The 144,179-nt window shown below is 44.4% G+C and overlaps 1 long non-coding RNA gene across 1 annotated transcript; it reads left to right on the forward strand.

Annotated features, from left to right (window-relative positions):
• The first annotated feature begins 3,281 nt into the window (after positions 1-3,281).
• On the forward strand, positions 3,282-94,140 carry LOC138680568 (uncharacterized). Its single transcript, XR_011321662.1, has 3 exons — positions 3,282-3,476; positions 5,527-5,610; positions 94,100-94,140. It is a non-coding gene; the product is annotated as an uncharacterized lncRNA (long non-coding RNA).
• The last annotated feature ends 50,039 nt before the right edge of the window (positions 94,141-144,179 follow it).

Raw genomic sequence — 144,179 nt, forward strand, 5'->3', positions numbered from 1 at the left:
ACATCCTCATTTTTTGTTAAAATCTAACCAAAATAACAACTGTTATATGTTACTGTAAAACAAGGTAGAAGATGTATATAAACTTGCTGGCAATTTACATCTCACTTTTTTGGGGGGGAGACTGCAGCAAAAAACAGGCCCTGTGTATTACACTAAACAATGTAAGTGGCACAACGTGGCTGGCAGATATACAACCAACAGAACTGACGTATAGAAACTTGTTGTCAATTTAAATCTCCCTTTTTTGAGGGGGAGACTGCAGCAAAAAACAGGCCCTCTGTCTTACACTACACAATGTAAGTGGCACAACGTGGCTGGCAGATATACGACCAACAGAACTGACGTATAGAAACTTGTTGTCAATTTAAATCTAACTTTTTTGGGGGGGAGACTGCAGCAAAAAACAGGCCCTGTGTATTACACTATACAATGTAAGTGGCAGAACGTGGCTGGCAGATATACGACCAACAGAACTGACATATAGAAACTTGTTGTCAAATTAAATCTAACTTTTTTTGGGGGGAGACTGCGGAAAAAACAGGCCCTGTGTATTACACTAAACAATGTAAGTGGTACAACGTAGCTGGCAGATATACGACAAACAGAACTGACGTATAGAAACTTGTTGGCAATTTAAATCTCACTTTTTTTGGGGGGGAGACTGCGGCAAAAAACAGGCCCTGTGTATTACACTACACAATGTAAGTGGCACAACGTGGCTGGCAGATATACGACCAACAGAACTGACATATAGAAACTTGTTGTCAATTTAAATCTCCCTTTTTTGAGGGGGAGACTGCAGCAAAAAACAGGCCCTCTGTCTTACACTACACAATGTAAGTGGCACAACGTGGCTGGCAGATATACGACCAACAGAACTGACGTATAGACAGGGCCGCCATCAGGGCATGACAGCCATCACTACAGTATGGGGCCCGGACCTGGTCAGAGGCAAAAAGGGGGGCCCGCACACGCTGGCAGGTCACTCCGCTCGGGCCCCTTTCTCTTTGTTTCTGTTCATCGGGCCCCTGGACATTTTGTTCTGTGTTCTGCCGAACGCCCGATGCATAACAACACTGTGGTGATTTAAAGATACACCTACAGTGTTGTTAATGCATCGGGCGGACGTAAATAGGCACTGTACCTTTAAGTTGACACTGGCCCGGGGACATCATGGTCCTGACGTCACTCTGCTCCTGCTCACACTTCCTCATGCTGAGCAGCAGAGCAGCGTGCCGTGTGCCAGGTGTCGGCGGCCTGACAAAGTAGGCTGAGGAGGAGGCGGGGGAGGCGGCGGGGGGCTGTCAGACTTACTGCAAGTTAGGAGACTGCACTGTGGCCAGTCTCTCGGAGTCTCGAGCAGATGAGGCTTCAGGTGGCTGGCTGATGAGGGAAGGCGAGTGGGGGCTGCATCCTACAGGGTTCAGTGGGAGGATAGTGGGGAGTGGGACTGCCAGTCCCCACTAGCCTCCCCCTGGGCCCTGCAGCCCCCACTAGCCGCTGCCTCCCCCTGGACCCTGCAGCCCCCCAGCCCCCACCAGCCTCCCCTGGGCCCTGCAGCCCCCACTATCCGTTGCCTCCCCTGGACCCTGCAGCTCCCCAGCCCCCACCAGCCTCCCCCTGGACCCTGCAGCCCCGACTAGCCGCTGCCTCCCCCTGGACCCTGCAGCCCCCCAGCCCCCACCAGCCTCCCCTGGGCCCTGCAGCCCCCACTATCCGTTGCCTCCCCCTGGACCCTGCAGCTCCCCAGCCCCCACCAGCCTCCCCCTGGACCCTGCAGCCCCGACTAGCCGCTGCCTCCCCCTGGACCCTGCAGCTCCCCAGCCCCCACCAGCCTCCCCTGGGCCCTGCAGCCCCCACTAGCCGCTGCCTCCCCCTGGACCCTGCAGCCCCCCAGCCCCCACCAGCCTCCCCCTGGGCCCTGCAGCCCCCACTAGCTGCTGCCTCCCCCTGGACCCTGCAGCTCCCCAGCCCCCACCAGCCTCCCCTGGGCCCTGCAGCCCCCACTAGCCGCTGCCTCCCCCTGGACCCTGCAGCCCCCCAGCCCCCACCAGCCTCCCCCTGGGCCCTGCAGCCCCCACTAGCTGCTGCCTCCCCCTGGACCCTGCAGCCCAGCAGCCCCCACCAGCCTCCCCTGGGCCCTGCAGCCCCCACTATCCGTTGCCTCCCCCTGGACCCTGCAGCTCCCCAGCCCCCACCAGCCTCCCCCTGGACCCTGCAGCCCCGACTAGCTGCTGCCTCCCCATGGACCCTGCAGCCCCGACTAGCCGCTGCCTCCCCCTGGACCCTGCAGCCCCCAGCCCTCACCAGCCTCCCCCTGGGCCCTGCAGCCCCCCAGTCCCCACCAGCCTCCCCCTGGGCCCTGCAGCCCCCACTAGCCGCTGCCTCCCCCTGGACCCTGCAGCCCCCCAGTCCCCACCAGCCTCCCCCTGGGCCCTGCAGCCCCCACTAGCCGCTGCCTCCCCCTGGACCCTGCAGCCCCCACCAGCCTCCCCCTGGACCCTGCAGCCCCCACCAGCCTCCCCCTGGGCCCTGCAGCCCCCACTAAATGCTGCCTCCCCCTGGACCCTGCAGTCCCCCAGCCCCCACCAGCCTCCCCCTGGGCTCTGCAGCCCCCACCAGCCTCCCCCCGGACCCTGCAGCCCCCCAGTCCCCACCAGCCTCCCCCTGGGCCCTGCAGCCCCCACTAGCCGCTGCCTCCCCCTGGACCCTGCAGCCCCCCAGTCCCCACTAGCCTCCCCCTGGGACCTGCAGCCCCCACTAGCCGCTGCTTCCCCCTGGATCCTCCAGCCCCCACTAGCCTCCCCCTGGGCCCTGCAGCCCCCACTAGCCGCTGCCTCCCCCTGGACCCTGCAGCCCCCCAGTCCCCACTAGCCTCCCCCCAGACCATGCAGCCTCCAGTCCCCACTAGTCCCCCCTCTGGGCCCTGCAGCCCCCAGTCCCACTAACCTCCCCCTGGACCCTGCAGCCCCCCAGTCCCCACCAGCCTCCCCCTGGGCCCTGCAGCCTCCACTAGCCGCTGCCTCCCTCTGGACCCTGCAGCCCCCCAGTCCCCACCAGCCTCCCCCTGGGCCCTACAGCCCCAAGTCCCCACTAGCCTCCCCCTTTGCCCTGCAGCCCTCTAACCTCCCCTGGGCCCTGTTGGATGTGGCAGCCAGTCATGGACTGGGGCCGCATCCAACAGGGCCCAGGGCGAGGCTAGTGGGAACTGGGGGCCACGTCCAACAGGGTGAGGGGAGGCTAGTAGGGTAAGGGTGCTAAGGGGAGTGTGCATTCAGCAGGTGGAGATTGCTAGGGGGAGTCTGCGTCCTGCAGGGGGAATCTGTTGTGGGGAGTCTGTGTCCCATTGGTGGAGGCTGCTAGGGTGAATCTGCATTCCGCAGGAGGAATCTGCTGCGGGGAGGCTGTGGAGACGGCGAGGACAACCAGGGCTAGTCGACGATGCGTTTCAAGAGGATGCCAACCTCTGCGAACAGGTAGCAAACAAGAATAGTTGACAATTGTAAATAGTTGTGGAATTAATGGTGCTATAAAAGTAAGTAAAATAAATAATAATTCTTATTTATATAGCGCCAACATACTCTACAGCACTTTACATTATATAGGGGACTTGTACGGACAATAAACATTACAGCATAACAATAAACACAAATCAAAACAGATACCGAGAGGAGTGAGGGCCCTGCTGCTCGCAAGCTGCAAACTATGAGGAAAAGGGGAGACACGAGAGGTGGATGATAACAATTGCTTTAGTTATTCGGACCAGCCATAGTGTACCAATGATCACGACCAGCGATACGACCTGGCCGTGATCGTTGGTAAGTCGTTGTGTGGTCGCTGGGGAGCTGTCACACAGACAGCTCTCCAGCGACCAACGATGCCGAAGTCCACGTCACCGCTCTGCTTTCCGGCCAGCGCTGACACAGTGCAGGGAAGCTGATGCCGGGGGACGCGACAGGAATGTAAGTATGTAGTGGTTTTTTTTCTACTTTTACAATGGTAACCAGGGTAAACATCGGGTTACTAAGCGCAGCCCTGCGCTTAGTAACCCGATGTTTACCCTGGTTACCAGTGAAGACATCGCTGAATCGGCGTCACACACGCCGACTCAGCGATGTCAGCGGGTGATCCAGCGACGAAATAAAGTCCTGATCATTCCCCAGCGACCAACGATCTCCCAGCAGGGGCCTGATCGTTGGTCGCTGTCACGCATAACGATTTCGTTAACAATATCGTTATGTGTGACGGTACCTTTAGGCTCAGGTGTTCATGTAAAGCTGCATGAACCAGTTAACAGCCTAAGTATGTAGCAGTACAGATACAGAGGGCTAATAACTGCATAAAGTGTATGAGAACATGATGCGAGGAACCTGATTATGGTTTAGGTTTTTTGAATGGGCCACACAGGGATAGTTAGGTTAATGCATTGAGGCGGTAGGCCAGTCTGAACAAATGAGTTTTTAGGGCACGCTTAAAACTGTGGGGATTGGGGATTAAAGGGCACCTGTCACCCCGAATTCTGTAATGCTGTAGATAAGCCCCCGATGTTACCTGAAAAAGGAGAAAAAGACGTTAGATTATACTCACCCAGGGGCAGTCCCGCTGCTGGTCAGGTCAGATGGGTGTCGCTGGTCCGCTGCGGCGCCTCCCATCTTCTTTCCATGACGTCCTCTTCTGATCTTCAGCCACGGCCCCGCGCAGGCGTACTTTGCTCTGCCCTGTTGAGGGTAGAGGATAGTACTGCAGTGCGCAGGCGCCGGAAAGGTCAGAGGCCCGGCGCCTGCGCACTGCAGTACTTTGTCTGTCCTCAACAGGGCAGAGCAAAGTACGCCTGCGCCGGAGCCGTGGCTGAAGATCAGAAGACGTCATGGAAAGAAGATGGGAAAATAACAAGTGACTGGCACAATCCGGACGTGTTGTGATGCAAAATAGGGGGTTTATTATACATACAGTAAACACAAACGTTTCGGTCGTAACTGGACCTTCATCAGTGTGCTAGATTACTAGTATGTTGGAGGAGCCCCACAAGTTAGAACTAAGATGCATCGGAAGACTGAAGCTATATAGAATTCAGGTTGTAGAAGCAGTACATAGACGCAGGGGAGTATGTCCCAGGTGGCGCTATCAGAGGAAAGCCTGAAGCTATATAGATCCCAGGTTGTAGAAGCAATTTGCTGATGCAGGGTAGTGTGTCACAGGTGACACTATCCACCCAGTAAATATGAAGCCACGCGGTGTCACCGCTGTTAAGGGCTAAGAGGGAAGTGCACGCTATCAGCCTGATGAATGGAGGGAGCACGCAGTGTCCACTGCAAGTGCAGGCCTGCTCCAAATGGGGTGATCTCCCCTTTACTGTTGACTACTTTTTATTTTTTATACGATCACTTTGAGTTAAGTTTTGAGGTGTATTTATGTTCTACAATTTATAGATTTTTAATAAATGCCAATAAAGATATTTTTTAGTTTTGCATAATTGGTGATTATATATGCAATAATATACACTGTTTCCATTTATTTGGTGGGCAGGCTGAGGCGGCAGCGGTGGGCAGGCTGAGGCGACCATTAGATTCTTCTTGACTGGGTAGTGCGCGCTGTGGCAACATCGGCTGTGTGAGTAAATAACAAGTCCATGTATTCGTTTGTCCACCATTTCAGTATGTGATTGTATGATACAATCATTCCTTTCCCCTCCCACTCCCCAACAGCAATGTATATATGTTACTGGATGAGCCTGAGCTTCTGCAAAACCTAATGCCCAATTACAACATCAGGCAGCAGCTCAGGATCATCCAGTAACTTATAACTTTTGGTTGAGGTTGGGAAGTGGGGTGGAGAATAATTGATGCAAGAGAGTATATATGATTGGGAAGCATCTTTATTATTATGGCAGCGTAATGTTTGAAAGGGGGAAATTGGTCTGTGCTCACACAGCAGTGCATGGATCGGGCGCCGATCTCCTGACCAGCGTCCTCATACATGCTGTGAGGCTGCTGAGTTCAGGTCAGGAGACCCGCGGCCCATCCCAAGTGCAGACTGATATTCACCAATGGTTCCTCTAGTCAGATTCCTCTTGTTAGATCAAGAGTCTACCTTGTCGTCGTGGCAGCTTAAAAAATCTTTTGGTCAAAACAAAAGCTGATGGCTATGTATATGATATGGTGTTAATGTGTGATTGATGAGGACGTGGTGCAGAAGTGGAGTTTTTCCAAGAGTGGGTGGTGGGACTGTGGAAGGTTCGATGGTTGGAGGCGGAGCTAGGGTGGAGGTGGAACTGGGGTGGAGCTTGGGTGGAGTTTGAGGGGGGGCCCCGAAATTTTGACAGTATGGGGCCCTGAAATCCCTAGTGGCAGCCCTGCGTATAGAAACTTGTTGTCAATTTAAATCTAACTTTTTTGGGGTGGAGACTGCAGCAAAAAACAGGCCCTGTGTATTACACTATACAATGTCAGTGGCAGAACGTGGCTGGCAGATATACGACCAACAGAACTGACATATAGAAACTTGTTGTCAAATTAAATCTAACTTTTTTTGGGGGGGAGACTGCAGCAAAAAACAGGCCCTGTGTATTACACTACACAATGTAAGTGGTACAACGTAGCTGGCAGATATAGGACAAACAGAACTGACGTATAGAAACTTGTCAATTTAAATCTCCCTTTTTGGGGGGGAGACTGCGGAAAAAAACAGGCCCTGTGTATTACACTACACAATGTAAGTGGCACAACGTGGCTGGCAGATATACGACCAACAGAACTGACGTATAGAAACTTGTTGGCAATTTAAATCTCACTTTTTTGGGGGGGGAGACTGCGGAAAAAACAGGCCCTGTGTATTACACTACACAATGTAAGTGGCAGAACGTGGCTGGCAGATAAACGACAAACAGAACTGACGTATAGAAACTTGTTGTCAATTTAAATCTTACTTTTTTGGGGTGGAGACTGCAGCAAAAAACAGGCCCTGTGTATTACACTACACAATGTAAGTGGCACAACGTGGCTGGCAGATATACGACCAACAGAACTGACATATAGAAGCTTGTTGTCAATTTAAATCTCACTTTTTTTGGGGGGGAGACTGCAGCAAAAAACAGGCCTTGTGTATTACACTACACAATGTAAGTGGCAGAACGTGGCTGGCAGATATATTAAAAAATACAAAGGCTGTAGTACAATTTCAATCTTCCTACAATGATCAAAGGACAAGTATGGCAGCAATAAAAAGGACTGCTGCACACAAAAGTGTGGACAAAGAAACAAGAGAACTGTGCAGAAAGGAGCAACAGGATTTTTGCTTTTATAAAAGCAGTTGGTTTGTACAGAGGCATACAAACAGCAATGCAGCTATCAGGGAGCCTTATAAGACAGCCTAATAAGCTACAGAGCTGATGCACAAAAAAACCCTCCACTGTCCCTGCAAACAAAAGGTGGTGTTGGAGAGTGGAAATCGCTACAGCACAAGCAGTTTCGGGGTTAATCTTCCCTCTATATCCCTTCTTCTGATGAAGCTGCAGCAACCTCTCCCTATGCTAAGATCGGCAGAAGTAAGATGGCGGTCGGCGTGCACGCCCCTTTATGGCCCCTGTGATGCCGCAGAAAGCAAGCCAATCACTGTAATGCCCTTCTCTAAGATGGTGGGGACTGAGACCTATGTCATCACGCTGCCCACACTCTGCATCCTCCTTCATTGGATGAGAAATGGCACTGAAAGCGTCATACGAAACGCGACTTTGGCGCGAAGATCACCGACTTCATGGCTGATCCCACACTAGGATCGGGTCGGGTTTCACTAAACCCGACTTTGCCAAAAGTCGGCGATTTTTTAAATTGTCCGATCCGTTTCGCTCAACCCTACTGACAACATATCCCTTCCCACTATGTGACCACCATCTACTCACCTTCTCATCCTTGTCCTCCTCACGCGCACCCCACGTCCAGCCAGTATCACGTCCTTGCAGAAACCTTGCACACCTAGACATTCCCAGGCTCTCAGACTGTCTTCTACCCCTGTCCTCCATATCTTCACTACACGATATGGACAGTGCCATCGCTTTCTATAATGCCACCCTCACATCAGCCATAGACTCGGTTGACCCTCTCATGCATGGCAAAGTGCGACACACCAATAGGCAAACCCTGGCATAACAGCTGCACCAAAATAACTGCAACAAGCATCCAGGGTCGGGGAGCATTATTGGAAAAAAACACTCCTGCCAGGTTACTTTACTGCTTTAAAGCAAGCTTGCCTTCAAAGTAGCCCTAACTTCAGCAAAACAGACATTTTTCATTAACATTGTCTCTTCATTATCATACAACCCAAAGCAAGTGTTCAGCACTTTTAACTCTCTCCTCCGCCCACCACTGCCACCTCCAACTCTTGTTTAGAATACTTTGCCACCTACTTCAAAAACAAGACCGATGAAACAAGGAAAAACTTTACTGTTCCACAACCCAAAACACTCCATGTACCAGACCTCTGCCCTTCCCTAATAACTTCCTTCTCCAACATTACTGAAGGATAGCTTACTCACCTACTTTTCAAATCACACCTCACCACCTGTTCACCTGACCCCATCCTTTCCCACCTGCTCCCCAAACTCACTGACATCAACATTACAGCCCTAACCCATATCTTGAACCTACTCATATATTCTGGTACTATACCTTCCCCTCTGCCTTCAAACATGACACCATCACAGCCATACTCTAAAAAGCTAACCTTGACCAAACTGCTATGCCATGCTATTGCCCCATATCACTGCTCCCAAACTCATTGAGCAGCATGTCCATGCTCAACTTTCCTGCCAAATTTCATCTAATTCTCTTTATGACAACCTCCAATCTGCCTTCCGCCCCCACTACTCCACCGAAACTGCTGTGACCAAAATTACAAAAAACTTACTCACAGCCAAATCTAACAGACAGTTCTCCATCCTCTTCCTTCTTGACCTATTCAGTCGATCACCGCCTACAGCTACATATTATTTCTTCACTTTGCATCAAATACCTTGCCCTGTCCTGTATTTCCTCATTCGTTTTTTCCACTCCCACACTACCTCCTCATCCTGCCCTCTCTCTGTAGGAGTCCCTCAAGGTTCTGTCCTAGGGCCCAACTTTTTTCCATGTATACCCTTTGCCTATGTCAACTGATAAAGTCCCTTGGCTTCCAGTACCACCTGTATGTGGATGACCCTCCGATCTACCTCTTTGGCCCAGATGTCCCCTCTCTGATGTCCATAATCACGGAGTGTCTATCAGTCACATCATCCTTCTTCACCTCTCGCATCCTAATATTTAATGTAGACAAAAGTGAACTCATCAGCTTTATCCCATCTTGCATATCCCCCCTACCTGATCTATCTATTACGGTAAACGGCCTCACGCTCTCTCACGCACCTGAAATATTGTGACTCATGGTAACTCTTGATTATAGATAGATAAAGCATACATCGATAACAGCAAGGCAGATGTTTATTAAGAAATATTTAGTTATTAACGTAAAAATAAAAGAAAAACGGCGTGGGCTCCCGCGCAATTTTCTGCATCAGAGGGGGAAAGCTGACGGCCGGGGGCCAATATTTGTAGCCTGCTATGAATATCAGCCTGCAGCTGTCTGCAAGGACTTTACTGGCTATTAAAATAGAGGGACCCCAAAAAAATGACGTGGGGTCCCCTTATATTTTATAGCCAGAAAGGCTACGCAGACAGCTGCAGGCAGATATTCATAGCCTAGAGAGGGGCCATGGATATAGGCACCCCGGCTGCAAATGCCAGCCCGCAGCCGCCCCAGAAATGGCGCATCTGTAAGATGCGCGAATTCCGACACTTAGCCCCTCTCTTCCGTCTACCGTGTAGCGGTGGGATATGGGGTAATAAGGGGTTTATGTCACCTTGCTATTGTAAGGTGACATTAACCCGGGTTAATAACGGAGAGGCGTCAATAAGACGCCTATCCATTATTAATCCAATAGTAATAAAGGGTTAATAAAACACACACACATTAGGAAAAATGTATTTTAATATTCTTCATTTAACCATACTTCAGCGCCTGCAAAAAAAAGTAAAATAATAAAACGTATACTACCTGTCCACCATAGTCCAATGAGTAGCGAGAGTCCCACGACGATCTCCCCTATAGATCAGTGACATTGGGTGATGTCACTGCTCTATAGGACCCTCAGTGACACACTGACAGGAGCCAATGGCTCCTGCCGTGCATCACTGAGAGGTTACTATAGTTCAGAGTGTCACTTTCTAGCAAAGCTGCCTGGGATTTTTCCAAAACAGCAGAGCTAGAAGTGAGACAAGGGACTATTTTCTCACAGGGGCGTAGGAATACATTGTGAGGTATACATTGGGTAAGCATACCTTCCATCATTGTAGTCCTGGAGCCCCTGGAGATCAGTCACATAAGCTAATGCTGCTGTTCTCCACAGGAGATCCTCGAGGGATACTCATTTACATTGGATTTCTGCGGACAGGGAGTATATAGGTTGTTTGTTATTTTAATATTTTTTACAGATGACACTTGCTTCGGGGATCAAAGTGACAAGTGATGGTGAGTATGTACTCTATGTTTAATGTACTGTATGTCTATATGTATATATTATGTTGTGAATTCTGTGGCTGAATTCACTTCTGTGGTCACAAGTGGTACTGCAGCTTCTGGGCTTCCTCCCTCAGGTGTTCTGGTGAGCTCGTTGGCTGCCTTGTTATTTAACTCCACCTGATTCTGTCTTCCTTGCTCCTTGTCAATGTTCCAGTGTTGGATCTGAGCTTCTGGATCTTTCCTGTGGCCTGCTGCTCTGCTTAGATAAGTGCTTCTTTGCTTTTGTTGCTATTTTTTCTGTCCAGCTTGTCTATTCGTTTTGCTGGAAGCTCTGAGACGCAAAGGGTGTACCGCCGTGCCGTTAGTTCGGCACGGTGGGTCTTTTTGCCCCCTTTGCGTGGTTTTTTGCTTTAGGGTTTTTTGTAGACTGCAAAGTTCTCTTTGCTATCCTCGCTCTATCTAGAATATCGGGCCTCACTTTGCTGAATCTATTTCATCCCTACGTTTTGTCTTTTCATCTTGCTAACAGTCATTATATGTGGGGGGCTGCCTTTTCCTTTGGGGAATTTCTCTGAGGCAAGTCAGGCTTGTATTTCTATCTTCAGGCTAGTCAGCTCCTCAGGCTGTGCCGAGTTGCATAGGTAGTGACAGGCGCAATCCACAGCTGCCTTTAGTTGTGTTCAGGTTAGGTTCAGGTATTGCGGTCTACAGAGTTTCCACGTCTCAGAGCTCGTTCTATTGTTATTGGGTTATTGTCAAATCACTGTATGTGCTCTGATTGCTGGCACACTGTGTTACTGGATTGCCATCATAACAGTACAAGGAGCCATACTAATGATTCTCAATAGAGGGAAAAAAGAAGTTCTGACATAATTTTTTTTTCTCAGCTCTGTGTTCAGTCTTTTTTTTCCCCTAGACATTTGGGTGCTTCAGGACACAGCTGTGAACATGGATATTCAGGCTCTGTGCTCTTCAATGGAAAATCTCGTTATAAATGTACAAAAGATTCAAGATACTATTGATCAGAAATCTATGCTAGAACCAAGAATTCCTATTCCTGATTTGTTTTTTGGTGATAGAACTAAGTTTCTGAGCTTCAAAAATAATTGTAAGCTATTTCTGGCCTTGAAACCTCATTCTTCTGGTAATTCAGTTCAACAGGTTTTGATTATTATTTCTCTTTTGCGCGGCAACCCTCAGGACTGGGCATTTTCTCTTGCGCCAGGAGACCCTGCATTGAGTAGTGTTGATGCGTTTTTCCTGGCGCTCGGATTACTGTACGATGAGCCTAATTCAGTGGATCAGGCTGAGAAAAATTTGCTGGCTTTGTGCCAGGGTCAGGATGATATAGAAGTATATTGTCAGAAATTTAGGAAGTGGTCAGTACTCACTCTGTGGAATGAATCTGCGCTGGCAGCTTTGTTCAGAAAGGGTCTCTCTGAGGCTCTTAAGGATGTCATGGTGGGTTTTCCTATGTCTCCTGGTTTGAATGAGTCTATGTCTTTGGCCATTCAGATCGGTCGTCGCTTGCGCGAGCGTAAATCTGTGCACCATCTGGCGGTATTGTCTGAGATTAAACCTGAGCCTATGCAGTGCGATAGGACTATGACCAGAGTTGAACGGCAAGAACACAGACGTCTGAATGGGCTGTGTTTCTACTGTGGTGATTCCACTCATGCTATTTCTGATTGTCCTAAGCGCACTAAGCGGTTCGATAGGTCTGCCGTCATTGGTACTGTGCAGTCCAAATTCCTTCTGTCCATTACCTTGATATGCTCTTTGTCATCGTATTCTGTAATGGCGTTTGTGGATTCAGGCGCTGCCCTGAATCTGATGGATTTGGATTATGCTAAACGTTGTGGGTTTTTCTTGGAGCCTTTGCGGTGTCCTATTCCGTTGAGAGGAATTGATGCTACGCCTTTGGCCAAGAATAAACATCAGTACTGGGCCCAGCTGACCATGTGCATGGCTCCTGCACATCAGGAAGTTATTCGCTTTCTGGTGCTACATAATCTGCATGATGTGGTCGTGTTGGGGTTGCCATGGCTACAAACCCATAATCCAGTATTGGATTGGAACTCTATGTCGGTATCCAGCTGGGGTTGTCAGGGGGTACATGGTGATGTTCCATTTTTGTCTATTTCGTCATCCACTCCTTCTGAGGTCCCAGAGTTCTTGTCTGATTATCAGGATGTATTTGAAGAGCCCAAGTCCGATGCCCTACCTCCGCATAGGGATTGTGATTGTGCTATCAATTTGATTCCTGGTAGTAAATTCCCTAAAGGTCGTTTATTTAATTTATCCGTGCCTGAACACGCCACTATGCGCAGTTATGTGAAGGAATCCCTGGAGAAGGGACATATTCACCCATCGTCATCACCACTGGGAGCAGGGTTCTTTTTTGTAGCCAAGAAGGATGGTTCGCTGAGACCGTGTATTGATTACCGCCTTCTTAATAAGATCACTGTTAAATTTCAGTATCCCTTGCCATTGTTATCTGACTTGTTTGCTCGGATTAAGGGGGCTAGTTGGTTCACTAAGATAGATCTTCGTGGTGCGTATAATCTGGTGAGAATCAGGCAAGGAGATGAATGGAAAACTGCATTTAATACGCCCGAGGGTCATTTTGAGTATCTAGTGATGCCGTTCGGACTTGCCAATGCTCCATCTGTGTTTCAGTCTTTTATGCATGACATCTTCCGTGAGTATCTGGATAAATTCCTGATTGTTTACTTGGATGACATTTTGATCTTCTCAGATGATTGGGAGTCTCATGTGAAGCAGGTCAGAATGGTTTTCCAGGTCCTGCGTGCTAATTCTTTGTTCGTGAAGGGATCAAAGTGTCTCTTCGGTGTGCAGAAAGTTTCATTTTTGGGGTTCATCTTTTCCCCTTCTACTATCGAGATGGATCCGGTTAAGGTCCAAGCCATCCAGGATTGGACTCAGCCGACATCTCTGAAAAGTCTACAAAAGTTCCTGGGCTTTGCTAATTTTTATCGTCGCTTCATCTGTAATTTTTCTAGCATTGCCAAACCATTGACCGATTTGACCAAGAAGGGTGCTGATTTGGTTAATTGGTCTTCTGCTGCCGTGGAAGCTTTTCAGGAGTTGAAGCGTCATTTTTGTTCTGCCCCTGTGTTGTGTCAACCAGATGTTTCTCTTCCGTTCCAGGTCGAGGTTGATGCTTCTGAGATTGGTGCAGGGGCGGTTTTGTCACAGAGAGGTTCTGGTTGCTCAGTGTTGAAACCATGTGCTTTCTTTTCCAGGAAGTTTTCTGCTGCTGAGCGTAATTATGATGTGGGCAACCGAGAGTTGCTGGCCATGAAGTGGGCATTCGAGGAGTGGCGTCATTGGCTTGAAGGAGCTAAGCATCGCGTGGTGGTATTGACTGATCATAAGAACCTTACTTATCTCGAGTCTGCCAAGCGCTTGAATCCTAGACAGGCCCGTTGGTCGTTATTTTTTGCTTGCTTCGATTTCGTGATTTCGTACCTTCCGGGCTCTAAAAATGTGAAGGTGGATGCTCTGTCTAGGAGTTTTGTGCCCGACTCTCCGGGTTTATCTGAGCTGGCGAGTATCTTCAAGGAAGGAGTCATTGTGTCTGCCATCTCCCCTGATTTGCGGCGAGTGTTGCAGAAATTTCAGGCGAATAAACCTGATCGTTGTCCGGCAGAGAAACTGTTCGTCCCTGATAGGTGGACTAGTAAAGTTATCTCTGAACTTCATTGTTCGGTGTTGGCTGGTCATCCTGGAATCTTTGGTACCAGAGAGTTAGTGGCTAGATCCTTCTGGTGGCCATCTCTGTCACGGGATGTGCGTGCTTTTGTGCAGTCCTGTGGGATTTGTGCTAGGGCTAAGCCCTGCTGTTCACGTGCCAGTGGGTTGCTTTTGCCCTTGCCGGTCCCGAAGAGGCCTTGGACACATATTTCGATGGATTTCATTTCTGACCTTCCCGTTTCTCAAAAGATGTCAGTCATTTGGGTGGTCTGTGATCGCTTTTCTAAAATGGTCCATCTGGTGCCCTTGGTTAAATTACCTTCCTCCTCTGATATGGTGCCTTTGTTCTTCCAGCATGTGGTTCGTTTGCATGGCATTCCTGAGAATATTGTTTCTGACAGAGGTTCCCAGTTTGTTTCAAGATTCTGGCGAGCCTTTTGTGGTAGGATGGGCATTGACCTATCTTTTTCCTCGGCTTTCCATCCTCAGACTAATGGCCAGACCGAACGAACCAATCAGACCTTGGAAACATATCTGAGATGTTTTGTTTCTGCAGACCAGGATGATTGGGTGTCCTTTTTGCCGTTGGCTGAGTTCGCCCTTAATAATCGGGCCAGCTCGGCTACCTTGGTCTCTCCATTTCTCTGCAATTCTGGGTTCCATCCTCGTTTCTCTTCAGGACAGGTTGAGTCTTCGGACTGTCCTGGTGTGGATTCTGTGGTGGACAGGTTGCAGCAGATCTGGACTCAGATAGTGGACAATTTGACCTTGTCCCAGGAGAAGGCTCAACTTTTCGCTAATCGCAGACGTCGTGTGGGTCCCCGACTTCGTGTTGGGGATCTGGTTTGGTTATCTTCTCGTCATATTCCTATGAAGGTTTCCTCTCCTAAATTTAAACCTCGTTTTATTGGTCCGTATAGGATTTCTGAGATTCTCAATCCTGTGTCCTTTCGTCTGACCCTCCCGGACTCCTTTTCCATACATAATGTATTCCATAGGTCGTTGTTGCGGAGATACGTGGCACCTATGGTTCCGTCTGTTGAGCCTCCTGCCCCGGTTTTGGTGGAGGGGGAATTGGAGTATATTGTGGAGAAAATTTTGGATTCTCGTATCTCTAGACGGAAACTCCAGTATCTGGTTAAATGGAAGGGTTATGCTCAGGAAGATAATTCCTGGGTTTTTGCCTCTGATGTCCATGCTCCAGATCTTGTTCGTGCCTTTCATGTGGCTCATCCTGGTCGGCCTGGGGGCTCTGGTGAGGGTTCGGTGACCCCTCCTCAAGGGGGGTACTGTTGTGAATTCTGTGGCTGAATTCACTCCTGTGGTCACAAGTAGAGTTGAGCGACCTTGACCTTTTTAGAGTCGAGCCGGGTTTCGTGAAACCCGACTATCTCAAAAGTCGGGTCGAGTGAAATCGGCCGATTATGACGTAAAGTCGGGATCGACCGAAACACGAAACCCAATGCAAGTCAATGGGGCAGCATAGTCGGCAGTGAGTGGGGGCCAGGAAAACACCTAGAGTGCCCATTTTAATGTCAAAACCATCCATTCTTCTTAATGAAGCTTGTCAAGCGTAATTTACCTTATAATAATTGGAAGGCATTTGAAATTGGGGGTCATTTGGCTAAAGTTGTGGTGGGTAGGGCTGGTTCAAGTAATTAGTGGGCCCAGGAAATCTGGACCACGTCACGGCAGTGGAGCAGGGAGAGGTAAGTATTTCAACTTTGCAAGTGCTGTGAACCTGAGCAAGCAGGGGGGGCCCACTCGTTGGCATTGGCACTGGCACAGGGCCCCTCAAAGTACAGCGGTGTGTTTGCACGGCGGGGGCGCCTCCCACCGGCAGCAACACTTTTGCGTACCATGAGAGGCCCTGTGCCAGTGACGTCGCCAACTAGTATTCCTCCCCCCACCTGATGAAGGAACCTGCACTTTCATCTGCACCTTCCTGTTTGTCCCCGTGTAAGGTGGTATGGTATGCGGGAAGGGGGACCTGACTTTCAGCAGGGTCACAATCTTGCAGTGTAGCGTGCACGGGAAATGTTGCGTTATGGGTCAATGTACCAGCAGACTCATCTATCACTGGCTGGGCAATGGGCAGGATGAGGAGGAAGCACAGATATAGGCCCAAAGAATAAAGTGGGCTAAATGCAGTTCAAAATTGGTAACACAGGACTAATCAGGGGGCATTGCAGTGGAGGACAACTGGAATGAGAGGCTGACACAGAGAGTGGGCCCAAATCAGTAAGTAGTCGAAATGCAGTTCAAAATTGGCAACAGTAGTAAACAGGCGGCACAGCTTTGTTCAGTGGAGGAGAACAGCAAGGAGTGGCAGACACCGATAGTAGGCTCCAACCCAACTAGTAGGCCAAATGCAGTCTAACATTAACAACTACTTAACGAGCGCCTGAAAACGGAATTTCAGGACAGGAAACCAGGAGAACAGCAAGGAGCGGCAGACACCGATAGTAGGCCCCAAACCAACTAGTACGCCAAATGCAGTTGTTCCGTTTAACCACAATTTAATAAGAGCCTGAAGATAGAAGTTCAGGAAAGGCAACCTGGAGAACACCTTGGAGTGGAACACACCATCTCTCTACACCCCATACCCAATTTGTAGGCCTAATGCAGCGTAGTTTCAAACAACTACTAAACGAGAGCATGATGATCGAAGCATTGGCGAGGAAACCTGGGGAACACCTTGGAGTGGAACACACCATCTCTCTACAGTGGAACACACCATCTCTCTACACCCCATACCCAATTTGTAGGCCTAATGCAGCGTAGTTTCCAACAACTACTAAACGAGAGCCGGAAGATCGAAGCTCAGGAAAGGCAACCTGGAGAACACCTTGGAGTGGAACACACCATCTCTCTACACCCCATACCCAATTTGTAGGCCCAATGCAGCGTAGTTTCCAACAACTACTAAACGAGAGCCGGAAGATCGAAGCAATGGAGAGGAAACCTGGGGAACACCTTGGAGTGTAACACACCATCTCTCTACACCCCATACCCAATTTGTAGGCCTAATGCAGCGTAGTTTCCAACAACTACTAAACGAGAGCCGGAAGATCGAAGCAATGGAGAGGAAACCTGGGGAACACCTTGGAGTGTAACACACCATCTCTCTACACCCCATACCCAATTTGTAGGCCTAATGCAGCGTAGTTTCCAACAACTACTAAACGAGAGACGGAAGATCGAAGCAATGGAGAGGAAACCTGGGGAACACCTTGGAGTGTAACACACCATCTCTCTACACCCCATACCCAATTTGTAGGCCTAATGCAGCGTAGTTTCCAACAACTACTAAACGAGAGCATGAAGATCGAAGCAATGGAGAGGAAACCTGGGGAACACCTTGGAGTGGAACACACCATCTCTCTACACCCCATACCCAATTTGTAGGTCTAATGCAGCGTAGTTTCCAACAACTACTAAACGAGAGCATGATGATCGAAGCATTGGCGAGGAAACCTGGGGAACACCTTGGAGTGGAACACACCATCTCTCTACAGTGGAACACACCATCTCTCTACACCCCATACCCAATTTGTAGGCCTAATGCAGCGTAGTTTCCAACAACTACTAAACAAGAGCCGGAAGATCGAAGCTCAGGAAAGGCAACCTGGGGAACACCTTGGAGTGGAACACACCATCTCTCTACACCCCATACCCAATTTGTAGGCCTAATGCAGCGTAGTTTCCAACAACTACTAAACGAGAGCCGGAAGATCGAAGCAATGGAGAGGAAACCTGGGGAACACCTTGGAGTGTAACACACCATCTCTCTACACCCCATACCCAATTTGTAGGCCTAATGCAGCGTAGTTTCCAACAACTACTAAACGAGAGCCGGAAGATCGAAGCAATGGAGAGGAAACCTGGGGAACACCTTGGAGTGTAACACACCATCTCTCTACACCCCATACCCAATTTGTAGGCCTAATGCAGCGTAGTTTCCAACAACTACTAAACGAGAGCCGGAAGATCGAAGCAATGGAGAGGAAACCTGGGGAACACCTTGGAGTGTAACACACCATCTCTCTACACCCCATACCCAATTTGTAGGCCTAATGCAGCGTAGTTTCCAACAACTACTAAACGAGAGCCGGAAGATCGAAGCAATGGAGAGGAAACCTGGGGAACACCTTGGAGTGTAACACACCATCTCTCTACACCCCATACCCAATTTGTAGGCCTAATGCAGCGTAGTTTCCAACAACTACTAAACGAGAGCATGAAGATCGAAGCAATGGAGAGGAAACCTGGGGAACACCTTGGAGTGGAACACACCATCTCTCTACACCCCATACCCAATTTGTAGGCCTAATGCAGCGTAGTTTCCAACAACTACTAAACGAGAGCATGATGATCGAAGCATTGGCGAGGAAACCTGGGGAACACCTTGGAGTGGAACACACCATCTCTCTACAGTGGAACACACCATCTCTCTACACCCCATACCCAATTTGTAGGCCTAATGCAGCGTAGTTTCCAACAACTACTAAACGAGAGCCGGAAGATCGAAGCTCAGGAAAGGCAACCTGGGGAACACCTTGGAGTGGAACACACCATCTCTCTACACCCCATACCCAATTTGTAGGCCCAATGCAGCGTAGTTTCCAACAACTACTAAACGAGAGCCGGAAGATCGAAGCTCAGGAAAGGCAACCTGGGGAACACCTTGGAGTGTAACAAACCCTCTCTCTACACCACGGAAGGGCTGATTCTTAGGAAGGAAGGCTGTCGGAAAGAAGCAGGGCGCGTCCGAGGGTGATTATATTCTTATTAGGTATATACTCACCCTCGGACGCGCCCTGCTTCTTTATTTGTAATGAATGTTTATTTGCAATGTGGTTTTGACTTACTCTATTTTTTTGGTAAATAATGATTTTATTATTTTCATTGTTTTGCATCTTCTTGGCAATAATATAAAGAAGACGTGACAGGACAACACTCGGTGGATGCCATATCTGTGTTTAAAATTGAAAAAACATTTCAGTTAACTACTTGCAGGAGAAAGTTATTGTAGCTGGTGGCCATTTTTAGTTCTGTACCAGATTTTTGTTGTATGTGTTTGTTTTTAATGTTAAAATGTCTGCATTTGATATCTCTCCAGTATTTTCTTTTTTATAAGCAAAATACTTATTTTTATATTTTCTGATGTTGGTTCCAGGGGTACACGGGCAGCAGTGGTGTGGTCAGTGGAGGCCTAGTGGAAGGAGTGACCGCAGACAGGCATCGAAGGCCTAAAATAATAACACATGGCTGTAGGCAATTTTAAATTGGTTCCAGGGGTACACGGGCAGCAGTGGTGTGGTCAGTGGAGGCCTAGTGGAAGGAGTGACCGCAGACAGGCATCGAAGGCCTAAAATAATAACACATGGCTGTAGGCAATTTTAAATTGGTTCCAGGGGTACACGGGCAGCAGTGGTGTGGTCAGTGGAGGCCTAGTGGAAGGAGTGACCGCAGACAGGCATCGAAGGCCTAAAATAATAACACATGGCTGTAGGCAATTTTAAATTGGTTCCAGGGGTACACGGGCAGCAGTGGTGTGGTCAGTGGAGGCCTAGTGGAAGGAGTGACCGCAGACAGGCATCGAAGGCCTAAAATAATAACACATGGCTGTAGGCAATTTTAAATTGGTTCCAGGGGTACACGGGCAGCAGTGGTGTGGTCAGTGGAGGCCTAGTGGAAGGAGTGACCGCAGACAGGCATCGAAGGCCTAAAATAATAACACATGGCTGTAGGCAATTTTAAATTGGTTCCAGGGGTACACGGGCAGCAGTGGTGTGGTCAGTGGAGGCCTAGTGGAAGGAGTGACCGCAGACAGGCATCGAAGGCCTAAAATAATAACACATGGCTGTAACATAGTAACATAGTAACATAGTTAGTAAGGCCGAAAAAAGACATTTGTCCATCCAGTTCAGCCTATATTCCATCATAATAAATACCCAGATCTACGTCCTTCTACAGAACCTAATAATTGTATGATACAATATTGTTCTGCTCCAGGAAGACATCCAGGCCTCTCTTGAACCCCTCGACTGAGTTCGCCATCACCACCTCCTCAGGCAAGCAATTCCAGATTCTCACTGCCCTAACAGTAAAGAATCCTCTTCTATGTTGGTGGAAAAACCTTCTCTCCTCCAGACGCAAAGAATGCCCCCTTGTGCCCGTCACCTTCCTTGGTATAAACAGATCCTCAGCGAGATATTTGTATTGTCCCCTTATATACTTATACATGGTTATTAGATCGCCCCTCAGTCGTCTTTTTTCTAGACTAAATAATCCTAATTTCGCTAATCTATCTGGGTATTGTAGTTCTCCCATCCCCTTTATTAATTTTGTTGCCCTCCTTTGTACTCTCTCTAGTTCCATTATATCCTTCCTGAGCACCGGTGCCCAAAACTGGACACAGTACTCCATGTGCGGTCTAACTAGGGATTTGTACAGAGGCAGTATAATGCTCTCATCATGTGTATCCAGACCTCTTTTAATGCACCCCATGATCCTGTTTGCCTTGGCAGCTGCTGCCTGGCACTGGCTGCTCCAGGTAAGTTTATCATTAACTAGGATCCCCAAATCCTTCTCCCTGTCAGATTTACCCAGTGGTTTCCCGTTCAGTGTGTAATGGTGATATTGATTCCCTCTTCCCATGTGTATAACCTTACATTTATCATTGTTAAACCTCATCTGCCACCTTTCAGCCCAAGTTTCCAACTTATCCAGATCCATCTGTAGCAGAATACTATCTTCTCTTGTATTAACTGCTTTACATAGTTTTGTATCATCTGCAAATATCGATATTTTACTGTGTAAACCTTCTACCAGATCATTAATGAATATGTTGAAGAGAACAGGTCCCAATACTGACCCCTGCGGTACCCCACTGGTCACAGCGACCCAGTTAGAGACTATACCATTTATAACCACCCTCTGCTTTCTATCACTAAGCCAGTTACTAACCCATTTACACACATTTTCCCCCAGACCAAGCATTCTCATTTTGTGTACCAACCTCTTGTGCGGCACGGTATCAAACGCTTTGGAAAAATCGAGATATACCACGTCCAATGACTCACCGTGGTCCAGCCTATAGCTTACCTCTTCAAAAAAACTGATTAGATTGGTTTGACAGGAGCGATTTCTCATAAACCCATGCTGATATGGAGTTAAACAGTTATTCTCATTGAGATAATCCAGAATAACATCCCTCAGAAACCCTTCAAATATTTTACTGTAGGCAATTTTAAATTGGTTCCAGGGGTACACGGGCAGCAGTGGTATGGTCAGTGGAGGCCTAGTGGAAGGAGTGACCACAGACAGGCATCGAAGGCCTAAAATAATAACACATGGCTGTAGGCAATTTTAAATTGGTTCCAGGGGTACACGGGCAGCAGTGCCCTGGTCAGTGTAATAGTAGTAGAAAGAATGGACCGCAGACAGGCATCGAAGGCCTAAAATAAAAAAATTGGGCTGGCTGTAGGCAATTTTAAATTGGTTCCAGGGGTACACGGGCAGCAGTGGTGTGGTCAGTGGAGGCCTAGAGGAAGGAGTGACCGCAGACAGGCATCGAAGGCCTAAAATAATAACACATGGCTTTGGCAATTTTAAATTGGTTCCAGGGGTACACGGGCAGCAGTGGTGTGGTCAGTGGAGGCCTAGTGGAAGGAGTGACCGCAGACAGGCATCAAAGGCCTAAAATAATAACACATGGCTGTAGGCAATTTTAAATTGGTTCCAGGGGTACACGGGCAGCAGTGGTGTGGTCAGTGGAGGCCTAGTGGAAGGAGTGACTGCAGACAGGCATCGAAGGCCTAAAATAATAACACATGGCTGTAGGCAATTTTAAATTGGTTCCAGGGGTACACGGGCAGCAGTGGTGTGGTCAGTGGAGGCCTAGTAGAAGGAGTCACCGCAGACAGGCATCGAGGGCCTAAAATAATAACACATGGCTGTAGGCAATTTTAAATTGGTTATAGGGGTACACGGGCAGCAGTGGTGTGGTCAGTGGAGGCCTAGTGGAAGGAGTCACCACAGACAGGCATCGAAGGCCTAAAATAATAACACATGGCTGTAGGCAATTTTAAATTGGTTACAGGGGTACACGGGCAGCAGTGGTGTGGTCAGTGGAGGCCTAGTGGAAGGAGTGACCACAGACAGGCATCGAAGGCCTAACATAACAAAAATGTCAATACAATGGTATTGTCAGTGGCAGGCATTGAAGGATGTCAGCGCATAGACTAAACATTGGTGGAGCTGTGAGATAATTTTGCAAGTGGTAGAGCACTGTTTGAGCTGGGGTGGGGGGAAACTGTTTTGTGGCCGGCGGTACAGGCCCAGGGCCCCTCATATTACAACGGTGTGTCTGACGTTGGGTGCGCACCACCACCGCCAGAGACACTTTATTGTACTAGGAGGGACCCAGTGGCAGTGCCGTCGACCAAAAGCGGGCTCACCCACCTCTTCAGACAAACTGCACTCTCACAGGTGCTGTCGCCAAGTGTCGATACCACGGCCCCGTGTGGGGAGTTTGGCCATTTAGTGAGGTGTAAACATGTCGTATGCTGGACAATCAGGTGCAGAAAATTACGAGATTGGAAAAGGCATTCAGAATAGTCCACAGGCAAGACCTTTTCATAGGAAAGCTAGGTGTCAGCCGGGCAAGGTGGGGCAAAAGATTTCGAAATCCAGTTGTGGTTCATTTTAATGAAGGTTAGATCATCTACATTTTGGGTAGCCAGACGAGTCCTTTTTTCTGTTAGTATTGAACCTGCAGCACTGAATACTCTTTCTGATAGGACACTAGCTGCCGGGCAAGCAAGCTCCTGCAATGCATATTCTGCCAATTCTGGCCAGGTGTCTAATTTTGATGCCCAGTAATCAAATGGGAATGACGGTTGAGGGAGAACATCGATAAGTGATGAAAAATAGTTTGTAACCATACTGGACAAATGTTGTCTCCTGTCACTTTGAATTGATGCTGCAGTACCTGTCCTGTCTGCGGTCATAGCAAAATCACTCCACAACCTGGTCAGAAAACCCCTCTGGCCAACGCCACTTCTGATTTCTGCCCCTCTAACTCCTCTGGTCTGCTGGCCCCTGCAGCTCGTGTGAGAACGATCACGGGCGCTGTGTGCAGGGAATGCCAGAAGCAAACGGTCAACAAGAGTTGATTGTTTGGTTGCTAATATTAGTTCCAAGTTCTCATGTGGCATTATATTTTGCAATTTGCCTTTATAGCGAGGATCAAGGAGGCAGGCCAACCAGTAATCGTCATCATTCATCATTTTAGTTATGCGTGTGTCCCTTTTGAGGATACGTAAGGCATAATCCGCCATGTGGGCCAAAGTTCCAGTTCTCAAATCTGCGGTTGTGCTTGGTTGAGGGGCAGTTTCAGGCAAATCCACGTCACTTGTGTCCCTCAAAAAACCAGAACCCGGCCTTGCCGCGCCACCAATTTCCAGTGGCCCCGGAAAAGCTTCCTCATTAAAAATATAATCATCCCCATCATCCTCCTCGTCCTCCTCCTCTTCGCCCGCTAACTCGTCCTGTACACTGCCCTGGCCAGACAATGGCTGACTGTCATCAAGGCTTTCCTCTTCCTCAGCTGCAGACGCCTGATCCTTTATGTGCGTCAAGCTTTGCATCAGCAGACGCATTAGGGGGATGCTCATGCTTATTATGGCGTTGTCTGACCAGCCGTGTGCATTCCTCAAAACACTGAAGGACTTGACACATGTCTTGAATCTTCGACCACTGCACACCTGACAACTCCATGTCTGCCATCCTACTGCCTGCCCGTGTATGTGTATCCTCCCACAAAAACATAACAGCCCGCCTCTGTTCACACAGTCTCTGAAGCATGTGCAGTGTTGAGTTCCACCTTGTTGCAACGTCTATGATTAGGCGATGCTGGGGAAGGTTCAAAGAACTCTGATAGGTCTGCATACGGCTGGAGTGTACGGGCGAACGGCGGATATGTGAGCAAAGTCCACGCACTTTGAGGAGCAGGTCGGATAACCCTGGATAACTTTTCAGGAAGCACTGCACCACCAGGTTTAAGGTGTGAGCCAGGCAAGGAATGTGTTTCAGTTGGGAAAGGGAGATGGCAGCCATGAAATTCCTTCCGTTATCACTCACTACCTTGCCTGGTATCTTGCCTCAAGATCTACAGTGCCCAGCCACGACTGCGTTTCTTTCTGCAAGAACTCGGACAGAACGTCCGCGGTGTGTCTGTTGTCGCCCAAACACTTCATAGCCAATACAGCCTGCTGACGTTTGCCAGTAGCTGCCCCATAATGGGAGACCTGGTGTGCAACAGTGGCAGCTGCGGATGGAGTGGTTGTGCGACTGCGGTCTGTGGACGAGCTCTCGCTTCTGCAGGAGGACGAAGAGGAGGAGGAGGGGGTGCGAACGGCTACTGCCAATTGTTTCCTAGACCGTGGGCTAGGCAGAACTGTCCCAAACTTGCTGTCCCCTGTGGACCCTGCATCCACCACATTTACCCAGTGTGCCGTGATGGACACGTAACGTCCCTGGCCATGCCTACTGGTCCATGCATCTGTTGTCAGGTGCACCTTTGTGCTCACAGATTGCCTGAGTGCATGGACGATGCGCTCTTTAACATGCTGGTGGAGGGCTGGGATGGCTTTTCTGGAAAAAAGTGTCGACTGGGTAGCTCGTAGCGTGGTACAGCGTAGTCCATCAGGGCTTTGAAAGCTTCGCTTTCAACTAACCAGTAGGGCATCATCTCTAACGAGATTAGTCTAGCTATGTGTGCGTTCAAACCCTGTGTACGCGGATGCGAGGCTAAGTACTTCCTTTTTCTAACCATAGTCTCATGTAGGGTGAGCTGGACTGGAGAGCTGGAGATCGTGGAACTAGCGGGGGTGCCGGTGGACATGGCAGACTGAGAGACGGTGGGAGATGGTATTGTTGCCACCGGTGCCCTAGATGCAGTGTTTCCTACTACGAAACTGGTGATTCCCTGACCCTGACTGCTTTGGCCTGGCAAAGAAACCTGCACAGATACTGCAGGTGGTGCGGAAAATGGTGGCCCTACACTGCCGGAAGGGATGTTGCGTTGCTGACTAGCTTCATTGGCCGAGGGTGCTACAACCTTAAGGGACGTTTGGTAGTTAGTCCAGGCTTGCAAATGCATGGTGGTTAAATGTCTATGCATGCAACTTGTATTGAGACTTTTCAGATTCTGTCCTCTGCTTAAGGTAGTTGAACATTTTTGACAGATGACTTTGCGCTGATCAATTGGATGTTGTTTAAAAAAATGCCAGACTGCACTCTTTCTAGCATCGGATACCTTTTCAGGCATTGCAGACTGAGTTTTAACCGGATGGCCACGCTGTCCTCCAACAGGTTTTGGCTTTGCCACGCGTTTTGGGCAAGATACGGGCCCGGCAGATGGAACCTGTTGCGATGTTGATGCCTGCTGCGGCCCCTCCTCCTCCGCTTCAGAACTGCTGCCGCCTGCACCCTGTTCCCCCAATGGCTGCCAATCGGGGTCAAGAACTGGGTCATCTATTACCTCTTCTTGTAGCTCGTGTGCAACTTCGTCTGTGTCACCGTGTCGGTCGGTGGTATAGCGTTCGTGATGGGGCAACATAGTCTCATCAGGGTCTGATTCTTGATCAGCACCCTGCGAGGGCAATGTTGTGGTCTGAGTCAAAGGACCAGCATAGTAGTCTGGCTGTGGCTGTGCATCAGTGCACTCCATGTCAGATTCAACTTGTAATGGGCTTGGACTGTTAACTGCTTCACTTTCTAAGCCAGGGACGGTATGTGTAAAGAGCTCCATGGAGTAACCCGTTGTGTCGCCTGCTGCATTCTTCTCTGTTGTTGTTTTTGCTGAAGAGGACAAGGAAGCGACTTGTCCCTGACCGTGAACATCCACTAACGACGCGCTGCTTTGACATTTACCAGTTTCACGAGAGGAGGCAAAAAAGCTAGAGGCTGAGTCAGCAAGATAAGCCAAAACTTGCTCTTGCTGCTCCGGCTTTAAAAGCGGTTTTCCTACTCCCAGAAAAGGGAGCGTTCGAGGCCTTGTGTAGCCAGACGACGAACCTGGCTCCACAGCTCCAGACTTAGGTGCAATATTTTTTTTCCCACGACCAGCTGATGCTCCACCACTACCACTACCCTCATTACCAGCTGACAATGAACGCCCCCGGCCACGACCTCTTCCACGATACTTCCTCATTGTTTTAAAAACGTAAACAAACTAACGGTATTTGTTGCTGTCACACAAATTACACGGTGAGCTATAACTTCAGTATGATTTAGCTACCCCTTTACAGGTGAGTGAGACCACAACGAAAATCAGGCACAATGTTACACACTCTGTTGTTGGTGGCAACAAATGAGAGAGATGCCACACACGCAGGACTGTCACTGAAGCACAAATGTAAATATTAATCTCCCACTGATTTGATTTTTTTTTTTTTTTTAAGGGAGACTTTAGGAAAAAAAAATAATAGAATAAAATGATTTTTTCAGGAAGAATTTAGAAACTAAATAAAATAAAATGATTTTTTCAGGGAGAATTTAGAAAACAAATAAAACAAAAAAAGGCTTTCTATGGCCCACTGAGTGAGAGATGACGCACACAGGAGTCAGGAGGGGCACACAAGCCCAGAGGCCAATATTTATCTCCCACTGATTGATGTAGTGATTTTTTCAGGTAGATTTTGGAACCCAAATCAAGCTAAAAAAAATAATAGGCTTTCTATGGCCCACAATTGGAGAGGGAGAGAGAGATGGCACACCCAGGAGTCAAGACTGGCACACAAGCAGAAAGGGCAATATTAATCTCCCACTGATTTGTTTTTTGTTTTTTTTTTTCAGGGAGACTTTAGGAAAAAAAAAATAGAATAAAATGATTTGTTCAGGAAGAATTTAGAAACCAAATAAAATAAAATGATTTTTTCAGGGAGAATTTAGAAAACAAATAAAACAAAAAAAGGCTTTCTATGGCCCACTGAGTGAGAGATGACGCACACAGGAGTCAGGAGTGGCACACAAGCCCAGAGGCCAATATTTATCTCCCACTGATTGATGTAGTGATTTTTTCAGGTAGATTTTGGAACCCAAATCAAGCTAAAAAAATAATAGGCTTTCTATGGCCCACAATTGGAGAGAGAAAGAGAGAGATGGCACACCCAGGAGTCAAGACTGGCACACAAGCAGAAAGGGTAATATTAATCTCACACTGATTTGTTTTTTTTGTTTTTTTTTTTCAGGGAGACTTTAGGAAAAAAAAAAATAGAATAAAATGATTTTTTCAGGAAGAATTTAGAAACCAAAGAAAATAAAATGATTTTTTCAGGGAGAATTTAGAAAACAAATAAAACAAAAAAAGGCTTTCTATGGCCCACTGAGTGAGAGATGATGCACACAGGAGTCAGGAGTGGCACACAAGCCCAGAGGCCAATATTTATCTCCCACTGATTGATGTAGTGATTTTTTCAGGTAGATTTTGGAACCCAAATCAAGCTAAAAAAAATAATAGGCTTTCTATGGCCCACAATTGGAGAGAGAGAGAGAGATGGCACACCCAGGAGTCAAGACTGGCACACAAGCAGAAAGGGCAATATTAATCTCCCACTGAATTGTTTTTTTTGTTTTTTTTTTCAGGGAGACTTTAGGAAAAAAAATAATAGAATAAAATGATTTTTTCAGGAAGAATTTAGAAACCAAATAAAATAAAATGATTTTTTCAGGGAGAATTTAGAAAACAAATAAAACAAAAAAAGGCTTTCTATGGCCCACTGAGTGAGAGATGACGCACACAGGAGTCAGGAGTGGCACACAAGCCCAGAGGCCAATATTTATCTCCCACTGATTGATGTAGTGATTTTTTCAGGTAGATTTTGGAACCCAAATCAAGCTAAAAAAATAATAGGCTTTCTATGGCCCACAATTGGAGAGAGAGATGGCACACCCAGGAGTCAAGACTGGCACACAAGCAGAAAGGGCAATATTAATCTCCCACTGATTTGTTTTTTTTTGTTTGTTTTTTCAGGGAGACTTTAGGAAAAAAAAAATAGAATAAAATGATTTTTTCAGGAAGAATTTAGAAACCAAAGAAAATAAAATGATTTTTTCAGGGAGAATTTAGAAAACAAATAAAACAAAAAAAGGCTTTCTATGGCCCACTGAGTGAGAGATGACGCACACAGGAGTCAGGAGTGGCACACAAGCCCAGAGGCCAATATTTATCTCCCACTTTTTTTTTTGTTCCAGGGAAAATTTATAAACCCAATAAAAAAAATAATAAATAGGCTTTCTATGGCCCACTATCTGAGAGACAGAGAGAGATGGCACGCTTAGGACTGGCACACAAGCCCAAAGGCCAATATTAATCTCCCTTTTTTTTTTAAGGGAGAATTTATAAAACCAAAAAAAAATAAATAAATAGGCTTTCTATGGCCCACTATTTGTGAGAGAGATGGCACGCTCAGGACTGGCACACAAGCCCAGAGGCCAATATTAATCTCCCACTTTTTTTTTTTTTTCCAGGGAAAATTTATAAACCCAATAAAAAAAAATAAATAAATATGCTTTCTATGGCCCACTATCTGAGAGAGAGAGATGGCACGCTTAGGACTGGCACACAAGCCCAAAGGCCAATATTAATCTCCCACTGATTGATTTATTGATTTTTTCAGGTAGAATTTAGAACCCAAATAAAGCAAAAAAAAAAAAAAATGGGCTTTCTATGGCCCACTGAGTGAGTGATGATGCACACAGGAGTCAGGAGTGGCACACAAGCCCTGAGGCCAATATTTTTCTCCCACTGATTGATGTAGTGATTTTTTCAGGTAGATTTTAGAACCAAAATCAAGCAAAAAAATAAATAGGCTTTCTATGGCCCACTGAGTGAGTGATGATGCACACAGGAGTCAAGAGTGGCACACAAGCCCTGAGGCCAATATTTTTCTCCCACTGATTGATGTAGTGATTTTTTCAGGTAGATTTTATAACCCAAATCAAGCAAAAAAATAAATAGGCTTTCTATGGCCCACTGAGTGAGAGATGACACAGACAGGGATGGCACTCTAGCAGAAATGTCAATCTTAATCCCCCACAAAAAAAAAAAAAAAAAAACAGGGAGTGTCCTTCAATTACTATCTCCCTGCAGTAATCTCAGCCAGGTATGGCAGGCAGCAATAAGGAGTGGACTGATGCACAAATTAAATAAAAAGTGTGTACAAACCAAAAAGATAGCTGTGCAGAAAGGAAGGAACAAGAGGATTTGTGCTTTGAAAAAAGCAGTTGGTTTGCACAGCGGCGTACACACAGCAATGCAGCTATCAGGGAGCCTTCTAGGGCAGCCCAATGAGCTACAGCGCTGAGGGGGAAAAAAAAAAAATGGAGCTTCCACTGTCCCTGCACACCGAAGGTGGTGTTGGGCAGTGGAAATCGCTACAGCACAAGCGGTTTGGTGGTTAATAGACCCTGCCTAACGCTATCCCTGCTTCTGACGAAGCGGCAGCAACCTCTCCCTAAGCTCAGATCAGCAGCAGTAACATGGCGGTCGGCGGGAATGCCCCTTTATAGCCCCTGTGACGCCGCAGACAGCAAGCCAATCACTGCAATGCCCTTCTCTAAGATGGTGGGGACCAGGACCTATGTCATCACGCTGCCCACACTCTGCGTTTACCTTCATTGGCTGAGAAATGGCGCTTTTCGCGTCATTGAAACGCGACTTTGGCGCGAAAGTCGCGTACCGCATGGCCGACCCCGCACAGGGGTCGGATCGGGTTTCATGAAACCCGACTTTGCCAAAAGTCGGCGACTTTTGAAAATGAACGACCCGTTTCGCTCAACCCTAGTCACAAGTGGTACTGCAGCTTCTGGGCTTCCTCCCTCAGGTGTTCTGGTGAGCTCGTTGGCTGCCTTGTTATTTAACTCCACCTGATTCTGTCTTCCTTGCTCCTTGTCAATGTTCCAGTGTTGGATCTGAGCTTCTGGATCTTTCCTGTGGCCTGCTGCTCTGCTTAGATAAGTGCTTCTTTGCTTTTGTTGCTATTTTTTCTGTCCAGCTTGTCTATTCGTTTTGCTGGAAGCTCTGAGACGCAAAGGGTGTACCGCCGTGCCGTTAGTTCGGCACGGTGGGTCTTTTTGCCCCCTTTGCGTGGTTTTTTGCTTTAGGGTTTTTTGTAGACTGCAAAGTTCTCTTTGCTATCCTCGCTCTATCTAGAATATCGGGCCTCACTTTGCTGAATCTATTTCATCCCTACGTTTTGTCTTTTCATCTTGCTAACAGTCATTATATGTGGGGGGCTGCCTTTTCCTTTGGGGAATTTCTCTGAGGCAAGTCAGGCTTGTATTTCTATCTTCAGGCTAGTCAGCTCCTCAGGCTGTGCCGAGTTGCATAGGTAGTGACAGGCGCAATCCACAGCTGCCTTTAGTTGTGTTCAGGTTTGGTTCAGGTATTGCGGTCTACAGAGTTTCCACGTCTCAGAGCTCGTTCTATTGTTATTGGGTTATTGTCAAATCACTGTATGTACTCTGATTGCTGGCACACTGTGTTACTGGATTGCCATCATAACAATATTATATGTATATGTTGTATGGTGTATGTTGCATGTTGTATGGTGCATGTCGCATGTTGCATGTCATCGCATGACACATGTCATTGCATGTCGTTGCATGTCGCATATCGTTGCATGTCGCATGTCGCATGTTGACGCATGCTGAAGCATGCCGCCGCATGTTGTCTCATGCCGCATTTTGACGCATGTCACATGTTGCATGTTGCTGCATGGCATTGCGTGGTGCATGTTGTTGCATGTTGCATGTCGCATGCTGTCACATGTTGTTGCATGTTGCATGTCACATGTCGTCACCTGTCGCATGCTGTTGCATGTTTTTGCATGTTGCAAGGTGGTGCATGTCATCGCATGTTTCATGTCGCATGTTGTTGCATGTCACATGTCATCGCATGATGTCGCATGTCATTGCATATTGTATGTTGCATGTTGTTGCATTGTCGCATGATCTTGCATGTTGCATGTTGTCACATGTTGAAGGTCACATGTTGCATGTTGTTGCATGATGCATATTGTCGCATGTAGTTGCATGTTGCCTCATGTTGCATGTCATCGCATGTTGTGTGTTGCATGTTGTTGCATGTTGCATGTTGTCACATGTTGCATGTCACATGTTGTCACACGTCATCGCATGTTGTCGCATGTTGCAGCATGTTGCATTTTGTCATCACATGTTGCATGTCACCGCCTGTCACATGCTATTGCATGCTGTCGCAAGTCATTGCATGTTGCAAGTTGTTGCATGTTGTCGCATGTTGTCGCATGATCTTGCATGAAACATGTTGTCGTATGTCCCATGTCATCTCATGACGCATATTGTCGCATGTACAGTTAGGTCCATATATATTTGGACAGAGACAACATTTTTCTAATTTTGGTTATAGACATTACCACAATGAATTTTAAACAAAACAATTCAGATGCAGTTGAAGTTCAGACTTTCAGCTTTCATTTGAGGGTATCCACATTAAAATTGGATGAAGGGTTTAGGAGTTTCAGCTCCTTAACATGTGCCACCCTGTTTTTAAAGGGACCAAAAGTAATTGGACAATTGACTCCAAGGCTATTTCATGGACAGGTGTGGGCAATCCCTTCATTATGTCATTCTCAATTAAGCAGATAAAAGACCTGGAGTTGATTTGAGGTGTGATGCTTGCATTTGGAAGGTTTTGCTGTGAAGTAAACATGCGGTCAAAGGAGCTCTCCATGCAGGTGAAACAAGCCATCCTAAAGCTGCGAAAACAGAAAAAACCCATCCGAGAAATTGCTACAATATTAGGAGTGGCAAAATCTACAGTTTGGTTCATCCTGAGAAAGAAAGAAAGCACTGGTGAACTCATCAATGCAAAAAGACCTGGGCGCCCACAGAAGACAACAGTGGTGGATGATCGCAGAATAATCTCCATGGTGAAGAGAAACCCCTTCACAACAACCAACCAAGTGAACAACACTCTCCAGGAGGTCGTCGTATCAATATCCAAATCTACCATAAAGAGAAGACTGCATGAAAGTAAATACAGAGGGTTCACTGCACGGTGCAAGCCACTCATAAGCATCAAGAATTCAAAGGCTAGACTGGACTTTGCTAAAAAACATCTAAAAAACCAGCACAGTTCTGGAAGAACATTCTTTGGACAGATGAAACCAAGATCAACCTCTACCAGAATGATGGAAAGAGAAAAGTATGGAGAAGGCGTGGTACAGCTCATGATCCAAAGCATACCACATCATCTGTAAAACACGGCGGAGGCAGTGTGATGGCTTGGGCATGCATGGCTGCCGGTGGCACTGGGTCACTAGTGTTTATTGATGATGTGACACAGGACAGAAGCAGCCAAATGAATTCTGGGGTATTCAGAGACATACTGTGTGCTCAGATCCAGCCAAATGCAGCCAAACTGATTGGTCGTCGTGTCATACTACAGATTGACAATGACCTAAAACATAAAGCCAAAGCAACCCAGGAGTTTATTAAAGCAAAGAAGTGGAATATTCTTGAATGGCCAAGTCAGTCACCTGATCTCAACCCAACTGAGCAACATTTCACTTGTTAAAGACTAAACTTCAGACAGAAAGGCCCACAAACAAACAGCAACTGAAAACCACTGCAGTGAAGGCCTGGCAGAGCATCAAAAAGGAGGAAACACAGCGTCTGGTGATGTCCATGAGTTCAAGACTTCAGGCAGTCATTGCCCACAAAGGGTTTTCAACCAAGTACTAAAAATGAACATTTTATTTAAAATTATTGAATCTGTCCAATTACTTTTGGTCCCTTTAAAAACAGCGTGGCACATGTTAAGGGGCTGAATCTCCTAAACCCTTCATCCAATTTTAATGTGGATACCCTCAAATGAAAGCTGAAAGTCTGAACTTCAACTGCATCTGAATTGTTTTGCTTAAAATTCATTGTGGTAATGTCTATAACCAAAATTAGAAAAATGTTGTCTCTGTCCAAATATATATGGACCTAACTGTAGTTGCATGTCATCGCATGTTGCATGTCGCATGTTGTTGCATGTCGTCGCATGCTGCGTATCACATGTTGCATATCACATGTTGTTCCATGTCGCATGTTGCATGTCTCGGCCTGTCGCATGTCGTCACATGCTGTTGCATGTTCTTGCATGTCGCATACTGCCACATGTCATCACATGTTGCATGTCGCATGTTGTTGCATGTCATCACGTCACATGATCTCGCATGTCACATGATCTTGCATGTCGCATGTTGTCACATGTCGAATGTCGTCGCATGATGCATATTGTCGCATGTAGTTGCATGTCGCATGCCGTCGCATGTTGCGCATCACATGTTGCATGTTGTTGCGTGTCGCATGTTGTCATCACATTTTGCATGTCACATTTTGTTGCATGCTATCACATGCCGCATGTTGTTGCATGTCGCATGTTGTTGCATGTCGTTTGTTTTCGCATGTTGCATGTTGCTTTTTGTTGTTGCATGTTGCATGTTATATGTCGCACGCCGTATATTGTATGTTGCATGTCACATGTTGAATGTTGCATGTCACATGGCACATGTTGTATGTCTCATGGTGCATGTCGCATGTAGTATGTTGCATGTCACATGTTGAATGTCGTATGTTGCATGTCACATGGCACATGTTGTATGTCGCATGGTGCATGTCGCATGTAGTATGTTGCATGTCACATGTGGTAGGTTGCAAGTCGTATATCGCTGGGTGTATGTCACAGTGTGTATGTCACAGGGTGTATGTTGTATGTTGTAGGGTGTATGTCACAGGGTGTATGTTATAGGGTGTATGTCGCGGGGTGTATGTTGTAGGGTGTATGTTGCGGGGTGTATGTTGTATGTAATCTGCTGTTAGATAGATGAGATAGATAAATAGATAGAAAGAAGGAATAAGAAAGTTAGAAGGAATACCATAGATAGAATGAGATAGCTGTAAAGAAATAGAAAGATAGATAGATAGATAGATAGATAGATAGATAGATAGATAGATAGATAGATAGATAGATAGATAGATAAGCGATTTTGTTACAAAACTTACACTAGCAGTTCTGGATTGGAAAAGTTTACCGGCATCCAGGACAACACAATTTGCATATCCAGACTTCCAGGGCACAGAGGTTACAGTGGAAAACCATGCATGCGCAATGATGTATTGTATACTTTGCCAACAGTTGGGCAATACATAGTGTGCATGCGCTAGAGCCGAATGCACTGCGCAACTGCAAAATAAGAGCGCGATCTGTGCTATTCACGGATCGCGTTACGTCAGACATGCCAAGGAGTGGGGGGAGAAACAGCAATTTCACAACGCCCATTTTACCGGACCAGCGAGATTGACAGCCAAAAACAGCGAGTTTACTAAGGTATTTTGGCAGCAAAGGTGGGGAATCAGGGGACAATAAAGGCACTATTGTACAGCACAGCTCAGGCCCTATTGAACGCTATTTTTATCTCATATTGAAAAAACGAGGTGACAGGTTCCCTTTAAGGCTAGAGGAAAATGGGAAGCTGAACTGGGAGAGATTGATGATGATAGATGGGAATCGATTTTAGAATACATGCCTAAGATCTCTATGAGGAACCTGGGAGGTTATCGTAGCTATTTGTTATCCATAGGGCTTATAGAACCCCTGAAAGGTTATTCAAAGCTAGACTGAGGCCTAATTCTGATTGCCCAAGGTGTTCACAATCTCAGGCGGGTATACTGCACATGCTGTGGCATTGTCCTAGGCTGTCTTCCTTCTGGATAGTGGTATTGAATCATATTGAACTGGTGTATGGGTGCACTGTCCCAAGAAACTCATTGGTATGCATGTTGGGATACATTGGTATGCATATTGGGATACGTGGAAGAAATAACAACGGACAACTCGATCAAAATAGTATTTGCACGATTGTTATTTAATGCAAGAAAGCTGAATCGAAATTTTGGATTAGAGAGGAACCTCCAACTAGAAGAGACTTTATTACACAAACGGATCATATACTTCTTCTGGAAAAAAGTATTTACACCAAGAGAAACAAGTTGGATCTTTTCCACAAGTTATGGCAACCGTGGATTGATGAACTAGTGCGGTGGGAATGATGTGTGACACTATAAGAGGTGTTCAGGTGTTGTGATAGTACGTTATTTGATTATGTGTACAATGTGTGGAATGTTGTTTGCTTACGTTATTGTCTCTAAAGTTAGGGTGGGAAGGGGGAGATACTTTACTTTATATTAAAAATTGTTACCTGAGTAAAATATACTGTCATGAGTAATATTTGTTTTATTCTGTCATATTCAATAAAAATGTATCTGATTAAAAAAAAAGCAACTTGACAAGGTTAGATTTTAGTTTGATGACCATTTATTGGAAGTAGCAATCCTAACAGTCAATGTCGACCCTTTAACGAGCCTTGTCACATTAGGATAATAGCCAAACCAGAATCTCAATTTGCAGACACTGTGTTTCGGGGTACCGCCCCTCGTCAGTGCAAAGTGTAGATCTGGTTTGGCCATTATCCTAAGTCATGTGACAAGGCTCGTTAAAGGGTCGACATTGACTGATAGGATTGCTACTTCCAACAGGTGGCCCTAGAGTTCTAGTCCTCTTCATCTCTGAAGAGACAATTTGCACATTCCCCAGAGGAGCATTGCAGCTTTAAGTCTCCTCACCTTGACATGCTTATCATGTCATTCTCCGCAGGGAGAAACAATACTTCTTGGATCCCGGTCAGACGCCTCTCAATCAGCCAAACCAGATCTCCACTTGGCACTGACGAGGGGCAGTACCCCGAAACACAGTGTCTGCAAATTGAGATTCTGGTTTGGCTATTATCCTAAGTCATGTGACAAGGCTCGTTAAAGGGTCGACATTGACTGTTAGGATTGCTACTTCCAATAGGTGGCACTAGAGTTTTAGTCCTCTTCCTCTCTGAAGAGACAATTTGCAGTTTGATGACCGAAAGTGCTCCATTTTTTTCCTCAACATATAATCAAGAATCGATATTTGTCATTCACTTGAAAGCAAAGGAGGTAGAATTATCAGAGTTTGACAAGCAGCAGAGGAGAATGATAATGATTCTGTGGTGATGAATACATAGACCAGGTGGTACTGCTTGAGGTTATGGATTGACTGCCAGAAGGATGAGCAGGAGTAGAAAGGTGTGAAGGGCAACATGAGGCTTGCTCCGATTGTTTGTCGGCTTTTCCCAAATTAGCAAAAGATGTCACTTTATGTGCAGATGGAGAGCTGTAATTCCTACGCTATACAAGCTGTGTCAATCATGGCTTATTTTACTGTTACATGGCCTGCAGCCTGCCAAAGAATCTTCTGGCAAAAATGTACGAAAGAACTCCCACACACAAGTTGCAAGCACAAATGATCACCACCATATATGACCAGATCTTTCAGGCACATGTCACATTCACTGTGTATCACTAAGGCATATACCCTCCTCCTCTGATGACATCAACCTTCCTGATACCATTATCTTGCTTCCAGGTCTTGTTCATCACAGAATAATTATAGACATGATTGCCTTACCAAATTGGGCTCAAAGTTGCTTCTGCTTGGGAAATGGCTTGAGCTTTTTGCCTGCCTGTCTCTGTCAGAAGTGAGACAATAGATGAGACATATATTTTATTATGCACTCCAGTTCTTCACTTCTTCCCCATTGATATACTTACCAGAGGCAAAGGAATCAAAATACAGTGGGGCAAAAAGTATTTAGTCAGTCAGCAATAGTGCAAGTTCCACCACTTAAAAAGATGAGAGGCGTCTGTAATTTACATCATAGGTAGACCTCAACTATGGGAGACAAACTGAGAAAAAAAAATCCAGAAAATCACATTGTCTGTTTTTTTAACAATTTATTTGCATATTATGGTGGAAAATAAGTATTTGGTCAGAAACAAACAATCAAGATTTCTGGCTCTCACAGACCTGTAACTTCTTCTTTAAGAGTCTCCTCTTTCCTCCACTCATTACCTGTAGTAATGGCACCTGTTTAAACTTGTTATCTGTATAAAAAGACACCTGTGCACACCCTCAAACAGTCTGACTCCAAACTCCACTATGGTGAAGACCAAAGAGCTGTCAAAGGACACCAGAAACAAAATTGTAGCCCTGCACCAGGCTGGGAAGACTGAATCTGCAATAGCCAACTAGCTTGGAGTGAAGAAATCAACAGTGGGAGCAATAATTAGAAAATGGAAGACATACAAGACCACTGATAATCTCCCTCGATCTGGGGCTCCACGCAAAATCCCACCCCGTGGGGTCAGAATGATCACAAGAATGGTGAGCAAAAATACCAGAACCACGCGGGGGGACCTAGTGAATGAACTGCAGAGAGCTGGGACCAATGTAACAAGGCCTACCATAAGTAACACACTACGCCACCATGGACTCAGATCCTGCAGTGCCAGACGTGTCCCACTGCTTAAGCCATTACATGTCCGGGCCCGTCTGAAGTTTGCTAGAGAGCATTTGGATGATCCAGAGGAGTTTTGGGAGAATGTCCTATGGTCTGATGAAACCAAACTGGAACTGTTTGGTAGAAACACAACTTGTCGTGTTTGGAGGAGAAAGAATACTGAGTTGCATCCATCAAACACCATACCTACTGTAAGGCATGGTGGTGGAAACATCATGCTTTGGGGCTGTTTCTCTGCAAAGGGGCCAGGACGACTGATCCGGGTACATGAAAGAATGAATGGGGCCATGTATCGTGAGATTTTGAGTGCAAACCTCCTTCCATCAGCAAGGCCATTGAAGATGAAACGTGGCTGGGTCTTTCAACATGACAATGATCCAAAGCACACCGCCAGGGCAACGAAGGAGTGGCTTCGTAAGAAGCATTTCAAGGTCCTGGAGTGGCCTAGCCAGTCTCCAGATCTCAACCCTATAGAAAACCTTTGGAGGGAGTTGAAAGTCCGTGTTGCCAAGCGAAAAGCCAAAAACATCACTGCTCTAGAGGAGATCTGCATGGAGGAAAGGGCCAACATACCAATAACAGTGTGTGGCAACCTTGTGAAGACTTACAGAAAACGTTTGACCTCTGTCATTGCCAACAAAGGATATATTACAAAGTATTGAGATGAAATTTTGTTTCTGACCAAATACTTATTTTCCACCATAATATGCAAATAAATTGTTAAAAAAACAGACAATGTGATTTTCTGGATTTTTTTTTCTCAGTTTGTCTCCCATAGTTGAGGTCTACCTATGATGTAAATTACAGACGCCTCTCATCTTTTTAAGTGGTGGAACTTGCACTATTGCTGACTGACTAAATACTTTTTTGCCCCACTGTATATGATCAATAAATAACAATTTAGTGTACTAAGTATATTAACCCCTTTCCGACATTGTGCATAATAGTACACCCACATCGGACTCCCTCCCTTACATGTGGGCTCCGGTGGTGAGCCCACATCTTTCCCAGGACATGTCAGCTGTTTTGAACAGCTGACATGTGCCCGGAACAGTCGCTGGTGGAATTGTGATCCTCCACCCGCAGCTAATAACCCGTTAAATGCCGCTGTCAAACTCTGACAACGGCATTTAACAAGCGCTTCCAGAAATCGCACCAAAATCTGCCCACCGGTGACCTCTATGGATGTCTCTACCAGCTTGCTGTGAGCCCCATCCTATCAAGTGAGTAATTCATCTACATATAGGGGATCTGATCCTTGCCTATATGTAGATTATCCGATTGGGTTATGGCATCTTCTGATCTCCCATGGAGACTTTTGAAGCATGGCAAAAGTAAATAAAAAAGTTTTAAAAAATATTTAAAAAAAACAATGAAAAAAATCAAACATTCACATATTTGGTATCACCACATTCAGAATCGCCCCGATGTATCAATAGAAAAAGGATTTACCTGATCGCTAAACGGCGTAGCGCAGAAAAAAGTCAAAATGCCAGAATTTTTTGGGTCTCCATGACATTATATTAAAATGCAATACCGGCAATCAAAAGATCGTATCTGCACCAAAATGGTTTAATTAAAAACATCAGCTCGGCACGCAACCAATAAGCCCTCACCCAACCTATGATCATGAAAAATGGAGACTCTATGGTTATTGGAAAATGGCGCAATTTTTTTTAAACAAAGTTTGGAATTTTTTTCACCACTTAGATCAAAAAGCACCTAAACATGTTTGTGTCTATGAATTCGTAATGACCAGGAGAATCATAGTTTTAGCATTTAGTGAACCTAGTAGAAAAGCCAAACAAAAATCAAGTGTGGGATTGCACTTTTTTTGAAATTTCACTGCAAATTTTTTTTTCCCGTTTTCTAGTACACAACATGGTAAAGCAATGGAGTTGTTCAAAAGTACAACTCGTCCCGCAAAAAACAAGCCATGAAATAGCTATTTTGACCAAAAAACAAAAAGGTTATGGCTCTGGGAAGAAAGGGAGCAAAAAATGGAAATGGAAACCAAAAATACCTCTAAATTGGAAATTAAAAGGGATATAAAGGTTACCTCATATTTTGATAGATGACTTATTCAAGGAATTTTCTCAACTACAAACTGATTTTTGGTTACCTTATTCTGAATTTTATAAAAATCTTCAACTAAGGCATGCGTATCAGGCAGAAGGGTCAAATCAAGATAGATTCCTATCTAGCAACATGATTATACATGGAATAGCCATTTTACAATGTTCTTTGCATTCAGTATTGTACAGTGCCTTACTGGATCCGGTACTAGCGAAATACCCAACATGCTCTAAAGCAAAATGGGAGTGCATAATAGGTCCCATTGAAGAAAACTCCTGCAGGACATCCTAGACAGGATACCCCAGATATCCTTAAGCAAATCTCAAAAGTTACCTCAGCTATGTGTTTCACCAAATTTATAGAACACCTAAATTTGTACGTGAGATAAGGCTTAGATGACATCCTCTATGTGCTAGATGTAAGACAAATTCAGCAAACTTATTGCACATGCTTTGGTCTTGCCCTAAATTGAACCTCTTTTGTAAAGGCATACTGGATGTCATAAACATAGTTTACCCCAATATGTATTGATATTAAACCTTAGGTATACATACTGGGGTACTGTAGTGACACGAGGATAGTGTCATCGGGTTTAGACCTGGGGCGCTAGCCAGGAATGTGAACCGATACACAAGGAGCAAGAAGACTGAGGTATGTAGAGCACACAGGACCTGAGTTAGGCTGGTCACGTGATCACAGGGGTGGAGCTAAGCCAGTCACGTGACCAAAGGTGCGGAGCTAGCCCACAAGCAGATGGAGAGCCGACCATGGTGCGAAAAATTGTGCAAACCAAATAACAAAGTCAAAGCAAAGCCATGGGTCAGAAGCCAGACAAGTATGAAGTAACCAAGGGCAAGACAGATGAGTAAACAGGGACCATCCAAGGGGTCAGAATACCTGTACCGAGCAGGAAGACAGAGACAAAAGTAAAGGGACAAACCAGGTCATACACAGCGAAACTCACACACACAGCGGAACAGCGATTACAGACAAGTAACCTGGGTCAGCAAACTCTAGCCGAGTAAACAGAAGTATCACTGACACTGGACCCAGGAACTATCAGTATTAAATAGCGACCCCAGAATCAAAGAGAGGCGGACAAATTAACCCTGACCTGACTAGGACAGAGCAGAACAGCCCTGTCTTGAGTCATGACAGTACCCTTCTCTCAACGGGGCCACAGGACCCCATGGTTTCTCAGGAAATTAGGAACGAAAAGGCCGTACCAGACGATCAGCATGAACCAATCTGGCAGGAACCCAAGATCAGTCCTCTGGACTGTACCCCTTCCAATGCACAAGGTATTGAAGGGAACGACGGACCACTTGAGAATCCATAATGTGCTCCACCTCATACTCCTCCTGACCATCTACCAAAATGGGTGGCAAAAGACTCAAAGATCCTTCTTCAACAGCCCCCAGCGGTTTCGACAAGGACTTATGGAACACATTAGGGATCTTGAAAGATGATGTAAGACGCAACTGAAATGCCCACAGGTTAACCACTTCCATGATTTCATAAGGACTGATAATCTTAGACCCCAATTTTTCTGCAGGAACTTTAAGCTTAATTTTTCTGGTAGACAGCCAAACTTTATCCCCAGCGTAGGTCCCACAGCCTGTCTCCTATCTGAAAAAACCTTAAACTTCCTCTGAGCCTCCCCAATATTCCTCTGGACCTCCCACCACAAGTCCCCTAACTACTGTAATAATAATAATAATCTTTATTTATATAATTCCAACATATTTCGCAGCGCTTTACAGTTTAACAGCTTCAAACACAACAGTCATAAGTAACAATGTTAAAAATACAATAATTAAAGCAACACAAGATGACCCTGCTCGTGAGAGCTTACAATCTACAATGAGGTGGGGAAATATAAAGTACAGGTGTGTATTTACAATGATGTATTTACAGTGATGGTCCAGCCATCTTCAGGAAATGAACAAATGTGCTTTGAGGGAGCGTCTAAAACTATGCAAATTTTGGATGGTCATAATTTCTTGGAGTAGCATTCCAGAGGATTGGGGCAGCACGGGAGAAGTCTTGTAGTCGGGAGTGGGAGGTATGGATTAGTGCAGAGGTTAGTCAAAAGTAATTTGCAAAGCGCAGAGGTCGGTTAGGCCAATTGACAGAAATGAGGGAGGAGATGTAAGGGGGTGCTGCATTGTGAAGAGCTTTCTGGGTGAGAACAAGTACTTTGAATTGTATCCTGTAATGAATGGGCAGCCAGTGTAATGACTGGTGAAGAGCGGATTCGTTTGAGTAGCGATTAGCTGTACAATTACATCAGTCTCAGGGCAACCGAAGTCCAAATGGGAGATCTCCCCGAAAAGTGGATTGAACCCGTAATTACAGAAGAATAGAGAAAAGCCTGTGGAGTGACTAACATGGTTATTGAATGAAAACTCTGCTAATGGCAAGGCATCACACCAATCATCCTGTCTGGAAGTGGAAAGGCAGCACAAAATTTGTTCCAAGGACTGATTGGTCTTCTCAGTTTGACCATTGGTCTCTGGATGGTATGTGGACGAAAAGGATAACTCAACACCCAGCCTCTTGCAAAATGCACTCAAAAACCTGGACACAAACTGCACTCCATGATCAGACATCACATTCAGAGGCACCCCATGCAAACAAACCACATGCTGTACAAACAACCTGGACAAGGTTTCCACAGAAGGCAAAGCCACCAAGGGTACGAAGTTTGCTTCTTTAGAATACCTGTCCACCACCACCCATATGACCATACAATCCTTTAAAGGGGGAAGATTGGTGATAAAGTCCATGGACAAATGTGTCCATGGTCTATCAGGAACTGGCAAAGACACAAATCTCCCTGCCGGACGGTTATGAGAGCTCTTAGAACGTGCGCACACTTCACAAACAGAGATAAACTTTTTAACATCCGACTTAAGCAAAGGCAACCAAAAATCCCACGCGAAGGCCCCTTGAGTAGCCAAAATCCCAGCATGACCACTCAGAGTGGAATCATGAAACTCCTGCAGCACCCTGAGGCAAAACTGAATTGGAGCAAACAGTTTATCAACTGGTTTGGATGAGGGAGCTTGAGACTGAGCTTCTCGAATTTCCTGATGCAACTCTGACAAAACATTAGCCACCAGCACCCCAGGTTGAAGATTGGAGGATGGAGGTTCAGAACAAGAAATCAGATCCAGACTCCGGGACAAGTCATCGACCTTCACATTCTTGGATCCTGGACAAAAAGTGATCGAAAACTGAAATCAGGAAAAAAAAGTGACCATCGGGCCTGCCTATGAGTCACCCTTTTAGCAGACTCAATGTATGCCAAATTCTTGTGATCAGCAATCACAGTAATGGGATGAGCCACCCCCTCCAAAAAATACCTCCACTCCTCAAAAGCCAACTTAACCACCAGCAGTTCCTGATTGCCCACATCATAATTTAGTTCTGCTAGGAAGAACTTTTTCGAGAAGAGAGCACAAGGTCTCAGATTGGTCAATGTGGCGGGCCCCTGGGACAACACCGCCTCCACCTCTTATGTGTCAACCTCCACCACAAAAGGTTCAGACAGATCAGGTTGGACCAGTCATAAAACATTTTTTTAAGACAGAAACTCTGCAACAGCTGCAGATAACCAATTCTTAACATCAGCCCCATCTGTGTCAAATCAGTGAGGGCTTTGACTACTTGAGAGAACCCCTTAATAAACCTTCGATAATAATTAGCAAATCCTAAGAATCGCTGAAGACCCTTCAGATCATGGGGCTGCATCCAATCAATAATGGCTTGAACCTTCTTTGGGTCCATACGGAAACCCTCAGCAGAGACAATGAACCCCAAAATGGACAATTCCTGTACAAAAAATTAGCACTTCTCTAACTTAGTGAAGAGCTGGTTTTCCCTGAGTCTCTGAAGAACTGAGCAAAGATGACCAATATGGGCTTGCGTATAAGATGAATAAATTAAAATATCATATAAATATATCACCACAAACCACCCAATAAAATCAGAGAACACATAATTGATGAAGCTTTGGAAGACTGCAGGAGCATTGGTCAAACCAAATGGCATAACAAGATTTTCAAACAACCCTTCAAAGGTAAGAAACGCAGTCTTCTACTCATCCTCCTCCCGTACCCGCATCAAGTTATATTTTACCTGCAAGTTCAACTTAGAAAACCACTAGGCCCCGGACAATTGGTTACACAAATCTGGAATGAGTGGAAGGGGGTATGTGTTTCTTATGGTAATCTTATTCAGTTCCTGAAAGTCAAGACATGGGCGGAGAACATCATCTTTTTTTTACAAAGCAGAAACCTGCAGCAAGAGGAGACACAGACGGGCGGATATGACCCTTGCGGTGACTCTCAGAAATGTATTCTTTCATGGCGACCTCCTTGGGACTTGAAAGGTTGAACAATCGGGCCTTAGGCAATTTAACCCCAGGAACCAGGTCAATGGCACAATCAAAATGGCAGTGCGGTGGCAACCCCTCTGCCTGACTTTCAGAAAACATGTCCTTGAAGTCCCTCAGGTACTCTGGAATACCCTCAGGACCGACGGATGACACAGATGCAGAAATCAGACACTTATTTTCACAATTCAGACCCCATTTAACAATTTCACGAGCCTCCCAGTCAATGATTGGGTTATGTCATTGCAACCAAGGGAACCCCAAGACCAAGCCGGTGGAGAGGTTGTCCGGAACAAAACAGGCTATATGCTCCAGATGAACAGGGCCCACCTTAAGGAATAATTCTTTAGTAACAGAGTGGGTCCCATGTTTGGTGAAAGGAGTAAAGTCAATAGCTACAACTATCATGGGTTTTCCCAACCTGACTGTCTCTAGCTTACAATGGGTCACAAATTTCGAGTCAATCAAGTTTACAGAAGACCCACAATCTACAAAAGCAGAAGAGGGAAAAACAATTGTTCACAGCAACTTCCACTTTCAGCAGTAATTTGAAAATTGAGGAAAAAAGTGGGAAACCTCCTCGACAGCTACCCAGACCTAGGAATTTCCCAAAACCTTTGAATCTGGTGGGCAGGGGGGACAGTCCTCCAATGGCTTGGAGCTCCACAATAGAAACAGAGTTTATTCTCTCTACAATGTCTCCTTTCTCTTTCTTTCGTGGAGACCGACCCCCACTTCCATGGGCTCGACTGGTGATGGAGGTTCAGATTTAAGTGGCAATACCAGAGCCTCATGTTGCACCACTCCTCTTTCTCGCAGTCTGCGGTCCATGCGGATGGCCTGTTTCATAGCCTCCTCCAGAGAGTCAGGAGGTGGATGCAGAGCCAATGCATCCTTTAAATGCTCAGACAGACCCCTTTGGAAAATCTCCCTGAGGGCTGCATCATCCCAAAACACTTCTGATTCCCATTGCCTATACTCCGAACAATACCAAACAGCAGAGCGGTTTCCCTGGGTGAGACCCAAAATTGTGTCCTCTGCTAATCTCACTCGATCAGGTCCATCATATATCAAACTCAAGGCTTCAAAAAACCGATCAACAGTCTCTCAGGGGAGGTGAGATAGGGAGAAAGCCCAAGCCTGCGGCCCCTCTTGTCACAGAGATATCACTATTCCCACCCTTTAACTCTAATCACTTGAGGACCGAGGGCTTAGGGAAAACAATAATTTGCAATTTTCTCTAAATAATGGGAATTTCTTTTTATCCCCAGAAAAATTATCTGTCAGTTTGACAGTGGGTTCAGGAGAAAACAAAGAGACTTCTGACACCGCACCACCCACATTGCCAGATGGGGAAGGGGCACCCCAAATAGCGTTAACAGTATCCGCTAATTCCCTTTCCACCTGCTGGTGGGAAGTGACCAAAGCTCTTTGCTGAACAGACGGGCTTTGCATCATTTTAGTCAGATTAGCCACCTGATCTGACAGAGCATGGAGTGGATCCAAGACATACAGTAAATCTATATGCCCCTAAAAAATTTTTGGGGTTCAGTGATAACGTAGTGACAAGAGGATAGTGTCACCGGTGTTTAGGCCAGGGGTGCTAGCTGGGAACTTGAGCCGATACACACGGAGCGAGAAGACCGAGGTGTGTAGAGAACACAGGACCTGAGTTAGGCCAGTCACGTTACCACAGGAGGCTGAGCTAAGTTGGTGATGTGACCAATGGGGCAGAGCTACTCCACGAACGGACAGACAGCCTGCTGTGGTACAGAGAAAAATGCGTAAACCAAATAGTTAAGTCAAAGCAAAGCCAAGGGTCAGAAGCCTGACAAGTACAAGGTAACCAAGGGCTAGACAGATGATTAAACAGTGACCAGCCAAGGGGTCATAATAGCAGGAAGGGCGGAGCAGTACCGAGCAGGAAGACAGAGAAAATAGTTAAAGGACTAACCGGGTCAGTCATACACAGCGAAACTCACACACGCAGAGGAACAGCGATTAAAGACGAGTAACCTGGGTCAGCAAACTCTAGCCGAGTAAACAGAAGTATCACTGACACTGGACCCAGGAACTATCAGCATTAAATAGCTGCCTCAGAACCAAAGAGAGGCAGTCAAATTAACCCTGACCTTACCAAGATAGAGAAGAGCCGCCCCATCCTGAATCATGACAGGTACACTGTAGATTTGACTACTGATGAATATGGTGAAATTGCTGTTTCTCGAATATTTTATATGTCTAGAATATTAATAGTTCAATATTGCATAACTGATCAGATCTCCACGATTCCAGAATTTATAAATAAGATCAATGGGTGTTGAATTTGGAAAGAAGTATTTCTTTTAAAATAATTGCTGTCACTAAATTCAAAGAACTCTGGGCCTCATTGTGATCTTATTTTTCAAAAATTGCATTTTAGGACCATTTATACAATGTTGGGGTGGGAGGGATCGGGGTTTGGGATTTGCATTATCTTGTTTTGTAATGTTTCTAAACTGGATAATTTTAATAAAAAATATTTGATTTACAAAAAATACTGTTGAGACTTTGACACATGACCACAAGTATGGAAATCATAATTACAGTCAAGTGATGACCTCTGTAACTGGCAAACTAAGCCAAATACTAAGTGTATGTGCATTACATAGAAATAAAATTTAGAAAACTGTAGTGTTTCCTAAAGATTTCACCAATAATGGAAAATCCCTTTATCGCTACTTTAAGGGCTATCTTTCATTCCCTTTAACAGATGAGAGGAGTCTCTCATAGCAAGAGACTTGTCAGTCACCTGGTGAGTTGGTAAGATAAGCTGGCCAGGGGTAGTGCTGTACAAATATTGTCTCTGACTATGCTCCCCCGATTTTCAAACTATATTTCCTCTGAAATATTAGAGCAGTTCAGAGAAAAATATCGCGCAGCCAAGCTCTAACTGATGATGTTCATGGTTTTGACAGGATAAATCATATATGACAGGTCCCCTTTAAATGTATGTTTTATTCTGAAATTTCACAGTATTCCATAGTTAAAATACCTGCAAGAAATGACAGGACCACTCAGTGTCTGATTCATGCTGATCATTTTTCAGGCAGCGTTACTTAGCTGTTAGCTACATTTTAAGTCAGCTTTATCAAACAGAAAAAGGCTCTATATCCTATTATTTCATATGGGCAATGAAAAAGAATTTGACGTATGAACAAGCAACTATTATATTCTGGAAACTTTATTAAAAGGCAACTGTTATTTTTTTAATGCACACATTACAAGAACTGACATAAACTGAAATGGGGTGAATTATTCTAATTGAGTATGTGAATAGTAACAATTTGAAGTTAGCTGAATATGAAAAAAAAAGGAAAAAAAGCATTTCCACAAAGATATTCAGCTTAAAGTTTTAATCAGAAAGTTTTCCCCTAAAATATTGGTTGCTTTGAAACCGAAAGTAATAGATAGCAAATGCGTAGATACATATTTGGATCATGGCAATAATTTGATAATGATGTTTATCAGTTATAGCTCACACCAAGACTTTCAATTTAATTTCCTACTTTTCTAAGAATTGAGGTTTGGAAGGCTTAGTGAGGAAGATTAAGGACTGGAAGTTGCTAAAAGAAGATTTGATTCCGGATATTAATCTTATAATAATATACAATTTTCAAATTATTTAACAATGATTCTTACAGAAAATTATGAAGTTGGCAATGCCGTTCTATGATAGATGCGCTCTACCCAAACACAAACATATTTGTTCACATCTTGCTATAGTGAACCGCACATTTTTCATTACGAAATCTCAGACATTAAAATTCTGTTCACCACAGTAACCATGAAATAATTAACATGAGACTTTTGTTTAAAACCATGGAAGAACATTTAACTTAGGCTACTTTCACACTAGCGTTTTCTGCAATCCGTCACAATGCGTCGTTTTGCAGAAAAAACCATCCTGCAAAAGTGCTTGCAGGATGCGTTTTTTCCCCATAGACTTGCATTGACGACGCATTTGCGACGGATTGCCACACGTTGCATCCGTCGAGCGACGGATGCGTCATGCTTTGGCGGACTGTCGGGAGCAAAAAACACTACATGTAACGTTTTTTGCTCCTGACGGACCGCTTTTTCCGACCGCGCATGCGCGGCCGGAACCCTGCCCCCACCTCCCCGCACCTTACAATGGGGCAGCGGATGCGCCGGAGAAATGCATCCGCTGCCTCCATTGTGCAATGCGTTAAACGCTAGCGTCGGAATCTCTCCCCGACGCTAGTGTGAAAGAAGCCTTAAACTCAATGTGACCGAATTCTATATGTTATTAATTTTGAGGCTCTTGTATTAAAATAATAAGTACTTAAAGAGGTGGTCCACTACAATCTATATTGTGCACATCGATTTAAACTACTGAAATAAATATTTTTTCAAATACATTCTTTTTTCATATTTGCCTGCGAGTGGTGCTATTTCTGCTCTCTCATTACCGATCATGTGATCTCCGGCTGCAGCCACTGTTGATATCCAGGGATGTCACATCAACATCTGGACTCTGCAAGTAGAGGTTGCATTACCGAGACGTGATCCAGTCTCACGCAGGCTGCAGCCGCCCCCCTGATTGACCGGGTTGTGGATGGTTTTTCACCGCATGTCACAGCCCAGCTCTGTTTTAATTGTCCCATGCTTGCGGGACTTGACATCACCAGATATCAGCAGCGGCTGCAGCTGGGGGTCATGAGATCAGCACTGAACAAGCAGAGGTACCGCCGCCCAATATGAAGAAATAATGTATTCGAAAAAACTTATTTCAGTGTTTTAAATCGATGTGCACAAAATAGATTGTAGTGGACTACCTCTTTAAGTGAAATAAAAGAATCACAAGTAAATATATACCTTGCATTGTTCCTTCTCTCACTTTGTTTCTATTTCTTAGATCCATATGTTTTATGTATAACTAGATGGCAGCCCGATTCTAAAGAATCGGGAGTCTAGAATCCATATATACTTTATTTATTCAAATGTAAACATAATATAATTAATAAATAATAGTAAGAAAGAACAAAAAATGGCTGCACTTACCAGCTCTTGACAATTCTTGTTATTTAAGGTACAGTTACACAGGATCCATGAACATGCTTATGAGGGGAGGGATGAAAGACATCAGACGACAACTTTGCGTGTTGTGGCAAATGCCACAACAACGGTTCTTTGCTTAAGAACAATGTCAGGTAGTAGGAAAATACCCAGTTAATAATAGGCAATAGGAATGCAGATATTAATAAATAGGCAGTTTATATTGCAGAGAAATTGCTGGGCAATAATGGACAATGTCCTTATGTGGCAAATAATAGAGCAATATACCCAATGTGGCAAAGAAGAGGTTAATAAACGGCAGTCTCTCAGTATAACAGTCAGTGAATAATAGGCAGTATATGGAGAAAACACCAAACAAAAGTTCAAAATTGGTGTGAAAATGTCACTGAACCACTTCACAACTAAATATATATAGTTTTGGTAAATGGTATTATCATTTTTTTGACGAAATTCGGCAGGAGCTTGAAGAGCAACGTCACTGGGCCCGCCTCCACGCAGTAGAAACTTGCTGTGAGGTAAAAATTCAAAAATCACACCAAAATGGCGGGCGGAGTGTGTCACAGTACGGCACGTTTCTGATTGGTCGCTCGCAGCAGGCGGCAACCAATCAGACACTGGACACTGTTGACGTCACTTATCTCCGGACATTAGCTCCGGACATTATCTCCGGACATTAGCTCCGGACATTAGCTCCGGACATTATCTCCGCACATTAGCTCCGGACATTAGCTCCGGACAGGAAGTTGGCACAAATTGCAGGAAGTAGTATTCTAGGCAATTATATATTAGATATACTCACCTCAATCCACCTCTGTCTGTGACCTTAATCAGATGCCATCACTCAGCTGACAAGACTGGTAGGGGAGTAATATTCTATCTTGCTGGACAGACTGCACAACAAATTGTAACTAATACCTCATCTAATGTATTATATACATTATTTAATTTTTCATATTTTTGCACTTTTTATCATCTTTTTGCAGGGTGTGGCAGGGCTCTTTTATAATGTTCCTTGTGTATTGCATGTATTTATATAGTGCTGGAAGGCCCTCCTGCTAATACTATGGACGTGATCAATAGGTTGTCCAGACACTGTGCATCACATCTATCTGTGTGAATAGTGTCTTATGCAAGCCTTACCTGTGTGCATTTTTTCTACTAGGCAGCCAACGCTTCTAATGTTTGGACGAGTGGGTGGCTGCTCTCATCAGTAGCTTGCACCTGTGCTGCTTTAGAATTTATTATTGGGGCCTGCTACACCCTGCTAGTGCATTTGGTGAGTCTGCTCTTCATGTTGTGTTTTTTTACAGTCTGCACAACAGCAGCCATGCCACCTGTATGAATATCTTCCTGCCATTCAATTACTTAATTTTAACTAATGTAAATTAGGTGTGGGGTGGACAATAGACAAATAACAGGGTAAGTCAAACATGCATAGGTCAATCCTGCCCTTTGAAAGTGCTTATGGTTTGTTTACAACTGATTAATCTTCTGGATACTGACCCAGTATTACTCTCATTTTTAAAGTTTTGGTTGGGTTATTGAATATTAGGGTATGTGCAAACATCAGGATTTTCTAGCAGAAATTTCCTGACAAAAACCGGACATTTCTGCCAGAAATTCACATGCGTTTTTTTTTTTTTTGCGTTTTTGACGCTTTTTTTGCGCATTTTTGACGTGTTTTTGACGTGTTTTTTCCCAATGCATTGAATAGCGGGAAAAACGCGAAAAAATGCAAAATTAATGAACATGCTACTTTTTTTACCGCAATTAGTGTTGAGCGATACTGTCCGATACTTGAAAGTATCGGTATCGGATAGTATCGGCCAATACCCGAAAAGTATCGGATATCGCCGATACTGATACCCGATACCAATACAAGTCAATGGGACACCAAGTATCGGAAGGTATCCTGATGGTTCCCAGGGTCTGAAGCAGAGGAAACTCTCCTTCAGGCCCTGGGATCCATATTAATGTGTAAAATAAAGAATTAAAATAAAAAATATTGATATAATTACCTCTCCGGAGGCCCCTGGACATCACCGCTGGTAACCGGCAGCCTTCTTTGTTTAAAATGAGCGCGTTTAGGACCTGAGAATGACGTCGCGGCTTCTGATTGGTCACGTGCCGCTCATGTGACCGCCACGCGACCAATCAGAAGCCGCGACGTCATTCCTCAGGTCCTAAATTCCTAGAATGAGGAGTTTAGGACCTGAGGAATGATGTCGCGGCTTCTGATTGGTCGCGTGCCGCTCATGTGACCGCCACGCGACCAATCAGAAGCCGTGACGTCATGGGAGTCCCTAAACGCGCTCATTTTAAACAAAGAAGGCTGCCGGTTACCAGCGGTGATGTCCAGGGGCCTCCGGAGAGGTAAGTATATCAATATTTTTTATTTTAATTCTTTATTTTACACATTACTATGGATCCGATACCGATAAACGATACCACAAAAGTATCGGAACTCGGTATTGGTATTCCGATACCGCAAGTATCGGCCGATACCCGATACTTGCGGTATCGGAATGCTCAACACTAACCGCAATGCATTTTTTTTTGCGGAAAAAAACACATCATGTGCACAAAAATTGCAGAATGCATCCTAAATGATAGGATGCATATGTCTGCAGTTTCTAATGCGTTTTTATCGCGAAAAAACTTGAAAAAAACGCAAAAAAAACTGAACGTGTGCACATACCCTAACAGTGGCCTGTTTGATAACTCATTTGTCTTACATTTTAGATAGACCCCCTGGAGTTGACTGATCCTTGTAACATTGAGTAACATCGATCAAAGTTAACCTAGTTTTTCACTTTTTAGTTCACTTTTCTGATACATTATTTTTTATTCCCAAGATTACATAAATAAGATTCTAAGGTATATTCTGGGACCGGGTAATGAAAATCCTTATAATAGCAGTAAGGAAAAGATGAAAAAAAATAGATATAACTAAGAAAACATATACTCCTACAGGGATATAGTGAGAAAACAAATGATCAGTTCATAATGAAAATATTTAAAAGTTATTTAACACATATAATACAATTTTCCAAAAATGAATAATTACAAACATGACAGAAAGAGCAGTAAATGAATCTCCACATGAACAATGAATGGAACAGACTCAGAAGAAAGAAATCTGTGATTCTTCAGGTGACTACAAATATGGGGATTCAAAACGTTTATATTTTATTATTATTATTATTATTATTATACTAGTTGTGCTCTGCTGCCATTTTTCTGAGAAAAATAACATTTTAATTTTTCTGTCAAAGAGCTGTGTGAGAGCTGATGTATTTTAATTATACCTAATTTAATAGATGAACAGATTGTTTGAAATTTAAATTCACCAACATTGATGACTTTTTAAAGGAAAAAAAAGTTCACTACTAGGGTTGAGCGAAACGGATCGGACAAATTCAAAAATCGCCGACTTTCGGCAAAGTCGGGTTTCATGAAACCCAATCCGATCCTAGTGTAGGATCGGCCATGAGGTCACCGATCTGTGTGCAAAAGTCGCAATTCATATGACGCTTTCAGCGCCATTTTTCAGCCAATGAAGGAGGGCGCAGAGTGTGGGCAGCGTGATGACATAGGTCTCGGTCCCCACCATCTTAGAGAAGGGCATGACAGTGATTGGCTTGCTTTTTGCGGCGTCACAGGGGCTATAAAGGGGCGTGCACGCCGACCACCATCTTACTTCTGCCGATCTTAGCATAGGGAGAGGTTGCTGCAGCTTTATCAGAATAGTTAGAAAGGGAAGATTAACCCCCCAAACTGCTTGTGCTGTAGCAATTTCCACTGTCCAACACCACCATTTTTTTTCAGGGACAGTGGAGGCTATATTTTTGTGCATCAGCTCTGTAGCTTATTAGGCTGCCTTATAAGGCTCCCTGATAACTGCATTGCTGTTTGCATGCTGCTGTGCAAACCAACTGCTTTTTTAAAAGCAAAAATCCTGTTGCTCCTTTCTGCACAGTTATCTTGTTTATTTGTCCACACTTTTGTGTGCAGCAGTCCTTTTTTATTTCTGCCATACTTTTCCTGAGATCATTGTAGGGAGATTGAAATTGTACTACAGCTCTTGTATTTTTTCATATATCTTCCAGCCACTTTCTGCCACTTACATTGTGTTGTTTTATGCACAGGGCCTGAGTTTTGGTTCAGTCTCCTCCCCAAAAAAAGTGAGATTCAAATTCTCACAAAGTGGATATATTTCAGTCCTGTTAGTTTGTCGTATATCAGCCAGCCACTTTCTGCCACTAAGATTGCGTTGTTATATACACTGGGCCTGAGTTTTGGTTCAGTCTCCCCCCCAAAAAAGGGAGATTCAAATTCTCACAAAGTGGATATACTTCAGTCCTGTTAGTTTGTCGTATATCAGCCAGCCACTTTCTGCCACTTACATTGTGTTGTTTTATGCACAGGGCCTGAGTTTTGGCTCAGTCTCCCCCCAAAAAAGTGAGGTTCAAATTCTCACAAAGTGGATATACTTCAGTCCTGTTAGTTTGTCGTATGTCAGCCAGCCACTTTCTGCCACTTAGATTGCATTGCTATATACACTGGGTCTGAGTTTTGGTTCAGTCTCCCCCCAAAAAAGGGAGATTTAAATTCTCAACAAGGTTATATACACCTTCTACCTTGTTTTACAGTACCATATAACAGTTGTTATTTTGGTTAGATTTTCCAAAAAATGAGGAAGTCTGGTGGAAGAGCCTGTGGGCGGTGGTTGCCAGCTGGTACTGATGGTGGTGGTGGTGTTGCATCTGGTGGTAGTGGCAAAAGCACAATAGCATCTAAGGCTGGAGGTGTTGAGCCAGCGTCATCGTCTGGCTACACAAGGCCTCGAATGCTGCCTTATCTGGGAGTAGGAAAACAGTTTTTAAAGCCGGAACAGCAGGAAAAAGTTTTGGCTTTCCTTGCTGTCGTCAGTGGATGCTCCCGGTCAGGAACAAGACGTTTCCTTGTGTCCTTCACCCAAACCAAAAGTTAAGGATGCGTCAGGCGACACTACAGGTTACTCCATGGAGCTCTTTACACATACTGTGGCTGGGTTAGAAAGGGAAATTGTTAACTGCCCATTACAAGATGAATTGGACATGGAGTGCACTGATGCACAGCCACAGCTAGATTATTATGCTGTTCCATTGAGTCAGATCACTACATTGCCCTCGCAGTGTACTGAGCCAGAATCTGACCCTGATGTGACCATGGTGCCCCGTCCCGAATGCTATAGCACCATACACGGTGACACAGAGGAAGGTGCACATGACATTGAAGAGGAGGTGATAGATGACCCAGTTGTTGACCAAGATTGGCAGCCATTGGGGAAAAGGTTGCCACTGCCAGTAGCTCAGAAGGGGAGGAGGATGTTCCGCAGCAGCCATCAACATCGCAACAGCTGTCATCTGGCAGGCCCGAATCAGGCCAAAAACGTTTGTCAAAAACAAAAGCAGTTTTAGGACAGCGTGGCCATCCGGTGAAAGTAACACAGCGTGCAATGCCTGAAAAGGTATTTCATAGTATGAAGAGTGTAGTGTGGCAATTTTTTAACCAAGATCCAAATGATCAGTCAAAAGTTATCTGTAAGAAATGCTCAAAGACCTTTAGCAGATCTTCAAAATTTAAATACAACGTGCATGCTTAGACATTTAACCAGCATGCACTTGCAAACCTGGACTAACTACCAAACGTCCCATACCGTTGGTGCACCTGCTCAGAATGAAGGTAGTCAGCAATGCTACATTGCTTCCCTCACTGTAAGCCCACGGGTTAGGACACCACCAGCAGCAAATGTGGAGGTATCGTCACAAGGCCAAAGCAGTCAGGGAATCACAAGGTTATTGGCAGGAAACACTGTATGTAGGCCAACATCAAGAATACTGTACCATCACCAACCCTCTCTCAATCCACCATGTTCATCACCACCACCGCTAGTTCCACCATATAATAATAAACGGATACACGCACATATTGGGAGGGATACCTCATAATCACTCAGCGTAACTACCAGTGTATAAGATTAGAGGCACTCACACCTACATTATAGGACAATAAGGACCCATCAAAAACTACATACAACCACAAAGAAAAGGTGGAAAAATGTCCACAAGTACAACGATAGAAACAACTTTATTAGTAAAACTGTATACAAAAGTATCAAACAGGGACAAGACTGAATAGGGCAGCAGAGCTCATCACCACATAGTTAGCGAGAGCCCACATATTGGGGTGTAGATAGGTCATAAGCGCAAGTGCGCAACAAAGTATAAAAACATCACGACATAATATAAACCTACCCAGTCGTATATACACCTGGCAAGTGTGGGCTCCCGCACTCCCCGACGCGCGTTTCGGAAGTATAGCACTTCCTTCCGCCCCCTGAGGAAGGAAGTGCTATACTTCCGAAACGCGCGTCGGGGAGTGCGGGAGCCCACACTTGCCGGGTGTATATACGACTGGGTAGGTTTATATTATGTCATGATGTTTTTATACTTTGTTGCGCACTTGCGCTTATGACCTATCTACACCCCAATATGTGGGCTCTCGCTAACTATGTGGTGATGAGCTCTGCTGCCCTATTCAGTCTTGTCCCTGTTTGATACTTTTGTATACAGTTTTACTAATAAAGTTGTTTCTATCGTTGTACTTGTGGACATTTTTCCACCTTTTCTTTGTGGTTGTATGTAGTTCCACCATATGCAGCTCTCCAGTCCAGCTCACCCTACAAGAGACTCTCGTTAGGAAAAGAAAGTATTCATCCTCTCATCCGTGTACCCAGGGTTTGAACGCCCACATTGCTATACTAATCTCGCTAGAGATAATGCCCTACCGGTTGGTTGAAAGCAAAGCTTTCAAAGACCTGATGGCCTATGCAGTACCACGCTATGACCTACCCAGTTGGCACTTTTTTGCGAGAAAAGCCATCCCAGCCCTCCAGCAGCAGGTCAAAGACCGCATTGTCCATGCACTGAAGCAATCAGTCAGTAGAAAGGTGCACCTCACAATAGATGCATGGACCAGTAGGCATTCCCAGGGACATTACGTGTCCATCACGGCACACTGGGTTAATGTGGTGGATGCAGGGTTAACAGGGGACAGCCATAGTGGGACAGTTCTGCCTAGCCCATGGTCTAGGAAACAGTTGGCTGTAGGCGTTCGCCACCCCTCCTCCTCCTCCTCCTCCAGAAGCGAAAGCTCATCCACAGAGCGCAGTCGCACGACCACTCCACCCGCAGCTGCCAGTGCTGCACATGAGGTGTCCCATTATCGAACAGCTAGTGGTAAGCGTCAGCAGGCTTTGTTACAAATGAAGTGTTTGGGCGACAACAGACACACCGCGGAAGTACTGGCCGAGTACTTGCAACAACAAACTCAGTCATGGCTGGGCAGCGTACATCTTGAGGCAGGCAAGGTAGTCAGTGATAACGGAAGGAATTTTTTGGCTGCCATAGCCCTTTCAGAACTGAAACACATACCTTGCCTGGCTCACACCTTGAACCTGGTGGTGTAGTGCTTCCTCAAAAATTATCCGGAGTTAAAAGCCCTGCTCCTGAAGATGCGAAGACTTTGCTCGCACATCCGCCGGTCGCCTGTGCACTCCAGCCGTATGCTGAACCATCAGCGATCGCTGAATCTTCCCCAGCACCACCTAATAATCGACGTTGCATCAAAGTGGAACTCCACACTGCACATGGTTCAGATGCTGTGCGAACAGAGGTGTGCTGTAATTAATTTGTGGGAGGATACACATACACGGGCATGCATTTGGATGGCAGACATGGAGTTGTCTGGTGTGCAGTGGTCGAAGCTACAAGACCTCTGTCAAGTCCTTCAGTGTTTTGAGGAATGCACATGGCTGGTAAGTGCAGACGACGTCTGGCAACCCAGAATGTTGTTTATCTAACCTTCATTAAAATGAACCAATCATGGATTTCAAATTATTTTGCCCCACCTCCCCCTGCTGACACGTAGCTTGCCTGAAAAATGTCTTGCTTTTTGCCTCCTCTTACTGACTGCTCCAATTCCTCCATTTGCAGCTGCTGAATGTTCACCATAGGCCATTTTTATACCTCCTTAAATGGGCTGACTCCCCCCACAGGGCCGTGGTCACCACCTGGCGCAAGCACCCGTGCGAGTGCCGTTTGCCTGGATAGGTGGGTGTGCCCACTCTTGGGCGACGGCACAGGCACAGGGTCCCTCATAGTACAATGAAGTGTCTGTGACGGTGGTGGTGCACAACCAACGTCAGACACACCGTCGTAATATGAGGGTCCCTGTGCCAGTACCGCCACCCACGAGAGAGTGTTCCCCCTCAGCTCGAACAGTGCTCTACCACTTGCAATACTTACCTCTCCCTGCTCCACCACTGTGTAGTTTGTGCTGTTAAATCCTTCAATGGCACTGCCAATACAAATTTGTTGAAATGATAGATGATAGTTAAAATATACAAGGGCCCTGGCCTCCATTTAGACCAGTTAATACTTTGCGCCTACTACCACTATCTACTACTCAGCAGAGGAACCCACACCTGCACCTAGCTATGCCACCTGTTCATCTATGAACAATTTTTGGCAGACATTTAGCCCACTTCACTTTTTGGGCCTACTAACTTAGTCTGCTACTCATTACAATTTTCCGACACTGAGCAAAGCAATGTCGCCTGTTTATTTATGAAAATTTTTTGGCAGACATTTTGCCCACTTTATTATTTGGGCCTATTAACTGTGTCTGCCACTCATTACAGTTTTCCTCCACTGAACAAAGCAATGCCGCCTGTATAGTCCTGTTACCAATTTTGAACTGCATTTAGCCTACTTTATTATTTGGGACTACTAACTGTGCCTGCCACTCATTACAGTTTTCCTCCACTGAACAAAGCAATGCCGCCTGTTTAGTCCTGTTACCAATTTTGAACTGCATTTAGCCTACTTTATTATTTGGGCCTATATCTGTGTTTCCTTCTCATCCTGCCCATTGCCCAGCCACTGCTAGATGAGTCTGCTGGTACATTGACCCAGACCACTACATTCCCCTTGCACTCTACACAGCCTGAATCTGTCCTTGCTGAAAGTCATGTTCCCCTTCCCGCATACTATACCACCTTACACGGGGACAAAGAGGAAAGTGCGGATGAAAGTGCAGGTTCCTTCATCAGGTGTGGGGGGGCATACTCATTGGCGACGTCACTGGCACAGGGCCCCTCATAGTACGCAAAAGTGTCTCTGCCAGTGGGAGGCGCCACCCGCCGTCAAACACACCGCCGTAGTATTAGGGGCCCTGTGCCAGTGCTAACGAGTGGGCCCCCCTGCTTGCTCATGATCACAGCACTTGCAAAGTTGAAATACTTACCTCTCCCTGCTCCACTGCCGTGACATATTCCGCGTTTCCTGGGCCCACAAAAATCTTGAGCCAGCCCTACCCCCCCACAACTTTAGGCAAATGACCCTCAGTTTTCAATGCCTAACTATTATTATAAAGTAAATTAAGATTGACAAGCTTAAGTAATAAGAATTGATGTTTTTGGCATTAAAATGGGCACTATAGGTGTTTTCCTGTCCTCCACTCACTGCCGACTTTGATTCCCCATTGACTTGCATTGGGTTTCGTGTTTCAGTTGGCCCCCGACTTTTCGCAATAATCGGCCGATTTCACCCAACCCGACTTTTGACAAAGTCGGGTTTTGCAAAACCCAACTCGATCCGAAAAAAATTAAAAGTGGCTCAACTCTATTCACTACATTTGCAGTAAATCTCAATACTGAAAACTTTCTAATCGTCTGTACAATGTGCATAGAATACTCTGAAGTTTTATAGGAGCATATTGAACCTTTTTTGAGCTTCTTAATGCAATTGTAGCCTTATTAATGTACAAGTGTCTTCAATCTATCTTGCTAGGTAACAGTGGATGGAATCCAGCAGCAATATTAAGAATGCAATGCAGTTTCAGACTGTTTATGCTATGATTTGCAAAAATTGTCAAAAAATTATCCCTTTTTTGGTACAGATGCCTGCTTCACTGGTGTTTTTACACAAGTTGTTCAAACAGAAGATTATAAACATAACGATGAATGACCTCGGGGAGATCAAAATATCCAACACCGCGGCGACACCATCACGTGTTTCTCAATGCAGTGATCCAGAACACTGCTCCAATGCCTTATGGGAAATATGCAAATGCATGTAGAAAAGCCGCAGAGACACCATCACGTGTTTCTCAACGCAAGCAATAAATAGCCAGGTCTTTCACCAGGAAGGAACAACTACGGGAAGGGCAGCATCCAAAAAGGAAAACCACCTATGCCAAAACATGGTATCCATCCACAGACAGCTGTTTCGGGGTTATTTGCCCCTCATCAGTGTGGAGTAGGACACTGGCTATTAGGAGCAGTGCCTAGTGAAAGGACTATAAACATAAGGATGAATGACCTCGGGGAGATCAAAACATCCAACACCGCGGAGACCCAATCATGTCTTTCTCAACGCAGTGATCCAGAACACTGCTTCCATCCCTTATTGGCATAGGTGGTTTTCTTTTTTGGATGCTGCCCTTCCCGTGGTTGTTCCTTCCCGGTGAAAGACCTGGATATTTATTGCTTGCATTGAGAAACACGTAATGGTGTCTCCGCGGCTTTTCTACATGCATTTGCATATTTCCCATAAGGGATGGGAGCAGTGTTCTGAATCACTGCGTTGAGAAACACGTGATGGTGTCTCCGCGTAAAGTAAAAGTCGCTCAAGTCTACTCACCACACATCTAGATAAGTTCCTTAAGCGGTCTAGTTTCCAAAATGCTGTCACTTGTGGGGGGTTTCCACTGTTTAGGCACATCAGGGGCTCTCCAAACGCGACATGGCGTCCAAACTCAATTCCAGCCAATTCTACCTTGAATAAGTAAAACGGCACTCCTTCTCTTCCAAGCTCTACGGTGCACCCAAACAGTGGTTTACCCCCACATATGGGGTATCGACGTACTCAGGAGAAATTGCACAACAACTTTTGTGGTCTAATTTCTCCTGTTACCCTTGTGAAAATAAGAATTTGTGGGCGAAAAAATCATTTTTGTGTAAACAAATGCAATTTTTTATTTTCACGGCTATACGTTATAAACGTCTGTGAAGCACTTGGGGGATCAAAGTGCTCACCACACATCTAGATAAGTTCCTTAAGGGGTCTAGTTTCCAAAATGTTGTCACTTGTGGAGTGTTTCCACTGTTTAGGCACATCAGGGGCTCTCTAAATATGACATGGCATCCAATCTCAATTCCAGCCAATTCTGCATTGAAAAAGTCAAACGGCGCTCCTTCTCTTCCAAGCTCTGCGGTGCGCCCAAACAGTGGTTTACCCCCAAATATGGGGTATCAGCATATTCAACAGAAATTGCACCACAAAAATTATCGTTACATTTTTGTTTTTATTCTTGTGAAAATAAATAAAATGGCTCTGAAGTAAAATTTTTGCAAAAAAAACTTAAATGTTCATTTTTTCATTCCACATTGTTTCAGCTCCTGTGAAGCACGTTAAGGGTTAATAAACGTCTTGAATATGGTTTTGGGCACCTTGAGGGGTGCAGTTTTTAGAATGGTGTCACACTTGGTCATTTTATATCATATAAACCCCTCAAAATGACTTCAAATGTGATGTGGTCCCTAAAAAAAATGGTGTTGTAAAAATGAGAAATTGCTGGTCAACTTTTAACCCTTATAACTCCCTAGCAAAAAAAATTTGTTTCCAAAATTGTGCTGATGTAAAGTAGACATGTGGGAAATGTTATTTATTAACTATTTTTTGTGACATATATCTCTGATTTAAGGGCATAAAAATACAAAGTTTGAAAATTGCTAAATTTTAAAAATTTTCACCATATTTCCGTTTTTCACAAATAATCGCAAGTAAAATCGAAGAAATGTTACCACTAACATGAAGTACAATATGTTGTGAAAAAAGTCTCTGAATCAGCGGGATCTGTTAAAGCGTTCCAGAGTTATAACCTCATAAAGTGACAGTGGTCAGAATTGTAAATATTGGCTCGGTCATTAAGTACCAAATTGGCTCTGTCACTAAGGGCTTAAAGCTGTGAACTAGGAGTCAGGAATTCTTCCACGGGCCATCCCCATGATGCTCCTGTGTCATTTGAGCAGTGTTTACAGAATTTTCAGACATTTTTTGACCTTAAAAGGACCCCTGGGGGGAATTGCGGTAAAAATACTCGGGTCTCCCATAGACTTACATTGGGCTTGTTGCTTGGGTTGAGTACCCGAGTATTCCAATGTGTTCAACCCGAGCAATGAGCACCTGAGCATTTTAGTGCTCACTCATCACTAATCACCAACCATTCCCATTTTATTTAGGTGTATCCATATACATGTGGAACGCCCACCAGGGCCGTGGGGTACTCGGGACCGGGTCCAGTACTTAAGGGGATATGTCATGGATGCGACCTCGGTCCGTAGCCCTGGGTGCCCATTAAAAAGGGATATTGATTAAATTTTATGTTTGTGATGCCACCTGTGGTATTCGGTTAGTAGGGACTGATGCTGCTTAAAGGGGTCCTCTGGGGTGATGATGTGGCAGCTAGATTATATAACTTTCCACAGGTGAAGTTGGGTCCCCAGGGCTCCCGGTGTGTAGATAGAAGATGGTGGGTGGTGCAGTAAGAAACTGGGACACTGGTTTGCAGTCTCTTTACCTTGTTTACTGAAGGCTCCAGTCAACCACAGACCAGGGCACCGGATCACAGGACAGACAGGGTCAGTCTGGCTTGGAAGTGAATCAAGAGTCCCCTTCACCAGATGGAGATAAAAGCTTTCATCAAAGCATGGTGGTTTTGTAGTCCCTTACTGCCTGTGACTTCTAATGAGGTCCTCACAGTTCCTCTCTGTCCCCCATAAAAGTTAGGGCACAACCCATATGACAGGTGAAGCAGGCCTTTTTATCGGGGCTCTATCATGACCCCGGCCCTATAAGTATCACTGTGTCTCCTGGGTGTAAAGGCGGACAGGCAACTTGAAGTTCAGCTGTCCTGCTGGTTTCAGCTATGCAACTTAGAGTTCAGCATGGCCACGGTCTTCCGGCTACCGGAATCTGCACCAGCCAGGGAGGTAATTAATTGACTGCTCTGCTCCACTGGTATCACTCTCCTATGACTTTTCTCTCCTGCACACTTTCCACAAGTTGTTTGTTTTTTCTAAGTTTTATTTTCTCCAGGAGCTGTAGTACCTCAGACTACATGGCCCCTTCAGACCTTCTGACACTCTATGTCCTTCTGCCCTCTTCCCTGTCCTCTGACAGTTTGACTGAAATCTCCCTTTCTCTCCAGACCAGAATGTATTTATAGGGGAGTTCACCCTAAACCAGGTTTAGAGCTCCCCCTTCTGGCCTAGAGTATGAACGTGTTGTGTGTATGTGATTACCTGGTGAAAGATATCCTTCCAAGCGTGACATCACTCTCCCCACGAGGAGAGCAATGCCACTATGATGACCCGGACCCTGGGGCATCACACATGGCCCACCCAGGTTTATCCCCATATATGGCCCACCCTGTATATATGGCTGTAACGTTGTCGCCTTGCACAAGGGCCCCAAGCTATCAGTGTCTGCCCCTGGTTTGAAGAGCCATTCTTTGCTGACTGTGCCCCTTTAATGGGGAATTGGCAGGACAAAATCAGCATGTCTAGATGCACCACAACTGTGTTGTCACCATGCACTGATTTTTGTCTGTCTATAACACATTTAACTAGAATTTTACCTTTAAGAACTGTATTAATACAAGAAAGCACTTCACCTTTCTGTGACTGAAGCATTAACAATTACATCGTAAATTCTTTATAGGAGCAATTTATTGTGCCTATATTTGGCTTCTAAAAGCATTTTAAAATGTCTAGTCTCACTCTCTACAAGTTCTGACGTAAGACTGAATGGCTGTCTGAATGAAGCATCCTTGATTTTATGATCAGTTGTCTCTCCATAAATTCGAAAATGGATCCAATAAAATTTGCAACTCACTCTCATTGCTGAGTCCTAAGTGAAAAAGTCATAAAAAAAGCTTTATTCATCACGGGTTCACCATCGCAAAGTGCATTTTTCTGCTGTTTGTTTCCTTCTTTTTGAAATCTAACATTCTATGTGTGTTAAATGCATGAATCATTTTATATCTAAGCCTCGCAGAGATTCATAAAATAAAAATAATTTCATGGTTAAAGAGAACAAGACTTTCAAGGTCATCGTAAAATTTTGTTTTTAACTCCACAGGCCAATCCTTAAAGATACCCAGATGATGTTATGTGCCATGTTGTAAGTACCTCGTTAAAAAGTATTATGACAGGAGGCAAACATAATCTTAATCTGATCATCTGGCTCTTGAAATCTATCAGCATCTGCTTCAAAAACCAAGGGTGATAATGTGTAAGGAACAATGCCAATAGATCAAGAAAATGTTTGTGCATTTTGCAATCAAACTGGTGTGCACGCAAGCATAAGTTGTAATGATGCACATCCTCCTGAAATAATCATGTCATTTCTTATTTTCATTGGGTCATTGCTTTGAAAATGATCTGAAGTAACAGCATGCAAAGCAAATTTCAGGTAAAATGTGATAGAGTGTGACTGGCAGTACTGTTAATTGAAGCAACAAAGCATGACACCATTTGCAATAGACATTAAAGAGTTCTATGAAGGTTCTGAAAGCAAAACTGGTTTGTAAAAGTGTTCTGTATTCAGTTAAATTATTGTAGGCCTAGTATATAAATTGCTGTTTACTTGAGGCTCTTTGAATAAAAAAAAAATATTTTTGTGTATATATATATATAGGGTGGGCCATATATGGGGATAAACCTGGGTGAGCAATGTATAAGGATACACCTTAATAAAATGGGAATGGTTGATATCAACTTCCTGTTTGTGGCACATTAGTATATGGGAGGGGGAAAACTTTTCAAGATGGGTGGTGACCATGGCGGCTATTTTGTAGTCCGCAGTTTTGGATGTATCTTTTTAAATAGCTCACCCAGGTTTATCCAGATAAATGGCCCACCTTGTATAGCAATAATAGTTATCAGTACATATTATGGTACCAAGCTATATTCCATAAATTTACATTGCAAGGTTGCTGCAAGTTTTTTTTAATTAATTATATTATATTAGTTTTTTGCTCCCATTTTTACCAGAGCCATAATTTTTTTTACTTTTCAGTCAATATAACCATGTAAAGGCCTGTTTAATTTTTAAGAACGAGTTGTACTTTTAAATGACACCATTGAGTTTACCATATAGTGAATTGAATAAAACACCTATATACACTGCTCAAAAAAATAAAGGAAACACTAAAATCCCACATCCTAGATATTACTGAATGAAATATTCCAGTTGCAGATCTTTATTCATTAAATAGTGGAATGTGTTGAGAACAGTAAAAAGTAAAAATGATCAACATAAATCACTGCTAATATACCACAGAAGTCTGGAGTTAGAATGATGCTCAAAATCAAAGTGGAAAATGAAGTTACAGGCAGATCCAACTTCAGTGGAAATGCCTCAAGACAAAGAAATGATGCTCAGTAGTGTGTGTGGCCTCCACATGCCTGTATGACCTCCCTACAATGCCTGGGCATGCTCCTGATGAGGCAGCGGATGGTCTCCTAAGGGATCTCCTCCCAGACCTAGACTAAAGCATCTGCCAACTTCTGGACAATCTGTAGTGCAACGTGATGTTGCCGGATGGTGCGAGACATGATGTCGCAGATGCGTTCAATGGTATTCAGGTCTGGGGAATAGGCGGGCCAGTCCATAGCTTCAATGCCTTCATCTTGCAGGAACTGCTGACACACTCCAGCCACATGAGGTCTTGCACTGTCCTGCATTAGGAGGAACTCAGGGCCAACCGCACCAGCATATGGTCTCACAAGGGGTCTGAGAATATTATCTCAGTGCCTAATGGCAGTCAGTCTATCTCTGGCGAGCACATGGAGGGCTGTGAGGCCCTCCAAAGAAATGCCATCCCACACCATTACTGACACACTGCCAAACCGTTCATGCTGAAAGATGCTGCAGGCAGCAGATCACTCTCCACGGCATCTCCAGACTCTGTCATGTGTGCTCAGTGTGAACCTGCTTTCATCTGTGAAGAGCAAAGGGCGTCAGTGGCGAATTTGCCAATCCTGGTGTTCTGTGGCAAATGCCAAGCATCCTGCACGATATTGGGCTGTGAGTGCAACCCCCATCTGTGGACGTCGGGCACTCAGACCATCCTCATGGAGTCAGTTTCTAACCGTTTGTGCAGCCACATGCACATTTGTGGCCTTTTGGAGGTCATTTTCCAGGGCTCTGGCAGTGCTCTTCCTGTTCCTTCTTGCACAAAGGCTGAGGTAGGGTTCCTGCTGCTGGGTTGTTACCCTCCTACGGCCCCCTCCATGTCTCCTGTTGTACTGGCCTGTCTTCTGGTAGCGCCTCCATCCTCTTGACACTACACTGACAGACACAGAAAACCTTCTTGACACAGCTTGCATTGATGTGCCATCCTGGAGGTGCTGCATTGCCTGAGCCACTTGTGTGGGTTGTAGAGTCCGTCTCATGCAACTACGATAATTGCCAATAATCTCCATCTGTTGTCTATTTCATTTGCACAACAGCATGTGAAATTGATTGTCAAACAGTTTTTCTTCCTAAGTGGACAGTTTGATTTCACAGAAGTTTGATTTACTTTGAGTTATATTCTGTTGTTTAAGTGTTCCCTTTATTTTTTTTGAGCAGTGTATACAGTAAATCCAGTGCTAAACAAATAGAGCATACTACAATTGACAAACATCTACAAAAAGCAAGTACCACTCAAAGGCAGAACGTAAATAAAAACAAGTTTATTTCAGTACATACTAAAAAACAGAATCATAAGAAAAATAATAGCAGGATGAGAACAACACATATGAGGGAAATTTGGTGGCACAGCCTGGACAAAATGTGATGAAAAATAATAAATAAATAAATATATATAATAAATGTACAAGTGTACTTTAGGCACTGAACATTAGCATATATATTGTATGTCCTAACAGGACATATGTTTTTCGTACAAGTTTTCAAAGTGCTACAGATAGCAGTAAGCATTTGCTGTCGGCAGAAAACGCTCATTTATATAATTCAAGTAGATAGACATAAAAATATTACGTTTGTAAGGATATAGTAAGAGTCTAGCAGCGACAGACAGGTAAATGTCAGAGGTACAGCTGACGGATAGTTCCTGCATACTATGTGCAAATTGCCTCTTCAGAGAAAAAGAGGACTTGAACTCTATAGCGCCACCTGTTGGAAGTAGCGATCCTACAAGTCACAATCAGCTCTTTAAAGGAGTCTTGCAATATGACTTAGGATAAAAGCCAAATCAGTATCTCAATTAGCAGACACGGTGTTTCGGGCTGTTGGCCCTCGTCAGTGCATACTATGTGAGCGCCTTCATTTTTATACAAGATAAAAAAAGATAACATTCATTACCAGAAGAGTAAGGAGGGGTCCAGGCGTCCACCACACTCAACGCGCATTTGGCAATGAAATGCCTCATCCTTAGCACATATTTATATGTGCCTCTAGTGATTGGGGAACTAAACATATACCTTCATCTAGGGAGTTGATAGTTTTGTCCATAACCGGAGCTAGTTTGTCTCTAAAAAAATTTGTAAAATGCCGGGGTAAATCCATCCTGGATTTAATTACTGTATTAACTTAAATTTCTGGGATATCTTCCTCCAGTGCATGCGAGACACAATGGCCCAGTGTAGGTAAATCTGTTTCTTTGATATACTGTATTTGCAGATTCGCTCAGGCAGATCAAATGCGGAAGGTCTGCCAGCTGCCCTTTAATATTGTTTAACTTCTCATAATATAGCCTAAAGTTATTGAAAACCCCCCCAGGATTATGAGAGTCTTTCCCATCATGTCTCTTGATGGTACATATATAGCTGCTAGCCCAGGGTGAAGGAATTTTGCTAAGGGGCGGTCACATTTTTCTGATGTCTCATACATGCAGCGTTTAAATTTTTCTCTTTGTCTATGATATTTCTGATCTAAGAACAGTTATTTTCTTGGATAATTCCCCTAGAATATGTTCCCATAGAACATGAAAGCGTTTGCTTATGTAGGGTCTCCAGTGAGTAAATCTGCTTTAGGAAATTATCCACCTCAATATATCTCTCATTTTCAAGTCTGGAGCCGTGTTTGTTTAATATGCCTCTCACTACACATTTTAGAGTCTTCCACTGTAACGGGACAGGGGGTTGATCTGAGGTATGTACCTGAAGAAAGGATTCTATAGCTTCAGACAGCTCTGTAGTGCAAAGGCTATGATTAAGAAGGTTGTCATTTAGTCTCCAAGTACATGAGCGTTGGGACAGAGATGGGAATGGAACTGTCTCACAGGAATAGAACCGTGTCCAGATGAGGAGTCCAAGGAGGAGTTTAAGGTAAAGTTGAAGTCTCCACCAGCAATTAAGACACCTTCTGTAAAATCAGAGATAGATGTTAAAAAATTACAAGTAGTAATCTGATCCCTATTCGGGAGGTACCAATTGGTATTGTACACACTGAGTCTGCTATTTTTAGTTTAATGAATATGAACCTGCCCTGGTCATCAATTATAAAATTGAGAAGAGTAAAAGCTAGGGATTTCTGAGCTGCTGTAGAGAACCCTCTGGATCTTGACTCTGGGTTTATAGGCGTAGCTAAGGTTTTGGTTCAGGGAGGGGTGAAACTTCTGAGTAGGCCACTAACCAGGTAACCTTGATTACAACTTGGTGACGCACCCTAATAGTGGAGAACCTCAGCAGATGACCACGCTATTACTGAAAATAATATCTATTTCAAGATCAACATAGATATTACCGCCATATGGTCAGTGGTAAATACCAGTCCTACAGAACATATAAGAGATTACTGTACAGTTAGAGATGGTGACTTACCGCTGACGTACTTTCTGATGGAATCGTTCACTTTCCCGTCTTTTCCAACTGGCCCAGACCGACATGACAATTTCTTCCAACAACGACTCACCTGCAGAGAATACAACAAAGACACATTTCACTTCTCATATTCCAGCCCCATCACCATCTATTCCCAACCTGCACAAACTCCTCATCCCGCTGATACCCCTAATACTGAGCCGCTGCTGCTGTATGTGTCCCTATTACTGCCCTTGATACCCCAATACTGAGCCGCTGCTGCTGTATGTGTCCCTATTACTGCCCCTGATACCCCAATACTGAGCCGCTGCTGCTGTATGTGTCCCTATTACTGCCCTTGATACCCCTATACTGAGCTTCTGCTGCCGTATGTGTCCCTATTACTGCCCCTGATACCCCAATACTGAGCCGCTGCTGCTGTATGTGTCCCTATTACTGCCCTTGATACCCCAATACTGAGCCGCTGCTGCTGTATGTGTCCCTATTACTGCCCCTGATACCCCAATACTGAGCCGCTGCTGCTGTATGTGTCCCTATTACTGCCCTTGATACCCCTATACTGAGCTTCTGCTGCCGTATGTGTCCCTATTACTGCCCCTGATACCCCAATACTGAGCCGCTGCTGCTGTATGTGTCCCTATTACTGCCCTTGATACCCCAATACTGAGCCGCTGCTGCTGTATGTGTCCCTATTACTGCCCCTGATACCCCAATACTGAGCCGCTGCTGCTGTATGTGTCCCTATTACTGCCCTTGATACCCCTATACTGAGCTTCTGCTGCCGTATGTGTCCCTATTACTGCCCCTGATACCCCAATACTGAGCCGCTGCTGCTGTATGTGTCCCTATTACTGCCCCTGATACCCCAATGCTGAGCCACTGCTGCCATATGTTTCCCTATTACTGCACCTGATACCCCAATACTGAGCCACTGCTGCCATATGTTTCCCTATTACTGCACCTGATACCCCAATACTGAGCCTCTGGTGCCATATGTGTCCCTATTACTGCACATATATGCCGATACACCTGACCTTGCGGTGATGGGCGGGAGGCCTACTGCTGCCACCAGCTCCCCCCCCCCACCAGCTCAGGGGCCCTGTAGCGGCATGGCGGCAGAGAAGGGAGACCGATTCTCCCTGCTCTGCCGCAGAATGTATATCTGCATATACATCTGCATAAGGCGATTGTCCCAGGTGCTCTGTGAAAGGGAGTCAAAGCAACTCAACTAGTAACGAGATTGAAAATACACCCTAAAGCAATGGACTGCCATGAAATACCAGACAAGGAATATTCCAATAAAAAAAATCTTTATTTTATAAAAATGGCAAACAGTAGTACTGCATAAAGAACATGTGTACATATTAGGACTATAAAGTAATGTATAATTAAATGTATAAAAGTTGTATATATAAATCCGATATTATGTATGGAGGATCAAAGGAGAAAATATATACAGTGGGGCAAAAAAGTATTTAGTCAGTCAGCAATAGTGCAAGTTCCACCACTTAAAAAGATGAGAGGCGTCTGTAATTTACATCATAGGTAGACCTCAACTATGGGAGACAAACTGAGAAAAAAAAATCCAGAAAATCACATTGTCTGTTTTTTTAATATTTTATTTGCATATTATGGTGGAAAATAAGTATTTGGTCAGAAACAAAATTTCATCTCAATACTTTGTAATATATCCTTTGTTGGCAATGACAGAGGTCAAACGTTTTCTGTAAGTCTTCACAAGGTTGCCACACACTGTTGTTGGTATGTTGGCCCATTCTTCCATGCAGATCTCCTCTAGAGCAGTGATGTTTTTGGCTTTTCGCTTGGCAACACGGACTTTCAACTCCCTCCAATGGTTTTCTATAGGGTTGAGATCTGGAGACTGGCTAGGCCACTCCAGGACCTTGAAATGCGTCTTACGAAGCCACTCCTTCGTTGCCCTGGCGGTGTGCTTTGGATCATTGTCATGTTGAAAGACCGAGCCACGTTTCATCTTCAATGCCCTTGCTGATGGAAGGAGGTTTGCACTCAAAATCTCACGATACATGGCCCCATTCATTCTTTCATGTACCCGGATCAGTCGTCCTGGCCCCTTTGCAGAGAAACAGCCCCAAAGCATGATGTTTCCACCACCATGCTTTACAGTAGGTATGGTGTTTGATGGATGCAACTCAGTATTCTTTTTCCTCCAAACACGACAAGTTGTGTTTCTACCAAACAGTTCCAGTTTGGTTTCATCAGACCATAGGACATTCTCCCAAAACTCCTCTGGATCATCCAAATGCTCTCTAGCAAACTTCAGACGGGCCCGGACATGTACTGGCTTAAGCAGTGGGACACGTCTGGCACTGCAGGATCTGAGTCCATGGTGGCGTAGTGTGTTACTTATGGTAGGCCTTGTTTCATTGGTCCCAGCTCTCTGCAGTTCATTCACTAGGTCCCCCCACGTGGTTCTGGGATTTTTGCTCACCGTTCTTGTGATCATTCTGACCCCACGGGGTGGGATTTTGCGTGGAGCCCCAGATCGAGGGAGATTATCAGTGGTCTTGTATGTCTTCCATTTTCTAATTATTGCTCCCACTGTTGATTTCTTCACTCCAAGCTGGTTGGCTATTGCAGATTCAGTCTTCCCAGCCTGGTGCAGGGCTACAATTTTGTTTCTGGTGTCCTTTGACAGCTCTTTGGTCTTCACCACAGTGGAGTTTGGAGTCAGACTGTTTGAGGGTGTGCACAGGTGTCTTTTTATACTGATAACAAGTTTAAACAGGTGCCATTACTACAGGTAATGAGTGGAGGAAAGAGGAGACTCTTAAAGAAGAAGTTACAGGTCTGTGAGAGCCAGAAATCTTGATTGTTTGTTTCTGACCAAATACTTATTTTCCACCATAATATGCAAAAAAAATGATAAAAAAACAGACAATGTGATTTTCTGGATTTTTTTTTCTCAGTTTATCTCCCATAGTTGAGGTCTACCTATGATGTAAATTACAGACGCCTCTCATCTTTTTAAGTGGTGGAAATTGCACTATTGCTGACTGACTAAATACTTTTTTGCCCCACTGTATATGATCGCAAAAAAGCCCCAAAGAAGAAGGGTGATATAAAAATACATATAAGAGATCAAAAAACAGTGTAAAATACGTATAAGTATATGTATATATATATATATATAGTATATAGTATATATAGTATGATATATATATATATATATACTGTATATATATGTTAGGGTTGGCTGAACGGACCGAGTATATATATATATATATATATATATATATATATGTATATATATATATAAATATATATATATATGAACACAGCAGCACATTTACATGAATCTAGGCCACGTGAAAATACAGACAAATGTTCGATATGAATCATACTTCTCAAAAATATTTTTTCATAAACATTTTTTCAAAAAAAATGTTTTTCATAAAACTTACAGTTATAGATAAAATGAAGATTCTTAGCGCATAAATTGGCCAATTCATGTGTGCCCATCAACCACGGCAAGGTGATCTCCCTCTGATGGGTCCTACTCTACTGTACATGCCACTCTTGGGCCACCAGCCTACAACTTTGGACAAACATGTCACTCTGGGCTAAACCTACAATTTATGGGCAGGTAGAGTTGATTACCGTCACCTGCAAGGTCAATGGGAGGAGTGCAAGATCAGTCTGGATGCAGCCACATCCATACACTAAACAGAGAGAAAAAAAAAAAGCCAACCAGCACTCCCAATGTGAACACATGCAAGCTGCAAGCTGTATCATATAGATATAAAAGAACACAGCAGCACATGTACATGAATCTAGGCCATGTGAAAATACAGACAAATGTTCGATATGAATCATACGTCTCAAAAATATTTTTTCATAAAAAATTTTTCAAACAATTTTTTTTCATAAAACTTACAGTTATAGATAAAATGAAGATTCTTAGCACATAAATTGGCCAATTCATGTGTGCCCATCAACCACAGCAAGGTGATCTCCCTCTGATGGGTCCTATTCTACCGTACATGCCACTCTTGGGCCACCAGCCTACAACTTTGGACAAACATGTCACTCTGGGCTAAACCTACAATTTATGGGCAGGTAGAGTTGTTTACCGTCACCTGCAAGGTCAATGGGAGGAGTGCAAGATCAGTCTGGATGCAGCCACATCCATACACTAAACAGAGAGAAAAAAAAAAAAGAGCCAACCAGCACTCCCAATGTGAACACATGCAAGCTGCAAGCTGTATCATATAGATATAAAAGAACACAGCAGCACATGTACATGAATCTAGGTCATGTGAAAACACAGACAAATGTTCGATATGAATCATACGTCTCAAAAATATTTTTTCATAAAATTTTTTTCAAAAAATGTTTTTTCATAAAACTTACAGTTATAGATAAAATGAAGATTCTTAGCGCATAAATTGGCCAATTCATGTTTGCCCATCAACCACGGCAAGGTGATCTTCCTCTGATGGGTCCTACTCTACCGTACATGCCACTCTTGGGCCACCAGCCTACAACTTTGGACAAACATGTCACTCTGGGCTAAACCTACAATTTATGGGCAGGTAGAGTTGATTACCATCACCAGCGAAAAGCAAAAATAACCAATATCAGCCAGAAGCATTATTATAACTACTTCTCCATCAATAATGTCCAACAAAATCAAAAAGATAGTGGATAAATATATAATGCTATCAAAAAATGAGTAACTAGTACTCACAAACTACTTCAACACAAACAATATAAAATCAATAAAGTTTATTGAGAATTATTCTAAAAATACATATCATACCATGTGAGGATCTAAAAAAGACTCAATCAAAGTTCCATATGAAGCAGTGGTAACATGTCAACACATATCACTTAGCATTGTAAATCCATATAGGTTAATATTTGTCCCATGTGAAGCTCCCAGAACCACCCTTTAAGGTTACCTTAACCCCTTCATGACCTTGGGATTTTTCGTTTTTCCGTGCTCATTTTTCACTCCCCTCCTTCCCAGAGCCATAACTTTTTTATTTTTCCGTCAATTTGGCCATGTGAGGGCTTATTTTTTGCGGGAGGAGTTGTACTTTTGAACGACATCATTGGTTTTAGCATGCCGTGTACTAGAAAATGGGAAAAAAATTCCAAGTGCGGTGAAATTGCAAAAAAAGTGCAATCCCACACTTGTTTTTTGTTTGGCTTTTTTGCTAGGTTCACTAAATGCTAAAACTGACCAGCCATTATGATTCTCCAGGTCAGTACGAGTTCATAGACACCTAACATGACTAGGTTATTTTTTATCTAAGTGGTGAAAAAAAATTCCAAACTTTGCTAAAAAAAAAAAAAATTGCACCATTTTCCGATACTCGTAGCATCTCCATTTTTTGTGATCTGGGGTTGGTTGAGCATTTTGGTGCAGATACGTTCTTTTGATCGCCCGTTATTGCATTTTAAAGGGAACCTGTCACCCCGTTTTTTGAGATTGAGATATAAATACTGTTAAATAGGGCCTGTGCTGTGCGTTACTATGGTGTATGTAGTGTACCCTGATTCCCCATGTATGCCGAGAAATACATTACCAAAGTCGGCGTTTTCGCCTGTCAATCAGGCTGGTCTGGTCAGGTGGGCGTGTTCACAGCGTTCTTTTCTTCCCCAGGTTTCCGTTGGTGGCGTAGTGGTGTGCGCATGTCCAAGGTCCGGATTCCCTGTGCCCACGTGAAGACACAGCGCGCGATCTGCGCTGTCATTCCTTTCATCGGTGCGGGCGGCCATCTTCCTGGGGCCGCGCGTGCGCAGATGTAGTGCTCTGCTGCACGGGGCTTCAGGAAAATGGCCGCGGGTTGCCGCGCGTGCGCAGAAGAGATCGCGGCGGCCATTTTCCCAAAGCCGAGATGCAAACTCGGCTTTGGGAAAATGGCCGCCGCGATCTCTTCTGCGCACGCGCGGCATCCCGCGGCCATTTTCCTGAAGCCCCGTGCAGCAGAGCACTCCATCTGCGCACGCGCGGCCCCAGGAAGATGGCCGCCCGCACCGATGAAAGGAATGACAGCGCAGATCGCGCGCTGTGTCTTCACGTGGGCACAGGGAATCCAGACCTTGGACATGCGCACACCACTACGCCACCAACGGAAACCTGGGGAAGAAAAGAACGCTGTGAACACGCCCACCTGACCAGACCAGCCTGATTGACAGGCGAAAACGCCGACTTTGGTAATGTATTTCTCGGCATACATGGGGAATCAGGGTACACTACATACACCATAGTAACGCACAGCACAGGCCCTATTTAACAGTATTTATATCTCAATCTCAAAAAACGGGGTGACAGGTTCCCTTTAATGCAATGTCGCGGCGACCTAAAAAACGTAATTCTGGCGTTTCGAATTTTTTTCTCGCTACGCCATTTAGCAATCAGGTTAATGCTTTTTTTAATTGATAGATTGGGTGATTCTGAGTGCGGCGATACCAAATATATGTAGATTTGATTTTTTTTTATTGATTTATTTTGATTGGGGCGAAAGGGGGGTGATTTATACTTTTATATTTTTTTTATTTTTTTCACATTTTTTTTAACTTTTTTTTTTAAATTTTGCCATGCTTCAATAGCCTCCATGGCTGATCGCTGCTATGTAGCAGAAATGGAGGTGTTCAGTAACCATATAGGTCTCTAGGACCTCTATGGTTACCATCCTGATGCATCGCCGACCCCCGATCATGTGACGGGGGTCGGCGATGACGTCATTTCCGGCCGCCCGGCCGGAAGCGGTAGTTAAATGCCGCTGTCTGCGTTTGACAGCGGCATTTAACTAGTTAATAGGTGCGGGCAGATCGCGATTCTGCCCGCGCCTATTACGGGCACATGTCAGCTGTTCAAAACAGCTGACATGTCCCGGCTTTGATGCGGGCTCACCGCGGAGCCCTGCATCAAAGCGGGGCTTCTGACCTCGAACGTACTATCCCGTCCGAGGTCAAAAAGGGGTTAAATGTATTATTACCCGGATGATGAGAACTCAACATTGAGAACATCTTGAAGAATATATTTATATATTCTTGGTAAATTTTATATATTTGTGTTGTAGTGGTTTGTGAGTACTAGTTACTGTTAGGAGTCGAGTTTCCTCTGCTGCACAGGGGGAATCTCGATCCGTGTCTGCTGCGGTCTCCCATTCGGTATTGGCCGCAGTGGGCTCTGCTCAGTGGAGACGTCGCTCCCAGCGTCTCGCTGGGGCTGATTCGGTGCATAGGGTCACTACTGCCTTTTCTGGCTTTCCTATGGTACCCTGCACTGATCTGCGGCGAGCGAGCCTCTCTGGGACTAAGTCCTTGTTTACTCACACTGAGCATGCCCAGGGCAGGGTCTCCCATTGGAGGTCGAGGGCCACATGTTCGGTCACATGCTCAGGTGCTGCAGTACATTCCATTGGTCCTTCTGGAAGGTCCTGAAAGGGCAAAACATGCTCAGGTACTGCAGCACTTTCCATTGGTCCTTCTGGAAGGTCCTGAAAGGGCAAAAACTTCAGTAGCAGCTTCCTGTGCTGCAACTATATAAACTGCGCATGACCGCACGGCCATGCGCTAGTATTGTCTTATGTTATGTGCTTTGCGCCAGTGTAGTCACATGTATGTGTGTTCAGAGACCCGGCTGAAATAAGCCCCTAGAATGCTGGCTCCTCCGGCGAGGAGATTGAGTCTGAGTGTATTCAGGGACCCGGCTGAAATAAGCCCCTAGAATGCTGGCTCCTCCGGCGAGGAGTTTTGTGTGTTTGTGTGACCACTGACTGCTCTCTGTTTGGGCAGTTAGCCTGTGCCTCTGTGGAGTCTAACAGGGCACAGTGCTTTCCTTTCACGGCTACTCAGTGAATTAACTGAGTTAGTCTATACCGCCATATAGCTCCGCCGTTTGCCAGCAGCAGGTACTCCTGCACGGTGGACCCCGGGCTGCGAACGCACCAATATCAATAAACATCTCTATTTACTCGGTGCGTTCCGCTAGCCCTAACAGTTACTCATTTTTTGGTAGCTGATATTGGTTATGTTTGCTTTTTGAATCTGTATTTTGATATATTTGTTACTGTGTCATTCACAGCTTTTGATCCAAAGCAGATGGACTTCAGAGCACTTGACCAGGCGTGGCTTACAAAACTTAATGAGGTTTTCAAAGAGGACTCAACTTTGTTTTTAGATAACAGGGTTACTAAAGAACAAATTGGCAAATTAAAGGACCTTCTCTACAGACGTACGAGGGTCTGGTGGAATAAGGCCTTTTTGCAGAGATATCTAATTAAAGGTTAATCCCACAGGGACTTCGAGTCCTCTCTGGAGGCCCCTGGACATCACCGCTGGTAACCGGCAGCCTTCTTTGCTTAAAATGAGCGTGTTAAGAGCCTTCCATGACGTCACGGCTTCTGATTGGTCGCGTGCCGCTCATGTGACCGCCACGCGACCAATCACAAGCCGCGACGTCATTCTCAGGCCCTAAACTCCTCATTCTAGGAATTTAGGACCTGAGAATGACCTGACCTGAGAAGGAATTTTAAGCAAAGAAGGCTGCCGGTCACCAGCGGTGATGTCCAGGGGCCTCCGGAGAGGTAAGTATATCAATATTTTTTATTTTAATTCTTTATTTTACACATTAATATGGATCCCAGGGCCTGAAGGAGAGTTTCCTCTCCTTCAGACCCTGGGAACCATCAGGATACCTTCCGATACTTGTATTGGTATCGGTACTTTTCAGGTATCGGCCGATACTATCCGATACCGATACTTTCAAGTATCGGACGGTATCGCTCAACACTTCTTTTTTGGTAGAGGATGAGACTGTAAAAGTAAAATGGGAAAAAATTGCTGGGTAATGTTCTAAAGGTTTTATGGAACTTCTAATTCTACTTGATGATAAAAAATTAAAAGAAATTGAAAAGGACATTGAGTAGAGTTGAGCGACCTTGACCTTTTTAGAGTCGAGCCGGGTTTTGCGAAACCCGACTATGTCCAAAGTCGGGTCGAGTGAAATCGGCCGATTATGACGTAAAGTCGGGATCGACCGAAACACGAAACCCAATGCAAGTCAATGGGGCAGCATAGTCGGCAGTGAGTGGGGGCCAGGAAAACACCTAGAGTACCCATTTTAATGTCAAAACCATCCATTCTTCTTAATGAAGCTTGTCAAGCGTAATTTACCTTATAATAATTGGAAGGCATTTGAAATTGGGGGTCATTTGGCTAAAGTTGTGGGGGGTAGGGCTGGTTCAAGTAATTAGTGGGCCCAGGAAATCTGGACCACGTCACGGCAGTGGAGCAGGGAGAGGTAAGTATTTCAACTTTGCAAGTGCTGTGAACCTGAGCAAGCAGGGGGGGCCCACTCGTTGGCATTGGCACTGGCACAGGGCCCCTCAAAGTACAGCGGTGTGTTTGCACGGCGGGGGCGCCTCCCACCGGCAGCAACACTTTTGCGTACTATGAGAGGCCCTGTGCCAGTGACGTCGCCAACTAGTATTCCTCCCCCCACCTGATGAAGGAACCTGCACTTTCATCTGCACCTTCCTCTTTGTCCCCGTGTAAGGTGGTATGGTATGCGGGAAGAGCGACCTGACTTTCAGCAGGGTCACAATGTTGTTGTGTAGCGTGCACGGGGAATGTTGCGTTATGGGTCAATGTACCAGCAGACTCATCTATCACTGGCTGGGCAATGGGCACGATGAAGTGGAAACACAGATATAGGCCCAAAGAAGAAAGTGGGCTAAATGCAGTTCAAAATTGGTAACACAGGAATAACCAGGGGGCATTGCAGTGGAGGACAACTGGAATGAGAGGCTGACACAGAGAGTAGGGCCAAATCAGTAAGTAGTCGAAATGCAGTTCAAAATTGGCAACCGTAGTAAACAGGCGGCACAGCTTTGTTCAGTGGAGGAGAACAGCAAGGAGTGGCAGACACCGATAGTAGGCCCCAACCCACCTAGTAGGCCAAATGCAGTCTAACATTAACAACTACTTAACGAGAGGCTGAAAATGGAATTTCAGGACAGGAAACCAGGAGAACAGCAAGGAGTGGCAGACACCGATAGTAGGCCCCAAACCAACTAGTACGCCAAATGCAGTTGTTCCATTTAACCACAATTTAATGAGAGCCTGAAGATAGAAGCTCAGGAAAGGCAACCTGGGGAACACCTTGGAGTGTAACACACCATCTCTCTCCACCCCATACCCATTTTGTAGGCCTAATGCTGTGTACTTTTCTACAACTACTAAACGAGAGTCGGAAGACCGAAGCAATGGCAAGGAAACCTGGGGAACACCTTGGAGTGTAACACACCATCTCTCTCCACCCCATACCCAATTTGTAGGCCTAATGCAGCCTACTTTCCGACACCTACTAAACGAGAGCATGAAGATCGAAGTTCAGGAAAGGCAACCTGGGGAACACCTTGGAGTGTAACACACCATCTCTCTCCACCCCATACCCATTTTTTAGGCCTAATGCAGTGTACTTTTCTACAACTACTAAACGAGAGTCGGAAGACCGAAGCAATGGCAAGGAAACCTGGGGAACACCTTGGAGTGTAACACACCATCTCTCTCCACCCCATTCCCCATTTTTTAGGCCTAATGCAGCCTCCTTTCCGACACCTACTAAACGAGAGCATGAAGATCGAAGCTCAGGAAAGGCAACCTGGGGAACACCTTGGAGTGTAACACACCATCTCTCTCCACCCCATACCCATTTTGTAGGCCTAATGCAGCGTACTTTTCTACAACTACTAAACGAGAGCATGAAGATCGAAGCTCAGGAAAGGCAACCTGGTGAAAACCTTGGAGTGTAACACAACCTGTCTCTACACCCCATACCAAATTTGTAGGCCTAATGCAGCGTAGTTTCCACCAACTACTAAACGAGAGCCGGAAGATCGAAGCTCATGAAAGGCAACCCGGGGAACACCTTGGAGTGTAACACAACCTCTCTCTACACCACGAAAGGGCTGATTCTTAGGAAGGAAGGCTGTTTTAAATAAGCATTGCGCGTCCGAGGGTGATTATATTCTTATTCGGTATCTACTCACCCTCGGACGCGCCATGCTTCTTGATTTGTAATTAATGTTTATTTGCAATGTGCTTTTGACTTACTCAATTATTTTTTTAATTATTGATTTTATTAAATTAATAGTTTAACATCTTATTGGAAATAATTTAAAGGAGACGCGACAGGACAACACTCGGTGGATGCCATATCTGTGTTAACAACTCCAAAAAACTTTCAGTTAACTTCTTGCAGGAGAAAGAAATTGTAGCTGTTGGACCTTTGTAGTACAGTTCCAGATATTTGTTGTGTGTTTGTTTTGATTGTTAAAATGTCTGCATTTGAGATCTCAACACGATCTTATTTTTTATAATCAAATTAATTTTTTAAATATTTTATTAGGTTGGTTCAAGGGGTACACGGGCCGCAGTAGACAGGTCAGTGGAGGCCTAGTGGAAGGAGGGACCGCAGATGCGCCACTGTTTCACCCATACACAATTAGTAGGCCTAATGCAGCGTAGTTTCCAACAGCTACTAAACGAGAGCCGGAAGATCGAAGCTCAGGACAGGCAACCTGGGGAACACCTTGGAGTGTAACACAACCTCTCTCTACACCACGGAAGGGCTGATTCTTAGGAAGGAAGGCTGTTTTAAATAAGCATTGCGCGTCCGAGGGTGATTATATTCTTATTCGGTATCTACTCACCCTCGGACGCGCCATGCTTCTTGATTTGTAATTAATGTTTATTTGCAATGTGCTTTTGACTTACTCAATTATTTTTTTAATTATTGATTTTATTAAATTAATAGTTTAACATCTTATTGGAAATAATTTAAAGGAGACGCGACAGGACAACACTCGGTGGATGCCATATCTGTGTTAACAACTCCAAAAAACTTTCAGTTAACTTCTTGCAGGAGAAAGAAATTGTAGCTGTTGGACCTTTGTAGTACAGTTCCAGATATTTGTTGTGTGTTTGTTTTGATTGTTAAAATGTCTGCATTTGAGATCTCAACACGATCTTATTTTTTATAATCAAATTAATTTTTTTTATATTTAATGATGTTGGTTCAAGGGGTACACGGGCAGCAATAGACAGGTCAGTGGAGGCCTAGTGGAAGGAGTGACGGCAGACAGGCATCAAAGGCCTAACATTGGGCTGGCTGTAGGCAAGTTAAAATTGGTTCCAGGGGAACACGGCCATCAGTGGCCTGGTCAGTGTAGTTGTAGTTGAAAGAACGGGACGCAGACAGGCTTCGAAGGCCTAACATAATAACATAGGGCTGGCTGTAGGCAAGTTAAAATTGGTTCCAGGGGAACACGGCCATCAGTGGCCTGGTCAGTGTAGTTGTAGTTGAAAGAACGGGACGCAGACAGGCTTCGAAGGCCTAACATAACAAACTTGGGCTGGCTGTAGGCACTTTTAAATTTGTTCCAGGGGTACATGGGCAGCAGTGTATGGTCAGTGGAAGTCTAGTGGAAGGAGTGACCGCAGACAGGCTTCCAAGGCCTAACATTACAAACTTGGGCTGGCTGTAGGCACTTTTAAATTGGTTCCAGGGGTACACGGGCAGCAGTGGTCTGGTCTGTGGAAGTCTAGTGGAAGGAGTGACCGCAGACAGGCTTCGAAGGCCTAACATAACAAACTTGGGCTGGCTGTAGGCACTTTTAACCCCTTCATGACCAGGGGATTTTTCGTTTTTCCGTGTTCGTTTTTCGCTCCCCTCCTTCCCAGAGCCATAACTTTTTTATTTTTCCGTCAATTTGGCCATGTGAGGGCTTATTTTTTGCGGGACGAGTTGTACTTTTGAACGACATCATTGGTTTTAACATGTCGTGTACTAGAAAACGGGAAAAAAATTCCAAGTGCGGTGAAATTGCAAAAAAAGTGCAATCCCACATTGGTTTTTTGTTTGGCTTTTTTGCTAGGTTCACTAAATGCTAAAAATGACCTGCCATTATGATTCTCCAGGTCATTACGAGTTCATAGACACCAAACATGACTAGGTTATTTTATATCTAAGTGGTGAAAAAAAATTCCAAACTTTGCTAAAAAAAAAAAAAAAAAAATTGCGCCATTTTCCGATACTCGTAGCGTCTCCATTTTTCGTGATCTGGGGTCGGTTGAGGGCTTATTTTTTGCGTGCCGAGATGACGTTTTTAATGATAGCATTTCGGTGCAGATACGTTCTTTTGATCGCCCGTTATTGCATTTTAATGCAATGTCGCGGCGACCAAAAAAACGTAATTCTGGCGTTTCGAGTTTTTTTCCCGCTACGCTGTTTAGCGATCAGGTTAATACTTTTTTTTATTTGATAGATCGGGCAATTCTGAGCGCGGCGATACCAAATATGCGTAGATTTGATATTTTTTTTATTGATTTATTTTGATTGGGGCGAAAGGGGGGTGATTTAAACTTTTATGTTTTTTTTATTTTTTTCACATTTTTTTAAACTTTTTTTTTTAACTTTTGCCATGCTTCAATAGCCTCCATGAGAGGCTAGAAGCAGGCACAAGCCGATCGGCTCTGCTACATAGCAGCGATCTGCTGATCGCTGCTATGTAGCAGAATTGCACGTGTGCTGTGAGCGCCGACCACAGGGTGGCGCTCACAGCGACGGGCAATCAGTAACCATAGAGGTCTCAAGGACCTCTATGGCTACAATGGAGACGCATCGCCGACCCCCGGACATGTGACGGGGGTCGGCGATGACGTCATTTCCGGCCGCCCGGCCGGAAGCGGTAGTTAAATGCCGCTGTCTGCGTTTGACAGCGGCATTTAACTAGTTAATAGGTGCGGGCAGATCGCGATTCTGCCCGCGCCTATTACGGGCACATGTCAGCTGTTCAAAACAGCTGACATGTCCCGGCTTTGGTGCGGGCTCACCGCGGAGCCCTGCATCAAAGCAGGGGAGCCGGCATCGGACGGTATAGTACGTCCGATGCCGGTAAGGGGTTAAATTGGTTCCAGGGGTACACGGGCAGCAGTGGTCTGGTCAGTGGAAGTCTAGTGGAAGGAGTGACCGCAGACAGGCTTCCAAGGCCTAACATTACAAACTTGGGCTGGCTGTAGGCACTTTTAAATTGGTTCCAGGGGTACACGGGCAGCAGTGGTCTGGTCAGTGTAGTAGTAGTTGAAAGAATGGACCGCAGACAGGCATCGAAGGCCTAAAATAAAAAAATTGGGCTGGCTGTAGGCAATTTTAAATTGGTTCCAGGGGTACACGGGCAGCAGTGGTGTGGTCAGTGGAGGCCTAGTGGAAGGAGTGACCGCAGACAGGCATCGAAGGCCTAAAATAATAACACATGGCTGTAGGCAATTTTAAATTGGTTCCAGGGTTACACGGGCAGCAGTGGTGTGGTCAGTGGAGGCCTAGTGGAAGGAGTGACCGCAGACAGGCATCGAAGGCCTAAAATAATCACACATGGCTGTAGGCAATTTTAAATTGGTTCCAGGGGTACACGGGCAGCAGTGGTGTGGTCAGTGGAGGCCTAGTGGAAGGAGGGACCACAGACAGGCATCGAAGGCCTAAAATAATAACACATGGCTGTAGGCAATTTTAAATTGGTTCCAGGGGTACTTGGGCAGCAGTGCCCTGGTCAGTGTAGTAGTAGTTGAAAGAATGGACCGCAGACAGGCATCGAAGGCCTAAAATAAAAAAATTGGGCTGGCTGTAGGCAATTTTAAATTGGTTCCAGGGGTACACGGGCAGCAGTGGTGTGGTCAGTGGAGGCCTAGTGGAAGGAGTGACCGCAGACAGGCATCGAAGGCCTAAAATAATCACACATGGCTGTAGGCAATTTTAAATTGGTTCCAGGGGTACACGGGCAGCAGTGGTGTGGTCAGTGGAGGCCTAGTGGAAGGAGTGACCACAGACAGGCATCGAAGGCCTAAAATATTAACACATGGCTGTAGTCAATTTTAAATTGGTTCCAGGGGTACTTGGGCAGCAGTGCCCTGGTCAGTGTAGTAGTAGTTGAAAGAATGGACCGCAGACAGGCATCGAAGGCCTAAAATAAAAAAATTGGGCTGGCTGTATGCAATTTTAAATTGGTTCCAGGGGTACACGGGCAGCAGTGGTGTGGTCAGTGGAGGCCTAGTGGAAGGAGTGACCGCAGACAGGCATCGAAGGCCTAAAATAATCACACATGGCTGTAGGCAATTTTAAATTGGTTCCAGGGGTACACGGGCAGCAGTGGTGTGGTCAGTGGAGGCCTAGTGGAAGGAGTGACCACAGACAGGCATCGAAGGCCTAAAATATTAACACATGGCTGTAGTCAATTTTAAATTGGTTCCAGGGGTACTTGGGCAGCAGTGCCCTGGTCAGTGTAGTAGTAGTTGAAAGAATGGACCGCAGACAGGCATCGAAGGCCTAAAATAAAAAAATTGGGCTGGCTGTATGCAATTTTAAATTGGTTCCAGGGGTACACGGGCAGCAGTGGTGTGGTCAGTGGAGGCCTAGTGGAAGGAGTGACCGCAGACAGGCATCGAAGGCCTAAAATAATCACACATGGCTGTAGGCAATTTTAAATTGGTTCCAGGGGTACACGGGCAGCAGTGGTGTGGTCAGTGGAGGCCTAGTGGAAGGAGTGACCGCAGACAGGCATCGAAGGCCTAAAATAATAACACATGGCTGTAGGCAATTTTAAATTGGTTCCAGGGGTACACGGGCAGCAGTGCCCTGGTCAGTGTAATAGTAGTTGAAAGAATGGACCGCAGACAGGCATCGAAGGCCTAAAATAAAAAAATTGGGCTGGCTGTAGGCAATTTTAAATTGGTTCCAGGGGTACACGGGCAGCAGTGGTGTGGTCAGTGGAGGCCTAGTGGAAGGAGTGACCACAGACAGGCATCGAAGGCCTAAAATATTAACACATGGCTGTAGGCAATTTTAAATTGGTTCCAGGGGTACTTGGGCAGCAGTGCCCTGGTCAGTGTAGTAGTAGTTGAAAGAATGGACCGCAGACAGGCATCGAAGGCCTAAAATAAAAAAATTGGGCTGGCTGTAGGCAATTTTAAATTGGTTCCAGGGGTACACGGGCAGCAGTGGTGTGGTCAGTGGAGGCCTAGTGGAAGGAGTGACCGCAGACAGGCATCGAAGGCCTAAAATAATAACACATGGCTGTAGGCAATTTTAAATTGGTTCCAGGGTTACACGGGCAGCAGTGGTGTGGTCAGTGGAGGCCTAGTGGAAGGAGTGACCGCAGACAGGCATCGAAGGCCTAAAATAATCACACATGGCTGTAGGCAATTTTAAATTGGTTCCAGGGGTACACGGGCAGCAGTGGTGTGGTCAGTGGAGGCCTAGTGGAAGGAGGGACCACAGACAGGCATCGAAGGCCTAAAATAATAACACATGGCTGTAGGCAATTTTAAATTGGTTCCAGGGGTACTTGGGCAGCAGTGCCCTGGTCAGTGTAGTAGTAGTTGAAAGAATGGACCGCAGACAGGCATCGAAGGCCTAAAATAAAAAAATTGGGCTGGCTGTAGGCAATTTTAAATTGGTTCCAGGGGTACATGGGCAGCAGTGTATGGTCAGTGGAAGTCTAGTGGAAGGAGTGACGGCAGACAGTCTTCGAAGGCCTAACATAACAAAATTGGGCTGACTGTAGGCACTTTTAAATTGGTTCCAGGGTAACACGGCCAGCAGTGGCCTGGTCAGTGTAGTAGTTGTAGAAAGAAGGGACCGCAGACAGGCTTCGAAGGCCTAACATAACAAAAATGTCAAAACAATGGTATTGTCAGTGCCAGGCATTGAAGGATGTCAGCGCCTAGACTACACATTGGTGAAGCTGTGAGAGATAATTTTGCTAGTGGTAGAGCACTGTTTGAGCTGGGGGGGGGGGAACTGGCTTGTGGCCGGCGGTACAGGCACAGGGCCCCTCATATTACAACGGTGTGTCTGACGTTGGGTGCGCACCACCACCGCCAGAGACACTTTATTGTACTATGAGGGACCCAGTGGCAGTGCCGTCGACCAAAAGCGGCCACACCCACCTCTTCAGACAAACAGCACTCTCAAGGGTCCAAGCGCAAAGTGGCGATAGCACGGCCCCGTGTGGGGAGTTTGGCCATTTCGTGAGGTGGAAACATGTCGTATGCTGGACAATCAGGTGAAGAAAATTACGAGATTGGAAAAGTCATTCAGAATAGTCCACAGGCAAGACCTTTTCATAGGAAAGCTAGGTGTCAGCCGGGCAGGGTGGGGCAAAAGATTTTGAAATCCAGTTGTGGTTCATTTTAATGAAGGTTAGATCATCTACATTTTGGGTAGCCAGACGAGTCCTTTTTTCTGTTAGTATTGAACCTGCAGCACTGAATACTCTTTCTGATAGGACACTAGCTGCCGGGCAAGCAAGCTCCTGCAATGCATATTCTGCCAATTCTGGCCAGGTGTCTAATTTGGATGCCCAGTAATCAAATGGGAATGACGGTTGAGGGAGAACGTCGATAAGGGATGAAAAATAGTTTGTAACCATACTGGACAAATGTTGTCTCCTGTCACTTTGAATTGATGCTGCAGTACCTGTCCTGTCTGCGGTCATAGAAAAATCACTCCACAACCTGGTCAGAAAACCCCTCTGGCCAACGCCACTTCTGATTTCTGCCCCTCTAACACCTCTGGTCTGCTGGCCCCTGGAGCTCGTGTGAGAACGATCACGGGCGCTGTGTGCAGGGAATGCCAGAAGCAAACGGTCAACAAGAGTTGATTGTTTTGTTGCTAATATTAGTTCCAAGTTCTCATGTGGCATAATATTTTGCAATTTGCCTTTATAGCGAGCATCAAGGAGGCAGGCCAACCAGTAATCGTCATCGTTCATCATTTTTGTAATGCGTGTGTCCCTTTTGAGGATACGCAAGGCATAATCCGCCATGTGGGCCAAAGTTCCCGTTGTCAAATCTGCGGTTGTGCTTGGTTGAGGGGCAGTTGCAGGCAAATCTACGTCACTTGTGTCCCTCAAAAAACCAGAACCCGGCCTTGCCACGCCACCAATTTCCCGTGCCCCCGGGAAAGCTTCCTCATTAAAAATATACTCATCCCCATCATCCTCCTCATCCTCCACCTCCTCTTCGCCCGGTACCTCGTCATGTACACTGCCCTGACCAGACAATCGCTGACTGTCATCAAGGCTTTCCTCTTCCTCTGGTGCAGACGCCTGATCCTTTATGTGCGTCAAACTTTGCATCAGCAGACGCATTAGGGGGATGCTCATGCTTATTATGGCGTTGTCTGCACTAACCAGCCGTGTGCATTCCTCAAAACACTGAAGGACTTGACACATGTCTTGAATCTTCGACCACTGCACACCTGACAACTCCATGTCTGCCATCCTACTGCCTGCCCGTGTATGTGTATCCTCCCACAAAAACATAACAGCCCGCCTCTGTTCGCACAGTCTCTGAAGCATGTGCAGTGTTGAGTTCCACCTTGTTGCAACGTCTATGATTAGGCGATGCTGGGGAAGGTTCAAAGAACGCTGATAGGTCTGCATACGGCTGGAGTGTACAGGCGAACGGCGGATATGTGCGCAAAGTCCACGCACTTTGAGGAGCAGGTCGGATAACCCCGGATAACTTTTCAGGAAGCACTGCACCACCAGGTTTAAGGTGTGAGCCAGGCAAGGAATGTGTTTCAGTTGGGAAAGGGAGATGGCAGCCATGAAATTCCTTCCGTTATCACTCACTACCTTGCCTGCCTCAAGATCTACAGTGCCCAGCCACGACTGCGTTTCTTGCTGCAAGAACTCGGACAGAACTTCCGCGGTGTGTCTATTGTCGCCCAAACACTTCATAGCCAATACAGCCTGCTGACGTTTGCCAGTAGCTGCCCCATAATGGGAGACCTGGTGTGCAACAGTGGCAGGTGCGGATGGAGTGTTTGTGCGACTGCGGTCTGTGGACGAGCTCTTGCTTCTGCAGGAGGACGAGGAGGAGGAGGAGGAGGAGGGGGTGCGAACGGCTACAGACAACTGTTTACTAGACCGTGGGCTAGGCAGAACTGTCCCAAACTTGCTGTCCCCTGTGGACCCTGAATCCACCACATTTACCCAGTGTGCCGTGATGGACACGTAACGTCCCTGGCCATGCCTACTGGTCCATGCATCTGTTGTCAGGTGCACCTTTGTGCTCACAGATTGCCTGAGTGCATGGACGATGCGCTCTTTAACATGCTGGTGGAGGGCTGGGATGGCTTTTCTGGAAAAAAAGTGTCGACTGGGTAGCTCGTAGCGTGGTACAGCGTAGTCCATCAGGTCTTTGAAAGCTTCGCTTTCAACTAACCGGTAGGGCATCATCTCTAACGAGATTAGTCTAGCTATGTGGGCGTTCAAACCCTGTGTACGCGGATGCGAGGCTAAGTATTTCCTTTTTCTAACCATAGTCTCATGTAGGGTGAGCTGGACTGGAGAGCTGGAGATCGTGGAACTAGCGGGGGTGCCGGTGGACATGGCAGACTGAGAGACGGTGGGAGATGGTATTGTTGCCGCCGGTGCCCTAGATGCAGTGTTTCCTACTACGAAACTGGTGATTCCCTGACCCTGACTGCTTTGGCCTGGCAAAGATACCTGCACAGATACAGCAGGTGGTGCGCTAAATGGTGGTCCTACACTGCCGGAAGGGATGTTGCGTTGATGACTAGCTTCATTGGCCGAGGGTGCAACAACCTTAAGGGACGTTTGGTAGTTAGTCCAAGCTTTCAAATGCATGGTGGTTAAATGTCTATGCATGCAACTAGTATTGAGACTTTTCAGATTCTGACCTCTGCTTAAGGAAGTAGAACATTTTTGACAGATGACTTTGCGCTGATCAATTGGATGTTGTTTAAAAAAATGCCAGACTGCACTCTTTCTAGCATCGGATACCTTTTCAGGCATTGCAGACTGAGCTTTAACCGGATGGCCACGCTGTCCTCCACCAGGTTTTGGCTTTGCCACGCGTTTTGGGCAAGATACGGGCCCGGCAGATGGAACCTGTGGCGATGTTGATGCCTGCTGCGGCCCCTCCTCCTCCTCTGCTTCAGAACTGCTGCCGCCTGCACCCTGTTCCCCCAATGGCTGCCAATCAGGATCAAGAACTGGGTCATCTAATAACTCTTCTTGTACCTCCTGCGCAACTTCGTCTGTGTCACCGTGTCGGTCGGTGGTATAGCGTTCGTGATGGGGCAACATAGTCTCATCAGGGTCTGATTCTTGATCAGCACCCTGCGAGGGCAATGTTGTGGTCTGAGTCAAAGGACCAGCATAGTAGTCTGGCTGTGGCTGTGCGTCAGTGCACTCCATGTCAGATTCAACTTGTAATGGGCATGGACTGTTAACTGCTTCACTTTCTAAGCCAGGGACGGTATGTGTAAAGAGCTCCATGGAGTAACCCGTTGTGTCGCCTGCTGCATTCTTCTCTGTTGTTGTTTTTGCTGAAGAGGACAAGGAAGTGACTTGTCCCTGACCGTGAACATCCACTAACGACGCGCTGCTTTTACTTTTACCAGTTTCACGAGAGGAGGCAAAAGAGCTAGCGGCTGAGTCAGCAAGATAAGCCAAAACTTGCTCTTGCTGCTCCGGCTTTAAAAGCGGTTTTCCTAATCCCAGAAAAGGGAGCGTTCGAGGCCTTGTGTAGCCGGACGACGAACCTGGCTCCACAGCTCCAGACTTAGGTGCAATATTTTTTTCCCCACGACCACCTGATGCTCCACCACTACCACTACCCTCATTACCAGCTGACAATGAACGCCCCCGGCCACGACCTCTTCCACTAGACTTCCTCATTGTTTTAAAAACGTAACCAAACTAACGTTATTTGTTGCAGTCACACAACTTACACGGTGAGCTATAACTTCAGTATGATTTAGCTACCCCTTTACAGGTTGGTGAGACCACAGCGAAAATCAGGCCCAATGTTACACACTCTTTTTTTGGTGGCTGCAAATTAGAGAGATGCCCCACACGCAGGACTGTCACTGAAGCACAAATGTTAATATTAATGTCACACTATTATTTTTTTTTTATTTTTATTTTTTTCAGGAACACTTTAGAAACCCCCCCAAAAAAAAAAAATAGATTTTTGCAGGGAGAATTTAGAAAACAAATGTAACAAACTATATGCTTTCTATGGGCCACTGAGTGAGAGATGACGCACACAGGAATCAGGAGTGGCACACAAGCCCAGAGGCCAATATTTTTCTACCAATGATTGATGGAGTTATTTTCTCTGGTAGATTTTGGAACCCAAATCAAGGAAAAAAAATATAGGCTTTCTATGGACCACAATTGGAGAGAGAGAGAGAGAGAGAGAGAGAGAGATGGCACACCCAGGAGTCAAGACTGGCACACAAGCAGAAAGGCCAATATTAATCTCCCTTTTTTTTTTTGAGTTTGTTTTTTTTTTTTTTTTTTTTTTTTTTTTTCAGGGAGACTTTAGAAAAAAAATAAATAAAAAAAATATGATTTTATCAGGAAGAATTTAGAAACCAAATAAAATAAAATTATTTTTTCAGGGAGAATTTATAAAACAAATAAAAACAAAAATAGGCGTTCTATGGCCCACTGACTGAGAGATGACGCACACAGGAGTCAGGAGTGGCACACAAGCCCAGAGGCCAATATTTTTCTACCAATGATTGATGTAGTTATTTTCTCTGGTAGATTTTGGAACCCAAATCAAGGAAAAAAAATATAGGCTTTCTATGGACCACAATTGGAGAGAGAGAGAGAGAGAGAGAGAGAGAGATGGCACACCCAGGAGTCAAGACTGGCACACAAGCAGAAAGGCCAATATTAATCTCCCACTGTTTTTTTTGTTTGTTTGTTTTTTTTTTTTTTTCAGGGAGACTTTAGAAAAAAAAATAATAAAAAAAATATGATTTTATCAGGAAGAATTTAGAAACCAAATAAAATAAAATGATTTTTTCAGGGAGAATTTATAAAACAAATAAAAACAAAAATAGGCGTTCTATGGCCCACTGACTGAGAGATGACGCACACAGGAGTCAGGAGTGGCACACAAGCCCAGAGGCCAATATTTTTCTACCAATGATTGATGTAGTTATTTTCTCTGGTAGATTTTGGAACCCAAATCAAGGAAAAAAAATATAGGCTTTCTATGGACCACAATTGGAGAGAGAGAGAGAGAGAGAGAGATGGCACACCCAGGAGTCAAGACTGGCACACAAGCAGAAAGGCCAATATTAATCTCCCACTGTTTTTTTTGGTTGTTTTTTTTTTTTTTTTTTCAGGGAGACTTTAGAAAAAAAAATTATAAAAAAAATATGATTTTATCAGGAAGAATTTAGAAACCAAATAAAATAAAATGATTTTTTCAGGGAGAATTTATAAAACAAATAAAAACAAAAATAGGCGTTCTATGGCCCACTGACTGAGAGATGACGCACACAGGAGTCAGGAGTGGCACACAAGCCCAGAGGCCAATATTTTTCTACCAATGATTGATGGAGTTATTTTCTCTGGTAGATTTTGGAACCCAAATCAAGGAAAAAAAATATAGGCTTTCTATGGACCACAATTGGAGAGAGAGAGAGAGAGAGAGAGATGGCACACCCAGGAGTCAAGACTGGCACACAAGCAGAAAGGCCAATATTAATCTCCCACTGTTTTTTTTGGTTGTTTTTTTTTTTTTTTTTTCAGGGAGACTTTAGAAAAAAAAATAATAAAAAAAATATGATTTTATCAGGAAGAATTTAGAAACCAAATAAAATAAAATGATTTTTTCAGGGAGAATTTATAAAACAAATAAAAACAAAAATAGGCGTTCTATGGCCCACTGACTGAGAGATGACGCACACAGGAGTCAGGAGTGGCACACAAGCCCAGAGGCCAATATTTTTCTACCAATGATTGATGTAGTTATTTTCTCTGGTAGATTTTGGAACCCAAATCAAGGAAAAAAAATATAGGCTTTCTATGGACCACAATTGGAGAGAGAGAGAGAGAGAGAGAGAGAGAGATGGCACACCCAGGAGTCAAGACTGGCACACAAGCAGAAAGGCCAATATTAATCTCCCACTGTTTTTTTTGGTTGTTTTTTTTTTTTTTTTTTCAGGGAGACTTTAGAAAAAAAAATAATAAAAAAAATATGATTTTATCAGGAAGAATTTAGAAACCAAATAAAATAAAATGATTTTTTCAGGGAGAATTTATAAAACAAATAAAACCAAAAATAGGCGTTCTATGGCCCACTGACTGAGAGATGACGCACCCAGGAGTCAAGACTGGCACACAAGCAGAAAGGCCAATATTAATCTCCCACTGTTTTTTTTTTTTTTTTCAGGGAGACTTTAGAAAAAAAAATAATAAAAAAAATATGATTTTATCAGGAAGAATTTAGAAACCAAATAAAATAAAATGATTTTTTCAGGGAGAATTTAGAAAACAAATAAAACCAAAAATAGGCGTTCTATGGCCCACTGACTGAGAGAGAGAGAGAGTTGGCACGCTTAGTACTGGCACACAAGCCCAAAGGGCAATATTAATCTCCCTTTTTTTTCAGGGAGAATTTCTAAAACCCCAAAAAAAAAAAAAAATAGGCTTTCTATGGCCCACTATTTGTGAGAGAGATGGGACGCTCAGGACTGGCACAGATGGCACGCTCAGGACTGGCACAGAAGCCCAGAGGCCAATATTAATCTCCCTTTTTTTCTGGGAGAATTTATAAAACCAAAAAAATATTTAAATAGGCTTTCTATGGCCCACTATTTGTGAGAGAGATGGCACGCTCAGGACTGGCACAGATGGCACGCTCACAACTGGCACACAAGCCCAGAGGCCAATATTAATCTCCCTTTTTTCAGGGAAAATTTATAAAACCAAAAAAAAAATTAAATAGGCTTTCTATGGCCCACTATTTGTGAGAGAGATGGCACGCTCAGGACTGGCACAGATGGCACGCTCACAACTGGCACACAAGCCCAGAGGCCAATATTAATCTCCCTTTTTTCAGGGAAAATTTATAAAACCAAAAAAAAAATTAAATAGGCTTTCTATGGCCCACTATTTGTGAGAGAGATGGCACGCTCAGGACTGGCACAGATGGCACGCTCACAACTGTCACACAACCCCAGAGGCCAATATTAATCTCCCTTTTTTTCAGGGAGAATTTATAAAACCAAAAAAAAAAATTAAATAGGCTTTCTATGGCCCACTATTTGTGAGAGAGATGGCACGCTCAGGGCTGGCACAGATGGCACGCTCACAACTGGCACACAAGCCCAGAGGCCAATATTAATCTCCCTATTTTCAGGGAAAATTTATAAAACCAAAAAAAAAATTAAATAGGCTTTCTATGGCCCACTATTTGTGAGAGAGATGGCACGCTCAGGACTGGCACAGATGGCACGCTCACAACTGGCACACAAGCCCAAAGGCCAATATTAATCTCCCACTGTATTTTTATCAGGGAGAATTTATACACCCCACAAAAAAAAATACAGAAAAATGAAAAGGCTTTCTATGGCCCACTATGTGAGAGAGATGGCACACACAGGGATGGCACTCTAGCAGAAATGCCAAATTGCCAATCTTAATCTCCCACCAAAAAAAAAAAACAAAAAAAAACAGGGAATGTCCTACAATTACTATCTCCCTGCCTGCAGTAATCTCAGCCAGGTATGGCAGGCAGCTACTATCTCCCTGCCTGCAGTAATCTCAGCCAGGTATGGCAGGCAGCAATAAGGAGTGGACTGATGCACAAATGAAATAAAAAGTGTGGACAAACAAAAAAGATAGCTGTGCAGAAAGGAAGGAACAAGAGGATTTGTGCTTTGAAAAAAGCAGTTGGTTTGCACAGCGGCGTACACACAGCAATGCAGCTATCAGGGAGCCTTCTAGGGCAGCCCAATGAGCTACAGCGCTGAGGGGAAAAAAAAAAAAAAAACTTCCAATGTCCCTGCACACCGAGGGTGGTGTTGGACAGTGCAAATCGCTGCAGCACAAGCGGTTTTGTGGTTAATGGACCCTGCCTAACGCTATCCCTGCTTCTGACAAAGCGGCAGCAACCTCTCCCTAAGCTCAGATCAGCAGCAGTAAGATGGCGGTCGGCGGGAACGCCTCTTTATAGCCCCTGTGACGTCGCAGACAGCAAGCCAATCACTGCAATGCCCTTCTCTAAGATGGTGGGGACCAGGACCTATGTCATCACGCTGCCCACACTCTGCGTTTACCTTCATTGGCTGAGAAATGGCGCTTTTCGCGTCATTGAAACGCGACTTTGGCGCGAAAGTCGCGTACCGCATGGCCGACCCCGCACAGGGGTCGGATCGGGTTTCATGAAACCCCGACTTAGCCAAAAGTCGGCGACTTTTGAAAATGTTCGACCCGTTTCGCTCAACCCTAACATTGAGGGAATCCAAGGAGACCTTAAAAAGGAATTATCTGATAAAAATTTGGAGGATATAAATAAGGATTTAGAACAGTTTCCAGAAGTGTGAAACTGAAATTTGTAATATTAAATCCAAAAAATTTCAGAGAGATTCCTTGGACTCACAGAATCACACTATGTATAGATGGAGAAACAAAAATGGTAGAAAAAGATCATTGAATAGGTCACGATCTACATCAATATCCTCTTACACATCAGTGGATGAACTGAGACCAAGTGTTTCAGAGTCAAGGTTAGAAGATATTGGTAACCCAGGATTCCCCAAAGATGTTAAAAGAAATAAGACTAGACATTATAATAAAAAGAGGATGACTTCTCCACAATGACAATCCACTAGGAGAACCAGAAATGGTAACTTGGAGGTAATTAATTTATCTTCCCACAGATTAACAAGTGCACAGGTGGAGGTTTTAAAATTTGGTCTTACTTTCTCTCCTACTAATGGGTTTAATTATTTTTCAGCTGTGAAGGACCTCCACCTCTTCTGCCACAAACTGGTCCTGAAAAAATTACACTATCGACATGAACGGGCTAATGATGTTACTACTGTTACAGAACAAGAGACTCTTACCATTTTGGAGGAGCTTTTAGATGAACAGGGACCAATTACGGTGAGTAAATTCCCTACCTCTATCCTGCCCAGATCACTGACCTTCCCTCCCTTATCGGTTTGTCCACAAGTAGAGATTTTTTCCAAATTAGTCATGAAAGATTTCAAAGAGATACCACGACTAGTGTTGAGCATTCCGATACCGCAAGTATCGGGTATCGGCCGATACTTGCGGTATCGGAATTCCAATACCGAGTTCCGATACTTTTGTGGTATCGGGAATCGGTATCGGATCCATATTAATGTGTAATATAAAGAATTAAAATAAAAAATATTAATATACTTACCTCTCTGGAGGCCCCTGGACATCACCGCTGGTAACCGGCAGCCTTCTTTGCTTAAAATGAGCGTGTTTAGAGCCTTCCATGACGTCACGGCTTCTGATTGGTCGCGTGCCGCTCATGTGACCGCCACGCGACCAATCACAAGCCGCGACGTCATTCTCAGGCCCTAAACTCCTCATTCTAGGAATTTAGGACCTGAGAATGACCTGACCTGAGAAGGAATTTTAAGCAAAGAAGGCTGCCGGTCACCAGCGGTGATGTCCAGGGGCCTCCGGAGAGGTAAGTATATCAATATTTTTTATTTTAATTCTTTATTTTACACATTAATATGGATCCCAGGGTCTGAAGGAGAGTTTCCTCTCCTTCAGACCCTGGGATCCATCAGGATACCTTCCGATACTTGTATTGGTATCGGTACTTTTCAGGTATCGGCCGATACTATCCGATACCGATACTTTCAAGTATCGGACGGTATCGCTCAACACTAACCACGACATATTAAACATGACAATTTGAAGCCTGTACAAAGGCGGGCCCTTAAAGAGCTTAGGGCTTTAGATGATGTGGTAATTAAGGTGGCCGACAAGGGAGGGAATGTTGTGATCTGGCCGGTTGATCAATATGAACGGGAAGCATATTGACAATTAAGAAATAAAGATAGTTATTCAATGCTTCCCAATAGTCCATTGCAAGAATTTGCTGATGAGTTATATGGTATTTTACAGCAGGCCTTTGAAATGGGTGTAATTCCCAAAATTAACGATAGTCTCTGGCATGGGGGGGCTATGTGATCTGGTTTGCAAGTTTATTGACTTTTATTTAAAACAACTTGCAGAAACCTTGCCCTCCTATGTCAGGGACTCTTTGGATGTCCTGGTGAGAGTTGATGGTATTGTTTTGGAGCCTGATGTATGGCTGGTGACCGCAGACGTCGAGTCCCTTTATACCTCCATTGGTCACGATGATGGAATAAGAGCTGTTCATTTCTTTCTCGAGATGAGTAATTTGGATCATCTGTTTATTGAATTGATTTTGGAATTATTGGATTTTGTCTTGAGACATAATTTCTTTACCTTCAAGGATCGTTTTTATTTGCAGGAGCACGGCACTGCCATGGGTGCGGCATGCGCGCTATCGTATGCTAACCTCTTTCTTGGGTATTGGGAGAGGGAGGTTATGCATTGTGTTGGTGCATGTGCCGCTGACCATGTGCAGTGCTGGCTCTGCTATATTGACGACCTTTTGATTTTTTGGATTGGGTCCAAGACTGATCTGGAAAAGTTTATTATTGAACTAAATCAGAATCCATATAATATCAAATTAACTTACAGAATTGAAAAAAGTGTGATAGATTTTTTGGACATCCCAATATCAGTATACAAAGATGGAACCATTCAAACTGACATTTTTCGTAAGGAGACGTCGGTAAACTCTGTATTGCATGCATCATCTTCACATACACACGCAACGAAGAGAGCTATCCCCATTGGTCAGTATCTAAGGGCAAAACGTACCTGCTCTACTGAGAACAGGTTCGAATTACAGGCCTTAGATTTGAAGGAAAGGTTTTTAGATAGGGGCTATAGCCACAGAATGATCAAACATGGCTATCGTAGAGCGAAGAGTACCCCTAGAGAGAAACTCCTTGTTACAACCCGAAAAGTAAAAGAGAATGACTTTAAGACCAGATTCATTTCAACTTTTAATTGCCGTTGGCATTCAGTTCAACAAATTCTTACTAAACATTGGCCAGTATTGATGACTGACCCGGTATTGCAAAAGGAGATTTCACCTGCTCCTTTAATGATGGCTAGACGTAGTAGAAACCTAAAGGATCATTTAGTCAGGAGTCATTACACGGCAAAAACTAAAAATCTTTTTGGTGCCGGTAAGCAAAGATGGGGATGTTTTCCATGTGGAGATTGTCTCGCATGCAATAAAGGTAATGTAGTGAGAGGTAATTCCTTTTCTTCGGTTGATGGAACTCGGTCCTTTGCGGTCACCAGCTATATATTTTGCAGTACATCATATGTCATATATTATGAAGTCTGTCCCTGTCATAAAGTTTATGTCGGATTGACATCGAGAGAATTGCGTATCAGGACCAGAGAACATGTACGAGATATTGTTGCGTCAGGAGAGGTGGATGACCTTTCAGTAGAGTTGAGCGACCTTGACCTTTTTAGAGTCGAGCCGGGTTTCGCGAAACCCGACTATCTCAAAAGTCGGGTCGAGTGAAATCGGCCGATTATGACGTAAAGTCGGGATCGACCGAAACACGAAACCCAATGCAAGTCAATGGGGCAGCATAGTCGGCAGTGAGTGGGGGCCAGGAAAACACCTAGAGTGCCCATTTTAATGTCAAAACCATCCATTCTTCTTAATGAAGCTTGTCAAGCGTAATTTACCTTATAATAATTGGAAGGCATTTGAAATTGGGGGTCATTTGGCTAAAGTTGTGGTGGGTAGGGCTGGTTCAAGTAATTAGTGGGCCCAGGAAATCTGGACCACGTCACGGCAGTGGAGCAGGGAGAGGTAAGTATTTCAACTTTGCAAGTGCTGTGAACCTGAGCAAGCAGGGGGGGCCCACTCGTTGGCATTGGCACTGGCACAGGGCCCCTCAAAGTACAGCGGTGTGTTTGCACGGCGGGGGCGCCTCCCACCGGCAGCAACACTTTTGCGTACCATGAGAGGCCCTGTGCCAGTGACGTCGCCAACTAGTATTCCTCCCCCCACCTGATGAAGGAACCTGCACTTTCATCTGCACCTTCCTGTTTGTCCCCGTGTAAGGTGGTATGGTATGCGGGAAGGGGGACCTGACTTTCAGCAGGGTCACAATCTTGCAGTGTAGCGTGCACGGGAAATGTTGCGTTATGGGTCAATGTACCAGCAGACTCATCTATCACTGGCTGGGCAATGGGCAGGATGAGGAGGAAACACAGATATAGGCCCAAAGAATAAAGTGGGCTAAATGCAGTTCAAAATTGGTAACACAGGACTAATCAGGGGGCATTGCAGTGGAGGACAACTGGAATGAGAGGCTGACACAGAGAGTAGGCCCAAATCAGTAAGTAGTCGAAATGCAGTTCAAAATTGGCAACAGTAGTAAACAGGCAGCACAGCTTTGTTCAGTGGCAGACACCGATAGTAGGCCCCAACCCAACTAGTAGGCCAAATGCAGTCTAACATTAACAACTACTTAACGAGCGCCTGAAAACGGAATTTCAGGACAGGAAACCAGGAGAACAGCAAGGAGCGGCAGACACCGATAGTAGGCCCCAAACCAACTAGTACGCCAAATGCAGTTGTTCCGTTTAACCACAATTTAATGAGAGCCTGAAGATAGAAGTTCAGGAAAGGCAACCTGGAGAACACCTTGGAGTGGAACACACCATCTCTCTACACCCCATACCCAATTTGTAGGTCTAATGCAGCGTAGTTTCCAACAACTACTAAACGAGAGCATGATGATCGAAGCATTGGCGAGGAAACCTGGGGAACACCTTGGAGTGGAACACACCATCTCTCTACACCCCATACCCAATTTGTAGGCCTAATGCAGCGTAGTTTCCAACAACTACTAAACGAGAGCATGATGATCGAAGCATTGGGGAGGAAACCTGGGGAACACCTTGGAGTGGAACACACCATCTCTCTACAGTGGAACACACCATCTCTCTACACCCCATACCCAATTTGTAGGCCTAATGCAGCGTAGTTTCCAACAACTACTAAACGAGAGCCGGAAGATCGAATCTCAGGAAAGGCAACCTGGAGAACACCTTGGAGTGGAACACACCATCTCTCTACACCCCATACCCAATTTGTAGGCCCAATGCAGCGTAGTTTCCAACAACTACTAAACGAGAGCCGGAAGATCGAAGCAATGGAGAGGAAACCTGGGGAACACCTTGGAGTGTAACACACCATCTCTCTACACCCCATACCCAATTTGTAGGCCTAATGCAGCGTAGTTTCCAACAACTACTAAACGAGAGCATGAAGATCGAAGCAATGGAGAGGAAACCTGGGGAACACCTTGGAGTATAACACACCATCTCTCTACACCCCATACCCAATTTGTAGGCCTAATGCAGCGTAGTTTCCAACAACTACTAAACGAGAGCCGGAAGATCGAAGCAATGGAGAGGAAACCTGGGGAACACCTTGGAGTGGAACACACCATCTCTCTACACCCCATACCCAATTTGTAGGCCTAATGCAGCGTAGTTTCCAACAACTACTAAACGAGAGCATGAAGATCGAAGCAATGGAGAGGAAACCTGGGGAACACCTTGGAGTGGAACACACCATCTCTCTACAGTGGAACACACCATCTCTCTACACCCCATACCCAATTTGTAGGCCTAATGCAGCGTAGTTTCCAACAACTACTAAACGAGAGCCGGAAGATCGAAGCTCAGGAAAGGCAACCTGGGGAACACCTTGGAGTGGAACACACCATTTCTCTACACCCCATACCCAATTTGTAGGCCTAATGCAGCGTAGTTTCCAACAACTACTAAACGAGAGCCGGAAGATCGAAGCAATGGAGAGGAAACCTGGGGAACACCTTGGAGTGTAACACACCATCTCTCTACACCCCATACCCAATTTGTAGGCCTAATGCAGCGTAGTTTCCAACAACTACTAAACGAGAGCATGAAGATCGAAGCAATGGAGAGGAAACCTGGGGAACACCTTGGAGTGGAACACACCATCTCTCTACAGTGGAACACACCATCTCTCTACACCCCATACCCAATTTGTAGGCCTAATGCAGCGTAGTTTCCAACAACTACTAAACGAGAGCCGGAAGATCGAAGCTCAGGAAAGGCAACCTGGGGAACACCTTGGAGTGGAACAAACCATCTCTCTACACCCCATACCCAATTTGTAGGCCCAATGCAGCGTAGTTTTCAACAACTACTAAACGAGAGCCGGAAGATCGAAGCTCAGGAAAGGCAACCTGGGGAACACCTTGGAGTGTAACAAACCCTCTCTCTACACCACGGAAGGGCTGATTCTTAGGAAGGAAGGCTGTCGGAAAGAAGCAGGGCGCGTCCGAGGGTGATTATATTCTTATTAGGTATATACTCACCCTCGGACGCGCCCTGCTTCTTTATTTGTAATGAATGTTTATTTGCAATGTGGTTTTGACTTACTCTATTTTTTTGGTAAATAATGATTTTATTATTTTCATTGTTTTGCATCTTCTTGGCAATAATATAAAGAAGACGCGACAGGACAACACTCGGTGGATGCCATATCTGTGTTTAAAATTGAAAAAACCTTTCAGTTAACTACTTGCAGGAGAAAGTTATTGTAGCTGGTGGCCATTTTTAGTACTGTACCAGATTTTTGTTGTATGTGTTTGTTTTTAATGTTAAAATGTCTGCATTTGATATCTCTCCAGTATTTTCTTTTTTATAAGCAAAATACTTATTTTTATATTTTCTGATGTTGGTTCCAGGGGTACACGGGCAGCAGTGGTGTGGTCAGTGGAGGCCTAGTGGAAGGAGTGACCGCAGACAGGCATCGAAGGCCTAAAATAATAACACATGGCTGTAGGCAATTTTAAATTGGTTCCAGGGGTACACGGGCAGCAGTGGTGTGGTCAGTGGAGGCCTAGTGGAAGGAGTGACCGCAGACAGGCATCGAAGGCCTAAAATAATAACACATGGCTGTAGGCAATTTTAAATTGGTTCCAGGGGTACACGGGCAGCAGTGGTGTGGTCAGTGGAGGCCTAGTGGAAGGAGTGACCGCAGACAGGCATCGAAGGCCTAAAATAATAACACATGGCTGTAGGCAATTTTAAATTGGTTCCAGGGGTACACGGGCAGCAGTGGTGTGGTCAGTGGAGGCCTAGTGGAAGGAGTGACCGCAGACAGGCATCGAAGGCCTAAAATAATAACACATGGCTGTAGGCAATTTTAAATTGGTTCCAGGGGTACACGGGCAGCAGTGGTGTGGTCAGTGGAGGCCTAGTGGAAGGAGTGACCGCAGACAGGCATCGAAGGCCTAAAATAATAACACATGGCTGTAGGCAATTTTAAATTGGTTCCAGGGGTACACGGGCAGCAGTGGTGTGGTCAGTGGAGGCCTAGTGGAAGGAGTCACCGCAGACAGGCATCGAAGGCCTAAAATAATAACACATGGCTGTAGGCAATTTTAAATTGGTTCCAGGGGTACACGGGCAGCAGTGGTGTGGTCAGTGGAGGCCTAGTGGAAGGAGTCACCGCAGACAGGCATCGAAGGCCTAAAATAATAACACATGGCTGTAGGCAATTTTAAATTGGTTACAGGGGTACACGGGCAGCAGTGGTGTGGTCAGTGGAGGCCTAGTGGAAGGAGTGACCGCAGACAGGCATCGAAGGCCTAAAATAATAACACATGGCTGTAGGCAATTTTAAATTGGTTCCAGGGGTACACGGGCAGCAGTGGTGTGGTCAGTGGAGGCCTAGTGGAAGGAGTGACCGCAGACAGGCATCAAAGGCCTAAAATAATAACACATGGCTGTAGGCAATTTTAAATTGGTTCCAGGGGTACACGGGCAGCAGTGGTGTGGTCAGTGGAGGCCTAGTGGAAGGAGTCACCGCAGACAGGCATCGAAGGCCTAAAATAATAACACATGGCTGTAGGCAATTTTAAATTGGTTCCAGGGGTACACGGGCAGCAGTGGTGTGGTCAGTGGAGGCCTAGTGGAAGGAGTCACCGCAGACAGGCATCGAAGGCCTAAAATAATAACACATGGCTGTAGGCAATTTTAAATTGGTTACAGGGGTACACGGGCAGCAGTGGTGTGGTCAGTGGAGGCCTAGTGGAAGGAGTGACCGCAGACAGGCATCGAAGGCCTAAAATAATAACACATGGCTGTAGGCAATTTTAAATTGGTTCCAGGGGTACACGGGCAGCAGTGGTGTGGTCAGTGGAGGCCTAGTGGAAGGAGTGACCGCAGACAGGCATCGAAGGCCTAAAATAATAACACATGGCTGTAGGCAATTTTAAATTGGTTCCAGGGGTACACGGGCAGCAGTGGTGTGGTCAGTGGAGGCCTAGTGGAAGGAGTCACCGCAGACAGGCATCGAAGGCCTAACATAACAAAAATGTCAATACAATGGTATTGTCAGTGGCAGGCATTGAAGGATGTCAGCGCATAGACTAAACATTGGTGGAGCTGTGAGATAATTTTGCAAGTGGTAGATCACTGTTTGAGCTGGGTTGGGGGGAAACTGTCTTGTGGCCGGCGGTACAGGCCCAGGGCCCCTCATATTACAACGGTGTGTCTGACGTTGGGTGCGCACCACCACCGCCAGAGACACTTTATTGTACTAGGAGGGACCCAGTGGCAGTGCCGTCGACCAAAAGCGGGCTCACCCACCTCTTCAGACAAACTGCACTCTAACGGGTGCTGTCGCCAAGTGTCGATACCACGGCCCCGTGTGGGGAGTTTGGCCATTTAGTGAGGTGTAAACATGTCGTATGCTGGACAATCAGGTGCAGAAAATTACGAGATTGGAAAAGGCATTCAGAATAGTCCACAGGCAAGACCTTTTCATAGGAAAGCTAGGTGTCAGCCGGGCAAGGTGGGGCAAAAGATTTCGAAATCCAGTTGTGGTTCATTTTAATGAAGGTTAGATCATCTACATTTTGGGTAGCCAGACGAGTCCTTTTTTCTGTTAGTATTGAACCTGCAGCACTGAATACTCTTTCTGATAGGACACTAGCTGCCGGGCAAGCAAGCTCCTGCAATGCATATTCTGCCAATTCTGGCCAGGTGTCTAATTTTGATGCCCAGTAATCAAATGGGAATGACGGTTGAGGGAGAACATCGATAAGGGATGAAAAATAGTTTGTAACCATACTGGACAAATGTTGTCTCCTGTCACTTTGAATTGATGCTGCAGTACCTGTCCTGTCTGCGGTCATAGCAAAATCACTCCACAACCTGGTCAGAAAACCCCTCTGGCCAACGCCACTTCTGATTTCTGCCCCTCGAACTCCTCTGGTCTGATGGCCCCTGCAGCTCGTGTGAGAACGATCACGGGCGCTGTGTGCAGGGAATGCCAGAAGCAAACGGTCAACAAGAGTTGATTGTTTGGTTGCTAATATTAGTTCCAAGTTCTCATGTGGCATTATATTTTGCAATTTGCCTTTATAGCGAGGATCAAGGAGGCAGGCCAACCAGTAATCGTCATCATTCATCATTTTAGTTATGCGTGTGTCCCTTTTGAGGATACGTAAGGCATAATCCGCCATGTGGGCCAAAGTTCCAGTTCTCAAATCTGCGGTTGTGCTTGGTTGAGGGGCAGTTTCAGGCAAATCCACGTCACTTGTGTCCCTCAAAAAACCAGAACCCGGCCTTGCCGCGCCACCAATTTCCAGTGGCCCCGGAAAAGCTTCCTCATTAAAAATATAATCATCCCCATCATCCTCCTCGTCCTCCTCCTCCTCTTCGCCCGCTACCTCGTCCTGTACACTGCCCTGGCCAGACAATGGCTGACTGTCATCAAGGCTTTCCTCTTCCTCAGCTGCAGACGCCTGATCCTTTATGTGCGTCAAACTTTGCATCAGCAGACGCATTAGGGGGATGCTCATGCTTATTATGGCGTTGTCTGCACTAACCAGCCGTGTGCATTCCTCAAAACACTGAAGGACTTGACACATGTCTTGAATCTTCGACCACTGCACACCTGACAACTCCATGTCTGCCATCCTACTGCCTGCCCGTGTATGTGTATCCTCCCACAAAAACATAACAGCCCGCCTCTGTTCACACAGTCTCTGAAGCATGTGCAGTGTTGAGTTCCACCTTGTTGCAACGTCTATGATTAGGCGATGCTGGGGAAGGTTCAAAGAACGCTGATAGGTCTGCATACGGCTGGAGTGTACGGGCGAACGGCGGATATGTGAGCAAAGTCCACGCACTTTGAGGAGCAGGTCGGATAACCCCGGATAACTTTTCTGGAAGCACTGCACCACCAGGTTTAAAGTGTGAGCCAGGCAAGGAATGTGTTTCAGTTGGGAAAGGGAGATGGCAGCCATGAAATTCCTTCCGTTATCACTCACTACCTTGCCTGCCTCAAGATCTACAGTGCCCAGCCACGACTGCGTTTCTTTCTGCAAGAACTCGGACAGAACTTCCGCGGTGTGTCTGTTGTCGCCCAAACACTTCATAGCCAATACAGGCTGCTGACGTTTGCCAGTAGCTGCCCCATAATGGGAGACCTGGTGTGCAACAGTGGCAGCTGCGGATGGAGTGGTTGTGCGACTGCGGTCTGTGGACGAGCTCTCGCTTCTGCAGGAGGACGAAGAGGAGGAGGAGGGGGTGCGAACGGCTACAGCCAATTGTTTCCTAGACCGTGGGCTAGGCAGAACTGTCCCAAACTTGCTGTCCCCTGTGGACCCTGCATCCACCACATTTACCCAGTGTGCCGTGATGGACACGTAACGTCCCTGGCCATGCCTACTGGTCCATGCATCTGTTGTCAGGTGCACCTTTGTGCTCACAGATTGCCTGAGTGCATGGACGATGCGCTCTTTAACATGCTGGTGGAGGGCTGGGATGGCTTTTCTGGAAAAAAAGTGTCGACTGGGTAGCTCGTAGCGTGGTACAGCGTAGTCCATCAGGGCTTTGAAAGCTTCGCTTTCAACTAACCGGTAGGGCATCATCTCTAACGAGATTAGTCTAGCTATGTGTGCGTTCAAACCCTGTGTATGCGGATGCGAGGCTAAGTACTTCCTTTTTCTAACCATAGTCTCATGTAGGGTGAGCTGGACTGGAGAGCTGGAGATCGTGGAACTAGCGGGGGTGCCGGTGGACATGGCAGACTGAGAGACGGTGGGAGATGGTATTGTTGCCACCGGTGCCCTAGATGCAGTGTTTCCTACTACGAAACTGGTGATTCCCTGACCCTGACTGCTTTGGCCTGGCAAAGAAACCTGCACAGATACTGCAGGTGGTGCGGAAAATGGTGGCCCTACACTGCAGGAAGGGATGTTGCGTTGCTGACTAGCTTCATTGGCCGAGGGTGCTACAACCTTAAGGGACGTTTGGTAGTTAGTCCAGGCTTGCAAATGCATGGTGGTTAAATGTCTATGCATGCAACTTGTATTGAGACTTTTCAGATTCTGTCCTCTGCTTAAGGTAGTTGAACATTTTTGACAGATGACTTTGCGCTGATCAATTGGATGTTGTTTAAAAAAATGCCAGACTGCACTCTTTCTAGCATCGGATACCTTTTCAGGCATTGCAGACTGAGCTTTAACCGGATGGCCACGCTGTCCTCCAACAGGTTTTGGCTTTGCCACGCGTTTTGGGCAAGATACGGGCCCGGCAGATGGAACCTGTTGCGATGTTGATGCCTGCTGCGGCCCCTCCTCCTCCGCTTCAGAACTGCTGCCGCCTGCACCCTGTTCCCCCAATGGCTGCCAATCGGGGTCAAGAACTGGGTCATCTATTACCTCTTCTTGTAGCTCGTGTGCAACTTCATCTGTGTCACCGTGTCGGTCGGTGGTATAGCGTTCGTGATGGGGCAACATAGTCTCATCAGGGTCTGATTCTTGATCAGCACCCTGCGAGGGCAATGTTGTGGTCTGAGTCAAAGGACCAGCATAGTAGTCTGGCTGTGGCTGTGCATCAGTGCACTCCATGTCAGATTCAACTTGTAATGGGCATGGACTGTTAACTGCTTCACTTTCTAAGCCAGGGACGGTATGTGTAAAGAGCTCCATGGAGTAACCCGTTGTGTCGCCTGCTGCATTCTTCTCTGTTGTTGTTTTTGCTGAAGAGGACAAGGAAGCGACTTGTCCCTGACCGTGAACATCCACTAACGACGCGCTGCTTTGACATTTACCAGTTTCACGAGAGGAGGCAAAAGAGCTAGAGGCTGAGTCAGCAAGATAAGCCAAAACTTGCTCTTGCTGCTCCGGCTTTAAAAGCGGTTTTCCTACTCCCAGAAAAGGGAGCGTTCGAGGCCTTGTGTAGCCAGACGACGAACCTGGCTCCACAGCTCCAGACTTAGGTGCAATATTTTTTTTCCCACGACCAGCTGATGCTCCACCACTACCACTACCCTCATTACCAGCTGACAATGAACGCCCCCGGCCACGACCTCTTCCACCATACTTCCTCATTGTTTTAAAAACGTAAACAAACTAACGGTATTTGTTGCTGTCACACAAATTACATGGTGAGCTATAACTTCAGTATGATTTAGCTACCCCTTTACAGGTGAGTGAGACCACAATGAAAATCAGGCACAATGTTACACACTCTGTTGTTGGTGGCAACAAATGAGAGAGATGCCACACACGCAGGACTGTCACTGAAGCACAAATGTAAATATTAATCTCCCACTGATTTGATTTTTTTTTTTTTTTAAGGGAGACTTTAGGGAAAAAAAATAATAGAATAAAATGATTTTTTCAGGAAGAATTTAGAAACCAAATAAAATAAAATGATTTTTTCAGGGAGAATTTAGAAAACAAATAAAACAAAAAAAGGCTTTCTATGGCCCACTGAGTGAGAGATGACGCACACAGGAGTCAGGAGTGGCACACAAGCCCAGAGGCCAATATTTATCTCCCACTGATTGATGTAGTGATTTTTTCAGGTAGATTTTGGAAACCAAATCAAGCAAAAAAAATAATAGGCTTTCTATGGCCCACAATTGGAGAGAGAGAGAGAGATGGCACACCCAGGAGTCAAGACTGGCACACAAGCAGAAAGGGCAATATTAATCTCCCACTGATTTGTTTTTTTTTTTTTTTTTTCAGGGAGACTTTAGGAAAAAAAAAAATAGAATAAAATGATTTTTTCAGGAAGAATTTAGAAACCAAATAAAATAAAATGATTTTTTCAGGGAGAATTTAGAAAACAAATAAAACAAAAAAAGGCTTTCTATGGCCCACTGAGTGAGAGATGACGCACACAGGAGTCAGGAGTGGCACACAAGCCCAGAGGCCAATATTTATCTCCCACTGATTGATGTAGTGATTTTTTCAGGTAGATTTTGGAACCCAAATCAAGCTAAAAAAATAATAGGCTTTCTATGGCCCACAATTGGAGAGAGAGAGAGAGATGACACACCCAGGAGTCAAGACTGGCACACAAGCAGAAAGGACAATATTAATCTCCCACTGATTTGTTTTTTTTGTTTTTTTTTTCAGGGAGACTTTAGGAAAAAAAAAATAGAATAAAATGATTTTTTCAGGAAGAATTTAGAAACCAAAGAAAATAAAATGATTTTTTCAGGGAGAATTTAGAAAACAAATAAAACAAAAAAGGGCTTTCTATGGCCCACTGAGTGAGAGATGACGCACACAGGAGTCAGGAGTGGCACACAAGCCCAGAGGCCAATATTTATCTCCCACTGATTGATGTGATTTTTTCAGGTAGATTTTGGAACCCAAATCAAGCTAAAAAAAATAATAGGCTTTCTATGGCCCACAATTGGAGAGAGAGAGAGAGATGGCACACCCAGGAGTCAAGACTGGCACACAAGCAGAAAGGGCAATATTAATCTCCCACTGATTTTTTTTTTTTTTTTTTTTCAGGGAGACTTTAGGAAAAAAAAAAATAGAATAAAATGATTTTTTCAGGAAGAATTTAGAAACCAAATAAAATAAAATGATTTTTTCAGGGAGAATTTAGAAAACAAATAAAACAAAAAAAGGCTTTCTATGGCCCACTGAGTGAGAGATGACGCACACAGGAGTCAGGAGTGGCACACAAGCCCAGAGGCCAATATTTATCTCCCACTGATTGATGTAGTGATTTTTTCAGGTAGATTTTGGAACCCAAATCAAGCTAAAAAAATAATAGGCTTTCTATGGCCCACAATTGGAGAGAGAGAGAGAGAGATGGCACACCCAGGAGTCAAGACTGGCACACAAGCAGAAAGGGCAATATTAATCTCCCACTGATTTTTTTTTTTTTTTTTTCAGGGAGACTTTAGGAAAAAAAAAATAGAATAAAATAATTTTTTCAGGAAGAATTTAGAAACCAAAGAAAATAAAATGATTTTTTCAGGGAGAATTTAGAAAACAAATAAAACAAAAAAAGGCTTTCTATGGCCCACTGAGTGAGAGATGACGCACACAGGAGTCAGGAGTGGCACACAAGCCCAGAGGCCAATATTTATGTCCCACTGATTGATGTAGTGATTTTTTCAGGTAGATTTTGAAACCCAAATCAAGCAAAAAAAATAATAGGCTTTCTATAGCCCACAATTGGAGAGAGAGAGAGAGATGGCACACCCAGGAGTCAAGACTGGCACACAAGCAGAAAGGGCAATATTAATCTCCCACTGATTTGTTTTTTTTTTTTTTTTTTTCAGGGAGACTTTAGGAAAAAAAAAATAGAATAAAATGATTTTTTCAGGAAGAATTTAGAAACCAAAGAAAATAAAATGATTTTTTCAGGGAGAATTTAGAAAACAAATAAAACAAAAAAAGGCTTTCTATGGCCCACTGAGTGAGAGATGACGCACACAGGAGTCAGGAGTGGCACACAAGCCCAGAGGCCAATATTTATCTCCCACTTTTTTTTTTTGTTCCAGGGAAAATTTATAAACCCAATAAAAAAAATAATAAATAGTCTTTCTATGGCCCACTATCTGAGAGACAAAGAGAGATGGCACGCTTAGGACTGGCACACAAGCCCAAAGGCCAATATTAATCTCCCTTTTTTTTTTAAGGGAGAATTTATAAAACCAAAAAAAAATAAATAAATAGGCTTTCTATGGCCCACTATTTGTGAGAGAGATGGCACGCTCAGGACTGGCACACAAGCCCAGAGGCCAATATTAATCTCCCACTTTTTTTTTTTTTTCCAGGGAAAATTTATAAACCCAATAAAAAAAAATAAATAAATAGGCTTTCTATGGCCCACTATCTGAGAGAGAGAGATGGCACGCTTAGGACTGGCACACAAGCCCAAAGGCCAATATTAATCTCCCACTGATTGATTTATTGATTTTTTCAGGTAGAATTTAGAACCCAAATAAAGCAAAAAAAATGGGCTTTCTATGGCCCACTGAGTGAGTGATGATGCACACAGGAGTCAGGAGTGGCACACAAGCCCTGAGGCCAATATTTTTCTCCCACTGATTGATGTAGTGATTTTTTCAGGTAGATTTTAGAACCAAAATCAAGCAAATAAATACATAGGCTTTCTATGGCCCACTGAGTGAGTGATGATGCACACAGGAGTCAAGAGTGGCACACAAGCCCTGAGGCCAATATTTTTCTCCCACTGATTGATGTAGTGATTTTTTCAGGTAGATTTTATAACCCAAATCAAGCAAAAAAATAAATAGGCTTTCTATGGCCCACTGAGTGAGAGACGACACAGACAGGGATGGCACTCTAGCAGAAATGTCAATCTTAATCTCCCACAAAAAAAAAAAAAAAAACAGGGAGTGTCCTTCAATTACTATCTCCCTGCAGTAATCTCAGCCAGGTATGGCAGGCAGCAATAAGGAGTGGACTGATGCACAAATTAAATAAAAAGTGTGTACAAACCAAAAAGATAGCTGTGCAGAAAGGAAGGAACAAGAGGATTTGTGCTTTGAAAAAAGCAGTTGGTTTGCACAGCGGCGTACACACAGCAATGCAGCTATCAGGGAGCCTTCTAGGGCAGCCCAATGAGCTACAGCGCTGAGGGGGAAAAAAAAAAATGTAGCTTCCACTGTCCCTGCACACCGAAGGTGGTGTTGGGCAGTGGAAATCGCTACAGCACAAGCGGTTTGGTGGTTAATGGACCCTGCCTAACGCTATCCCTGCTTCTGACGAAGCGGCAGCAACCTCTCCCTAAGCTCAGATCAGCAGCAGTAACATGGCGGTCGGCGGGAACTCCCCTTTATAGCCCCTGTGATGCCGCAGACAGCAAGCCAATCACTGCAATGCCCTTCTCTAAGATGGTGGGGACCAGGACCTATGTCATCACGCTGCCCACACTCTGCGTTTACCTTCATTGGCTGAGAAATGGCGCTTTTCGCGTCATTGAAACGCGACTTTGGCACGAAAGTTGCGTACCGCATGGCCGACCCCGCACAGGGGTCGGATCGGGTTTCATGAAACCCGACTTTGCCAAAAGTCGGCGACTTTTGAAAATGAACGACCCGTTTCGCTCAACCCTACCTTTCAGTGCTGAAAACGATACCTAAACATTTCAAGGTTTATCACAAGTCTGACACAAGAGGTTTCAAGGTTAGAGGAATTGATATGATCCACTGTGGCATTAGGGGAGGAAATATTAAACAGACTCTGGCCCAAATGGAATCCAAATGGATTGTTGAATTAGGGACTATGTCCCGTGATGGATTGAACGAGAAAATTAGCTTTGTGCCATTTTTGTAATCCCTGTTTCTTAGTACATGCTTTTTATGTGTGTTTTTAATGTTCTTCTTTGTTTATATTTTATCTTCATACTAGTAGTAAGACCATCCCTTGCTCTATATGTGAGACTTTGGCGATCCCTGCTTTAATCCCTATCCAAAGAAGATCTATCCTCAACCTCTTTTTCCCTCGTCTTTATGTCTTGGAGGACTTATCAAGTATGTGAGTAACTGTCAATTATGGGAAGCTACATGGACTATTTGGGACGATTCCGCACACATGTGTGTATATTAAAGAAAGGAAGAAACAAAAACAGTAGAGAAAAAAACAAAAGAAGAAAAGAAATAAAGATAAAAAGAGAAAAAAGAGAAAAACAACAAAAAAGTTTTAAAAAAGGAGAAAAAAGAATGATATATTGGTGTTTGTATTTGTTTGGTTATATCACTGCAGTTTTGTATATTTATATATTTTTGGTAAATTTAATTAGGTGATGGTTTCCATCATTTTAATAATATTGGTAATTTTTGCAGTATATTTGTTATGTTGGCTCTCTTTGGGGACTTTGAGGGGGGTACTCATGTTTAACCACGTGATATCCTCTCTTGGGATCTCCTAAAGATAGCGCTGACATATATATATGTACACTTGTTAGTAGTAATTCCGACAATGGTGTGATATAGATATATATGTATGTTTGTTTTCTACAATCTTCCGGATTTTTGTAAACACTTACATTTTATTGATATTTCCTATATTCTTTAGTATCGCAATTAATATATCGCACTTTTTGGTGTTTTGTTGTGTGGATGATGAGAATACTCCCTTATATTGGGAAACATGTCACTTTCCATATGACTTCTTAAAGATGGCGCCTAGGTGCGCAGGCGCATTTCATTTTCCCTTATTGGTCAGGGAAATATGGAATCCTCCGTAGGACTTCTTTAAGATGGCACTGGTATACGCATGTGCACTCGCTCACCCATTGTTCCTGCATCGATGAAGGTCTCTTTGAACTTCCGGTGCGCGTCAAATGACATCAAAGAGGTATTTCCTCTAACGCGCAGCGGGAAAAAGTACCGGACTCGATGCACCTGTGAGTATGGTGGAGCGTCTCCGCATGCGAAGCATCTTACTGGCTAGCCTGAAATTTCAAGGGATATTTAAAGAGGTAAGGTGGGGATAGGGAATACACTACCCTTGAGAAAGCACGTAGGCGAAACGCACATCGGGGCAAAACGCACGTCGGGGCGTTCCTTGCAGTGGTACTTAGAATGGGTAAGCATTGATTTACTTTTATATTCTTCAAGATGTTCTCAATGTTGAGTTCTCATCATCCGGGTAATAATACATTCAAGGTAACCTTAATGGGTGGTTCTGGGAGCTTCACATGGGACAAATATTAACCTATATGGATTTACAATGCTAAGTGATATGTGTTGACATGTTACCACTGCTTCATATGGAACTTTGATTGATTCTTTTTTAGATCCTCACATGGTATGGTATGTACTTTTAGAATAATTCTCAATAAACTTTATTGATTTTATATTGTTTGTGTTGTAGTGGTTTGTGAGTACTACATAGTAACATAGTAACATAGTTAGTAAGGCCGAAAAAAGACATTTGTCCATCCAGTTCAGCCTATATTCCATCATAATAAATCCCCAGATCTACGTCCTTCTACAGAACCTAATAATTGTATGATACAATATTGTTCTGTTCCAGGAAGACATCCAGGCCTCTCTTGAACCCCTCGACTGAGTTCGCCATCACCAACTCCTCAGGCAAGCAATTCCAGATTCGCACTGCCCTAACAGTAAAGAATCCTCTTCTATGTTGGTGGAAAAACCTTCTCTCCTCCAGACGCAAAGAATGCCCCCTTGTGCCCGTCACCTTCCTTGGTATAAACAGATCCTCAGCGAGATATTTGTATTGTCCCCTTATATACTTATACATGGTTATTAGATCGCCCCTCAGTCGTCTTTTTTCTAGACTAAATAATCCTAATTTCGCTAATCTATCTGGGTATTGTAGATCTCCCATCCCCTTTATTAATTTTGTTGCCCTCCTTTGTACTCTCTCTAGTTCCATTATATCCTTCCAGAGCACCGGTGCCCAAAACTGGACACAGTACTCCATGTGCGGTCTAACTAGGGATTTGTACAGAGGCAGTATAATGCTCTCATCATGTGTATCCAGACCTCTTTTAATGCACCCCATGATCCTGTTTGCCTTGGCAGCTGCTGCCTGGCACTGGCTGCTCCAGGTAAGTTTATCATTAACTAGGATCCCCAAGTCCTTCTCCCTGTCAGATTTACCCAGTGGTTTCCCGTTCAGTGTGTAATGGTGATATTGATTCCTTCTTCCCATGTGTATAACCTTACATTTATCATTCTTAAACCTCATCTGCCACCTTTCAGCCCAAGTTTCCAACTTATCCATCTGTAGCAGAATACTATCTTCTCTTGTATTAACTGCTTTACATAGTTTTGTATCATCTGCAAATATCGATATTTTACTGTGTAAACCTTCTACCAGATCATTAATGAATATGTTGAAGTGAACAGGTCCCAATACCGACCCCTGCGGTACCCCACTGGTCACAGCGACCCAGTTAGAGACTATACCATTTATAACCACCCTCTGCTTTCTATCACTAAGCCAGTTACTAACCCATTTACACACATTTTCCCCCAGACCAAGCATTCTCATTTTGTGTATCAGCCTCTTGTGCGGCACGGTATCAAACGCTTTGGAAAAATCGAGATATACCACGTCCAATGACTCACCGTGGTCCAGCCTATAGCTTACCTCTTCATAAAAACTGATTAGATTGGTTTGACAGGAGTGATTTCTCATAAACCCATGCTGATATGGAGTTAAACAGTTATTCTCATTGAGATAATCCAGAATAACATCCCTCAGAAACCCTTCAAATATTTTACCAACAATAGAGGTTAGACTTACTGGCCTATAATTTCCAGGTTCACTTTTAGAGCCCTTTTTGAATATTGGCACCACATTTGCTATGCGCCAGTCCTGCGGAACAGACCCCGTCGCTATAGAGTCCCTAAAAATAAGAAATAATGGTTTATCTATTACATTACTTAGTTCTCTTAGTACTCGTGGGTGTATGCCATCCGGACCCGGAGATTTATCTATTTTAATCTTATTTAGCCGGTTTCGCACCTCTCCTTGGGTTAGATTGGTGACCCTTAATGTAGGGTTTTCATTGTTTCTTGGGATTTCACCTAGCATTTCATTTTCCACAGTGAATACCGTGGAGAAGAAGGTGTTTAATATGTTAGCTTTTTCCTCGTCATCTACAACCATTCTTTCCTCACTATTTTTTAAGGGGCCTACATTTTCAGTTTTTATTCTTTTACTATTGATATAGTTGAAGAACAGTTTGGGATTAGTTTTACTCTCCTTAGCAATGTGCTTCTCTGTTTCCTTTTTGGCAGCTTTAATTAGTTTTTTAGATAAAGTATTTTTCTCCCTATAGTTTTTTAGAGCTTCAATTGTGCCATCCTGCTTTAGTAGTGCAAATGCTTTCTTTTTACTGTTAATTGCCTGTCTTACTTCTTTGTTTAGCCACATTGGGTTTTTCCTATTTCTAGTCCTTTTATTCAAACAAGGTATAAACCGCTTACAGTGCCTATTTAGGATGTTCTTAAACATTTCCCATTTATTATCTGTATTCTTATTTCTGAGGATATTGTCCCAGTCTACCAGATTAAGGGCATCTCTAAGCTGGTCAAACTTTGCCTTCCTAAAGTTCAGTGTTTTTGTGACTCCCTGACAAGTCCCCCTAGTGAAAGACAGGTGAAACTGTACAATATTGTGGTCGCTATTTCCTAGATGCCCGACCACCTGCAGTTACTCATTTATTGGTAGCAAACTTTTGAATTTGCAGTAAGTAAAAAAACATGCCTTAAAACACTCTCTCTCTCATTATTCTGGCATGTGGCAAATATTAATAATTACAGTAATCTTAATTAACCTAATCTGGCAAAGGTTTATTCTGATTTCATGTCAGATATTGAGAAAAACTTACATGTGTCTTTTTATGTAGTGTATGTAAAATTTGAGTTTCAACTGTAGCTGATGAACCCCGGTCACCTCACTTACGGCACCACTCGCATTGTGGGAACATTTTCATGAAGCAAGTGGTGCCATAAGTGAGGTGACCGGTGTTCATCAGCAATGAACACCGGGAATCTTTTTCACGTCAAAGCTACAAACTGCAGTAGCGTTCTAAAGCTCCTATCAGTGTATTCTGGCTGGCGTAAAGAATGGATGTATCACTGATGTGACTGCTGTCCAAGCTATCCAGATCTTCGTGGGACATGCCCATTAATGGATTATCATCAGGAAGATGAGGAATATGGAGTTTTATTTATTTTTGTCTTTTACAGGGGACATTAGCATTGATGGATTATTGGCGGACAGGTGAGCAAAATGGTGATTAATTATTTTTGGTCAGTTAAGATGGGACATATGCATCGATCAGTGAGTAGGTGAAACGTAAGTCTAACTTTGCTTTATTATTTTTTGTGAATAAATGTGCAAAAGAAGTTGGGGAGTTTTTATTTCAAATAAAGGACTTTATTCTTGCTGTGTCTTTATTACAATCTAACTATGGGGTTAGTAATAGTGGCGTCTTATAGATGTCTCTCCATTACTAACCCCTGGGCTTTTTGTCAGCAGCCATAAAATAGCTGACATCAACCTCAAGTGGGAAGAGCAGGACAAAGTGCCAGAATTGGCGCATCAATTAGATGCACCTTTTCTGGGGCAGCTGTTAGCTGCTATTTTTAGGCTGGGAAGGGCCAATATCCATGACCCCTTCCTAGTATGAGAATATCAGCTGCAGCTGTCTGCTTTACCTTGGCTGGTTGTCAAAAATGGGAGGACTCCACACCGTTATTTTAAATGATTTATTTAAATAATTAAAAATATGGTATGAAGATCCTTTATTTTAGATAAACAGCAAATATAAAGCTTAAAGCTAGGGGTTGCAGCCCACAGGTGTCAGTTTTACCTGTGCTGGCTATTAGAAATAGAGGGGGACCTTTTTTATTCTAAATTCATTTATTACACAGGCGCAACCTGATGAATACTGTCATATGACAGCGAGGGAACAGCAGCACTCTGTCTTGCAATAATGATCTTACAGTTGATCAGAGCCCTTGTTTCCTGCGCTGTTACGCAGGTGACAGCATGGGAAACAATGAATGTTCGGGACCCCTATACATCTGAATGGGGTACAGGTCCGAGTTTGGGCACTATACTGGTACTCAAACCAAGCTTTTTTTAAATGTTCAGCTTAACCTACCAGACCCCAACATCCACAGGCTCGCTCATGTCTATTTATGAATCTAGGAGTACCAATGCATTACAATTTGAACAAAATGTGTATAAGGCCCGCTTTTAGGTCTTTTACAGGGTTTATCTGAGTCGCTCTGAATCCATAATTTTGGCACTTTTTGCTTCCTTCATAAATGACACTGAAATTTAAAAAAAAAAATTTGGTTTATTGAATTTAGAAAAAAAAGTTATTATACAGGAAAAACATTTTCTTAACCCCCTTAATGACCAGAGGTATTTTTGGTTTTGCATTTTCATTTTTTGCTAACCTTCTTCACAGAGCAATAACTTTTTTATTTTTTGGTCAAAATGGCCACGTGAGGGCTTGATTTTTGCGGGACAAAATTTAGTTTTGAACGACATCATTAGTTTTACCATGTCGCATACTCGAAAACTAGAAAAAAATTCCAAGTACGGTAAAATTGCAAAAAAAGTGCAATCCCAGAGTTGTTTTTGTTTTGCTTTTCTACTATGTTTACTAAATACTAAAACTGACCTACCACTATGATTACACAAGTCATTATGAGTTCATAGACACAAAAATGTATAGGTTCTCTTTTATCTAAGTGGTGAACAAAAATTCCAAACTTTGTTAACAAAAAATAAGCCATTTTCTGATACTCGTAGTGTCTCCATTTTTTGTGATCTCGGGTTGGGTGAGGGCTTATTTTTTGCATGCTGAGCTGATATTTTTAATGATACCACTTTGGTGCAGATACGATCTTTTGATCGCCCATTATTGCATTTTATTGCAATGTTAAGGCAACCAAAAAAGTATAATTCTGGAGTTTTTAATTTTTTTCTCACTACGCGGTTTAGTGGTCAATAGTGTTGAGCGATACCGTCCGATACTTGAAAGTATCGGTATCGGATAGTATCGGCCGATACCCGAAAAATATCGGATATCGCCGATACCGATATCCGATACCAATACAAGTCAATGGGACATCAAGTATCGGAATGTATCCTCATGGATCCCAGGGTCTGAAGGAGAGGAAACTCTCCTTCAGGCCCTGGGATCCATATTAAAGTGTAAAATAAAGAATTAAAATAAAAAATATTGTTATATTCACCTCTCCGGCGGCCCCTGGACATCAGCGGGAGGATCCGGCGTCCGGCACGGCTTCTTTCTTCAAAATGCGCGCCTTCAGGACCTGTGGAATGACGTCCCGGCTTCTGATTGGTCGCGTGCCGCCCATGTGACCGCCACGCGACCAATCAGAAGCCGCGACGTCATTCCTCAGGTCCTAGAAGGCGCTCATTCTAGGACTTTAGCTGAGGAATGACGTCGCGGCTTCTGATTGGTCGCGTGGCGGTCACATGGGCGGCACGCGACCAATCAGAAGCCGGGACGTCATTCCACAGGTCCTGAAGGCGCGCATTTTGAAGAAAGAAGCCGTGCCGGACGCCGGATCCTCCCGCTGATGTCCAGGGGCCGCCGGAGAGGTGAATATAACAATATTTTTTATTTTAATTCTTTATTTTACACTTCCGATACCGATACCCGATATCACAAAAATATCGGATCTCGGTATCGGAATTCCGATACCGCAAGTATCGGCCGATACCCGATACTTGCGGTATCGGAATGCTCAACACTAGTGGTCAAGTTAATTTTTTTTTATATTGATAGATTGGGTGATTCTGAAGGTAGCAATACCTAATATGTGTATGTTTGATTTTTTTTTATTGTTTTATTTTGAATGGGGCAAAAGGGTGGTGATTTGAACTTTTAAATATGTTTTATTTTTTAATAGTTTTAAAGCTTTTTTATCCTTTTCGCATGCTTCAATGGAATCGCAATCCACCCGCAGCTGTTCTGGGCACTTGTCAGCTGTTCAAAACAGCTGACATGTGCCAGGAAAGATGTGGGCTCACCGTCAGAGCCCACATCAAAGGGAGGGGTCCGACATACATTTATGCCTGTTGTCAGAAAGGGGTTAACATTTTTTTCCTCTAAACTTCAAATTCTCGTTGATTTTGAATGTTTTATTGTTAGTCCTTAAAGTGGAGTAAAAGTGTCACACAATTGTTCTCAGCAGCAATCTGAGAGTCACAGATGCTTCCAGGGGTCTTCCCCATCCTGTACTCCTCCTGAAAAAATGCCCAGATTTCCCATTTCATTACATTCATAATACTCAGGTGCAAATTTCAAATTAAGAATTGCTTGGTTCATAATTAGTGATGAGCGAGTGTACTCGTTGTTCGAGTTTACCCGAGCTCGCTCAGGTGACCTCCTTGTTAGTATTCGGAGATTTAGTTTTCATCACAGCAGCTGAATGATTTACAGCTATTAGCCAGGCTTATATGTGGGGGTTTCCTGGTTGCTAGGGAATCCCCACATGTAATCAAGCAGGCTAGTAGCTATAAATCATGGTGCTGAGGCGATGAAAACTCAATCTCCAAGCAGGAATAAATACTCGGAGACCACCCGAGCATGCTCGGGAAAACCAGAGTAACGAGTACACTCGCTCATCACTATTCATAATGAGTATCTGAGAATTTTAGTGCTCACTCAGTTCTGGTATTTTATAGTTTCCTTCTTATAGGTATGGTTGTTGCAAATAAACTACCTTTTCTTGAGATTTCCAGCAATGAGTAAAATACATCTTGAGAGAAATAGTTCTGTGAGTTAGCTTATGCTTTAAATCAGGTTTTCTACATTATCACATGATGTGACCCGTGTTAAAATGAAAAACCTTCCCATATATCAGTTGTCTAACCTTCACACAAAGCTGCAAATGTACCAGAAAATATCGAGTGCACATTTTATTGTGTGGTATTCAGGAATGAAAGGCATTTTTTCAATTTTCTCTTGAGATGGCAAAAAAAAAAAAAAACCACCGCAGACATTTGTTTCTATTTATTTTGTGGTAGTTAATATATTTTTCCTGCAATAAAATGCACAATAATTATTGCATTGTTGTTTATCTAGGGTAATGGTGAGATTGTATATATTTTGGGATATAGACTGTCTGGGGATATCCAAAGGTCAACAGGTAAATCCACTACATTATTAGAGTGCAAGAACAATTTACCAGTAGAGTCAAGTGACTAATTATGCTCTGCTATGTCTGCATTTAAATGTGATTATAAATCTTTTGAGAGATCCCATAGGATGAAAATTTGAATGGAAATAAGAAAATTAGATAATTAGAGAGCCGTGAAAGATAAAATAGTCTTAAAGTGACTTGTTTAACTGATTTATTTTTGCACAGCTGCCTAGAGCATATGTATCTTTGCATAATGCCTCTATCAAGGCTATAAAAGAGGCATTCTATGCCCTTTTGAAAATGATATTTAGAGACTTTAGAACTTTATTAAATTGAATAATAGTCATTGTTTATCTTAATTTATGCAATGATCAAAAATTATGGTAAGACACACCTACACTGAGAATATATGGTATTTTTGCTCAATCCTATTACATATCGAGGGTAAAGAATTTCCAGCGGCACTCTCCAAATATAGTAGAAACTTTTCTTTAGTAGGTTATATTAAAAGCAAGGTTACAGGAAATGGGAAAAAAATATATGTATAAAAAATAGCTAGATACACGGAACAAAAATATGTACACAACACTTTTATTTTTGCTCTCATTTTTCATGAGCTGTGAACTCAAACATCTAAGACTTTTTCTATGTATACAAAAGGCCTTTTTCTCCCAAATATTGTTCACAAATTTGTGTAAATCTGTGTTCGTGATTATTTCTCTTTTGCCGAGATAATCCATCCAACTCACAGGTATGACATGATGATAATTCGGCAGTATGATTATAGTACAGTTGTGCCTTAGGCCAGCCACAATAAAAGGCCACTCTAACATGTGCAGTTTTACAGTATTGTGCTTGTTCTGGGGGAGTGGGGGCTCAGAAAACTAACAGTATCTGGTGTAACCATCATTTCATCATGCAGTTCAACACATCTTCTTCTCATAGAGTTGATCAGGTTGTTGATTGTAACCTGTGGAATATTGGTCCACTACTCTTCAATGGCTGTTCGAAGTTGCTGAATATTCACAGGAAGTTGAACATGAAGTTGAGACTAGCTAGTATGGGCCATAGTAAAATACTTTAACCCATGTGGTCCTCACAGGAGAAGATAGAAATTCCAATAATGATTTGATTGACTTATGTAACATGTAATCAAAGTAACGTGTAACCATGAACCTCCAGAATTTGGATTGTGCAGAAGTATTCTTTAAGTGCTGCACCTCCTATTTGATGTTTTTGCCTCTCATCAAGGTATTCCTTGAGAAAAGTTTATTCAAGTTGTTCAAGAGAAAAGTTTATTTTGGGCCTCCTTCATTCATCTTTATTCCACCTAGTCCTGGTCTGTCATGTCAAGCGGCTGCATGGGGGTTGCAGAGGCATCTAAGTTAACAGCAGCTCACACACCCAACCAGAAGCCTTATTTTTCTGTAGGGTAGCTTGTGCGTTGCATTGCAGAAGAATAAGGGTATGTGCTCACATTGCGGATTTGCCTGTGGAATTTTTTGCTCGGATTCTTCCTCTCTTGACAGAAAACGCAGTTGAAAATCTGCATGGATTTGATGTGTTTTTGATGCTTTTCTTCATGCAGATTTGTATGTATTTTTGCATGTTAAATAAAGATATATTATTTAACAAAAAAAAAGAATTGTGATTTCATTTCTTTGTCCAACATTTTCTTTTACATACTCCATTGAAGAATAATGTTTACACACAGATAGATAGATAGATCTATAGATAGATAGATAAATTAGATATATCTATATAGATAGATAGATATATATAGATAGATAGATAATAGATAGATACATACCTATATCTATCTTATATATATATATATATATACACAGTGGGGCAAAAAAGTATTTAGTCAGTCAGCAATAGTGCAAGTTCCACCACTTAAAAAGATGAGAGGCGTCTGTAATTTACATCATAGGTAGACCTCAACGATGGGAGACAAACTGAAAAAAAAAAATCCAGAAAATCACATTGTCTGTTTTTTTAACATTTTATTTGCATATTATGGTGGAAAATAAGTATTTGGTCAGAAACAAAATTTCATCTCAATACTTTGTAATATATCCTTTGTTGGCAATGACAGAGGTCAAACGTTTTCTGTAAGTCTTCACAAGGTTGCCACACACTATTGTTGGTATGTTGGCCCATTCCTCCATGCAGATCTCCTCTAGAGCAGTGATGTTTTTGGCTTTTCGCTTGGCAACACGGACTTTCAACTCCCTCCAAAGGTTTTCTATAGGGTTGAGATCTGGAGACTGGCTAGGCCACTCCAGGACCTTGAAATGCTTCTTACGAAGCCACTCCTTCGTTGCCCTGGCGGTGTGCTTTGGATCATTGTCATGTTGAAAGACCCAGCCACGTTTCATCTTCAATGCCCTTGCTGATGGAAGGAGGTTTGCACTCAAAATCTCACGATACATGGCCCCATTCATTCTTTCATGTACCCGGATCAGTCGTCCTGGCCCCTTTGCAGAGAAACAGCCCCAAAGCATGATGTTTCCACCACCATGCTTTACAGTAGGTATGGTGTTTGATGGATGCAACTCAGTATTCTTTTTCCTCCAAACACGACAAGTTGTGTTTCTACCAAACAGTTCCAGTTTGGTTTCATCAGACCATAGGACATTCTCCCAAAACTCCTCTGGATCATCCAAATGCTCTCTAGCAAACTTCAGACGGGCCCGGACATGTACTGGCTTAAGCAGTGGGACACGTCTGGCACTGCAGGATCTGAGTCCATGGTGGCGTAGTGTGTTACTTATGGTAGGCCTTGTTACATTGGTCCCAGCTCTCTGCAGTTCATTCACTAGGTCCCCCTGCGTGGTTCTGGGATTTTTGCTCACCGTTCTTGTGATCATTCTGACCCCACGGGGTGGGATTTTGCGTGGAGCCCCAGATCGAGGGAGATTATCAGTGGTCTTGTATGTCTTCCATTTTCTAATTATTGCGCCCACTGTTGATTTCTTCACTCCAAGCTGGTTGGCTATTGCAGATTCAGTCTTCCCAGCTTGGTGCAGGGCTACAATTTTGTTTCTGGTGTCCTTTGACAGCTCTTTGGTCTTCACCATAGTGGAGTTTGGAGTCAGACTGTTTGAGGGTGTGCACAGGTGTCTTTTTATACTGATAACAAGTTTAAACAGGTGCCATTACTACAGGTAATGAGTGGAGGAAAGAGGAGACTCTTAAAGAAGAAGTTACAGGTCTGTGAGAGCCAGAAATCTTGATTGTTTGTTTCTGACCAAATACTTATTTTCCACCATAATATGCAAATAAAATGTTAAAAAAACAGACAATGTGATTTTCTGGATTTTTTTTCTCAGTTTGTCTCCCATAGTTGAGGTCTACCTATGATGTAAATTACAGACGCCTCTCATCTTTTTAAGTGGTGGAACTTGCACTATTGCTGACTGACTAAATACTTTTTTGCCCCACTGTATATATATATATATATATATATATATCTATAGATATAAAGACAGACAGATAGATAGATAGATAGATAGATAGGCAGATAGCCCTCAAGCCTCTGTCCTAGGGCCTCTACTTTTTTCCATCTATACCCTTGGCCTAGGACAACTCATAAAGAGCCATGGCTTCCAGTACCACCTATATGCGGACGACACTCAGATCTACCTCTCTGGCTCAGATGTCGCCTTTCTTCTGTCCAGAATCCCGGAGTGTCTGTCAGCCATATCCTCCTTCTTCAACTCTCGCTTCCTAAAACTCAATGTAGACAAAACCGAACTAATTATCTTTCCCCCATCTCGCATATCCCCCCCTACTTGATCTATCTATTATGGTAAACGGCATCATGCTCTCTCCCACACCTGAAAGCCGCTGCCTCGGGGTAACTCTCGATTCTGCCCTGTCCTTCAAACTGCATGTCCAAACTCTAGCCACCTCCTGTCACTTCCAACTCAAAAATATTGCCAGAATCCATCCCTTCCTCAGCCCACAATCTGCTAAAACTCTTGTGCTTGCCCTCATCATCTCCCGCCTCGATTACTGCGACACCCTCCTCTGTGGCCTCCCTGCTAACTCCCTTGCACTACTCCAGTCTGTCCTCAACTCTGCTGCTCGGCTAATCCACCTCTCTCCTCGCTACTCCCCTGCTTCACCACTCTGCAAATCCTTCCACTGGCTCCCGATTCCCCAACGAATCCAGTTCAAACTACTAACACTGATCTACAAAGCCATCCACAACCTGTCCCCTCCCTATATCTCTGAACTAATCTCCCACTATCTTCCCTCACATAATCTTCGATCCTCCCAAGATCTCCTTCTCTCCTCCACACTTATTCATTCCCCACACAACCGCCTCCAAGATTTCTCCCGAATATCCCCATCCTCTGGAATTCCACGCCTCAACACGTCCGATTATCCACCACCCTCAGATCCTTCAGACGGAACCTGAAAACCCATCTCTTCAGGAAAGCCTACTGCCTGCACTAACCATTCTGCCGCCTCACCAACCTCCCGAGCTGCCGCCTCACCAACCACCTGAGCTGGCACCTCACCAACCACCCGAGCTGCCGCCCCTTCAACCACTCAAGCCACTGCCACGTCACCAACCACCCGAGCTGCTGTGTCGCCACTGCCAGAGCTGCCGCCTCACCAAACACCCAAGCTGCCACCTCCCCCACCACCCATGCTGCCTCCTCACCACCACCAGAGCTGCCACCTCACCACCACCAGTGCTGCAGCACACCAACCTCCTGTCTCTTCCCCATTATCCCGAAGAATGTAAGTCCGCAAGGACAGGGTCCTCTCCCCTTTGTACCAGTCTGTCATTGTAAATTTGTTTACTGTTAACTAGGGTTGAGCAAATCGGATCGGACAAATTAAAAAATCGCCGACTTTCGGCAAAGTCGGATTTCATGAAACCCGACCCAATCCTAGTGTGGGATCTGCCATGAGGTCGGCGATCTTCGCATCAAAGTCACGTTTTGTATGATGCTTTCAGCACCATTTTTCAGCCAATGAAGGAGGACGCAGAGTGTGGGCAACGTGATGACATAGGTCTCGGTCCCTACCATCTTAGAGAAGGGCATGACAGTGATTGGCTTGCTTTCTGCGGCGTCACAGGGGTTATAAAGGGGCGTGCAAGCCGGCCGCCATCTTGTTTCTGCCGATCGTAGCATAGGGAGAGGTTGCCGCAGCTTCATCAGAAGAAGGGATCTAGTTAGGGAGGGAATATTAAGCCCCGAAACTGCTTGTGCTGTAGTGATTTCCACTGTCCAACACCACCATTTGTTTGCAGGGACAGTGGAGGCTATATTGGTGGTGCAGTGGTTAGCACAGCAGCCTTGCAGTGCTGGAGTCCTGGGTTCAAATCCCACCAAGGACAACATCTGCAAAGAGTTTGTATGTTCTCTCCGTGTTTGCGTGGGTTTCCTCCGGGTACTCCGGTTTCCTCCCACATTCCAAAGACATACTTATAGGGAATTTAGATTGTGAGCCCCAACTGGGACAGTGATGATAATGTGTGCAAACTGTAAAGCGCTGCAGAGTAGGTTAGCGCTATATAAAAATAAAGATTATTATTATATTTTTGTGCATCAGATCTGTAGCTTATTAGGCTGCCTTATAAGGCTCCCTGATAGCTGCATTGCTGTTTGCACGCCGCTTTGCAAACCAACTGCTTTTTTAAAAGCAAAAATCCTGTTGCTCCTTTCTGCACAGTTATCTTGTTTAATTGTCCACTCTTTTGTGTGCAGCAGTCCTTTTTATTGCTGCCATACTTTTCCTGAGATCATTGTAGCGAGATTGAAATTGTACTACAGTTCTTGTATTTTTTCATATATCTTCCAGCCATTTTTTGCCAATGCATCGATTCAAAGTGACAGGAGACAGCATTTGTCCAGTATGGTTCTGAACTACTTTTCCTCCTTTATCGATGTTCTCCCTCACAGGTCATTCCCCTTTGATTACTGGGCATCTAAAATAGACACACCTGGCCTGAATTGGCAGAATATGCAATACAGGAACTCGCTTGCTCTGCTTCTAGTGTGCCATCAGAAAGAGTCTTCAGTGCTGCTGGTTCAATACTGACCAAAAAAAGGACACGTCTGGCTACCCAGAATATTGATGGGCTGACCCCCTCCATAGGGCCGTGGTCACCACCTGGTGCAAGCACCCATGCGAGTGCCGTTAGCCTGGACAGGTGGGTGCGCCCACTCTTGGGCGACGGCACTGGCACAGGGTCCCTCATAGTACAATGAAGTGTCTCTGACGGTGGTGGTGCACAACCAACGGCAGACATACCATCGTAATATGAGGGTCCCTGAGCCAGTACCGCTGCCCAAGAGAGAGTTTCCCCCCCAGCTCGAACAGTGCTCTACCACTTGCAAAACTTACTTCTCACTGCTCCACCACTGTGTAGTATGTGCTGTTAAATCCTTCAATGGCACTGCCAATACAAATTTGTTGAAATGATAGATGATAGTTAAAATATACAGGGGCCCTGGCCTCCATTTAGACCAGTTAATACTTTGCGCCTACTACCACTGTCTGCTACTCAGCAGAGGAGCCCACCCCAGTACCTAGCTATGCCGCCTGTTTAGTCCTGTTACCAATTTTGAACTGCATTTAGCCTACTTTTGTATTTGGGTCTACTAACCGTGTCTGCGCCAGTCATTACAGTTGTCCTCCACTGAACAAATCTATGCCGCCTGTTTAGTCCTGTTACCAATTTTGAACTGCATTTAGCCTACTTTTTTATTGTGCATGTAGAAAAGCAGCGGAGACACCATCACGTGTTTCTCAGCGCAAGCAATAAATAGCCCGGTCTTTCACTGGGAAGGAACAACCATGGGAAGGGCAGCATCCAAAAAGGAAAACCACCTATGCCAAAACATGGTATCCATCCACAGAATGCTGATTCGGGGTATTTGCCCCTCATCAGTGTGGAGTAGGAAACAGCCCGGGAAATACCCTGAAACAGCTGTCTGTGGATGGATACCATGTTTTGGGATAGATAGATAGATAGATAGACAGATATAGCGATAGATAGATAGATAGATAGATAGATAGATAGATAGATAGAGCTATAGATAGATAATACCAAGCCTGGTGTTTAGTAATAAACATAATAAAATGGTACAAAAAGAGTTAAATAAAGACACGGACACACACAAAATCTGTGTTAGGCCAGTGTAACACTTGCGAGAAACTCGCATGAGTCTCACACCTCAATACCAGGCACTGCCACCGATCCTCAGACCGTAGCATTCAGCAGCATAGAAATACATTAGCCACCATGAGAAAAATATGGAGCATTAGGTCCACAAAACATGTGTAAAAATATGTAAATTTTATTAATTAATTCCATATAGCTCAAAATAACAACAAGTACAAAAATAATAATTACAAAAATAATAATAATAAGGGATCAGGTCAGCCACAGGTATGTATCCAGCCAAGTAACATGAAATAAAGTGCTTAGTGCTCAAATATCAGTCAGGGAAGCATCTGCACTGTGTCACTACCATTCGACACAGTGACACATCGCATAGTCATTACTCAGCAGCAGCACAATGGCATATAGTCATATTCTAACAGCAATGCTTACCCATACTGAAATGTAGTGCCGGACCTGTGTATCGCCGCCACCAACGCGCGTTTCGCTGCTCTTTTTCAAGGTGCAGTGATGTTATGTGTGCGGGCCGGTGTTTTTAAAGCCAGACGCGCTGGAACCTCTCCAATCGGCGCGTGTCCCAGGTCTCCACGCCGGTGCTAGCGTCACTTCCGGCGGGGAGGAGTAACACTGCGTGCCAGTCGCATGTCAATGACATCACTGGAACGCAAGTGTCATCCAAGGATCGCCATTAGTGACGCTCCGATCATTGCAGCAGCGGACATGCGCACAGAGGACCCAGCGCTCTGGTAGGAGGAGCCGAGAGCCCCAATAACAAGATAGTAAAGGACAGGAGGATGAAAAGTGTTAATGTGCGAATGTAAAAATCAGTGGTAAAATCAGTGCTAAAATACCAGTTCCTAAAAATAGCCGTATCTGCATAAACATATGCAAATAGTGCAGAAAAGTATCCATATACTATACATATTATTGCAGTGCACTATAAGATAATTATGCGAGAAAACATAAAAGTGTAAGTATAATGCATTTTCCATATAAATACAGAATATAAATCTACATCATAATAGAAATGAATTAAAATACAAAATATATTAAGTGACTTATGTACCATACACAAAAGGGGAGGGGGAAAAAAGGGGGAAGGGGGAGGGAAGGAGGGGAAAGAGAAAAGGGAAAACCAAAAAGAAAAACAATAAAGTGATCCAAATCTTCCTCCGAACTCCCGCTAACGAACGGCTATAGCACCTCCAAAGATGAAAATCAGACCAAAGTTTGTTATGCCAGTTCACACACAGGGGAATAATGTAAATCAAAGACGATACTAAAAATGAAAAATACCAATTAAAATCAACATAACAATACAAAACACATAACACAAAAAATTAAAAAACCAAGACAGGGATGCAGTGTCAAAGATACCTACAGGAATGAACTAAAACTTAATTGCTCATTAAGGCCTGCCGGCGCCATGGTGTTCAAAACCATGATCCACCGAAATTCCCTCTGAGCTAAAAAGTGTTTGGTGTCCCCACTAGTGTTGAGCGATACCGTCCGATATTTGAAAGTATCGGTATCGGATGGTATCGGCCGATATCCGAAAAATATCGGATATCGCCAATACCGATATCCGATACCAATACAAGTCAATGGGACACAAATATCGGAAGGTATCCTCTATGGTTCCCAGGGTCTGAAGGAGAGGAAACTCTCCTTCAGGCCCTGGGATCCATATTCATGTGTAAAATAAAGAATAAAAATAAAAAATATTGATATAGTTACCCTCGGACGTGCCCTGGTTGTCACCGCTGCAACCGCCATGCTTCCCTTTCTAAGAATGAGCACGTTAAGGACCTTCGATGACGTCGCGGCTTGTGATTGGTCGCTGAGCGGTCATGTGACGATCTGATCGTGGATAGCGGATGTGATGAGGACGCATGCAAGAGGGCATTCAGAGAAGTCTCCTTCCGATACAAATCGGTGTGTATGAGACCGTTGGACTGAACCCTCAGTGTGACATCCAAGAATGTAACTTCATGTTGATCAAAGACATAGGTCAGACAGATGTTGGAGCCATTGCAGTTCAGCCCTGACATAAAACTATGTAAATCTGCAGTTGTGCCCTGCCAGATGAACAGAACATCGTCGATGTATCTATACCATCCCAAAATCTGGGGGGAGGCATGTGCGCCATCTGAAAAAATCTCCCTCTCCCAAAAACCCAAAAATAAATTTGCATAGGATGGCACACATGCCGCCCCCATAGCAGTCCCCTGTTTCTGCAGAAAAAAACGATCTTTAAACGTAAAAAAATTATGAGTCAGGACGAACTCCAACAGCTCCAACACCAGCTCACGCACGTCTGCGTCCAAATTACTGGTCTCTAAGAAGAATCTGGATGCCCTCAAGCCGTCCTCATGGTGGATGCAGGTGTACAATGACTCAACATCCGCCGTGACTAACACCATATCCGCGACCACGAACAGACCATCCAGACGTCTAAGAATGTCATTAGTGTCTCTGACATAGGAGGGAAGTGTCTCCACCTGTGGATGTAAATAATGTTCAATAAATTTACAGACTGGATCACACAACCCCCCCATGCCAGAGACAATGGGGCGCCCAGGAGGATTTACCGGATCTTTGTGGACCTTGGGGAGAAGATAAAAAGTTGGAATCACCGGGGCAGAGACCAGCAGACCCCCCAACACTTTCTTTGAGATAATGCCCCTTTCATATGCAATCTCCAAAATATTATTGAGTTGCAATTGGAATTTTGAAAGAGGGCTATGAGGCAGCTGTACTTATGTCTCCTTATTCCTCAATTGCCTCATAGTTTCCCTCTCATACTTCTCAACAGGCCAGATCACCACGTTGCCCCCCTTATCCGCCAGCTTTATTACTACATCGTCCCATGTTTTAATTTTTTCCAAGGCTTGTCTTTGCAATGAGCTCAAATTATCTCTTTGCAGCGTACTCCGGTCCCGAGTGCTGGGTATTGAGGTACAAGACTCATGCAAGTTTCTCGCAACTGTGCCCCCCCCCCTTAAATGCAATATGTTTAATTTTTAAAAAATGGAAAAAAATGGCTCCTGTGCAATTTTCCAAACCAGAGAGGGAAAGCCAGCGACTGGGTGATGATGTTTATAGCCTGGGAAGGGGGTAATACCCATGGAGTTTCCCAGGCTAATAATATCAGCTCACAGCTGTATATTTAGCCTTTACTGGCTACTAAAATAGGAGAGCCCCCCCCTCAAAAAAATAATGTGGTTCCCCCAATAATTAATAACCAGAAAAGGCTATGCAGACAGCTGCGGGCTGATATTAATAGCCTAGGAAGGGGCCATGGATATTGGCCTCGCCCTGGCTACAAACACAAGCTCTCAGCCACCCCAGCAATGGCACATCTGCGCCAATTTTGGCACTTAGCCTCTCTCTTCCCACTTGCCCTGTAGCAGTGGCAGGTGGGGTAATAGTTTGGGGGTTAATGTCACCTTTGTATTGTAAGGTGACATCAAGCCCACGGCTTAGTAATGGAGAGGTGTCAATAAGACACCTTTCCATTACTAATCCTATAGTTGTTACATGGTAAATAAAGACACTACCAGAATAAAGTATTTTAATGAAATAAAACACCACAGTTTCTCATATTTATTGTACTCCTAATTCCAGCAACGCCCTTGCTCTCCTGCAAAAAAATAAATTAATAAACCAACACTAACACTCCCTGGTCCGATGTAATCAATTTAATAATGAGTGTCCCATGACAATCTCCCGTGTAGAGCTGTCAGATCAGTGGATGTGACCGCTCTACAGGTGCCTCCGGTGATACAGTGATCGGAGATAGTACTCCCGCAGTGAATCACAGGAGTTCATGTTCTCACTTTACCACACTACATCTGCATGAGAATTTTCTCACGTAGCGGTGCTGCAAGTGATAGGACGAACTCCGGTGACCTCTAGGTGGTGGAGTGATACAGTGTAGGAGTATTGTCTCCAGTCCCTGTATCTCCGGAGCCGTGGAGAGCTGTTCACATCTCCAGATGTGACTGACAGCTCTATATGGGAGATTGTCGTGGGACACTCGTTAGTAAAGGAATTACATCGAAACAGTGAGTATACTGTTGGTTTATTTTTATTTTTTGCAGGCGATCGAGGGCATCAAGGATTAGCTGTTTGGTGAATATGTACTGTTTGTGTATATGTCTGTACTGTACAGTATGTGTATATTTTTTTTTACTATTCAACACAGTAGCCATCCCATCATCAGCTAATGCTGTCACTGTTCTATTTGACAGCAGACATAGCCAGATGGGACTAGTAGTCCCATCAGATGATGCCTGCCTGCACACACACACACACAGTCGTGCACACACAGGCACGCAAACACCCATAGACCCCCGCAGACACACGAACACACACACACCTTCTCAGCTCACACATAGTCTCCGCCCACACACACAGTCTCCACCCACACACTCTTCCTCCTCCCTATCTGCAGCTTTTTTTGCACCCAACTCTTTTTACATCTGCAATTTTGCTGCGGATTTGACTGACTCAGTGGAAGTCGATGGCTTCAGAAGCGCTGCAGATCCGCCAAAAAGAATTGACATGCTGTGGAAAATAAAAAGCTGCAAATTCGGGTGGATTTTTCCGCACAGAAAATCTAGATTTCACATTGATTAACATTGGTTGTGCACTACACTGCAGATTTGCTGCAATTCCACGAGTCCAAAAACGCTGCCGATCCACATCAAAATCCGCAAAGTGTGCACAAAGCCTAACAGTATGTACAGCAATCAATCAAGATTCAAGATTCCTAAGGTGAATAAAAAGTAAAATTAAAAAGCTTTTAAAAATATAAAAATTTTTATTCCTGCCCTCTTTTTTTCTCATAAAATAATAAAAAATATAAAATAATAAAAAAATACAATAAATGCAGTAAAAGAGAGAAAAAAATCTAAACTTTAGAAATGTTTTTAGTTGCCACACCCTCCTAATAATATAATATAAATATATAATATATAATATACAATATAAAGCAACAAGAATGTTGAACAGTTGGGAAACTAAGTATTTAATACTTTGGCGATTTTGCAAGTTTTCCCACCTACAAAGAATGGAGAGGTCTGTAGTTTTAATTGTATGTACACTTCAACTGTGAGAGACAAAATCTTAAACAAAAAATCAGAAAGTCACATTTTTTGATTTTTACATAATTAAATTGCATTTTATTACATTAAATAACTATTTGATACAATAGAAAGACAGAACTCAATATTTGGTACAGCAACCTTTGTTTGCAATTACAGAGGTCAGTCGTTTCCTGCAGTTCTTGACCAAATTTGAACACTGCAGCAGGGATTTTGGCCCACTCCGCCATACAAATCAAAATCTTTCAGGTTTCACAGCTGTTGCTGAGTAACATTGAGTTTCAGCTGCCTCCAAAGAATTTTTATTGTGTTCATGTCTGGAGACCAGCTAGGCTACTCGAAGACCTTGAAATGATTCTTATGGAGCCACTCCTTAGTTGCCCTGACTATGTGTCTCGGGTCATTGTCATGCTGGAAGACCTAGCCCAGATCCATCTTCAATGTTATTACTGATGGAAGGAGGTTGTTGGCCAAAATTTCGCAATACATTACCCCATCCATCCTCCCTTCAATAGAGTGCAGTCTTCCTGTCCCCTTTGCAGAAAAGCACCCACAAATTATGAAGTTTCCCCCACCATGTTTCATGGATGGGACAGTGTTCTTAAGGTTGTACTCATCCTTCTTCTTCCTTCAAGCATGGTGTGTGGAGTTGATGCCAATAAATTCTATTTTGATCTCATCTGATCACATGACCTCATGATCTTCCTTGGGTGTCCTTCAGAATTTTAATCCATGACGCCGTAGTGTGTTACTAATGGTAATGTTTGCGACTGTGGTCCTAGGTCTTTTCAGGTCATTGACCAAGTCCTCCCATGTAGTTCTCGGCTGATTCTTGACCTTTCTCAAAATCATCCTTACCCCACGAGGCGAGATCTTGCATGGAGCCTCAGACTGAGGAAGATTGAAAGTCATCTTGTGTTTCTTCTATTTCTGAATAATTGTGCCAACAGTTGTTGCCTTCTCACCAAACTGCTTTCCTATTGTTCTGTAGCCCATCCCAGTCTTGTGCAGGTGTACAATTTTGTCCTTGGTGTCCTTAGACAGCTCTTTGGTCTTGGCCATGGTGGAGAGGTTGGAGTGTGATTGACTAACTGTGTGGACAGGTGTCTTTTATACAGGTAATGATTTCAAACAGTAGCAATTAAAACAGGTAATTAGTGCAGAATAGGAGGGCTTCTTAAGGAAAAACTAACAGATCTGTGAGAGCAAGAATTCTTGCTGGCTGGTAGGCAATTAGGGATGAGTGAGCAAAAAAATGGTATTTTGCTTATTGCTCGAACCGAGCAATTCCTAATACTCGCATGCTGCTGAGCATAATTGGAGTAAATAGGAAAGCCAAGATTTTTTTCCAGCATACCCTTCAAAGAAATTTGTGGACCAGTAAACATGTTTACATGAGTGCGAGTTCTGAATGGAAGAAGAGCAGCATGGGGAAGACCCCTGGAAGCATGTCTGACTCCCAGATCACTGCTGAGAACAATGGTGTCACACTTTTACTCCACTTTAAGGACAGACAATAAAACATTCTGAACCAACGAAAAAATGCGTTTTACAGGAAAAAAATTTTAAGAAACATTTTTTCCTGCATAATGACTTGTACATAAGGCAACATTTAAAAGGGATGGAAAAAAATATAATTTAACCCCTTTCTGTCATTGGGCGTAATGGTTTGCCAATGTGGGACTCTCCTTGTTTGGTGCGAGCTCCCGCGCTGAGCCTGCACTTTTCCGAGCACATGTCAGCTGACATTTCTGACAATGACATTTAACTCGCACTTACCAGAAGTGTGTCGTTAATCCCACCCATCGGTCAGCCCGTGACATGATCGCGGGTTACTGATGGGTTGGCATGACAACTATAGATGAGTGAACATCGTTGACTGACGATATTCGCTCATGTCTAATGACAACCAGAGGTCTCCATCAGACCTCTATGGTTGTCACTGAGGGATTGCTATGAGCACCACCCAGTTGACGGCGTTCTCAACAAGGGAGCATTTCTGTTACACACAGACGATCTGATCATTGCCTGTGTAAGCAGAGGTGATTTAAGTAGTTCAGCTTCTATTCTCCCTTGGAGACTATTGAAGCAAGCAAAAAGTAAAAAAAAGTTTTTAAAAATATTACAATTAAAAAAATATAAAAGTTCAAATCACCCCCCTTTCGCCCCATTCAAAATAAAACAATAAAGAACATATATGCACATATTTGTTATCTCCGCATTCGGAATCTCCTGATCTATTAATATAAAAAAATAATCCGATTGCTAAATGGCATAATGAGAAAAAAACTCAAAACATCAGAATAACGTGAGGTTTTTTTGGTCGCCGATACATTGCAATAAAATGCAATAATGGGCGAACAAAAGATCATATCTGCACCAAAATGGTATCAATAAAAATGGCAGCTCAACACAGAAAAAGTAAGCCTTCACCCAGCCCCAGATCATGAACAATGGAGACGCTATAGGTTTTGGAAAATGGTGCCATTTTTTTTTTTTTTTACAAACTTTGGATTTTTTTCACCACTTAAACTAAAAAAAAACCTAGACATGTTTAGTGTCAATGAACTCGTAATGAACTGTAGAATCATAATGGCAGGTCCATTTCAACATTTAGGTGAACATGGTAAAAAAGACAACTGTGGAATTGCACTTATTTGCATTTTCACACATTTGGATTTTTTTCCTTGTTTTCCAGTACACTATATGTTAAAACCAATGATGTCAATCGAAAGTACAACTTCTCCCACAAAAAGCAATCCCTCACAGTGCCGTTGACCAAAAAATAAAAAAGTTATGGCTCTGAGAAGAAGGGGAGCAAAAAATGAAAGCGCAAATAGCCTCGGGGTAAACCAAAATTTATTTTTAATTAAAAATAGGAAATTTCAGTTTCATTTATGAAAAAAGCAATAACGGACAAAAATAAGTACTCAGATACACCCTATATTAGTCATAAAGGAGGGCCTCATTCACATTCTGGTCAAATTTTCATGTACTGTTACTCCTAGACACATAAATGGCAAGGTTATGCACTTTTGAGGGTTATATACCAAGGAAATAGTCTATAGGTGAGCAATAAAATACCGATAAGGGTATGCGCACACATTTATAAAAAATTCTGCACCATTTCTGCATCTCTTGGCAGGAAAAGCGCAGCTGCAAAAAACTGTATTTTTGGTGCATTTTTGATTGATTTGAGTGAAGTGAATGTTGAAAAATTCAGAGCAAAAACGCACAAAGAATTGATATGCTGCAGATTATTGTCTACATCAAATCTGCAAGTCAAAAATTCGCATTGTGTGCATGACACTTCTGGTTTCCAATTCACTCTGCTGGGATCAGGTTTTGCTTTAGGTTTTGTCACAAATTAGCACAGAAAAAACCGACAAAATGCAGCAAATCTGTATTGTGTGCACACAGCCTAAATTCTTGGAAAGGTTTTTAGAGGGTTACATGCCAACGAAATGTACCCAAGAATATGTAATTCCCTATGAATGGGCAATATAATACTAATACATTTTTTAGCAAGTTATTTGAGGCTTTTATAGCAATGAAATGTACCTAAGAAGATGTAAAACAGTATGGATGAGCAATATCATACCAATACATTTTGAACACTTTTTTGAGAGTTTTATACTAACAAAATGTACCCAAGAATACGTAATATCCTACGGTTGAGCAATATAATACTAATAATGTTTTAACAAGTTTTTTGAGGCTTTTATAGCAACAAAATGTACACATGAAATTGCCTATGGATGCCCTATGGATGTGCGATATAATACTGATAAATTTTGAACAAGGTTTTTGAGGGTTATATACCAACAAAGTGTACCCGAATCTATATAATACCCTATGGATGAGCAATATAATAGCGACACATTTTTTAACATGTACTTTTAAACTTTTATAGTAATGAAATGTACTCCAGACCATGGAATAGTATATAGGTGAGCATTATAATACCTATTGATTTTTTTAAAAGTTTTTTAACCCCTTAGTGACAGAGCCAATTTGGTACTTAATGACCGAGCCAATTTTTGCAATTCTGACCACTGTCACTTTATGAGGTTATAACTCTGGAATGCTTCAACGGATCCCGCTGATTCTGAGATTTTTTTTTGTGACATATTGTACTTCATGTTAGTGGTAACATTTCTTCGATATTACTTGCGATTATTTATGAAAAAAACGGAAATATGGCAAAAAAATTTAAAATTTTGCAATTTTCAAATTTTGTATTTTTATGCCCTTAAATCAGAGAGATATGTCACAAAAAATAGTTAATAAATAACATTTCCCACATGTCTACTTTACATCAGCACAATTTTGGAAACAAATTTTTTTTTTGTTAGGGAGTTATAAGGGTTAAAAGTTGACCAGCAATTTCTCATTTTTACAACACCTTTTTTTTAGGGACCACATCACATTTGAAGTCATTTTGAGGGGTCTATATGATAGAAAATAATGAAGTGTGACACCATTCTAAAAACTACACCCCTCAAGGTTCTGAAAACCACATTCAAGAAGTTTATTAACCCTTTACGTGCTTCACAGGAATTGAAACAATGTGGAAGGAAAAAAATGAACATTTAACTTTTTTTTGCAAACATTTTAATTCAGAACCATTTTTTTTATTTTCACAAGTGTAAAAGCAGAAATGTAACCATAAATTTTGTTATGCAATTTCTCCTGAATACGCCAATACCCCATATGTGGGGGTAAACCACTGTTTGGGCGCACTGCAGAACTTGGAAGTGAAGGAGCGCCGTTTGACTTTTTCAATGCAGAATTGGCTGGAATTGAGATCGGACGCCATGTCACGTTTAGAGAGCCGGTGATGTGCCTAAACAGTGGAAACCCCCCACAAGTGACACTACTTTGTAAACTAGACCCCTTAAGGAACTTATCTAGATGTGTGGTGAGCAATTTGAACCCCCGTGTGCTTCACAGAAGTTTATAACGTTGAGCCGTGAAAATAAAAAATCGCATTGTTTCTACAAAAATAATATTTTTGCCCCCAAATTTTTATTTTCACAAGGGTAACAGGAGAAATTAGACCACAAAAGTTGTAGTGCAATTTCTCCTGAGTACGTTGATACCCAATATGTGGGGGTATACCACTGTTTGGACGCACCGTACAGCTTGGAAGAGAAGGAGTTCCGTATTACTTTTTCAATGTAGAATTGTCTGGAATTGAGATTGGACGCCATGTCGCGTTTGGAGAGCCCCTGATGTGCCTAAACAGTGGAAACCCCCCAATTCTAGCTCCAACCCTAACCCCAACACACCCCTAATCCTAATCCAAACCCGATCCATAATCCTAATCACTAACCCTAACGATAATCACAACCCTTACCCCAAAACAACCCTAATGTCAACCCTAACCATAACCCTAATCAAAACCCTAAATCCAACCCACCCCTAATCCTAATCTCAACCCTAACCTCAAAACTAACCCTAATCCCAATACACCCCTAATCACAACCCTAACCTTAACCCTAATCCCAAACCTAACCCTAATCCCAAGTGTAACCCTAATGCCAACCCTAACCCTAATACCAACTCTAATCCAAACCCTAACCCCAAATCTAACCCTAACTTTAGCCCCAACCCTAATCCTAGCCCTAATGCTACTTTCACACTTGCGTCGTTTGGCATCCGTCGCAATCCGTCGTTTTGGACAAAAAACGGATCCTCCAAATGTGGCCGCAGGATGCATTTTTTTGTCCATAGACTTGTATTGCTGATGGATCATGACGGATGGCCACACGTCGTGTCCGTCGTGCACTGGATCAGTTGTGTTTTGGCGGACCGCCGGCAGAAAAAACGTTCAATGTAACTTTTTTTGTATGTCGCGTCCGCCATTTCTGACCGCGCATGCGTGGCCGTAACTCCGCCCCCTCCTCCCCAGGACATAGATTTGGCAGCAGATGTGTTGAAAAACTACATCCGCTGCCCACGTTGTGCTCAATTTTCACAACATGCGTCGGTATGTCGGGCCGACGCATTGCGACGGCCCCGTACCGACGTAAGTGTGAAAGAACCCTAAACCTGAATTTAGCCCCAACCCTAACCCTAAATTTAGCCCCAACCCTAACCCTAACCCTAGCCCTAACCCTAGTCCTAACCCTAGCCCTAACCCTAGCCCTAACCCTAACCCTAGCCCTAACCCTAGCTCTAACCCTAGCCCTAACCCTAACCCTAACCCTAACCCTAACCCTAACCCTAGCCCTAACCCTAGCCCTAACCCTAGCCCTAACCCTAACCCTAGCCCTAACCCTAGCCCTAACCCTAACCCTAATTTTAGCCCCAACTGCTCTTCTCCTGTCGGGCCGGCAGATGGCGATAGATGGCGGGCGCACTGCGCATGCCATTTTCTTTTCCCCGGCAGCCAGGAGGAGCAGCAGGAGGATCCAAGGACACCGGTAAGTATAATAGGGTCCCCGAATCCCCCTATTTCTCTGTCCTCTGATGTGCGATCACATCAGAGGACAGAGAATTACACTATGATTTTTAATTTTTTTTTGCGGTCGCCGGTAAACAGTTAATTACTGGTGATCGCAAAAGAGGGGTCAGTAAAACCGACCCCGATCATGTTCTTTGGGGTCTCGGCTACCCCCGGCAGCCGAGACCCTAAGGATTCTCCCAGTGCCGGCCGGCGGGCGCACTACGCATGCGCCCGCCATTTTGAAGATGGTGGCGCCCACCGGGAGCCACGAGGAGCACCGGGGGAGATAGGTAAGTATCGGGGGGCTACCTGGGACCCCTTTTCTCTGTCCTCTGATGTGCGATCACATCGGAGGACAGAGAAATTAAAAAGAGATCGCATTTTTTTTTTGCGATCGCCCTAGCCCTAGCCCTAACCCTAGCCCTAACCCTAGCCCTAACCCTAACCCTAACCCTAGCCCTAACCCTAACCCTAACCCTAATTTTAGCCCCAACTGCTCTTCTCCTGTCGGCCGGCAGATGGCGATAGATGGCGGGCGCACTGCGCATGCGCCCGCCATTTTCTTTTCCCCGGCAGCCAGGAGGAGCAGCAGGAGGATGCAGGGACACCGGTAAGTATAATAGGGTCCCCGAACCCCCCTATTTCTCTGTCCTCTGATGTGCGATCACATCAGAGGACAGAGAATTACACTTTGATTTTTTATTTTTTTTTGCGGTCGCCGGTAAACAGTTAATTACTAATGATCGCAAAACAGGGGTCGGTAAAACCGACCCCGATCATGTTCTTTGGGGTCTCGGCTACCCCCGGCAGCCGAGACCCTAAAGATTCTCCCGGTGATGGCCGGCGGGCGCACTACGCATGCGCCCGCCATTTTGAAGATGGTGGCGCCCACCGGGAGCCACGAGGAGCACCGGGGGAGATAGGTAAGTATCGGGGGGCTACCTGGGACCCCTTTTCTCTGTCCTCTGATGTGCGATCACATCGGAGGACAGAGAAATTAAAAAGAGATCGCATTTTTTTTTGCGATCGCCGGTAAACGGTTAATTACCGGCGATCGCAATTGCGGGGTCGGTTAAAAACCCCCCGAATCATGTTCTCTGGGGTCTCGGCTACCCCCGGCAGCCGAGGCCCCGGAGAAAATCCGACTCTGGGGGGTGCTATTTACTTTTTCCACAGCGCCATTAATTAACGGTGCTGTGGTTTAAGTACCCTTAGCGGCCGCCGTTAAAAGGCGTATCGGCGGTCGCTAAGGGGTTAAGGCTAATATTGCAACAAAATGTACACAAGAATGTACACAAGATGGGTGAGCAATACAATACCGATAAATTTGGAACAAATGTTTGGAGGCTTATATAGCAACAAAATGTATCGAATATAATACTAAGTTTGAGCAAGTTTTTTGAGGGTTATATACCAAAGAAATGTGCACAACATTATGTAATACTCTATGGATGAGCAAAATAATATTGATAAATTTTTTAACAAGTTTTTGAGACTTTTATACCTTTTTTAAGGCCGTAATACCATATAGAGGAGCCATATGATACCGATAAATTTGAAACAAGTTTTTTGAGGCTTATAAAGGAATGAAATGAACGCAAGAAGATATAGTACCCTAAGGATGAGCAATTTAATACCAATAAATTTTGAACAAGTTTTTTGAGGCGTTCATAGCATCAAAAAGTACCCAAGAAGATGTAATACCCTATGGATGAGTAATATGATATAGATAAATTTAAAACAAATTTTTGGAGGCTTATATAGCAACAAAATGATTCTTCCCATATCACAGAGTCATTCTTGTAGAGTTGCTCCAGGTACTCTTCCCATCTTTCTTTGATCTGTTCTGGCTGTTTGTTTGTTCTGCTTGGCGTCTTTCACTATGCCCTCTATTGGTTGAAACTATTGTCTCATCTCGCTGATGTTTATGTAAGCCTTTTTGATCTTGCCCCTCAGATTTTCTCAGTCTATCTCTGTACATATATTATGGTAATAAAGCTTTTTGTCTTGCTCTATTTAGTCGTTTACTGCATCGAGCTTGTTACTTTTTGCTTTTTCAATTAGTTTTTCTTTGATAATCTTTAGGGCCTTGTTTCTTAACCATGGCTGCAGCGGTGTGTTCTTCTGCTTGTTTATTGTCTTACTGGCTCCTTCAGTAATTAAAGTCTTTATATGTGACCATAATTTCTTTTGTCCATGTACAGTGATGTAAATCGGTTGTGCAGACAGTTCCATAAAACTTCAGGTATGTTGGACAAATCGAAGTTGAAAATATCATGCTTACACAGTTTGACTGTAATCTTTGCTGTCAAAAGTTCATGATCAGTTTCACAATCAGCTACTGAACTTGTTTTCACGGGAATGGTGACTAGGGTTGAGCGACCTTGACCTTTTTAGAGTCGAGCCGTGTTTCGCAAAACCCGACTATCTTAGAAGTCGAGTCGAGTGGAATCGGCCGATTATGGCGAAAAGTCGGGTATCGCCCGAAACACGAAACCCAATGCAAGTCAATGGGGGAGCATAGTCGGCAGTGAGTGGAGGCCAGGAAAACACCTACACTGCCCATTTTAATGGCAAAAACATCCATTCTTGTTACAGAAGCTTGTCAATCGTAATTTACCTTATAATAATTGGAAGGCATTTGAAATTGGGGGTCATTTGGCTAAAGTTGTGGGGGGTATGGCTGGTTCAAGTAATTAGTGGGCCCAGGAAATCTGGAACACATCACGGCAGTGGAGCAGGGAGAGGTAAGTATTTCAACTTTGCAAGTGCTGAGATCCTGAGCAAGCAGGGGGGGCCCACTCGTTGGCATTGGCACTGGCACAGGGCCCCTCAAAGTACAGCGGTGTGTTTGCACGGCGGGGGTGCCTCCCACCGGCAGCAACACTTTTGCGTACTATGAGAGGCCCTGTGCCAGTGACGTCGCCAACTAGTATTCCTCCCTTTACCTGATGAAGGAACCTGCACTTTCATCTGCACCTTCCTCTTTGTCCCCGTGTAAGGTGGTATGCTATGCGGGAAGAGGAACCTGACTTTCAGCAGGGTCACAATCTTGCTGTGTAGCGTGCACGGGGAATTTTGCGTTATGGGTCAATGTACCAGCAGACTCATCTATAACTGGCTGGGCAATGGGCAGGATGAGGAGGAAACACAGATATAGGCCCAAAGAATAAAGTGGGCTAAATGCAGTTCAAAATTGGTAACACAGGACTAACCAGGGGGCATTGCAGTGGAGGACAACTGGAATGAGAGGCTGACACAGAGAGTAGGCCCAAATCAGTAAGTAGTCAAAATGCAGTTCAAAATTGGCAACAGTAGTAAACAGGCGGCACAGCTTTGTTCAGTGGAGGAGAACAGCAAGGAGTGGCAGACACCGATAGTAGGCCCCAACCCAACTAGTAGGCCAAATGCAGTCTAACATTAACAACTACTTAACGAGAGCCTGAAAATGGAATTTCAGGACAGGAAACCAGGAGAACAGCAAGGAGCGGCAGACACTGTTAGTAGGCCCCAAACCAACTAGTACGCCAAATGCAGTTGTTCCATTTAACCACTATTTAACAAGAGCCTGAAGATAGAAGCTCAGGAAAGGCAACCTGGAGAACACCTTGGAGTGGAACACACCGTCTCTACACCCCATACACAATTTGTAGGCCTAATGCAGTGTAGTTTCCAACAACTACTAAACGAGAGCATTAAGATCGAAGCAATGGCGAGGAAACCTGGGGAACACCTTGGAGTGGAACACGCCATCTCTCTACACCCCATACCCAATTTGTAGGCCTAATGCAGTGAAGTTTCCAACAACTACTAAACGAGAGCCAGAAGATCGAAGCAATGGAGAGGAAACCTGGGGAACACCTTGGAGTGTAACACACAATCTCTCTACACCCCATACCCAATTTGTAGGCCTAATGCAGCGTAGTTTCCAACAACTACTAAACGAGAGCATTAAGATCGAAGCAATGGCGAGGAAACCTGGGGAACACCTTGGAGTGGAACACACCATCTCTCTACACCCCATACCCATTTTATAGGCCTAATGCAGTGTAGTTTCCAACAACTACTAAACGAGAGCCTGAAGATAGAAGCTCAGGAAAGGCAACCTGGAGAACACCTTGGAGTGGAACACACCGTCTCTACACCCCATACCCAATTTGTAGGCCTAATGCAGTGTAGTTTCCAACAACTACTAAACGAGAGCATTACGATCGAAGCAATGGCGAGGAAACCTGGGGAACACCTTGGAGTGGAACACACCATCTCTCTACACCCCATACCCATTTTGTAGGCCTAATGCAGTGTAGTTTCCAACAACTACTAAACGAGAGCCTGAAGATAGAAGCTCAGGAAAGGCAACCTGGAGAACACCTTGGAGTGGAACACATCGTCTCTACACCCCATACCCAATTTGTAGGCCTAATGCAGTGTAATTTCCAACAACTACTAAACGAGAGCATTAAGATCGAAGCAATGGCGAGGAAACCTGGGGAACACCTTGGAGTGGAACACACCATCTCTCTACACCCCATACCCAATTTGTAGGCCTAATGCAGCGTAGTTTCCAACAACTACTAAACGAGAGCATTAAGATCGAAGCAATGGCGAGGAAACCTGGGGAACACCTTGGAGTGGAAGACACCATCTCTCTACACCCCATATCCAATTTGTAGGCCTAATGCAGCGTAGTTTCCAACAACTACTAAACGAGAGCATTAAGATCGAAGCAATGGCGAGGAAACCTGGGGAACACCTTGGAGTGGAACACACCATCTCTCTACACCCCATACCCAATTTGTAGGCCTAATGCAGCGTAGTTTCCAACAACTACTAAATGAGAGCATTAAGATGGAAGCAATGGCGAGGAAACCTGGGGAACACCTTGGAGTGGAACACACCATCTCTCTACACCCCATACCCATTTTGTAGGCCTAATGCAGTGTAGTTTCCAACAACTACTAAACGAGAGCCTGAAGATAGAAGCTCAGGAAAGGCAACCTGGAGAACACCTTGGAGTGGAACACACCATCTCTCTACACCCCATACCCAATTTGTAGGCCTAATGCAGCGTAGTTTCCAACAACTACTAAACGAGAGCATTAAGATGGAAGCAATGGCGAGGAAACCTGGGGAACACCTTGGAGTGGAACAAACCATCTCTCTACACCCCATACCCAATTTATAGGCCTAATGCAGTGTAGTTTCCAACAACTACTAAACGAGAGCCTGAAGATAGAAGCTCAGGAAAGGCAACCTGGAGAACACCTTGGAGTGGAACACACCGTCTCTACACTCCATACCCAATTTGTAGGCCTAATGCAGTGTAGTTTTCTACAACTACTAAACGAGAGTCGGAAGACGGAAGCAATGTGGACGAAACCTGGGGCACACCTTGGGGCGGCAGACACCGTTAGTAGGCCCTACCAAAGTTGTACCCCCAATGCACTTTTAAAATTCCTAGAGGCTGAAAACAAGACTATTGATGCTCAGCTTTTTTCAAAGGAACACAGCTGAATTGAGTGGCGCAGACAGACACAGGTAGTAGGCCTTAAACCAAAAATTGTGGCTCACTGCAGCTTAAAAAAGGTTACAGGGGTACACAGGCAGCATTGCTCTGGGCAGTGGAGGACAATTTCAATAGTGGACCGCAGACAGACTTTGTACACCTACTATTAAAAAAAGGATGCTCTATGCAATAAAAAATAGGTTCCAGGGGTACAAGGGCAGCAGTGGTCTGGTCAGTGTAGGAGTAGTAGAAAGAAGGGACCGCAAACAGGCTTCGAAGGCCTAACATAACAAAATAGGGCTGTTGGCAATTTAAAATTGGTTCCAGGGGTACACGGGCAGCAATGGTCTGGTCAGTGTAGTAGTAGTAGAAAGAAGGGACCGCAGAGAGGCTTCGAAGGCCTAACATAACAAAATAGGGCTGTTGGCAATTTAAAATTGGTTCCAGGGGTACACGGGCAGCAGTAGAATGGTCAGTGGAGGCCTAGTGGAAGGAGGGACCGCAGACAGGCTTCGAAAGCCTAACATAAAAAAAATTGGGCTGGCTGTAGGCAATTTAAAATTGGTTCCAGGGGTACATGGGCAGCAATGGTCTGGTCAGTGTAGTAGTAGTAGAAAGAAGGGACCGCAGAAAGGCTTCGAAGGCCTAACATAACAAAATAGGGCTGTTGGCAATTTAAAATTGGTTCCAGGGGTACACGGGCAGCAGTAGAATGGTCAGTGGAGGCCTTGTGGAAGGAGGGACCGCAGACAGGCTTCGAAGGCCTAACATAACAAAATAGGGCTGTTGGCAATTTAAACTTGGTTCCAGGGGTACACGGGCAGCAGTAGAATGGTCAGTGGAGGCCTAGTGGAAGGAGGGACCGCAGACAGGCTTCGAAGGCCTAACATAAAAAAAATTGGGCTGGCTGTAGGCAATTTAAATTTGGTTCCAGGGGTACACGGGCAGCAATGGTCTGGTCAGTGTAATAGTAGTAGAAAGAAGGTACCGCAGACAGGCTTCGAAGGCCTAACATAACAAAATAGGGCTGTTGGCAATTTAAAATTGGTTCCAGGGGTACACGGGCAGCAATGATCTGGTCAGTGTAGTAGTAGTAGAAAGAAGGGACCGCAGAGAGGCTTCGAAGGCCTAACATAACAAAATAGGGCTCTTGGCAATTTACAATTGGTTCCAGGGGTACACGGGCAGCAGTAGAATGGTCAGTGGAGGTCTTGTGGAAGGAGGGACCGCAGACAGGCTTCGAAGGCCTAACATAACAAAATAGGGCTGTTGGCAATTTAAAATTGGTTCCAGGGGTACACGGGCAGCAGTAGAATGGTCAGTGGAGGCCTAGTGGAAGGAGGGACCGCAGACAGGCTTCGAAGGCCTAACATAACAAAATAGGGCTGTTGGCAATTTAAAATTGGTTCCAGGGGTACACGGGCAGAAGTAGAATGGTCAGTGGAGGCCTTGTGGAAGGAGGGACCGCAGACAGGCTTTGAAGGCCTAACATAACAAAATAGGGCTGTTGGCAATTTAAAATTGGTTCCAGGGGTACACGGGCAGCAGTAGAACGGTCAGTGGAGGCCTAGTGGAAGGAGGGACCGCAGACAGGCTTCGAAGGCCTAACATAAAAAAAATTGGGCTGGCTGTAGGCAATTTAAATTTGGTTCCAGGGGTACACGGGCAGCAATGGTCTGGTCAGTGTAGTAGTAGTAGAAAGAAGGGACCTTAGACAGGCTTCT

Source organism: Ranitomeya imitator, chromosome 5 (assembly GCF_032444005.1).
Source record: "Ranitomeya imitator isolate aRanImi1 chromosome 5, aRanImi1.pri, whole genome shotgun sequence".
Lineage (NCBI taxonomy): Eukaryota > Metazoa > Chordata > Amphibia > Anura > Dendrobatidae > Ranitomeya > Ranitomeya imitator.